A 117,064-nucleotide genomic window follows, 5' to 3' on the forward strand; every position below is an offset into this window, starting at 1 on the left:
ACCTTTTTTGAGCTCCTGGATCTGAAGCAGGACTGCAGTGAGGAGATGAGCTGCTGCAGAGGTCACTGCAGGGGACCTCTTCCAACATATGGGGTCCTGAGGAAGCTCTGTGGGATCCCAAAGCTGCCACACAGTAGTCTCATTTCAAAGAGAATGTGAAAAATACAACTGTGGCAGCTACTGAGGCATGCAAGACCGTAGGAATTGGGGCTAAAAATCAAGGGAGGTTCATGGTAACAGATCTGCAGTATTTCAGAGATGGTGGCAAACCAGCTTCAAAAAACACCTTCGTTTAAGGATATAAAAGCTCCCCCTTTAAAATGCTGAAAATGAGTAAATATACTCATAGCTGTTGAGATGATCTACAAATACAGACTGGCTAAGTTTGAATGCTGAATTCTAAGTATCCGCTTTGGGAAAGTTGCTTCATCTATCCAATGTATTTCCTCATCAGTGAAGTGGGGTAGTTGTAGAAGCTCTTCTGGGTTACTTTGATTAGACAAGATAATCCACATAAAGTCCTCGGCACACAGTATGTCCTCCTTTAATTCTAACCCTTAAGCAGCATGTACTCTAAACGATAAGAAGTACCTAGCCATGGTTCCTACATTCCAGGGACCTAAGTCTTCTCACATGCCCTCCTCTCCTCTTGGGTGAGACACAATGGAAGGAGGCAGATTAAAAGAGGAAAATGCCCAGGTTTTGAGTCCTGCTCTGTCTTCTCTGACACTACTCTTCTTTCAGTCACTTTACTTCTCGGAATCCCAGTTCCTTCTCTAGTTGACTAAGAAAATGTGTCTTTCTTCTTGGACTCTTGTCTTTGGCAGCCTGGTACCAATCTTGATGTAAATAAATCCCTTCACTAGCTTCCACGAAAAATCCATTCACAGTGATCATATAATGATTTTGTAAAAATTCTTGCTGTGAGTTCATAATGATCACAGAAAGATACCTCATTGCACAAAGTGCCCACAATTTCACTTGGAAAATCTGCATTAGATTGATTTCTTCTAACTCTTTGCTCCCAGTCTTCGGCCATTGTCTTCCTCTTCCTCTTAAACTTGCCCCAAGAATGCATTCAACCACATTCTCCTTCCCTTTTTCTCCTTTATCATCCAGAAAAAGGGGCTTCTTCTGCAAGTAATCTGGGTGCCAGCCTAATGCTCACTTCTTTTTAACAACTGGCTTATCAACATATTTCTCTCTCCTTAGAAGCAATTCTCTTACCAGCTGCAGAGAAGATAATTTTTCTTTGATTATTATTCTTGCACTTCTTAACCTTTAGGATGCAGTCAATGATTCTGTTCTTGGAAAGAAACTGTTGGATAGTTTTCTTTTGCTCTTCTAGATCCCCTCCCCACCCTGCTCTGTGCCTTGGGAAGTTGACCCTGTTGATTACATTATGGGCTCCCTTGCCCTCTGGCATCTGGTGGTTTTGGCCAGTGAGAAGCAGTAGTAGGAGACTGGAGGATAGGAGGAGAATGCTTTCAGGGCATTTGCTCTTTCAGCTCCCATCATGCTAGGTGACTTCAGGTTGGATGTATCCTCTGCTGAAAGCCACTACTGAACTTACCTCCTGTTCACTGCTTTTCCCCTACAATGACTCTTTTGGATTCTGTGAGGTACTCTCTCTCTCCTTGTACCTTCAGACCTAGAGATGGTCCCAGCTCTTGCTGCAGCTGGCCCAGGGATGCTTCATTTTTTTTCCTATGGTTTTCCTTTACCTTGTCTACACCTTTATAAATGGTGTCTTTATTAAACTCTTCTCAATCACACCATTTGAGTATGTCATTTATTCCTCAATAGAACAATCTAGCCATTTATTCATCCCTTCACTCCCTCAGAAATCATGACTGAGTGACTATTTCTGGCCACGAACTATTCTAGGGACTGGGTCATAAAGCTGAATAAGAAGACATATTTTCCATGAGCTCAATTTTGGTGAAGGAAACAGACAAGTGAACAGATAACAACAGAGTTGTAACAAGAGGTTATAGCTTTTTTTACTTTCAGGGAACATGAGGGAGGTTCTTAACTTATGTTGGGGAGTCTAATAGAGAAATGCTTTCTGAAAAAGACAAAACTTGTGTTGATCTCTGAAGGATGAGTGGGAATTAGCCAGGGGGTGGGGGGGATAAAAAGAGAGGATGTACTAGAGTATGGAACAGTAGGGGGGAAATGCTAGACAGAGGACCAAAGGGAGCCAGAATAGAGATGGCACTTAAGTGATGGAAGACTGGATCAGTCAATAAATGAGCTCTCTCTCTTCCTCTCTCCCCCCCCACACTCTCTCCCTCCCTTCCTCATTTTTGTTTTGCTTTTGTTTCTTGCTGTGGCAAGAATTTTGTCTTTATACAGTCAGGATGGGGGGCTAGAAAAGGGTTTTGTTCTAGAAAGATATCTCTGGATATAGTGTGGGGAATGGTCTAGAGGGTGGGACCTTGGAGATAGTGAAGACAGTAGAAAGGGTAGAGAAAAGGAATAGATGAGAACTAAGGGCTTAAGCTACAGTGGAGAAGAATGGATGCTGACATAGGAGGACTCAAGAGGGTGTCTATATGGGTAGGCTTTTTACTACACTGGCAGCTGCTTTCTTATTTCAAAAAGGGGACAGAAATAAAGGCATGACAAGGAACTGGGACGTTCTAGGTCTGTTTATATTCTAAATTAGGCTTCTGAAGTTTAATATCATATGAATGCTGTAAAAGATCAAATAAATACTATGGCATATCTGTATATGTTACACCATCACCTCTATACAGTGAGTGACGGAGTAACAAATCAAGCTTCCAAGGGGCAGACCACCAAGACAGAGAGTTCTTTCTTCTGTGCTTGAAGGGATGGTGGCCACTTTCCACCACCTGTTCCCTGGCTGCCTTCGTTCTTCAAAGAATAGGCACTCCTGTGCCAAGCAGGCATCAGAATGCACAGAGAACAGTCATTAGTTCTAGTGAACAACCTACTGGAATTACTCCAGTTTAGAAGGAGTTAGGACAACTGAAACTGAATTGTTCTTTGCACAAGCCCTATTTTTCCTCTCTGTTTCCTCTTTCACCAATTCAGGATTTGGTGGAGAGAAAGGAGATAAAAACGTTGAGTAGGATTTGGAGTCTGTAGCAGTTTGCCTTGGTTCAAAAGTAACCGAGTTGAAATAAAGCTGTTGAAAAAAAATTGGAGTGTTTTCCCTGCACCTTTCCTCTCTGCCTGTCCCTATGGATGGCTCCTGTGGCAGAAAGAACAATTTTTGTCTGTATTTTCTTGTGGCTTTTGGGGATCTTTCATTGGGAAAAGGGATAATAAGGCCATGACAAGTTGTTACTGGCTCTGCCCTTCAAATACATTTTCATGACAACCTCAGCTATATATCTTAGTGCTGAAGAGTAGGGCCTTGGAATTTGAACAACTGAGGTTTAAATCCTGGCTCTGACTCTCACAAGCTGTGTATCTTGGGGAAATTTGCTTAATCCCCCTAAACCTGAATTTTCTCATTCATAAATGGGAATGTCAAGATTAATCTCATGGGGGTCAAGGGTGAATTAAATGAGTCAAAGTATAGACTACCTGGCTCAGAGAAAGGACTCAAAGGGTGGTAGCATTTGAACAGTAAATTAGAGATGAGGCTGTCAAATTAGGAGCCCAAGCTGGGCCCTTTGTGGTTGCCCTCTACTTAGGCTGGGAAGCAGTGGAAGCCTTCAAGAATGTTGCATTAGGCTTAGGTTGGCTTTCACCTTGAAGAAAGATGATTAACTGTGGAATGTTGGCTGGCTCCTCTACAGTGAGGATTGTCATGGGTCTAGTTTTGAACTGGACTATCTGGTATTTGAGCTTTCTGTCCAGGAAATCAACTGAGAAAACACTGGGATAAGCATGTGGGGAGTGCTTTTCTCTAATTTCATGAACTTTATTTTTACAATGTTATTACATGACTTATAAAGGAATGTTCTCACTGACTTTTGGGCCTGCAGAAGCAAGAGCTACCACTCCAGTTGGCTCTTAGACATGAATTTGATATCATTTCCAATTCATACTTACATTATTTATATATTTGCAGTACCAGAATAGAACTGACTGTTTCCCTTTTATAAAGGTACTTGTTTTTGAGCCTCTCAGCATGCCATGTCCCCTTTCTTCGACTTTCCTTTCTGAAAACAGAAGGAGCAATGCAGTGTTCTGGCTAAAAGCAAAGATTCTAGAGCCAGACTGCTTGGGTAGGTATCAAGCTCCATTGCTTATATGCTATGTTGCCTTGGGCCAATTATTCATTGTCCTGTGGCTCAGATTCCCCATGTGGAACATAAAGATGAATGACAGGATTATTGTGAGAATTAAGTGAATCAATATGGATTGGACATAGAACATATCAAAGTCATTGTAAGTGCTATATATGTGCCATGAACTATTCTAGATGCTTTTCATACATAATTATTAATCAACCCTCATAATAATCTTATGAGTAAGCACTCTTTATTCTCATTTCACAGATGAGGTGTTGAAGCTTACAGAGGTTAACTAGTGTGAGAATATAGAGCTAGTAAGTAGAGAATTAAATCTATTAGAGAGTTAAATGCAGGTTTGTCTGCCCACCTTTCTAGTCCATGTTCTTAACTACTACTACCCTGTTTCCCATAGTAGGTTATGTGCTTTGTTTTTGGCTTTTAGGTGTTGTTTTTTTAAAAACACATACTTTGCAAGCATATTTGGCAATGTTGAGGCTAACCTGACTGCCTTAGAAGAGAATCTCTTCTCTCCTGACTACAGATACATGAACACTCAAGATGAAAATGGATGACTGGAATTAGCAAATTCCCAGAAAGCATTGGTAGCAATCACAGGAATAAATAAGCCAATTTGTTTCTAGTTGTCCATTGGCTTATTGCCTTAGACTTCTTGCCTTAATTATATCCTAGCTCAATTTCAGGTGGCCTCTTAGCCTCTAGCCTTATCCTATCCTCCAAACAGCTTCGGGATTCATCTAGCTAAACACACCACTTTTCAAACTTTTTCTCTAAATTACCTCTAAAAATGGAAAAGTGCTTCTAGCAAGTCTAGAGGAGGCAGAGTTTAAAGCAGTTTGCTATAAGCATAAGATTTCTTTGAAGAGTTGTGTTTTATCTTGAAAGTTCATGTGGATTTTGCAATCATTTCTTTTTCTAATTTTTTCTTTCAAATAAATGTGTTATTTTTAAATTTTGTGTAATTTGTGTGTGTATGTGTGCCAAAAGGTGATTTTATTAAAGCACAGGGACAGGAAAGTGGGCAGAAAGACCTGCACTGGGTGATTATATACCTTTGAGTTTGGGGAGGTAAAAGCAAAAGGGTGTTTTCCAACAGGACTTTCATATGCCAAAGAAGACTCATAAGACACTGGAGGCCTAGCTATTGTCAAGCTAAGACTGTTTTTTTCTCTAGTAAGACATTAAGGGTAAGACAGCAGGGAGTTCCTAGAGAAATGTTATACTCTGCCCGTCTCAAGTATTTGTTAATGGGATGCAGGTTATAAGGAAATTTAATCTTACCTACCATTTCCTTCTTGCCTTTGTTCCCCACATCACTATGGAGGGGAACGTTATCTTGGGGTTCCAGGAAACTGAGTCTATAGGTTTCTGGAGATTGGGCTACTGATAAGATTGCCCCCCCTCCCCTTTTATAACTTACTGAGGCATGTGTAAACTGATGGAGACTCATGTTCTGCATGACTGTGATCTCCATCAATTAACCATTGTTGTTTTTCCTTTCCTTTGTTCTTGGGCAGCCAGGAGTGCCTGAGGAATGTCACACATATCCCACCTGGGGTTGGGGGGTTATGGGGTGAAAGCTTGTGCTTTGCCCTCAGCTTGCCTTTGGCTCTCTCATCATTATCCCCCCCTCCCCGCCCTGAAAATTTTTGACCCTTAAATCTTTAAAGTTGTTGAAGGCAGAATGTCTCATCTTCTGTAGCTTCTTCCTGCTGAGTAGAGGTGTAGAGATATTCCTACCTTTGGGTCAATATTGGTCAGTTGGGGAATATGTGTATAGGAGTTGCCAAAGGCAGAGGCAGCCAGTCCAGGGTATATAAGTTGAATTTCCATGAATAGAAAGGACTATCTATCAGCTGGAAATTATGGCAGTGGAGGAGTCTTGGCACCACACAGGGAGACAGTGGAAAAGATAACAAAATATGTTTAATATTATTATGGGAAGAAACTCAATCAAAACAGCCTTTGATAGTTAATCAAAATTTTCCTCAAGTCCTTCATTGTCATTTGAAGAGAAATTTGAGGTCTTTGACAGGTTCCCAGGATAAGAAGTCCTGTCAGCAGGCATGCTAGATTCCTGTGAGGAAGGTACAGTTTAATTCTTGATATAGGAGTCCATGCAGAATGTCCTTCTAATTTTACTGCAGTGGGACATAATATGACCCAGTAGGGACCCTTCCATTTTGGGGTTAAATCCTCTGCTGTATTAGAAGTTCAATTCTTTAAATAAACCAGGTCTCTTGGGTTCATATGGGATGGGTTTCAGTAACTGTCAGATCAGGTTTAGGGAGATATGGTTTGCATATCCATTTAGAAATTTATGAATAGAGCACTATAGTCTTTACCTATTGATTGGTTTATAGGGAGGAAGGGCTTTTTGGAAGGAGATTGGAAACCTTAGTTTGGACAGCCACAGCCAGATGTTTGAGGAAACCAGGAAAATTAGGATCTAAATAGTATTAAAATTTAATATCTACAGAGATGGGTTATTGAAACATAAATTTTCCCTATAATTACCCTCATTTTCAGAGGTGGCCAAATCAAGACTAATTCACTCACAAAACAAGTCCAGTTTGAAGAAATTTGGCTTAATTATTTACAGAAGGTCAGCAAGAAGAGCAATTGTACATATAGGTCTTTTAAAATTTGCTTTGCTGGAACTTTTCATCAAGAATCTAGATTGAACTTTTAGTAGCCTCTCCAGGCCAGAAGCCAAGTCAAATACTTGCTATCAGACATGTGTTCAATACCTGTAGATTTGGGTGAATTCCTCTTCACAATGTCCCCAGGATATCCTGAGGTTCCTGCACCTGCCAGGAAGTAACCTTCTTTACTCACCTGGTTAGGCTGCTGGGAACTCTGTAAGCAAAGTATCAGGCCAATATTTCCAAGGGCCTTTATTGGCTCCAAGCTTCATAAAGTAACCTTAGTTCCTTAAAGCTGCCTGGTCATAGCTGAGTCTATGTATGTCACTTTCAAATATGACATTCCAATTAAAGCCTTGGTAAAATAACCATGTATTGGAAAATAGTGTCCTGGGACACTGCGGAGCTCTGAAGTGGGCTGTCCAAGGGGGTGCTCTTTGCTCCCAGACATCTCATATAAATATTTTATTTATGAATAATTTTAGATTTACCGAACAGTTGCAGGGACAGTATGAAAGCTCCCTATTCCCTTTACCCAGTTTCCCCTAATGTTAACATCTTATATAACCATGGTACATCTGCCAAAACTAAAGATCAACATTATATATATAATGCATACACACACACACATTATATGAACTAAACTCCAAACTTTATTTGAATTTCACCAAATTTTCTACTAATATATTTTTCTGTTTCGGGATTCCATGCGATACCCTCTTAGTCTCTTCTGGTCTGCGACAATTTTTCAGTGTTTTCTTATTTTTCATGGCCTTGACTGACTGTTTTAGAGAGTGCTGGTCAGGATTTTATAGGATGTCCCTCAATTTGGTTTTGTCTAATGTTTTTCTCATGATCATATTGGAGTTATAGGTTTTGAGGAAGAATATCATAGGAATGAAGTGCTCTTCTCGTTAGATCAAAGGGTACTTAATAGCAACATGACTTATCACTGGTGATGTTAATCTGGATCACTTGGTTAAGGTAATGTTTGCCAGGTTTCTTCACTGTAAAGTGCTAATTTAAATTATAGTTAGTTAACACATGGTATAGTATTCGTTTCAGGGGTATGTAAAGTTGTTATTTTTCCCTTTTCCTACTATATTCTATACATATCTGAGTCACTAAGCCCAGCCCACACTCAAAGGGAGGAGATTTAAACTCCACCTCCTAGACTGGGAAGTAGGGACATATATTATTTCAAGTTATTCTGTAAGGAAGTTTTGTCTCTCCTCCTCTATTAATTAAATCACTTATTTATATCAGTTGGGATCGTTAGTGTCTAAACAATACTTTTTACCCCCAAATCTACAAACGGAATGAACTTTTCAGAAACATGCATATCCTGAGGATTCTGAGAAACAGACAAAACCCATGCCCACTAGGTCACTTCCTTGCTTCCTCTGAATCACAGGTTTTAATGATAGTTGTGAATGAAAAAAAGAAATGAATGACACACAGGTGAGCATGAAGATCATTAGCACTGTTGAGGGTAAGGATGTTTGACTCTAATACCAGTGTCTGACCAAATAGTTACTCATATTTCCTTTTGTTTGTTTCGTTTTTTGAACAAAGACAACTTTATTGGACCTTCGTGGTCAGTTTCTCTCTTTGCCCTTCCCTGTGACCTTGGCTGGTGTGAGGCCTGGAACTGCTGCCTGATACAGAGCCGAGATCTTGTTGATGTAGTATAGGCCAACCGTGAGAATGCCAATCAGGTGGTGAGGCAGATGCAAAGAGAGCCTAAGGAGGCAGAGAAGAATCTCATGAAAGATCTTCGCTTGGAATCCTTTGCCAAAGACCAGATTCTCCAGATTATTGAAGGCGGTCAGAGAAAAGACAAAAAGGCCAAAGCCCAGCAAGGCTCCCTGGATGGTGAGCTACTCGGTGCAGACCAGCTGGTGGCTGTCCATCTGCCTCCTGATGAAGAGTAGCAGGTACATGAGGGAGGAGAGTGCCAGCGAGACAGGGGCACCGGTGTCCTATCTTTGGGTCCAGTCAGCGTCTCAGGCCAAAAAAGAAGGTAGCCTACTGGAGCCTTTGCTGTGCGCATGCGCCAGCTCCTCAGGGTTCTCCTTTTGATCGTCCTTAAGGCACTCCAAAAATCTTTCACATTAGAATTAAGTGCTAGAGGGGTAGGTGATTCAGCCACTTTTCTAAGAGGACTCTAAACTATTCCCTCACAACGCTTTCAACAACCTCGTGGCCTTTACTACACGGAGAAAAAAGCAGAGAGAGCACTACCTTTTTAAAAAACAGGAAGCCTAAAGCTAAAGCTCTCTGGCAACCCCAGTATCTAGAGGCCTACTTTTCCACCAGCTGGAAATCACGGACCAACTGTGGGCCGGCAGTAGCTCCTAGGTGTTCTTATCGGTCTGCACCAAGAAGAAGGCGGGGCTTTGAGTATAAAAAGGAGGAAGTTTGGCGGCAGTGACTGTTTGCCCTCCTACTGCTGCTGCTCTTGCTGTGGGGTGGGCTGTGTTGGTCAGTGAGTGAAGTAGTGTGCGGTTTTACAGGCATACTGGTAGCTGAGAAGTTCTCTGAGGATTAGGAGGGGATGAGTGGGCAGTCGGTTAAGAGTCCGACTTCGGCTCAGGTCATGATTTCACGGTTCGTGGGTTCGAGCCCCGGGTCGGGCTCTGTGCTGACAGCCAGCTCAGAGCCTGGATCCTGTTTCAGATTCTGTGTCTCCCTCTCTCCCCCCTCTCTCCCTCTCCGAAAAAGATGGGTATCTAAGCAAACAGATTGAGGAACTTGAAACCAGTCACTTGCAGACAGAATATCTCTTAGGTTGTTATGGTCACTTCCTGAAGTCCTCTTATTAGTCATGTCTTCCTCGAAGACCGAAAGAGGAGAAACTTTTATAACTATTGGGAGTCCTGGGCAGGGAGGCTTTTAAACAACAGTGAACCTTGAACTTCGAGCTACTTTCTCTCGTGCTGAAACCTTACTGAGAAGTCACCTGCTTTTAATTTACTTGTTTAACCTCCAGCTTAGAAAATACTTCAGCAAATCACTCTTCCAACTTATTGCACTTTCACAACTCTTTTTTTTGTTTTGTTTTTTTATTTTTTTATTATTTTTTTTACAAATAGTTTATTCTCAAATTAGTTTCTACATAACTGCACTTTCATAACTCTTAAAGGTACATAAGTTTAGAGCTTCTATGCTTAAAGCAGATTCAGTAATTTAGCTTTCCTTAAAAAATTTCCTAGATACGCTTTTCTAGCTTTCAACTGGAGTCCTAAAGTCTCTACTGGAAACACCGGTCTAGAGTAATAGCAGAAAGCGAAGAAAAACCTCTTCTCTGCTTTAGAGACTAAAAGACCAGCTTGGGTGAAAACAATGGGAGGAAAATGTAGGGTACTTCGGAATTACATTTCTTTGGGAGAAGTGTTTTTAGGTAAGTAAGGAACTAAAGCAAACATCAAGCATGTGTGGCTTTTGAGCCCTATTACCAGGGAGTTAAGGTTTTAACCACATTCACTTTGAAAGCCATTGTCTGACCTGAAAATGACAAAACCTGTGGCCTGAAACTTACCTACTTGGATGTGGAGCTGGGGAGGCGGAATGCACTACCTCTCCTTAAGCTCTTCATTTAACGTCAGAATTGCTTACCCTAGAGCCCTTTTCTGAGATGGAATGGATAGGAGCTTTTGCAGTTAAAATAGTAAGGAAATTTGACTTAAATCGTTAGCCAGAACACTGAGGATTGTGAAGTTTCCTTGAACTTATTTACAAAATGTCCCAGAGAAAGGGCATAATGTGACATCTTTGTAACACTGATCAAGAGCATCCTATGTGATTATCTGGATTACAATGCTTTCCCAAGTGCTACCTAGCAAACTGTAGTCTGTGTCAACTGTATAAACAAAGCAGTCTCTTGTGTAAAAAAAAAAAAAAAAACAAAAAAACAAAAAACCCCACACTATACCTAAACTATACCTAGGTCTACCTGCTTTAAGAAAGATTTGGATAAATGGAGAAAAAGTAGGGTACACAACTTTATCCTCATCAGTAGGGAATTAATTTTGTTAATGTACTTTTGAAGGAAGCAGAGCTCAAGAAGAGCAAAGATCTTACCTTGTAGATAATGTACTCAAGATTTGTATAGTTCTGGGGTTGGCAATTTGCTTGACACAAAATCACTTGACAGATAAAATCTTGGATCTTAAGTCCCAGCTTTTCCAAAAGACGCTGCTAGTTAATGGTTACAACTAGAACTGGGGCAAGGGGGATGGGGTATTCCAGCAGGATGAAGCCCAGGGATCGCAATGAATGGCTTGGCTTTTCCAGGGCTGCCTAACACTTAAAACCAATATTCTCATTACTCCTCCTGTAGAGTTCTTGCCTGTAATAGTGCCTTAACTGATGGTAAAATTTCTCTGCTTCCAGTAATTCCAGAAGCTGGTATACCAGTGAGTTAATTGGCAACGAAGAATTCAGTTAAACTTAAGTGAATTCTAAGATAAAATGCATGTATATTTTGTCTACTAGCCCCCTTTCCATATCTCTAAACTTGATTAACTGTAAAAATGAAAGGAGGGGTGGCTGTGGCTCAGTCTCCGGCTGTTAAGTGTCCGACTTCAGCTCAGGTCCTGATCCCAACAATTCCTGGCTTCAAGCTCCATGTCAGGCTCTGAGCTGTCAGCACAGAGCCTGAAGCCTGCATTCTGTGTCTCTTTCTGCTCCTCCCCTACTCCTGCTCGCTCTCAAAAAAATTTTTAAATTAAAAATGAAAGGAAAAAGCAAGCCATACACAACTTGACATCAAATCTACAAAATACTTCAGGGTACTACTGAACAAAATACTTCCCAATAGAAAACTAATTGGAGATTCTGAACAGTTTGCTTTTCTCCCTTAAAAATGCAGAGCAAAATGTTTGACACCTACTGTTTGCTTATTTAAAGGACTTCACTGCAATTGAGTCCCATAAAACTGGTGTCTGTGTTCCTGTATAGGCTTCTGGAGCTACATAGCTCTAGATATCAAACCAGGCTATGTATGATGAAGGGTTAGGAGACAGTCTCGTAAGACCATAATTAAAGAGTGGGAGAAGTTGAATAGCCCCAAGCTTCTTAAGTGTCAAACTTGTAGACCAAAACCTGGAGCAGTGCAGGGTTCTACTCTGCCAAAGGGAATTTGGTCATACTTTAGGACCTTTCATCTTGTGTGGATACCTCTGAGATGTGGCTTGATGTGCATTGTCTGCTTTCTGGCCACTGGGCTCTGTTCAACCCAAACTGAAGTTTTCTCTTGAAACGTGTCTGAGATTCAGCTCTCTGTATGTAACTCCAACACTGACGAGCCCTTAGGGTGACATTAATAGAAATTCAGCTGTGGCAAGGCCACGTTGCATTCCACTCCTTGCTTGGGTTTCTGCTTCACATCCAGTGTTTACCTAGAACTGCCTTAACACCAGAGTTCAGTGCTACTTTCCCAGGAAACTGTTCTGCTTAGCTTATTTCTTACCACTAAATCTTAAAGTGTCCTTCGTCAAAGACCATTATCATTATCTTAATTGTAATCAGCCACTCAGACAAGTACTGGGCAAGAAGAGTAGGAAAGCTATCAAAAGTGAGAGAATTCATGATAGAAATGGTAACGAAGTAAAACGTATGCCTCTGAGAGAAGTAGTTTCTCAGAAGGGTTTTGTTAAAGGTAACACTCTGAATATCAAGACCTCCACATGCCGTAAGTCTTCCATGTAGGAGATGCATTATTGGCTATCCTTTTTTAAAAATACAACTGTCAAATTGGCTAACCGTGTGTAAAGTGTGCTCTTGGTTTTTGGGGTAGATTCCTGTGGTTTGGCTATCCTAATACAAGCAAGTAGCTTTTGAACCTGTGTGTGTGCGCGTGCACACTATCTTGATACATAACCAAAAACTTGCTCTAGGAACAAAGAGGGGAGAAGTGTATGCTTTACCAGACTACTGCCCCAAAGGGGAACAGAATATCCAAGATACTAGGGAACATAGTTTATAAGTGTTTAAATAGGATACCCTTGTTGAAGAAAATACTGATATATTAGTTAAAAGTTTCCAGTTAAGGACACTTCAAGCTTGCAGCTGTGATTACAGCATTAACTTCTCAATTCTCTGGGTGCTTCTAGGGAAACTCCGTATCTTTACGCCTAGTCTCCTTCTATGGCAAACCTAAGTTTAAGTGGAAATGAACTCTCCCTGGGTCTTTGGCTTCTGTGATGTCTGTATCAGTGTTGTCAAGTCTGAGGTCTTCTATGAAATGGAGATGGAATTGGAGAAAAGGCTCACTGGGAAGCTTCAACCTTCACTGTGGTTCTGAATCCCTTGAGGCTTAAAGCAGTTTGCTTACATAACCGTTCTTTCACGGACCTGATTTCGTTTAACTCCAAAGGCTGACCTTTTTTCCTCCAGGGAAAAATCCTGTAGAAGCCTGTGGGAGTGTGTGGTGGTGGTGGTCTAGGTCAGTTTTACCTTCCCCCACCTCCCAAACCCTAGCCATGGTTAGGAGACTAGTAACTACAAGGGACTGGATGGGAGCAAATAACTCTTCTCTAAAGCTTGTGTGTTCTGGGAAACTGGTCTGAAGGCAACTAGATTCAACAGCCCTGTGCTGAGCACACTTGGGAAGAGAGGCCTTGACCTCTAGGAAAGTACAGCACAGCTTAAGAAGGAACACAAACAGCTAGCTCTGGCTGAAGATGCTTAATTGCAACACACAGCTCTTCATGGAAAAGGGTGATGGGGAAGGCTGGCTGGGAATCAGAAACGACTTCCATAACTGGATGTTACTCTTCAAAGTAACTTTGAAAAGGGTTGGAGTAGACTTCTCCTTTGGCCTAAACTTTGATTACAGTAAAAACCATAAAGCCCTTGTTTGTGCCTCCATATTTCAATCTTCAACTAGATGATAGAAAGGGCATTTGAAGAACCTAAGTATGGAGTGAAGGGAATGAAACTTCACTGCAGTAGCAGGAAGTCCCAGTAGCTGACGACAAAATGGTCTCCCTTCCCCAGTGGAATGGCCTGGTTGGAGCAAAGCCAAGTTTTGAGCTGAAAGGGAAGTTTGGAAAAGCCCAGGATGGTTTTTGGTCTGCTATTGCTGGTAAGGTTTCTGGAAGCAGTTCCGAGAACTCTTTGAGGGATGTTTATTCTAGGTGTGATCATCTAAAGGACAAGCCATCATTGTCAAAAGATACTTAAACATTTTTGTTCTCCCGTCTGAGGTCTAGGAATTCCCAGGTAGATGGGAGGTGGTGTAAACAGAACAATCCTGTGATCTTGTCTAGTTCTCTGAAATCAAGTTCTCTGCGTACCCTCAACTTCTGAAATAGCATTTGTGGAAAGCTTCTAGAGGACAAGGTTGTTGGCACATAGTCTAGAAGTTCTTTATAAAGATCTTAGGATGGTGCTATCCAAGAGATACATGATGTGAAACACAGGTACAAACGACATTCTGTAATCCTAATAACTCCATTAAACGAAACTCAAGTTTAATCCAATAGAGGAAATCTATTTCAACATGTAATACAAAAACAAAGGGCTTAGATTTTTGTACTGCTTGTAGTTGGTATGCACTTTAAACTTCTAGCATATCTCCATTCAGACTACCCATTTCAAGTGCTCAATGGCTAGTGGCCATCCTGTGGGAACAGATAAAAGGTAAAATGGGGCAGGCTTACTATCCCTCTTAAACTTCACTTCCCATATGTTTTAGATGTTCGTCCAAGAGGACTTGTGTAGAAAGTAGCTTCACTATTGCTGCCAGTTGAGTTTAAACCTTTCAAGAGGGAAATTCCCAGGAATCAGAACATTGGAACCATTTAAACTATTTAGTTGGACTTTGTCAGAATGATTGCCTTTGTGGTTAACACCATCCTACATCAGCAATATGGCCATCTTCCACACCCCTAGCAATCACTTTGATTATTGTTGGCAAACTTTGTCCTGGAATCCTCCGTGCCATGTGTACCCACAGCATAGTCTAAAGCTTAGTTTACTGACTCCTGTCTGTCTTAAGTACAGGAAACTGGGGAAAAATACCACATGTAGCTCTAACCTTTTGAGTATTTGCCAATTGGAGTTAGTGATATCTTAAGAGATCAAGTACTTAAGCATTTAACACCTAACCAGAACCTAACTCCTTACCACCCCCACCCCACCCCACCCCCCACCTCCAAAATGCATACCAGAGCTTCTTCATTGTGGGAGAAACTACCTCTAGCTGTTGAATTCCTCTCTAGTTAGGCTGAGTGCTATTCGGTGACAGACTGTTACCAAAACCCTTCATAACACCAACTGAAGTACAGACTTTGATAGGGGACTTAACAGGACTGGAGATGATGTGCCTGTATAAGGACCAGTGTAAATGGGTATCAAACTGAATTAAAATTTCAGAGTAGAGGGGAATCTTCCTTCTAACATAACTGCTTAGGCAACACTTTCTAGGTAAATTGATTAAACCTGGATTGGAATTGAGAACGGGGCTAGTCCCCCCACTAGCATTCATTGGAAGTATCTAAATTTGCCCAGGGGAAGTTGTGTTGGGAGCAGGAAGGTGAAGAGAAGGGTGTCTCTTCCTCAGACCTGTGTCAAAAAGCTGGTAAGGCTGAGCCCCAGGTTCAAGTTGGGCAGCTGTAGGGTTAAGGTGTCTGATCTGGCATGGAAGCAAAACAGTAGCCTCACTAAGAACAGTAGTTTGGTTCTCACATGATGAAAGGGAGAGCACGCACATCCCTTTGTCACACCTTAGAAGATAGGTTGGGCAGTTGACATAAGTAAAGCCAAAGCAGAACCAGAACGAACTTTGTCATGAGCCTCAGGTCCAGAAATAAGAGGGTACTTGGGGAGGTCTTGGTACTGTGGGGTTGGTAGTAGGCATAAGCCAACAACTTTCATAGTCTTAAAGGACTAAACCAGGATTAATCAGGGGTTCCTGTTTTAGAGGCATACCACCTCAAATGTACACAATGCAAAGCTTTGTGAGATATTTGGCTATAGAATAGAAGCAGAGTCCGTATCTTTATAGTGTCTGTGCTAAGGAAATACTTCCTTATTGGTAAAAGTGATATACTTGCTAAGATGACAAGTCCCTTAGTGATGCTAATCACCAGCAGCCCCAAAGTTGAGGAATGGGAGCCTAGGAGCAGTGTCAGTGTGGATGTTAATAACCCAGGTGGCCACCATTGAGATCCATGGGATAACTGAGTGGGCATATGCAGCGTCGGCCTGATTCTCAGGAACTTCTCTACATGGGGGGGGGGGGGGAGGGGGAAGAGGGGGATGCTTGTGATATTTTCAGGTCTTGAGTTAGACTTTAAAATCTAGATTTCCTGTAGATGGGTAGCATGTGGTATGTGCCTTGTCACACTTTGGGTGCAGACCACCCAGCCAACTGAGCTGCAACAAGTCTCCAGAGGCCTAATGATCAGGTCACTGGAGAAGTCATCTGGAGGTGTACTAGCTTTTTTTTTTTTATGTTAAATCCTAGCTAGGGTAAATCCTAGCTGGCTGCGGGGAGCATCACTCAGCTTGGAGCTATACTATCAAACACTTTGAATGATTTGGAGTTACTAAGATGTTTTTGAATAACTTAACACTTGGCACTGTGATGTATCACTGGGTTAGTTGCTAAATATCTTGAATATCCTACCTAGTTAAGAACCATACTTTAAGCCTATAGGTTTGTGTTACCCCATTACACATTTGAGGGAGCTGGGATCCTGTTTACCTTGTCACATTTTGATAACCCTGACCTGGAAGCTCAGGGCTTTCTCCTCTCTGCTAAATCTCTCTGGATTGTTTGATAGTAAGGATAAAGAAGAGTCTCAAAGCACTGTCTGTGGCTTTGGCTCTGTTTTTAAATTATGTATAACAAATTATGTATCATACTTGAAGCATTTTGTAGGAGTTCTTAACCAGTTAGCTTATATAACAGACTGGGCCAACTTGTAAGTAGGAGTCCGTAATAATGCAAGAGTGGCTTCCTTCACCTTGTGGGCCACTAGAAATGAGGCTTTGTAGAGACAACTAGTCCTTCATGGTAACTGAAAAGTTTCCACAACCTAAAACACCTTGTCAAGTTACCTTAACCAGCTTTTACTGGCAGTTACTGTTTTAAAGGCAACGCTTATTTTGTTTTGAAAACTTTAGAAGAATTCAGATCTCCTAGAATAAAAGTGGCCCTGTTTCTTCTATCTAGTCTTAAGATAGATTTCCGTATTTTTCCCAAGCTTAGGTTTTGGCCCTTAATCCAGCATAAGCATTTGTCTAAAAGGAGTCTGCAACTGCCAGTGAGTCTTAGCTAATGTAACATGATTACTCTGAAAGACAAAATCCAAGAGACTGGTGACAGATAAGACTTACGGTGAAGGTAATTCTTACACATTTGCTCTTATGTAACTGCCCTTGACCACTGAAACAGAACCAGTCTTTTTACTTTGGAATTCTCTCCCTCGTTCTCAGAATAAACTTAGGCAGCCTCTTTGGTGCCAGACATGGGGCTCAATCTCCCCAACAGATCATGACCTGAGCCGAAGTCAAGAGTCTGATACTTAACCAACTGAGCCACCCAGGTACCATCAGAACTAGTCTTCCTACAAATGCCTAATCACAACAGAGGACATAGGCATGGGGAAACGGACTAGTATTTGATTTGACTGAACACTTAATAGGCTGAAGGAAACTTAACCGGTATTGCCAGCTGTCAAAACACAAGTTTGTCACCTTAGGTAATGTCAACAGATGAAGTCCAGTCAATGATTTTCTCTGTCCGAAGAATCTACAAAATAGGTATAAATAGCTAATGATCTTGTCTGGTAAGTTTCCTCATAGATACTTCATAATCATGATTCAGTTTTTTTTTTTTCTTAGTTTACAAACCTGAAAGCTTGGAATTGTATTTTAGAGTTTGTTTTCACTTATGATCTGATCCTAAATGAACTGCCTGAATCTCTGCAACTTGTTTGGTAGTTAGCATGTCCCTATCACTAATAACTTAATCCAGATCCACCTGTTTAGAAGGGGAGTTTGGAAGTTCTCTAGAGAGCTACATATTGCATAACTTCCTGTTCTCTCCACCCATTCTTGTTCGTTGGAATTGGGTATATTTTAGAATCCTTATTTGAAAGATTTCTCTACCTCTCTCAGGTGTGAGGAAGATTTATCAGATCAGTAGATGAACCAGACAGGATGACTAAATACCATGGGCACCTCAATCTAGGCAATGTTGACATTTAGAACACCTGATAGATTTGGAGTGAGGAAGCCAGGTTTATCTCTACTTAGCGTACTTCATAGCGAACTCTTCATTGAATGCAGCATCTGTTTCATACTACCTTGTGACCCATAACGAAATTCTGCTTTTGTGGTCAACTTAAAGCAGATGTTTAAAACCCCTTGTATCCATGGTAAAGGGGCCCTTTTGAGTTCCTTAGTGTTCTCCTGGTTCCATTCTCCTGTCTCCATACTAATTATACTCTTGCCTAATTTTATACCACTTCTGGCCCACCTCCTATGTTCACATTCTATTCTCTATCCTTAATCCATTTTACCACTTTGTTTTAAACTTGAGTGGTTCTAGTTCCCTCTTCCTTAGGTTAATAAGAATTTTCAGTCTTAAATATAAATGTTCATTGCTCAAATACATAGAACCAGATCATGGTTATGTGAACAGATCTGGATTATGATTAAGTCTGTAATACATGGATATTGACAAGGAATAAATAGTAGCAACAGGAGCTAAGACCTAACACTATTATGAATGCTTTTATATATATTGGTCCATGTATTTCTTAGAAACTACTGCAGGGTGGCTCCATTTCATGGGGCGGGGGGAGGTGGGGGAAACCTGCAACCCAGAGCTTAAGTCATATTCTCAGTCATTCAACCTTGGAAATAGCTTTATTCTGGGTTAGGTGTTTTTATGCATACAATTGTCCTTAAAATGACTTGCTATAATATACCAATAGAACAAACATTACATCAATGCTTTGTCATAGTTAAGGGTTAAGTAGCATATAAATAGCAAAAAATCTCTAAGCCTAAACTACACATAATCAGGTGAATGTCACTCCTATCCTGCTTAGCACAAAGCTGGTCATTGTAAGGGAATAGTCACTTCCTGTATCACAGTCCTATTTGCTTACCTGTTTCCCTGCTACACTGACTCAAACGTCAACCCTGGGTAACAGGGGACATCTACCACTATGTGAATAGACACTCTTGTTGTGGCAACATGACTGATTAAACGTCATGAGCTTAGTCATGTACACATTTACATTAGACTAGATGACTAAGTAGACATAAAAAGGTGGTAGAAATCTATCCTAATCACTTGGCACATACCTTGCTGTCTTTTTCCTCTTTTGTGGCTTCACTGTAACAGATCTCTGGGCTGCTTTAATAAACTTAAATCATTTAAGGGCTGCTGCTCAATACATGTATGCACTTAATTCTCAATAGTAAACTCTAGATTGCTTCACTGAATCAGACTGTTAAATCAATCAGTATCTGTCACCTTGGTAAACCAGAACTGATGTAGAAATCTTCCACTGAGGTGTTAGGTAAGTCAGAAGTAGAAACGGACTATCTTGAGAATGCATGCAGGTACTGGCCCACTGCCAGTTAAATAAAACTCAACTACTCAGTCCTAGGTAGCCATCACCTTTGATGGACAATGCTCAGAGGTTAATTGCCCAAAGTCTCCCTTGTAAAAGATACTGGGATTTGAACCCTAGGTGTGGTCCAAAGCCATATATTAGCTCTTACATGCAGAGGTGCTAGGATGGTTGTGGAAAAGCCCCCAAATCCCCTCACTGTCAATTGCTTCTACTGTCATGAATGCGTGGTTAACACTTCGTTTTCACAAACACCTAACCTAGTTAGTTCACTCACCTTGTCTTCTCTCCAGTTTGGCTGTTCAACTCTTCACACTTTAGACCTATTAAGACTGTTGTATATCTTCATGGGGACCTCCAAACCTTCATGACCTCTTTACTTTATCTCCATATTTCAGCTGCTCCCTTTCTTTACTTGTTTTTTTCCAAGTAACAATCTTGTAGCTTCTACTTGCTATACCTTTCCGATAAACCTAATCCTGCATGATTCTGAATGTCTACGTTGTCCTTATACTGCAAAGGTCGAGCTCTGAATTAATAAAGATAGAGGTAGATCTATGCCTTCAAACATAAACGAAGTTTGGATTCTCCCAACTGCCAGTTATTACAGTAGAAAGGAGGGAGAGAAGGAAAAAAAGTAGGGAGGGTTGTGAGGCAATCGTAAGCTTAGACTCTCCTTGCACTCCTCCCTCCACCACAAGACAAAAATAATTTTTGCTTAATTCTTATAACAAGCTTCCCCTTATCTCCAGAGATTATAAACAAGTTGACAAAACATGGCATTAATAACCACAAATCAATGTGGCCCAAGAATTGAAACTTGTGTGTTAGTCTTTCTTCTCCCCAATTCTTGCGTGTTAAATTCCCCAACCTAAGTAGCTACTATATTCTAAGATGGGTTCCACCCACTGACTTCCCTGTCCTCTCTGAATCTGTGACTGTTGGAGGCTAAGTCCTGGGTCTGTCCCTAGCAGCAAGGACAGGAGCCCTTGGCAACTGGCAGGACTCCTGTGAGAAACTCCTAAGTGGTTCAAAAGATCAGGCTTCTGTAAACATGACAGAGTTCCACAACTATGTTGAATGACCTGTCCTAAGAGGGCTTGGGTGACTGTTTCATACAACCTTCCAGAAAACAAGAGACCCGTGGCTATCTGCTGAGCTGGTTAGAATTTGGGAACAAGTGCCTTATAGTAGATACAGCAAAATACATTTTCAGCTAGCATCTATACCGCTGTGGTAAAGAATTCCTCTTTAAAGTGTAGTCCCCAATTTTGTAGGCAAGTTAGCAAAAGCAGTCAGTTTCACAACTTGGTCAAGCTTTTTCTATGGTTGCTAAGTGCCCCCTGTTGGAAGATGTGTTAAAAGCTCTAGTTGCTGGTTGTGCCCTGTATGCTTAAACAGGAAAGCTCCACAAACATGAGAGCAGGGGGTGAGTCTCCATTGGTTCTCTCCTGGTGGCATTTGCTCTGATACTTGCTTCATGGCTTGAACATCTGGCCTCTTTCATTCTAAAGTAATGCTTTTTCAGAGTTGGTATCAGCATCTATAAATATCATCTCTTCACTTCTCCCCCTAAAAGCTAATTGCTTTGTCCTTATTTGCTGAAGATATTTGAAAATGGGGGGGCCTGGATGCTTTGGGCTGATTGGGGGTCCTGAAAACAGGCTTCTGATCTTGGGGGGGAAACCTTCCCCTAATACCTTCCTATTTTTTGGTACACGTTTTTGAACCTGGGCCTGATGGGATGCTAGGAGTAAAATGGTTAACTTTCTGGCAGTAATAACTTGTCAAATAAGTTACAAGACTGGGATGTCCCAGACTGCATCTCCAACTATCAGGTATAGGATCAGTTGGTTTCTAATCTGTCATGGGCCAACACTTTGTAAAATACAGTGAATTATCAGAATCCAAATTCTATTAGACAAAATAGATGTAGAATTATATTGAATCCTCAAAACAAAGGGGGGATATATTTTACATTGATTCTTTAAAGTGACTAAAAGAACGGTAAGATAAATGTTGACTTAAAGTGGAATACAATTACACTAAACATTGTGTAGAATGAATACTTGGATTAGTACTTCAGGTGTTCAGTTTTTAGTGTGGTGGGGGGGTGTCATTTCTTAATTTAGTGAATCTAGGTTGGATTCACAGCAATGCTACTAAAATCTCATAAATAAAATAACTAAACTGCCATGTTTTAATAACATTAACAGGGAGACCTAAAGAATTGATCACAGTGGAAGTCTTTGAAGCTATCCCAGCAGGTGCAGGAGATAACTTAGCTAAAATAAATGAAGTCGTGCTCTATTTGAACTCTTCAATCCTTCATTGCTAGCCAGTTACAACTTCATCCTGTAAAGCTATGGATATCTTTATCAGACAAAGGGATTTTGGATCTGAATTTCCTATGCCTGGATCTCTCAGTGGAAAACCAAAATTCAAGATGTTCTAATTCAAAAGGTGCTGAATTATTTAGCAGGCTTGCAATATATTAATTTTTCAAACTATGTAACCTCTAATGATTCTTTCAGGAGTCTAACTTTTGTCTTTCTTACCTGTAACTGCATACCCATTTTTTAAATTGGGAGCTTTTAGAGGCTGTTTGGTATAGTTCGGAGACCAGGGAGATTGTAGTTGGGCCCCTTATCTGCTCATCCACTTTGATTCTTCTGTCAGCTAGATTATCTCAAAACACCCTTGGGGGAAGATAGGTTGTAAATAAATGATATTAACTATTAAATACTGCTTTTGAAGTCTTATTTGGCTGAGGAAGAACTAAAACTTGAGACGAACTTTAAAAGTGCTAGAGAGTTGAAGTTGCCAGTATTTCAGCATGGAAAGAGTCAAAAGTGACTAAATCCTAGATAGCTACAGTTGGAATGTCATGCCTACAAATACCCTCGAATGACTGTGCCAAAGGCTAGCTTGAACTTTAGCCACCTCCTCTTCTCTCATGATCCCCCAATCTGCCCTATTTCTTAGCAGTAGTAACTGGTTCTTGATATGTAAACATGGTTTCAAGTCATAAATACATAGGCTATTATTTCCTAAACACATCCTATATAGGAATTCTGCTTTTCCATGGAATAGTCAGGTTTGCGGTGAGGTGACCTAATCTAGTTCTTTTAGAACAGACTTGGCACCCTGGTCTGAGCTGGAGTTCTAGATATTCCATCTTTTGCCTGTGTAGCCTGTTGGCAAGTTGGCTATGCTCCCTAATCCTCAGTTGTATGGTTAGACGTAGATGCTAGGGCTGTTGGCCTTAAATGAAGTATACAGAAAGTGTTTTGCATAGCATGAGGAAAATGGTTGATCATTCCTAAGGTTAAGGCAGTTATTTTCTGTCCTGATACAGGACTCTGTAAAATGATATGCTTCGGCAGTAAAGGGAATAGAAGTCAGAGTGGCTAAAATCCAGAGCCTGTACAAAAGTGGGTATTTATAACCGGCTACTTACAAAAGTGGAGCACTAAGTCCCATAGCAGGGTATTATAATGCAACACTTTCTAATCCCTTTCAGTCATGGCTCACGTGGAAAGTACTTAGAAAGCTGGATGAAGGTGCTCATGGCTGAAGGTCCTAGTTTTCCTGAGAAATGAGAGATTTGTATTATATACCTAGTAATATAACCCACTCTGACTCCCTAGGAAGCTCTATTCATGGGTACTCACTGTTCAGTTTGGAGAAAATGTCCCTGAAGACCTTTCTAGAAGAACATTTCAATTACATTCTGCACATTGGGGAAAACTTGAAGTCCAAGTCACTTTTAAACATCATTGCTAGCAGACAGGCAAAAAGTAAGCAAGAAAGATGACAGACTTGCCTTAATGTCTAGAATGTCCCATCTTCACAGGTGAAGTCTCTTAACTCTCTAACCCAGGCTCTAGAGCCCATTCTACTCATAGTGTAATAGGCCAGCAGTGGTCACGTAGCATTAAGTCAGGTCTGTTATTGGTCCTTGCTAATCTCAACAAACTTTAGTGACTTATTCGTTCCATTTTTTTTTTTTTTTAAGCTCCCATGTTAAACCCTAGTCCTAAGAACTGAATCTCTACTTAGATCTTCAAGTCTTCCTGGACTGTGGCAATATACTATGCAGTCTACCAAGGAGCAGTAGCTGTCCCTGAGGCAAACCTTCCTGTGTAGTGTCCATGTCCTGACTAACATTGGTACAGCTTGTTCTCCCAATGAAGTCTACCTGGAATCAGTTCTCACCTAGGTAGTTTGCTTCTTCTGAAATTCAGTTTGATAATCTATAGAACAAGGATAAGCAGGAGATTCTCAACTACTCAAAAAGGACTAATCATGGGATTTCTTCTCATGAGACTAAGGGTCAGGGAAAGAAGGTAAAAGGAAACATAATAAAACTGTCTAGACCTTGCAATATACCACTTCAATATAATACAGAATCATATCTTAGTGACTTTTACTTTGTTAGAGGTCTTTGATCAAATAGTGGGTAGGAGTTGTAAACTGAGAGGCATGCCCAGACATGGGCTCTGGGGCCTTCCCCATGCCTGCCTGTAAAAGAACAGCTATGATGATCTCTTTTCTGTATTGGGTTTTCTCTAAATTGTTACTTGATGGGTTTCAACATTGCAGTTTGGAAAAAAATGCACACAGTTGTGATCAATATCGGAACTGACACCTGAGACTAAGCTGGTCAACGTTCCCTAAGCCTTCCTGGTGAAGGTTTGCCTTGTGTTCAAGATGGAATTGGGTCCTGTTATGGAAGATCATGGAAAAGATAGGACTGCCAGTTTACCTGTGAACTGGACTTGGGCTCCTCCAGAGGTTCCTTACCACCTCCCTGCCCTTGGACTATGGATTCCAACTTTCCACATTCCTGCTCCAAGGCTGTTCCAAGGACATAACCTTGTAATAATGTGGTATTGGGCAGCTACATGGTATACTTAAATGACCCTAGTTAAAGCCTTTCTATAAACTTTTTCAAGATTTGGTGAGTGGATGCAGGGATCCATTTGTCTTCTTGCTGCCAAAGACCAGTCTCCTATGTAAGTTTCCTTTGCTTACTAAAACTGCTACCAATCAAACTGGAATGCCATGCTTCTTTCCTTTGGTCTTTCATTGCCCATCATATATAATTTCAAGTTGTACCCTGGAAACAAAAAATCTGTCTTTGGTAAGCTCGTGAAAAGCAAGGAACTAAGGGCTGCCTGAATAAATGTTTGTCTTCTAGCTTTTAGGGGGGAAAGGATAGGGCTCCTAAACTAACTGGGAAGGGGAATGGTGAAATACCAGAGACATGGGTGTTGGCAAGGATTGAGGTAGTGGAGCCACTGGCTTGAATGGGGCCAAAAGACAATGGAGAATTGAGGAGTAGGCTGTAGAAGGGCAGGAAGAAGCCTAGTTGGTATGTATTTCTTGCAGTGCTGACTGAGCTATAGTTGCATCTTTAAATGACCTGAGATAACCAAATTCTACTGTAGGCACTAGACTTCCAATAATATTGACTAGATTTGTATTGAAAGGAAATGGAGTTGGGGGTATATAGTGTGATTAAGTGTTTCTAGCATTGGATTACCCTACCAGTGATTGTTGATCACATAAATTCATACAAGTTTTGTTTTTTTGCAATGTTTTGTAAGAGGTGGCCATTGGTTCCTCAAATATAGGACCAGTTCAAAGGGGGAAAAACCCAGGAAGGTTACCACATTGACAATTAGTCAATTCAAAATAGAAAGGAAATCCATCTTCGTGGACATAACCCATCTATAAAGTTCTCATCTGTAGTTAATTTTTAAAGTGGTGTAAAACCTTTGTTAGGGGCTTGGCAAATATGGGGGGAAAGGCTTAGGACTTTGCTTGTTTTAGAGATTATTGCTAGACAAGGCTGAGTGCTTTAAATTTATAATGTCTTTTGTAGGTTTGAGTTCCATGTTGTGTATAGAGATTACTTAAAAATCTTAAAAGAGATTCTGGCAGTCCTTGGGTGGCTCAGCTAAGTGTCTGACTCTTGATTTTTGGCTCCAGTCATACCATGGTTTGTGAAATCAAGCCCCACATTGGACTCTGCTGACAGCATGGAGCCTGCTTGGGATTCTCTTCCTCTCTACCACTCCCTTGCTTGTGTGTGTTCTTGTTCTCTCTCTCTCTCTCTCTCTCTCTCTCTCAAAATAAATTAAATAAATTTAAATAAATAAATAAATAAATAAATAAATAAATACCTTAAAAATCCTGGCTCATGGGGTGGTGATTTTGCTGTCTCTGAAATAGAATTCCTGTTCTCATTGTACTATTAGGGACTTTCTAGTTCCTGCTTCCTTCCCCATTCCTTCATTCAATTTTATTCAAGGGAAGAGAAGGAATTGGGTTGAGACTGAGGACCATTCATGAGGCACACATAGCTGAACACTTTAGCTTTGAGCAGTCCACCCTCCTCAATTTATGTGCAAAAGCTACCCATCAAGCAAGACTTCTCTACCTTATGGTAGACAGTTCATTAAGCCCTGAAGTTCAGGGGGACTTCAAAACTTGGTTCTGATTTGGTATAACTAACAAAGGTAGTTGGATTCTGGAATTTTGAGTCTAGTTTTCAACAGGTTCAGAACAGTCTGGGAAAAGTTAGACGAATGACCCCTCGAATATCAACCCAGTATCTGAATCACTGTGCTGATCTGATAAGCCTAGATAGGCACATCAGTTATACAGTGTTGCTGGTCTTCTATCCATGGATCCACACCAGTATGCAGAAGGTTTGAGGTCTGGAGAAGGGGTTTCAAGGCTCTCAGGAGCTTTCAACAGTGTGTAGACCGGTTTGGTATCCAGGCCAAGCTCTCCTGCATGGTAGTGGGGGAGCAGGGGATACCACTACTCCAGCCAGTTACTATAAAAATTGGGTAAAAAAAAAAAAATTGGGTCAGATGAACCTGGAACTCAGCCAGGTCCTACTACATAAGTAAATCTAATGGTCTTGGGCAATGGAGTCTGTCCAGTTCTTTCAATGTGCTAAATCATATTCTGGATAAGGATTTCTTCCCAGATAGGCCAGTGACTTTTGGTGGGTTGGTTACCAGGCACAAAGAATCAAAAGTACTGTGGTAGAAGATTATAGCTTATAGTTCAAAGACACCGATTCTGGGTCCTTTGGTAAGACTTCATACCTTTTTTACAGACGATAATCTCCTTGCAGAGCCAAGAGTTGCAGGGATGAGAGTCCCAACATCTCCCAGTGAGCCACTGAGATGGTGGGTGCGGATCACTCCTTTGGTTCTTGGACTCCCGTAGTTATCTTACTGGGGATGCAGCACCATGTAGGCCTTTCTTACTCTATGCATAAACTACTTCATAGAGGATGACACCCCCATATATATATAAGTGTTGCTTTGGAGTTGGCAACTATGCTTTCAGCAGAATATATGATCATTGAGGCCAGGAACTTCTAGGTGGTACATATATGAAGTGACCAGTGGATCCCCTAGTTGTGGGTCCATCTCCGTCTTTGCTTTGAATTGAATCCTCTGGTTTTAAGCTATGACACGTACAAATTCTTCTGGATTTCATGACCCTTTTGGAGAGCATTACATCTGGAGTCTTATAGGCTGAGCAGGAAAACCCATGCTTGGAAATAAACATCTTGCTGTGAGAAGCAACTTCTGGCCCTAGGATAGAAGACTCTCAAGAATTGCCACAAGCTAGCATCTTGGTCCGCAAGTAATATTTCCTATTTGGGGCCTCAGTGTTCTATTGCTGGCATGTTGGACATCCATAGGCAGTTGTAGCTCAGTTGGCTCCGGTAAGAGCAAGTGAATGATGTTGGGTCCTTTGTGGCTGCTTTGTTCATGTATCTGTGTGACAAAGACTAGCTAATGTCAGGTGGCAGACATATCTACTTGGATATTCAGTACATCTTTTGGAGTGGATACTTTTTGGTGGGGGTTAACATGGGATAAAAATCTTGATACTTCATGCCCAGTATCAGAGGTCCATCAGTATCTCTCTACCAATATCTCCTTGCTTGATATTTCAATCTTGAGTGATGGACAGATAGCTAGACCATAGCCCATTGCCTTTGTGTCCATGTATACTTTCCCCTCAGCCTTCTTTTCCCCCATACAAAGTAGAGGACAATATATACTCTTGGAAACCTCACCTGTTGAGTTAGGCTAATTCTTGACTGAATTTGTAGTCTTGATATTCTCTAGTATCCAGTTTATGGATTAAATGTAGAATTAAATGGAGACAGAAGAACCACCAACCCCTTTTGCTTGACTCCTAAATACTGCATGCGAGTGGCCAAGTTTAGCACTTTATTTTTGACTTAACATTTTGGCTGTGGTAGGGACAGTTTCAGAAACTCAACTTGTGTTATCCTCTGATAGCCCTTACTTAACATGCCAAGGACAGTTTAGGGGTTAACCCAAATGCCAAGTGAGTTAATCTCCATTATATAATCAGACAGTGGTAGTAACTTCAGAATGGGTCTCCAGACTTACTCCATTATTGATCAACCAATCTTTGGTCAGAACTCCATTTATTAACTGACCCCCATATGTCTGTACATTAACATGGGGTCATGATCCTTTGGGTCTCCAGATACCAATGTCAGCTCAGATCTTAAATCCAATAGTGCTCAAATTCTCCACATTCTAGTGTGTTAAAGTGAATAAATAAGAACACTTGCCTCCCCAGCTGCTCTGATCCCCTAGCAATACCCCTAGAGCTCCTGGCACAAGAACTGTTTCTGTGGGCATTGAAACTATGACCAACATGAATAAGGCCTGATCATATCTTTGAATAAAACAACCTCCTGGGAAGGCTAGAATTGTAGTAGAATGAGTATAGTGTGACAATAGAGCTTCTTGTTAATACTACATAAAAAGCACACAATTCCATCATGAGAGGAGGGCTAGGGAAAGAGCCCTAAAATAAGTCTTACAGAAGTATTGTTTCCCATGTGAAAAGGTAGAGGTTGAGAACCTAGTGCCTTCAATGTAGACAAGGCCAAGATTATGTAGAACCTCAAATTTGTGATTGCCAGTGTGATGCCAAGCTGGAGAAGGGAGCATGTTTTAAGACCTGAATGTTAACACTTATTTTTTAAAAGGTAAGACATTTGGCCTTTAGGCAAGAGTGTCATGGTCAGCCTTGAATCTTCAACATTATAGCAACATGCAAGTAGAAAAACTGATTTTTGGAACTAAAAGGTATGTTACAAGAGTGGTTGGTAGTAAACATCAAGACTAGATTATAGGTTTCTGCTATGGGCACTCCTGAATAGATCCACAAAAATCTAGCTTTTGACGGGTAGCTCCAATTGGAATATTACTTGAAAATGTCTCATTTTCAAGGCCATCTCTATCAGGGCCCAATAATTCATTATCTGTGTCTCAAATGGAGCCTAATTCTTTGCCATAGAAGATGTGGCCTTCCCCTAGAATCCTAGGCTTCTACATTCTAATTTGCCTATTAGGGTTTCCCAGAGACTTAGAGAATCTTTATGCATCACAAATACCTTTTAGCACCACTGGATTTGGTAGATCAAAGCCGATTCAGGGCACCTTGTACTACAGCCTCGATGTCCATTTTCTCATAAGTCTGCAATCTCACTGGATGCTTCTAAAACCATAGCACTTAAGGCATGGACCATCCTCTCAGGATGAACCCACTGTAGGGTGCCCTGCCATTCATGAAGAAAACTCTTAACGTCTCGTTATTTCTTGAGGATGTTCCTTTTCAGCCCTGGCTGCCTCAAGGTACCTGAATCCTCTATACCAGATTGAGGGATGTAAATATGGTTCAATTTCCGTGGACTAAGGTGACGGAGATCTGCCTTTTGGTAGGTGCTTACTCTGGAATATTCTTCATGGGTGACATATCCATGTTCAACTCCTGATCACATATAATCCTGTAACAGCTTCCAAGGAAATGGCACCCTATGTCCAGTGGCAGGGCACTTCCTCCTAGAGTGGTAGTAATAACCAGAGACTGGGGTTGGAAGGTCTTGAGGGTTGAAACCATCCAGATTCTTGGGGGTGAAAGAGGTAAGGCTGAAAATTAGAGCAGGTACACATAGCTGTGTCTGGTAAAATGTCTAAGAAAACACAAAAGTCCATCATGGGAAGAGGCATTTAAGATTTAATCTTTCAGGCATTTAAGATTTAAGTCTGCTCAGAGGTTCCTTTAAATACCACAATATAGCTGAGTAGTACAACATGACCCTAGAGTTCCCCCTGAAACTTTGAGGAACCAAGACCAAGTTTCACATAAGTGTTTCAGCTTGGTCAATAGCAAATATGGACCTCCACCAGGACATCTGTATTACATTCTCACTGTCATTTGTTTCCCTTCCTCATGTCACTCAGTCTGCCTTCAGGAACTCCCATCAGCTTCTGACCAGCTCTACCCTTCAACTAAGATTCCTCAGGACACTAACACACCTAAACACAAGGCTCATGAAATTTTATAGCGGAGTGCTTGCTCTTTAGCTCTTCATAATAGAGCTGGGAGAAAGACCTAGTAATTAAGCTCACCAACAATGGTTCTGAAGTTCACACTTCAACCTAGCATTTGTGGGCACTATAAGCCTTCCTAGTGAAACGCCTTGTGTTCAGTTAGAACTTGTCATTGTTAATAGCTAATGTGGTAGAGAGGCCTGGAAATGTAGTGAAGACTTAGGCAGCTAAATGAATTCTTAAGGCTCTGCCATCATCTTGCACTACTTTAATACTTATTTGGATGACCCAACCAGTTTGCTTCAGTTTCTTAAACTGAAATTTGAAGTTAGACAATATTTTCATGTGTGGGGGCTGTCCTGTGCATTTTAGAACATTAAACAACTCTAGTCGCCTCTATCCATTAGATGTCAGCCCCCTCTCTCCCTAGCTGACAACCCAAAATATCTGTAGACGTTGCCAAATGTGCCCTGGGAGGCAAAACTTAACTACTGCTCTGCATGTTTATACCTTCCATACCTCTTGCAAGTCTGGAAAGACTAGGTGTGATTTTAAATACACAAGTCAATGTTCTACTTTTATCTAAACTGACATTTTTAGATGGTGTCCCTATTCTACAAACTCCTGTGTTTAGGCCTCTGACGTCTAGATCTTAAGCCTTCAATTCCTTTATTCTGGCCCTACTCACTTGCCCTTCTTGGATCTTTGTCTATGAACCTCCAGCTACTTGCATTAACTCCTTTCTATATACATCTTTGTGCTGGTATTTCATCCTGGACTCTGATAAACTAGAAGATGAGTACTTCAAATCTGGTTGTGAGATCTAAGCCAACAGTATCTTTCTTACTGCCTCTCTAGGCTGTGACTTACCTAGTTTCTCCCTGCTCTACATTGATAAGCATGCCATACCACAGACTCCGCTCTAAGCAAATAGTAGACCCGGCAGAGCACCTCCTCTCTAGTCAATGCTTTTAGCTATTACTGTGGAAACCTGCTGTAGAGTGGAAATGTCTCAGTGGGATTGCTGTGTTTAGCCTCTCGCAGAGCAGAAAGGTTACTTTCATAATCTAGGGGAACGTCTTCTGAGCTTCCTTTCAAAAGGTGAGGTTAGGCTTCCTTAGAGCCCAACCAGGCATTGTCAGGATTGGAATCTCTTGGTTCTGCTAACTGGGATTTATGGCAACTGGATTGTCTCTTCCCCTGTGTTGCTGACCGAGAATCTCCCGGTTTTACGAGACACCTGATAATGCTGACTTTCATACAGTAGACCTTTCTTGCCAGAGTAAATGAGTTCTAACCTCTCCATAGGGAGCAAGGCCTATGTTTTCCCTAAATTCCTCTAACTTGTAAAGCTCTGGCAGGCTAGTGAGATGGCTCTGGTGATCGCTTTATTCCAGGATGAAGCTAGGGATCACTGTTAGCCCTTCATATCCTGTTGTAGTTAGATTATACTACGCATAGTGCAGCAGGTCCTAGTTTAGGAAACTGCTGAAGGAAAGGCCATCTCTGGTTTGGGAGGTATCCAGCTGTCCCACAATGCCACAGTGGAGTGGGTTCAGATGAGTGCAAGAATGATAGGGTTCATTTCCCAAATGTCTTGGCTGTGGCAAGAGTTAAGGGGGGACAGGAATTAAATCCTTCATGATCATGAAGTAGTAAGTTCCCTGCACTCTCTAAGTGTTCACCACTTTGAGGAGAGGCTGCTTTCCACTAGCATTATGGGCTATGGTGCTCCATGAACAGGTTTCATGACTGTCAGGTAGAATCCAGTGAGGAAAATAAATATTTATCAACAGTTAGGTGTAAAAAGCTGAAAGAACAAGGATCAGTAAGATCACCTCTTAAGCATTTCCTAGCACCCGCAAAATGTCTCTAACAACTTTGCCGCACCAAAATGCCACATGGGCAGTATCTTAACTAAATGGCCTACATAACCTTATTAAAAATCAGAGAAACATCCAGAGAATAGTAAAAATTAAGGTGCATGCTACCCATGACCAAACAACTCCAGCAAGCTCTACAGATCATCAATATTTTTCTGACACAGGCACAGAAATACTGGTAAAACCAAGACTATGCCAGGACATCCTTCTAAGTGCCTTAGTGGGAAATTCTACTTAATATACTAGTCTGCTCTAGTACTTTGCCCTAATATCCAGTGCTTAACTTTGCCTTAGGACACTTTCTTTGCTGTTATTCATTCTAACTAGATAAGAACATCTGGATGGGATTCTGAAACCACCAGCTAGTCTTTGATTTTTTTTCTTTCAGGATCCTTGTAGGGGAAAAATGGCCTACTTTTTATACTACTTGCATAATTTCTGCCAACCTTATTTACAGGGAGAACTGAAGAATCTTCAAATTTATTAAATAACTGACATGTGAGCCTGCCCTTATTAGAAAGGTGACTCTCTGAATTGGGACATACAAAGTTGGAGTTATGTCTCAGAACATGCAAGCAGACTAAGCTGGACCTGGTGCAAAGCCTTTTTTCCTCTAGGCCTCAGCAAATTGAAGTAGCACACCTAATTGTGTGTGTTGCCTCTAAAAGCAGAAGGGATCAGCTTAGCATTGCTCCTCTTAGCAGGCCGTGTTCAGTGGATGGGTAACAAGGAACCCATTTAAAACAAAACTTTTAAAAGTAATCTCTATGCCTAACATGGGGCTTGAATTCACAACCCTGTGATCAAGAGTTGCATGTTATAGGGCACCCTCCTACACTGTTGGTGGGAATGTAAACTGGTACAGCCCCTCTGGAAAACAGTGTGGAGGTTCCTCAGGAAACTAACAATAGAACTCCCTTATGACCCAGCAATAGCACTGCTAGGAATTTACCCAAGGGATACAGAAATGCTGAGGCATAGGAGCACATGTACCCCAATGTTCATAGCAGCACTCTCCACAATAGCTAAAACATGGAAAGAGCCTAAGTGTCCATCAACAGATGAATGGATCAAGAAGATGTGGTTTATCTATACCATGGAATACTACATGGCAATGAGAAACAATGAAATCTGGCCATGTGTAGCAACATGGATGGACCTTGAGGGTGTTATGCTGAGCGAAATAAGTCAGGCAGAGAAGGACAAATATCATATGTTTGCACGTATAGGAGGATTAGGAGGAACTTGACGGAGGAACAAGCGGGAGAAGGAGGGCGGAAATGGTGGGGGAAAGGGAGAGAGGCAAACCATGAGAGACTCTTGAATGCTGACAAAAACTGAGGACTGATGGATGTGGGGGGGAGGGGGGGATGGGCATGGAGGAGGGCACTTTGGGGATGAGCACTGAGTGTTATGTAGAAACTAATTTGACAATAAACTATTTGTAAAAAAAAAAAAAAAAAAAAAAAGAGTTGCATGTTATATCCACTGAATCAGCCAGGTGCCCCTTCATTTTAACTATTAAAGTTCTCTTGGGGGTGCCTGGGTGGCTCAGTCGGTTAAGCATCTGACGTCAGCTCAGGTCATGATCTCCCAGTTCATGGGTTCGAGCCCCGTGTCGGGCTTTGTGCTGACAGCTCAGAGCCTGGAGCATGTTTCAGATTCTGTATCTCCCTCTCTCTCCGACCCTCTCCTGCTCGCTTGCGCGCTCTCGCGCGCTCTCTCTCTCTCAGAAATTTTAAAAAAACATTAAGTTCTCTATTGAGTATTACCAGGATATACACACGCAGCAGCTCCATCTGGCCCTGCACCCTGCCATTCAAGGCTTATCCCTCTCATCATCCTTTCCTCATGAGAGATCTAGACTGACAATGCTGGATTTTCATAATCTTGATTTGTGCCTTTTGGTTCTTGGCGTAGGCCTGACTCTGGCCTGTAAGACCGAGGTGAAGCTGACATTCTGAGGCCAACTGTTTTAGGAGCTAGCTGTGTTGTCAATTCTTCACTAGAATCTGATTTCCATTGAAACCGTTGATGCTTCAAGTCCCTGGAGGCTATGAAAATGGTCTCCCAACACTTCTGGTAGGGAAGTAAGTGAGATGGCCTGGAGAAGCACATCATAAGTCTGTTAATGTTCTTGTGTTTCAGGTGGTTCACAAGTGTTTATCCAGATTCAAATCAGCTGTAATTCAAGCTTGACCTATGTAATAAAGTCGTTAGGTGCCAGCACAGATCTATTAGTCTACACATGCTAAATCATTAATGGCTGTGAAATTAGCATATTTAACTTAAGAATCTCAAGGTTTAGTGTTTAGTTGCTAAAGTGTTGAAATGAAGAAACTTAAACTTTTTTACTAAGACTTGTGGCAGAAAATTTAAGAGGGAATTCATAGACTAAGTCTAAATGAGAAGTGGCTGAAGTGTGAATGACTTGTTCAAGGTCAATTGTGTATAAAAGTGAAAAAATGTATTCAGTACTTTGTCCCATTTTGCCCACTTTTCAGTTGATAGTTAATTTATTCCCATAATTGTTGCCAACAAATTAGGAAGATGACTATACATGATTATATGGTAACTTACAGGCTATCTCCTGGCTTTTCAATAACAATTTTGAATAAATACTTTTGTCTGGGTTTCTCTAAAAGCAGATGGAGACTAATATTTAAGTGCTTTATTTGGGAGGTAGTCACGGGAAACCAGTGAAGGAGTAGGGAAAGTGAGACTGTAGATTTAGTGAAGCCAGTATGGGCACCCAGGTAAGAACCTAACACCTAGAGTAACTGCTACAGGCAACTAGAGAACCATGAAATAAATGGTTTAGAATTGTTCTTCAGAAGTATGGGAAAGCTAAATTACTTACCACCCAATTACCATTTCCTGCTGCTTACTGGTTGGCTCTTTGCTAGCAGGTTTTCCAGTAAGTGGGTTGAGAAATCTCATAGTGCTGGAGAAAACCCTTGGGTAGAGGATCATAAAGAGGGGTGTCTGAGATAGGAAGCTGATGGCAAGTGAACTATATACTTCAGCTGCAGGTAAACTCAAAGTCATGGAGATGGGTGAAGTATCAAAGTTGATCATCTATGCCCTGCCTTGCTTCTGAGTATATTCAGTTACTGATGTCAGGGTGGTTACAGGCCACAATCTCTAAAATGACTGAGTCGGTTGCAAATTCTATTCTGTGCTTCCAGTTGGGCTCAGGGATGTAACTGACATTTCTATCATAACTTATCTCACTTGGCTAATATTTCTGCTGGGCTAGATTTCTAGTCCAGTAGAATAACTCCCTTCTCTATGCCTCTGAAATCTGAACCCCTGGTTACCTTGACTGTCAGGCCATAGTTGCTGCAACTTGCCCATTTTCACTGAGCACCTAGACCCCCTACTGTGATTCCCTTAAGTTCTATACTAATTTGTCATCACTTAGTAGCAGCTTCCCAAACTCATGATGGTTGGGACTTATGACCCTCATCAATAAACCAGACCCTTATCTTCCCACCTGGGATACTGGCTGGTGCCCAAAAAGGAACCTAACTGAGTTTATTGGAACCCTCTCTTCTATAAGCTAGGTCTCTCTAACCCCTTACAGGAGACTACATACAATCTTAGAGCTTTAAGCACCACTTTCTCTTGTGGATCATTGGGAGTGATGGTGAGAGGAGTAATTTAATTTCTACCGCTTTATTACTAATATATAGAACACCAGGGCATGAGAACAAAGCACCATATAGTAGCCATTTGCTCCTGTCGTAGAGGGCATTCAAGAGGACAGTGTCACAGATCCACAGGCTATTACTAAGTTGGCAACTTGAACCTTTAGGAAGGCATTCCTATAAACTGTTTCTAAGATAGCTTCTTAGTGATGTGGTGTATATTTAAGGACCAGTGGATAATGTGTCCATTGTCTCACCTCCTTGCCCAACTGTAATTGGATTCCTTTATCAGAGGTGGTGTTGCTCAGAATCCTTGATTAGCAGTGCCTCTGCAGTAGTTACTGTCACTGACGACATACGTGAAGATTTTGTGCCCATTTCCTTGAGTAGATCCCCCGACTTACCTAAACTTCTCCCTGATCTTCGTTATTAGATTCCTTCAGGCACCCAACCAACTCTTCTCTCCGTCCCTGAAATGCATAGGTTTGAGCTCAGTGTAAGAAATTGGTGCAGTAGAGGTAGGTCCAGGGCAACTAGACTGCCTGGTTCTGCTTGATTTCTGTATCTGTTAGAGTCCAATCATGTGTGTACCACTTATCTCTCCCAACCCTGTTTCTTTGTCATGTGACAAGTTCAGGATAATGACCCATAATCTGAACTGCTACAGAGCTTATTTAGGGACCTATTTAAGACTGGGAGTTTCCTAAGTCAGGTTTATTCCAGAGAAGCAGAACCAGCAAATGTGTGTGTGCACACGCATGCATGTACAGCATAATACATATATGGTGACATTTATATAGATACACAACTGGTGGTGGGGGGGAGTTCTTTCTAAAAAAGCCTGACATCAGTAGGGAAGGCAGTCAAGATGGAAAGATCACGGACAGGCTGAATCCAATGGGTTTACACCAAAACTATTGTCCGTAGACACTCAGGAATGGAAAATCATGACTGAGATGGAATCCATGGGCACAGATGAAACATTGTCCACAGGTAGAATTTCTCTCTTCAGAAAGTCACAACCCTGATCTTAAGGTGATGCAACTGATAACAAGGCTCATGACTAAGATAATCTCCCTTTTTTTTTAAATGTTTTTTTAATTTTTTATTTCTAGGAGAGAGAGAGAGAGAGAGACAGCGTGAGCAGGGGAGGGTCAGAGAGAGAGGGAGTCACAGACTGAAACAGGCTCCAGGCTCTGAGCTGGCAGTCAGCACAGAGCCCGACGCGGGGCTCGAACCCACGAACCGCGAGATCGTGACCTAAGCGAAAGTCGGACGCTCAACCGACTAAGCCACCCAGGCACCCCATAATCTCCCTTAATTCAACTGGTGATGGGCTTTAATTAAACCTGCAAAATACCTTCTTAGCAACACTTAGTGTCTGAAAGTGGGGACAGGCCTATTCATGTCAACACATCAAAAAAGACCTCACAGCTGATAAATGGGCTGGAGTAGTATTTTTGTTTAGTTTTGTTTCTGAGAGTGAGCAGGAGAGAGGGACAGGAAGAGAATCCTAAAGCAAGCTCCATGCTTAGCACCCACCCTGACACGGGGCTCCATCCCATGACCCTAGCATCATGACCTGAGCTCAGATCAAAAGTAAGATGCTCAACTGAGCCACCTGGTGCCCCTAGAATAGTATTGCTAAAGGAAAACCTGATCTTAAATGTGGTAATTAGCTTCGCAAAGGAATCTACTTTGAGTTTTGAAGAGATTTTGTGAAAAGACCTAATATTCATCCAGAGCTTCAAGAGGTTTAGCTGTCCAATATTTGGAAACCTTGCATTAGAAGGTTCTTCACTGATCTTATCAAATCTGCAAATAGCACATTTTAGGTATTAATGTAAACATACAAACATAATAAACCTATACAACTTAAGTTTTATATTCCTCATTTACATGAACCAATACTATGCAAATAACTTCTGATCATTTTTCTTTAACTTTTATTTAAAAGGGTCCAAAAGAATTTAAATAAAATTCTTTTATTTAAAAGAATTTTTAATGCTTATTTTTGAGAGAGAGAACACGAACGATTGGGGGGGGGTGCAGAAAGAGAATCCAAAGCAGGCTCCAGGCTCTAGACTCTGAGCTGTCAGCAACAGAGCCTGATGTGGGGCTCGAATGCATGGACCATGAGATCATGAGCTGAGCCAAAGTGAGATGCCTAACCAACTGAGCCACCCAGGTGTTCCTGATCTGACGTTTCTCTCAGTTGCCTTATCAAATCAGTAAATGCTGTCTACGGTGATCCACATTAGAGCTGTATGTGGCACTGGGAGGGTGCTTCTGGGGTACTGTGGGCTGGGGAGTGAGGGAAATGTCCACTGAGGGTAGCACTCTGGCTTACTAAATTATTTCCTTGGTTGTGAAATGTGGTCATGATGGTGGTGATGGTAATGGTTGTAATTATGAAGCTTCTCATTGCCAAATGAGCCATCAGTTTGGTATTGCTGGGAAGTAAAGAGACAGTGGAGGTAGTCCTTGTTTAGAAAAGTCCAGCTCAACATGCCTCTCCCTGTATGCCAGTTTCTTGGTAGGAAAAATTAAGTCCTAACAGAAATGAAACAGGAGTTTGCTATTGTTGCTGTAGCAAATTCCCCACAAAGTAGCTTAATAGCAGATACGTTAAAATTTGGGAAGTTGGACCTGAAACCAGCCTCCTTAGACTAAGTGGGAGGTTTAGGCACAGCTGCAGACTCCACTAGAAGTTCTGGACTGGAGATTAAATCCACTTTCTTGTTCTCCAGCTATGATAGGGCCCCCTTATACCTTGGCTCATGGTCCCCTTCTAAAACCAGTAATAGCTAGCTGAGCCTTTTTGTTTTTGAGGTGGGGAGGGGCAGAGAGAAGGAGAGACACAGGATAATCTGAGGGAACTCTATGCTCTGAGCTGTCAGCACAGCACAGAACATGAGATCATAGCCTGAAGCAAAGTCGGTGCCCCCAGCTGAGCCTTTCTTACATTGCATCACCCTGGTGCTGACTCCTGTCTCCATTTTCCATATTTAAAGACCTTTCAGATTTTACAGGTCCTCCTGGGATAATCTGATTTTTATGGTAAAATGATTAGCAACCTAAATTCCATTTGTAGTCTTTTCCCCTTGACATACAACCATAGTATATGCTCAGGTTCTAGGAGTTAGGATGTAGACTTGGAGTTCTACCTACTACAAAAGGGTAAGAGAAGAAATCTCCACCTGGAATGGGGCATGTGTTCATGAAAGGAGTCAAAGGAGTCATGTAAATACAGTCTACAATGTCGGTGCTGCCCAACATATGGGAATAAATGGTGAACACTTGCACCATGACAAGAACTCCAAAGGCCGTGAGTGATCACTGGATATGGAGACTGAAGGAAACAAGACCGAGAACCAGGTCTGTGGTGATTCTTGGGGAAAAAGATCATGTTCTTTTTGCTGCTTTCACGTGGATCTGTGAGTTCTCCCTGAGGTTTGCATAAGCTGCTGAGCTCTTCTCCCATTTGGCAACAACCTGAGGTGCTGAGACTTGGTATTTTCTACCACTTGTGTTCAGATAAAACAATAGGGCTTGGTAATAGGTGTGCTCTTATTCCTCCCCTGTGGCCTGACCATTGTTTCCCTATAGCTTTATGTTCTTCGTCACTAATGTCCTTGTGGATTCTGGATGGTTTCTCTACTTGAGACTTGTCTTTGACTTTCAAATCCCTGGGTATTCACTGGTAAAACAGGGCTGATCAACAATGGCTGGGAATGTCTATTTTTAAAGCCTCTCCTTTATCATTTTTACTGACCTGGTGTGGGGATTGGTAGAGGGAAGCCAGAATGCCTGGGTGATCCATATGGGTCCTAGAGCTCCCTTCTTTTAATCCTTAAAAATTTTAAGGTGTAGGACATAATGATATGATAGTGAAATGATCAGTCATGCTAACTAATAGGACTTCTCCCATGACCATTTTGTGATAGAAACAAAAGACCTTAATGCAGTCTTAGCAAATTTCTAGTATTCAGTACAGTATTAAAATATTGCTATGATGCGAAAGTAATACTGAAAAATAAAACCAAAACGGGAGGGATCACCATCCCAGACTTCAGCCTCTACTACAAAGCTGTCATCCTCAAGACAGTATGGTATTGGCACAAAAACAGACCCATAGACCAATGGAACAGAATTGAGAACTCAGAAGTGGACCCAAAAGTATACAGCCAACTGATCTTTGACAAAGCAGGAAAGAATATCCAATGGAAAAAAGACAGCCTTTTTAACAGATGGTGTTGGGAGAACTGGACAGCAACATGCAGAAGAATGAAACTAGATCATTTTCTCACACCATGCACAAAAATCAACTCAAAATGGATAAAGGACCTGAACGTGAGACAGGAAACTATCAACACCCTAGAGGAGAAAGCAGGAAACAACCTCCTTGACCTCCACCGCAGCAACTTCTTACTTGACACATCCCCAAAAGCAAGGGAATCGAGAGCAAAAATAAACTGTTGGGACCTCATCAAGATTAAAAGCTTCTGCACAGCCAAGGAAACAACCCAGAAAATTAATAGGCAACCAACGGAATGGGAAAAGATAGTTGCAAATGACATATCAGATAAAGGGTTAATATCCAGAATCTATAAGGAACTCACCAAACTCCACGCCCGAAAAACAAACAACCCAGTGAAGAAATGGGCAGAAGACATGAACAGACACTTCTCCAAAGAGGACATCCAGATGGCCAACAGACACATGAAACGATGCTCAGCATCCCTCCTCATCAGGGAAATACAAATCAAAACCACACTGAGATACCACCTCACGCCAGTCAGAGTGGCTAAAATGAGCAAATCAGAGAACTCTAGATGCTGGCGAGGATGTGGAGAAACGGGCACCCTCCTGCACTGTTGGTGGGAATGTAAACTGGTACAGCCCCTCTGGAAAACAGTGTGGAGGTTCCTCAGGAAACTAACAATAGAACTCCCTTATGACCCAGCAATAGCACTGCTAGGAATTTACCCAAGGGATACAGAAATGCTGAGGCATAGGAGCACATGTACCCCAATGTTCATAGCAGCACTCTCCACAATAGCTAAAACATGGAAAGAGCCTAAGTGTCCATCAACAGACGAATGGATCAAGAAGATGTGGTTTATCTATACCATGGAATACTACATGGCAATGAGAAACAATGAAATCTGGCCATGTGTAGCAACATGGATGGACCTTGAGGGTGTTATGCTGAGCGAAATAAGTCAGGCAGAGAAGGACAAATACCATATGTTTGCACGTATAGGAGGATTAGGAGGAACTTGACGGAGGACCAAGGGGGAGAAGAAGGGCGGAAATGGTGGGGGAAAGGGAGAGAGGCAAACCATGAGAGACTCTTGAATGCTGACAAAAACTGAGGACTGATGGATGTGGGGGGGAGGGAGGGATGGGCATGAAGGAGGGCACTTTGGGGATGAGCACTGAGTGTTATGTAGAAACTAATTTGACAATAAACTATTTGTAAAAAAAAAAAAAATAAATAAATAAATAAATAAATAAAATAAAAAAAAATATTGCTATGATGTACAATATCTTTAGAATTTCTCCTACAGAATTGCAACTTGGAACCCTTTAACCAACATTCCCCCACTTTCCTCACCTGACTGTCCTTGGTAATTACTATTAAACTTTTATTTTTTACTGCATTTTACATTTTAGGTTCTAAATACAAGTGAGCTAGTAAGTTTTTTCCTTTCCCCATCTAACCCAGAACTCCTCTTGTAGCATCACTAATACCAGAGGGATGACGAACTGGCAGACAACTATGGCTTTGGATCCTCATGGCAGGAATTACTTGTAAGAAGGGACTAAAGATAACATGAGTCTTCATGGAAGTGTCCTGATGTAGGAGGTTCTCTTGCACAGCAGTTTCACAAAAGACGGATTGGTCCCTTGTCTGTGGACTGTTGCACTGGAGAGGATAGTCTGGTACTGTTGACCTGCTTGTTAGGGTGACTTTCATGGAGAGATGGGTCATTAGTAATGTATATTCATCCTAGGATATCCATACTCAGCCATTTTTAAAAAAGGAAAACACAACTGTCTTTCCTCCTCAAAGTCTGTTAGTAGTTACTCCTTAGGGTATCTTTGTTTTTTGAAACCTCCTCCAGTGTGTTTCCCTGTTGAGTTGTTGAGGATGGCTTCTCATGATCGTTTCTTTTCTCCAGACAGCAGAAAGGAAAGAAAGTGGCAGGCCTACAGCTTTCTAAAGGCATGGAATGGCATTTGCCCTTAATTTTTGTTCACATAACTAGGTATTAGACAAGGAGGTGTTACAACTAGTTGAAAGGTTGGTCACGTAGTCTTAGCTGGGGGGGGAGGGGGAGTTATGCCTAGCCTATATATGAGGGACTCCGTTACTAAAAGGAAGGACATCTTGGATAATCAGGAATAGGTTGTACCACTCTGTATTTAAAGGCCTCCCCAGATTTGGAATCCAACTGAACTATATTCTATAACCAGATCACCTTCTCAGATTTTGACTCTTCCATAGTGAGGTGGGCTGATCGTGTCTAACACCTCTAAAGTTCCCTAACTGGCCTAGAGCAAAGTCTGATTTTGAGTGTAGTTAGACACCTGCTACTGTCAGGTTCAAGTGAAGTTCTACCCCTGAGGAACCTCCTGTTGGAACATGAATGGGCCTGTGGAGCACCTCTCACACTAGTGTATGTACAGGTCCTGGTCTTTGAGCTGATGTCATGTTTGGCACTTCACTGGCATTCAGGTAAAGCAATGGTGTGTGGCCTGGCTACATGGCCTGGATGAGAGATAGTAGCAAAACTCTGTGCATTCTGTTTTTCACTGTAAAGATGTAAACAAAGCTTGGAGATGAGGTTATTGAGGTAGTCCTGGTGAGGAGTGGAGGAAGTAGCTGGAAATCCCTCTTCCTATCATAGGCCTTCTGATAAATCCTGGAGTCAATGGTGTCGGTTTTGTACTTGGATGCATGATTCTTAGGCAATACATTATATGGAAATGCAGCTGTGCTTGACTGTTACTGTTGAGCCAGGTGTTTGGGGTCAGCTGAAACAAAGTATGGGTGATAGTGTTAACAGCTGGATCATTCTGATCCAGGGCTTTATGGGCAGGCATTCCAAAGCTGATCTTAGAGTGGAAGTGAAGGGAGTATGTTGTGTCTTGTGCTGGCCTAGTCCCAGCACACCAGAGTCCGCTACTGTTGATCTCTACATAGCTGTGGCACTTGAGGTTCCTTTTGCCTTCAAGAAATAGTGAATAAACAATAGGATCAGGGATATGTTTGCCCTAGAAGAGTTGGATCCTACTACTTTGAGCCTGGGCCTTTAAAATTAGGTTCTGGGGTGCTTGGATGGCTCAACAGGTTAAGGATCTGACTTCAACTTAGGTCATGATCTTCACCTTAGGTCTGTGAGATCAAGCCCCACATCAGGCTCTGTGCTGACAGCTCAACCTGGAGCCTGCTTCTGATTTTGTCTCCCACTTTCTCTGCCTCTCCCCAACTCACACTCTGTCTCTTACTCGCAAAAATGAATAAATGTTAAAACTTGTTTAAAAAACTAGGTTAAGAACCTCTATAGTACTCATTGGTTGGCTAACCCACATCTTTTTTGGTCTGCCTTCATCAAAGAGACTATGGAAACTATATTACTATGTGTAGCTTTAAGAAGAGCTGAGAAACAGTTACTGAGACACATAAGTCTACTGGACGGCTTCTGGGAAAGCTATTTCTAGTTGATTAAAAATCAAATAGGAACTAAAGCCTTTTCTATATTTGTGCCTGCAATCTCCATGTGATAGCTGGAGCTTATTACACTTTGTGTCTGAATTAAATGCATGCTGGCAAGTCAACGTTCTAAAGAGGATAGTGAATGGAAAAAACCTGGGTTCGTGGAGACCCCACTGAGCAACAGAACTGTTTATAACGGTCTGTCTCCAGACTTGCTGTACGTGGAAAACTATCTTTGAGCTCTTGAAGCCAAACAGGCAATATGTGTGAAACTAAATGTGTTAACTGAAACCATTGTGGATAAAACAAAATGTTTCAAACTTTCCCTTACTTCACTTCTACCAAAGCTTGTGTGAATTCCCAAAGGAAAAGAGGAACTAGGTCAAGTCTCATGCTTTAATGCCATAAAACAGCTTTTAAAATGGCTGAGAGTAGTCACTCCCATAAGAGGCAAAAGAGAACCAAAAAGCTTACCATGCCTAAATCTATCCTATGCTAAAGTGGACAAAAATATTACATTCTTTTTCTGCCTAAAGTAATCTCCTGTCTTCACCAGTTAAATGTCAGTTATTTGAGTCAGTTTAGGATTAAAGCTACTTTAAGGTAAAATTTAGGTAACTAAGACTTAATTCCTGGTGAGTTAGGGTTCTCTAAAATACAGATCTTGAGAAAAGGATCTTGGAGGAAGTAATATATTGGGAGGTGCTACCAGGAAACAGTGAATTAGGGAACTAAGAGGGAAGGCAGGTACACCAGCGACTACATTAGTGAGTAGGGAACCACTGTGGCAACTTGGGCCAATTCTCAGAACCTTCTGGTGGGATGGTTCTGAGGAATGACCTTTGAAGACTGCCAAGGGGAGGATGTCCAATTCTGCCCCTCACTGGCTGAGGGTTGTTGCTGGGGGACTCCCTCCCAGTACTCCTGGCAAACAATGGTCCTGTGGCAGAGCTTGGGTGGAGAGACAGAGGAAGCCTATGGAAATATTGACAGGTCACTCTGGGTGACCTGCATAAATACGAGTTGGGTATCTACTCAGTCTACCTCTTAAATATTTGGATACAATTTTGCCCCAATTTATTTATCATTTTGAATCAAACTTATCAAACCTAAGAAAGCTTAAGTGTGACAATCTACTGTACCCACACTGTAACTAGTCCTTAAATTCTAATATACATTCTTTACCTACTCTGGATTACCTTCTGCTTCTATCAGTAGTTTGGATCAAGATGCTTGGCCAGTAGTTTTGCCCAGAATGAGAGGTCTATACATCTCATTACCTTGTTCATATGAGATCATTGTTGCAACAATAACTGTAATATGCCACCCATGGTGGCATTAAGGCACCCAAGCTCACAAGTCTAAACATAAGCCCCCCCTTCACAGTAGAAGCCTATCTTTCATGATGCTCAGGGTCATTGACCTGACATATCAGTAACTCTACTCTTTCCCTATTGGCCTACTGGCATGGGATGCCTAGCATCAACAATTGTTAGTTTAGGTCCTCTGTAAGCCATTCCATATATCCTGGGGGTCAGAAACTCTAATATTAATTCAGGACCCAAATTTGTAGGGAAATAAGGCATCCAACTACAAGTAGGTATTACTACTTCCTGTTATAGGTAAGATATGGTAGCTCCTGGGGACAAAATACAGGACTATATTTTTATCTTAGAGTGTAACTTGATGGATGTGACATGGGGGATATCTAAGGGTTGATTTGAATCTAGCTGAAACATAACCAATTACCTCAAAACACAAAAGCACTAAGGGGATAACAGTTAATGTGGTAATTGAAGGCTTTTGTGTTCACATGGTTCCAGTACAGTCATGCCTGAGGGGGTTATGAGGTATCTACCTGAGAAACTCAGACTAACTTATCTAGTATGAAGCTTATCTTGTGTGCACCATCTGATTGGGTGGTCACCTATGTCCTTGAGGCCTTTCACCTTCAGGAAGTAGTTCTGCAGGAAATCACAAATGAACATATTTGTGGTTTATAGAGTCCAGAGTATATGGATCCAGCAAGGCCAAGGTCAGATGTTTGTCCAGGTATTCAGGGTGTGACACCATTCTGGGAAGAGGATGCTGTTGATACTCAAATAGCAACGTCAGAATAACTTTGTTGCTTTTATCACTTTATTCTGTCTGGTCCCAGAGAAAGTGGTTTCATATCTTAAGACTATATACTCATGGTTAAAATAGCCTAGTAGAAGTTTGCTCAGATGTCAACTGACCAGGTGGTTGGCAGCATCATCTGTGGATGGAACTACCCTGGAGTATATTAAAGTTTATGGTGAGAAGCAGGTGCTATCTATGAAGATCTAGGTGGATCAAGGGCTGGTCAGGAGTGTGGAGTATTAAGTTAGGCTTCCTAGAAGCAGACCCTAAGATGAGAATTTGAGGGCACACAACCAAGTAAAACTCCATAGAGTAGTAGAGGATGGGCAAGAGGAGACTAAGCAAAGGTGTGATACCAAGTAGAGTCTTAACAGATAATAAATAGGTCAATGACAGGACCTCTGAAGGTCCTATCTCAGTTCCAATCAATGGAAAGGGAAAAAATTCCTACCATTTCACTCCTCCCTTTTGGACTAAAGCTTGTCCAAGACCAGTTCAATGTCCTTGGGCCCTCTTCAGATGACCCTTTTTTTTCTGACCTCCAACCACCCAATAACGACTGGCTTTTGGCAGTCAAATAACCAAGAACAATAATGCCTAAAATTAGGAGAGACTCTGTGGTGTAGGCTGAGCACTGACAGCTTTTTTTTTTTTTTCTGTGTATTTTCTTTCTTTCTTTTTTTTTTTTTTTTTTTTTTAATAGTTTATTGCCAACTTGGTTTCCATATAACACCCAGTGCTCATCCCCACAAGTGCCCATCCCCCCTCCCCCCCAAATCTATCAGTCCTCAGTTTTTGTCAGCATTCAAGAGTCTCTCATGGTTTGCTTCTCCCTTTCCCCCATTATTTCCCCCCTTCTCTCCCATTGTCCTCCGTTAAGTTCCTCCTAATCCTCCTATACGTGCAAACATGCGATATTTGTCCTTCTCTGCCTGATTTATTTCACTCAGCATAACACCCTCAAGGTCCATCCATGTTGCTACACATGGCCAGATTTCATTGTTTCTCATTGCCATGTAGTATTCCATGGTATAGATAAACCACATCTTCTTGATCCATTCATCTGTTGATGGACACTTAGGCTCTTTCCATGTTTTAGCTATTGTGGAGAGTGCTGCTATGAACATTGGGGTACATGTGCTCCTATGCCTCAGCATTTCTGTATCCCTTGGGTAAATTCCTAGCAGTGCTATTGCTGGGTCATAAGGGAGTTCTATTGTTAGTTTCCTGAGGAACCTCCACACTGTTTTCCAGAGGGGCTGTACCAGTTTACATTCCCACCAACAGTGTAGGAGGGTGCCCGTTTCTCCACATCCTCGCCAGCATCTAGAGTTCTCTGATTTGCTCATTTTAGCCACTCTGACTGGTGAGGTGGTATCTCAGTGTGGTTTCGATTTGTATTTCCCTGATGAGGAGGGATGTTGAGCATCGTTTCATGTGTCTGTTGGCCATCTGGATGTCCTCTTTGGAGAAGTGTCTGTTCATATCTTCTGCCCATTTCTTTACTGGGTTGTTTGTTTTTCGGGTGTGGAGTTTGAGTTCCTTATAGATTCTGGATATCAACCCTTTATCTGATATGTCATTTGCAACTATCTTTTCCCATTCTGTTGGTTGACTATTAGTTTTGTGGGTTGTTTCCTTTGCCGGAGCACTGACAGCTTCTGATAAACAGTTTTCCTGAAGTTTGGAACTAGAAACAGAACCCTTAGTTTGATCCCAAATACTGTTAAATCAAGAAGTAGATGACCAAAGCTGAAAGTGCCCTGAGTTGTGGATTTAAAATAAGACCAAATGAGAACTAGATTTTGTTTAGGCTGCCCACAAAAGAACATGAGACTTGTGTAGATCTAAGGAAGTGCTCTCAGGAGAAATCAATGAAGGAGTGGGAAGATAGACTATAGGGGTTGATAGGTAAGCCAGGGAAGAATCTCTAGCAAAATTCTGTGTACTGTATTATCCACATGGATCACACAGTGAAGCACTAAACTACAAATTAGACTTGGTGAGCTGGACTTTAATATCAGATATCTGACAGTTATTAGTTAAAATGCCTTTAGTAAGGTGGGAAAGTATAAACTTCTAGACACAACTGGATCTTTGGATGTACAGGAAAAATAGGTCCAATAAACCAAGGATGGTATTTTAGAACAGAGGCAGAAATTGGCTCTGGAAGTCTCATGATAGCCAAGTTGAGGAGTCACAGAAATGGTAAAAAGAAATTTGAGGGGATTATGAGCATGGTTTTAACATGTTTTGTTAATGATTGTGTGGTTAGAGAGGAAAAGGGCAAAGAATAGGTGGGAAATGAGGCCTAAAGGTATTGCAATTTTACATAGCATGTAAAAAGGTATCCTGGAAATGTGACTCCTAATCTTGTGTATGCTTGCCTTTGTGCTTAACTGTTAGAAAAGAAAGCTTTGTGAAGTACTTTATTCTTAAATTTAACTCGGCATATTATGGAATCCTCAAATTTAAATCAGTGGCAGGAATGGGCAGTTACCAGAAGGGAGCCCACTGGCAGGGCACCATTAGGAAGCTGAGGTAGGTCATTATGGAGAAGTAAGAAACAGATTAGTATAGAAACATTGCTGCTTGTTCTTTTTACTATCTATTGTATATTCTAGCATTGCCTCCTGGCAGGATAAGAATCTCAATATTGGCATCTCACCAGTTATTTTGGCTCTGGAGGGGATTCTTTAGCAGGTTGTAAGGAAGGGTCTTCTGGAGCAGAATTCTGAACCCTATTAACAATATCTTGCGGACTCCTGAAAGTTCTTTTAGAAAATCTTTGGGTCATATTTTCTTTATAATCACACTTGTATGCGGTCTCTGGCTTTGGGTCTCGCTGTTGAAGTTGTAAGTGACTTGGTCTGTTTCCCAAAATGCCCAGAGAATTTTGTTGACTTTAAAATTGAATTCGACCATGGATTGACCATGATGAGTATACTTCTCCCTGGAAATGTTGATGCTAATGGGCAGAATGAAGATGACCCAGATTCCTCAAAATGGGAAACTTCAATCCTTCCATGCAAGGGACTGATAGAAGAAACAAAGGGAATATAGAAGACACAATATTTAAAAATGTGAATTTTTTTGTATGTGGGCATATTGTAATTTTTAAAAATGATAGCCAGATGTGATGTACCAGGTAAAAAACTGCTGTAAATAGAACTTTAATAATGTGGTGACAAAATATGGGAGAAGCGCTGCATAGTTATAAGATTAGGTCTCAGGCTTTCCACAAGCCTATGAAGTGGGACAACGAACTCCACAAGTCAAGTGTCTTATTAGTTGTTTACCTCCTCCTGTAGGTGGGGCAAATGGCTAGAGTAGGCTGAAATTGGGTATTTTCCTTCCAAGTAAGTTAAGCTCTGATATTACCCAAGCAGGTTAGACTCTGGTGTACTACTTCCCCCTTAAAGATCTTGTTAAGAGCAGAGCCCTCTGGCACATTTTAAATCATTCTTACTCCAGTGCTGCTGTCAGAAACAGAAAGGGATTTGTCTATTACTGTGGAACTCTGAACTCTTGGAGGTAAAAATTCTATTTTAGGGTTGGGGTGGTCCCTATGACTAAGGGCTGTGGAGTTTTAAAATCTCAGACTTGTCTACTCTGAACTTCCAGAAACTGATCACATACAGTTTAGGTTTTCCTCCTTCCTGCTGATTCCCTCTGCAGTTTCCAAAAAAAGCCTCTAATAAGCCAGGACTCCCTGTATTTACTTATGTCTCTTCAATCTAGGGGACAGCAGTGTACCCTGTATTTCCCCCTCTTATAGATCCAAGCAGAGTTGGCTTTCTTTGTTGAAATTTCTACTCGTTAGGACAGAATGACTTCCAAGCATATACATGCGGAAGTAGAAATGGGAAGTCTCCTCTTTACCCATTTTGAATACCACCTGCTTGCCCTCTACAACCAAAGCAGTCTGAGATCTGGGTCCTCCGAGGAAATGAAACCTGGCATGGAAATAATGTAATAATGAGGCAATGGTTACATTTCCTTTAAAGCATGTGATTTTTTTTTTTTTTTTATGTATCAAAAGTTAATCTGGGCACAGAATGGGCTATTATGATCTGGGACTATATGTTCTTGCTCTCTCTGGTGACGGACCTAAGAGTTTGTGGGGGGAAAAGGAGTTCAGATTTGAAGGCATATCCACATTGTGTGTAAAATTTGGGAGTGTTAAGTAAGGTGGCTCTTTCTTGAAGTTAGAGAATTCTAGACGTCATCCTCACAGGAAAGTGTGGGGATAGGACATGATTCTGCCTGGTGGTCTAGGAGAAGTTCTTCCCTGCTCTTGGTGAAACAGGGTCTGAATCCTCTGCAACTCTAGGTTCTGATCTCCATGCTTCCAAGAAGATTTCTTGGTCCTAGTGAGGGATGGGAGAATGGAGGAGTCCTTGGCTATGAGCTGTATTTGTCTGGCATTTTTCTTTTATTTCTGCCTGAACAACTGCTTGTCAGCTATTGTGTGTAGTAGTGACCCTTATTTCTACTACTGAGATCCTCTTGGTTTGGACATGGATCTACAGATATTAGAGCAGGGAATGAAATGCAATTGTTAGCATCTCTATTGATCTCAGGTCTCAAACTCTTCCTAGAGTTACTCCCATAATCTTGAGGTTTCTTTATCCCAATATTTGAGTTACTGGGCTATGTTGGCATGGGTTTGGTTGGGCATAAGGCAGAGACTTGGTGAGAACTTAGGACTGCAAGTCTCTATTAGAGCCAGGTACTTGAAGCTGTAGGTTTGGCGGATGTATATGGGACTTAGTGATTTACTAGGGTTTGAGTCAAGATTGGGATGAAACTGATTTCTTGTGTGGACTCAAATGCCAAGACAATTGGATGTATAGGAACTTGATGAAGATGACACTGATGAGGGAAAAGGAGCCTCAGGAGGCAGGAGAGAACCTTCATCCTTCAAGCAGGGAAGGAAGGAAAGTTGGTGTAAAGCCTTAGATTTGAATGAAGTCCTAGAAGAGGTTTGAATGGACTTATAGGAAATCTTTCCCTAAAAATTCTTTGAAAGAACAGTCCTGTGTCTTGTAGCACTGGGCTTGTCTTGTCGGAGCACGAGGTGGACAGTTAGAGTGCCCACCACAGGACATCTGAGTGAGCTCTTAATTATTTCTATTATGGGAGCTCTTTGGTGTGGATGTGGGTCTACAAACAATGGAACAGAGTATGAAATGTAAGAAACCTAGAAAATGGATGAGATCTGTGTCCCCGAAAGATGGTTTAGAACTCACTTGTATTGGAGGCTAGATAAGTATCCTCAGTTAGCTCTATATCGGGGTGGGGGCGGGGGGCGGGCGGCAGCGTGTGGGGTGGTGGCGGAAGTGATAAGCTGGTTCAATGGGTCTTGATCTCAGCTGCACTCAATAAACTTAACCAATTACCTATATGCCTGAATTTCATGTGTCTTGGGTTTAGACTCAAATCATTGAAAAGTGGTCAAGTGGTTTTCTATCTGGAACAGAATAGAAATGTGATACAATCGCTGTTTTGCCGTGGTTGTTTTGCTGGATCTGTTAATTGGCAGTCATTTAGGTAGAGACAGTCTCAAGTAGAATACCCATAGTAACTTGGACTATACCTACAATTTCATTAGCTATCTAAGGAACTATTGCTTAAATATTATACCCCTATCCCAAATCTTCGGAAATAGTCTTTAAAGCTAAACCTCATGTTTCTGAGTAAGTATACTAATATCCGATTGTTACCTAAAATTTATTTTTTGCCACCTTTTAATTAGGAAGCTCATCCTGACAGATCTCAAGAGGTAATAACTAATGTCAAAGCTAGACCTGGGATTTTCATAGTAGCAATTCCTCAGAAGTTGTGAACTCCGAAAGCTAGTTCTACTCTGGGCTTAAGTATTACAGAAAAGACTTAGATGGGCTGAAAATGTAGGAATAAGTGTTAAACATACTCCTGACTTTCTTCTAAGGAATCATTTCTCCATTTCCCCTTATCCTTGGTTATTCTGTTATAGATCAGACTTAGGCTCACCAGGATATTCCATTTCCCTATCACATATGCATGAGTACAGTGACTAGTTCAGGAATGGGCATGCTATCAGCCATTAAAACACAAGGAGATATTGTTGAAAAGGAGCAACTTAGTTTCCAGAAAAATGTATAGAAGAAATATGACCAAAGTAACAAGGTAGAACACTTGGTATCATAAGGGGAGACCTTGGAGTTTCCCAGAAGGTAGAGCCTCTAAACCAATTTCACTTGGAGATAAAAATTTAGATGTGTCAGTTTTGCCAGTGTATTTCTTAAAACGGTTATGTTTTGGGTTTACCATCATTTACAACCAAGAGAATATTCACCGTGACAGCCCAATGGAATATCTCTGAAATTTGGGCTACATTTGCAACGTTAAAACCAGCTTGGTAATTACTAAATCTGAGGAGTTAGAAGGGTGACTAAAAGGGCTTTAAGATAATTTAAAATGGGCTTGGAGTGGGAATGAGTTGACTAAAGAAAGCTGGGAAGGCTATGCCAAGGCCATTAGAAAATGGAAATAAGTCCATATCCTTATGACTTTTCTAATATAATTGAGTTTACCAGCATGAGTGCTACTTTTCATAAAGGAAAGGTGGTGCTTTCAAGTAGTAGGTCATGAATAATGGAAGTCAAGAAAAGTTAGGAAACTACTAGCACTTTGGGAACTTCTGTCTAGAAGCGATTAAAATTTGCAAGGAAGGAAGAAACTTAAGGTGAATTGAAAACCTCATGCCAAACACCGGATTAGCATAGTGTAATGGTTAACACCAGCCCTAGTGCTAGCATTGGTGATAGTCACCCAAGGTTTCCTGCATCCAGTGAGCCTCCAATCCAAAAGAACCTAGATAAGATTATCATGTCATCTGCAAAGAGTGAAGGTTTGACTTCTTCCTTGCTGATTTGGATGCCTTTTATTTGCCTGCTTGTTGAGGCTAGGACTTCCAGTACTATGTTAAATAATTGTGGAGGGAGTGGACAACACTGTAGTCTTCCTGACTGTAGAGGAAAAGCTGTTTTTCCCCATTGAGGATATTAGCTGTGGGTCTTTCATATATGGCCTGACCCTCTATCCTTTGGGGGTATTTATGAAGGATGGATGCTGTACTTAGTCAAATACTTCTGCCTCTACTAAGAGAATCATATGGTTCTTTTATTAATGTGGTATATCACATTGATTTATGAATATTGAACCACTCTTGCAGCCCAGGAATAAATCTCACTGGATTGCAGTAAATTATTCCTTTAATGTGCCATTGAAAATATGATTTGCTTATGTTCATCAGGGGTATTGGCCTGTAATTCTCTTTTTCAGTGGGGTCTTTGGTTTGGGAATCAAGGTAACACTGGCCTCATAAAAGGAGTTTGGAGGTCCTCTTTCCATTCCTATATTTTGGAACAGTTTGAGAATAGATATTAACTCCTCATTAAATGTCTGGTAGAATTTCCCTAGGAAGCCATCTGGCTCTGGACTTTTTTGCTGGGAAAATTTTTGATGACTAATTCAATTTCTTTGCTGGTTATGGGTCTGCTCAAATTTTCTATTCCTGTTTCAGTTTTGGTAGTTTGTTTCTAGGAATTTCTCCATTTCTTCCAGATTGCCCCAATTGTTGGCATATAGTTTTTCATAATCTCATAATTGTGTTTGTGGTGTTGGTTGTGATTGCTTTCAGTAACGATTTTATTTGGGTCCTTTCTCTTTTTGATAAGTCTGGTTAGGAGTTGATCAATGTTAGTCTTTCAAAGACTCAGCTCCTAGTGTTCTTGATCTGTTCTACTGTGGGTTTTGTTTCTATATCATTTATTTCTGCTCTAATCTTCATTTCCCCTCTTTTGCTAGCTTTAGGCTTAATTTGTTCTTCTAGCTCCTTTTAAGTGTAAGGTTGTGTATTTTAGATTTTTCATGTTTGAGGTAGGCTATACTGCGATATACTTCCCTCTTACAACCATTTTTTTCTGCACTCCAAAGGTTTTTGGATCATTGTTTTCATTATCCTTTGTTTCCAGGTATTTTATTTCATCTTTAATTTCCTGGTTGAATCACTCATTAGTAGGATGTTCTTTAACCTCACTCATGGTCTTTCCCAGTGCTTTGTTTGTTTGTTTGTTTTGTGGTAGGCTTCAAGTTTTATCACATTGTGGTTAGAAAATGTGCATGGTATGATCTCAGTCTTTCTGTACTTGTTGAGGCCTGATTTGTGACCTAGTATGCGATCTATTCTGCAGTTGTACCATGTGCACTGAAAGAGTGTATATTCTGCTTTTGGATGAAATGTTCTGAATATATCTGAAGTCCATCTGGTCCAATGTGTCATTCAAAGCCATTGTTTCCTGTTGATTTTCTTCTTAGATGATCTGTCCATTGCTGTAAGTGGAGTGTTAAAAGTCCCCTCCTATTATTGTATTATCAGTGCATTCCTTTGTTTTCTATATTTGGGTGCTCTCAACTTGGAATGAAAACAATAGTTCTTGTTGGATTATGTTATAGTGCCCTCCTTCATATCTTGTTAGTCTTTGGTTAAAAATCTAGTTTCTGACAGAAGTATGGCTACTTCGGCTTTCCTTTTGGCATCCATTTGTATGAATAATGTTCTTCATCCCCTTTCAATCAGAAGGTGTCTTTGGATCTAAAATGAGTTTCTTGTAGGTAGCATATAGGAGGGTCTAGTTTTTATTCATTTGGACACCCTGTGTCTTTTGATTGGAGCATTTAGTCCATTTACAATTAGAGTAATTATTGATATGAATTTAGTGCCATTTTATTGTTTATGGAGATTTTATCCTATGTTGCTTTTAGTTTTTCTTTCCCACTTAGTCTCTTATCCTGTTTCTTATAGGAATGGTTTAGTGGTCATGAACTTTAAAATGTTTTAATTTTCCCCAACAAAAACTAAAGTTTATTTTGAGAAAGCACGAGTGGGGTTAGGGGCAGAGAGATAATTCCAACAAGCCTCTGTGCTGTCCATGCAGAGTCCTACATGGGGCTCAACCTCATGAGCCTTGAAATCATGACCTGAGCCAAGATCAAGATTTGAGCACTTAATCAACTGAGCCACCCAGGTGCTCCTGTTTGGGGAAACTCTTTATCTCTCCTATTCTGAATGATAGTCTCGATGGATAGTGTTCTTGGCTGCTTTTTTCCCATTCAGCACATTGAATATATCCTGCCACTCCCTCTGGCCTCTCAAATTTCTGTAGAGAGATTGGCTGCTAACTTTGTCTTCCCTTGTAAGCAGAAACTTCTTTGGTCTTGCTGCTTTGAGGATTTTTTTTTTTTTATATCTTGAAATTTTAACTATGCTAGGTCTTAGTGGTGGCCTGCTTTAATTGGTTTTGATGAGTTCTCTGTGCTTCCCAGATCTTAATGTCTGTGTGCTTCCCCAGATTAGGGATGTTTTCAGCTATAATTTCCTCTAATAAACCTTCTGACCCCTTTTCCCTGGAGAAAAGGGAATGCTATCATGCAAATGTTGTTATACCTTATGGAGTTACTGAGTTCCCTAAGTCTACATTCATGACCTAATATTCTTTTCAGCTTCATTTTCTATAATTTTCTATATCCCTTGTTCCCGGCTTCTATCCTCGTGGTCATTTCATCCGGTTTTAAATCCTGGTTATTGCATTCATTTTGGCATCACTAGTTTTTAGGTCTCTTATCTCTGTGGTAAGGGACTTCTTGATATCTTTTATGCTTTGCTCAAGCCCAGATAGTATCCTTATGATGTACCAAATTCTGGATCAGGCATATCGCTTCTATCTGTTCTGGTTAGATCTGTGGATGTGACTTGTTTATTTTGGGATGAATTTTCTCCATCTTAATTTTATGTAGGTCTGTTTTCTGTATGTTATGAAAGCCTGTTAGGTTTCCTGCTTCTGACAGCAATGGTTTTATAAGGAAGAGACCATTTACAATCTAAATCTTGGTGCTTTAGGAAGTGTTTCCGTAGTATGCTATGTGCACTTTGCTACTGTGTTTTGGTTGGTCTTTCCCTCAGGTCAGTCCTCTACAGAATTCTCCCTGGAGAACTCCCACCCTTCTCCCTGGAGAGGGGTATTCATGGCTGCCACTCTTTAGGAAGCCCTCCCAGAAGAGCAATCTCCCTTCATGTATCCCAGGCAGCCCTTGGATCCCTGCCTGTCTGTGTTCTGGCCATCTGTCCTTTTGGTAGTGCAGAGCACCTGTGTTTTATCCCAGGTAGGCTGGCTGAGTTTGAAAACTCCAAACTTTAGGGAACTGGCATGGCATGGACCCATGCTGGTCCTCTATGGAAGGGTCTTGCTGTGCTGGGACTGAGGGTTTGTACTAGAAGGAAAGTCACACCAAAGTTCAGGTGCATGGAGTTTGGAGTAAACCATAGCAAAAGAGCCAGTGCCCAGGTTAGCCACACTCAGCAGGTGTCCCTGTGTCTATGCTGAGGGGTGAGGAAGGGTAGTAGTTCTTGCTGGCTCTTTTGTCCCTAGAGAGGCAATGCCACCTCTGCCAAATGTGCTCCGTGAAGGGAGGGCTCCACCTCTCCCCATGCATCCCAGGGACTCCTCAGATTATACTGTCTGCTCCATGGCTATCTCCCCTTCTCCACCGGAGCACTGCACTCCCAAGGCTCCACACCGGCCAAGCCATGGACCTCTAAAACTGTCTTTGAGGCTCACTGACTTTAAAAACTCAGATCAGCCCCATTGACTGGTTTTCCCAGTCAATGGCTTTGGGGACATATTTTCCTTGTGTGATGGCTTGTGTGTTCCTCTGTCTAGACAGACAGCTAGCACCCAAGCCAGCCAGAGAGGTGTCCTGGCTGGCTGGCTCCTCTCCCCTCCAAGGTTCCCTCTCTCTTTCCCTTTTTCCTCCCCTTCCCTCCCTTCCTCGTGACCAGGGCTCCCTCCCCTCTGCAGCACCCACAACTGATTTCTCCCACAAATCCTGTCTCCATACCTCCCACCTTTCATAATGTGGCCTCTTTCTCACCCTCTAGTTGTGAAGTTTGTTCTTTCAGTCCTCAAATTTCTTGGGTATTCAGAGTAATTCCAGTCTGACTCCCTGAAGGGGACAGAAGAAATGTTGGGTAGGAAATGGCTTAGGCTGGTGTGATACCAAGTGCCTTGGCAAAACCAAGGACAAACAACAGCCCTCCTCAGAGGAGTCCAAGTCTCTCACAACAAATGGGACTTCCTTAATGCTCCTATTGTGCTTAGGTGGATATAACCCATGGGCAATATGGCTTTTTAATGACCGTCACAGTCTGCCTCTTGTGCTGACAGATCTTATCTACCCAGGTCCACAGAGCAGCAACTTCATGATTCCTGCAGGTTATAGAGGGGAGACTGAGAAATGATATAGGTGGGATAAAATATAGCTCTCCTTGCTAGAACTGACCTTGGGTTATAACTGGTAACCCATCTTACCTTCCTCTACTCTCCACTGTAAAGTCTCTTCATACTTGGCTCTCACCTCATCTGTAGTTGGGATTACCTTGGTACTGTGACCCAAACTGTCCTCTTAAGGACACTGAATCTTTACTGTTCAGCAGCCCAAGCTTGGAAAGGTATGAAGTATCAATTATAATGGGGTAAGGAAGGAAATATGAGGAGATAACCACATGGATCACATGGTTTCAATGTACATTCATTTTTTACTTATTTTTGAGAGACCTTGAACTGGGGAGGGACAGAGAGAAGAGAATCCCAAGCAGGTTGTGTGCTGTCAGCATGGAGCCTGATGCAGGGTTTGATCCCACGAACTGAGATGACTTGAGCCAAAACAATAGTCAGATACTTAACTGAGCCACCCAGGAACCCCTCAGTATGCATTCTTATCTGCTCCCATCATGTCACAATAGCCCAAGTTTCTGCTGATTAATTATCCCTGAGATTGTGACTCATGAAATGACTCAGTAGACAATTGGGAGTGAGGGATGATGGGATTGCTCTTTATCCCTTAGGTCTTGCACCCATGTGATCTTTCTCAGTAGGGATAAAATAACCTATAGATAATGCCTTTTTAATGGACAGACTGCATGCTGACAGAAGGTATCCCCAACTTACAGCATGTTAACTCTGAGTTAGTACATCTGCTATGCTTTCTGAATGCTTTCAGTTTTCCAAGAGGCTCTAACTGCTTTTGGAAAGTTGTATGTTGTCATAGGAGCAGTGGACCTATAATCAGAAGGCCCATTCACTATGGCTTCTGTGAAGTGAATCCATTGGTCAGGTGCTTCATTCTGGTATCCAGATCTATGGATGGAACATGGTAGAAGTCACTAGAGTTGTACTGTTTGAGGCTCTGTGGGCAAGAAGGACCACCTATATCAAGATTACGTATCTATTCCTAGTAGGCTGAATGTTTATTTTTTAGAACGGAAGGGGTTTAATATGGTGAGGGTACTCAAATTCTATCAAGTGGCAAGTTGGTCTACTTAACAAATAGTGCCATATGGGGAATTGAACAGTTCTCTCGACAGGATGTACATTCAGAGGAAACCGTAGCTAGACTGTCTGAAAACTGGCATTCCATGTAGTTAGACATGCATAGTCTTTATCTCAGCAACCGTGGCTGTAATACTTATCTGTGCATTGGCTGAAGAAGGCTGGCAGTAAATGGCGGAACCATCTTGTCCAGTTATTAGTGTCATTTCAGTTAGGACTTGTGGTTATTAACATGTTATATGAAAATATGCATACTTAATATATATGCCTTTTCCTAGACCTCATCCCTTTCTGATTTTCTAGTCCTTTTACATCTGGACCCTGTCTAGATGGCTAGGCAATTGGCTGCTGCCAAGAGAATATATATTCTCATCGTGGGCCACTTGTCATTTCACTTAAAGTTGACTTGTAATCTAGCACCTGGAGCTATCAATTACTGTTCCCTAAATAGAGGGTTTAATCAGAGTATAGCCAAGATGCTTTGGAATTGGACATCCTCTTTAGCATTTGGAACATAACTTTCTTTCCTAACCCTAAACCATGTCAGTGGTAACAGCAGTTCTTAAACACTCCAAAATGGGGCTCTAGCTGAAGAATAAAACTGCCTTTCCTGTCTGTTCTCTTCCAACTAGGAGTAGGAGATACTTGATAATTGGATAGTAAAGTAAGGAAACTTTTGAGATAGAGTTGTGATTCACTTATTGGCAAAAGTAGAAAGAAACAAAAACCACACACACACCAAACTGTCTTGGGGTTGCAGGTCCTGGTGAGTACTAACTAGGCCTGATGGAAGACCCCAGGCACATGCAGATTAGGAAATGAAGACTGGGTGGTATCTGTCAGTTTGGGGCAGGAGGTATTTTGATGATAGTAGTGATAGGTTTTTGTTTGTTTTGCCTAGTTGGTACACCCTGACTTCAAGCCATGTTTTTTTTCAGACAAAGGGTTTTGAGTTACCTGTTACTGTCATTCAGAATGGAAAGGAAGTCTATAGTAACAAATTCACATAAAAAACCTAATGCCTTCTTACAGAATCTCTGTACCGAGTTTAGTATAAGGTTGACACTTCCCATTTCCTAACAGATGAGCTTTCCAAGGCTAAGAAGACTCCTGTAAAAGGTATATACAAATATAGCTAGGCTGAAATGACATAATTTACCTGCCTTCAAGTCTCCTGGATCAGTGTGACAAACTGTATGCAGACTTGGGAACTTCCAGGTGACTAGAAAAATACAGGATCGGTCAGGCCTAGGATTTGATTGGAGGGACCTGGGCCCACACAGCTTCAGTAGACCATCTGGATGTGCATGAGGAGCAGCTATGAAGCCACTATTGTTACAGATGGAGTAGCATATTACCGATGTTACTGATCTGACCTGTTTTTTACTTAAATAGCAAAGTCATCAACTTTTACATAGTGTGTTGCTAAAGACTTAGCCTTGGTTGCATATCTTTCAGTCCTGGGTAGGAAGGTTGTCAGTTTGTCTCCAGAGGAAACAGGTTTCATTTACACATTCAGATCAATAAGGGATGCTCTGTATTTATAACAAATCTTCCATCAAAGGTTTGCTTTTCATGTGATGTCACTCAGAGACCAATCTGACAGAAATCTGTATTCCATATAAAGGCAAGTCTGTTCCTAAAAGCTAGAGAGTATTCCTATATATACCTTCACCTGACTCCTTTGACCAGAGAATCAAAACAGAGGAGTACTTGAGTGGAACTTTTTATGAGAAGGATGTTTTAGGATTCTAGAAACAGGCTTGTGACTTCCTCGGACTTTGTTAAGGTACTGTAAGACGTTCTATGCCTTCTAAGAAATGGGTGGTCTCGGTTATCTCTCATCCTTTGTGGCAGTGCCGGTGGAGAATCAGACAAGGCCCAAGAGTAAACTGTAGGGTAACTATACTAGGGCTTAGTGTTTTTGCTAAGGAGATGTCAGCCCTTGTTTATGTATTGGAACTCTGTGTTCCCTGAGACTCCTCAGGTGAGTTAGAACCTCAGTTGAGCTGTCCTTGAGATGGCTTTCTATGTAGAAAGAACCAGCAGTGATGGACTAGATGTATACCTGGGATACCCCTTAGGACCAGTACTGGATGGAGGCAGTTTCTGGCAAAGAATGAGTTATGCCATGTCAATTTTGGGAAGAAGGGTGATGGTGGATGGATTGTTTGCTCAGTTGGTAGACCCTGACCTCATGCCCTAGTCATTTTGTGACCAAGTTAGGAGTCCTATGTCACTGTTGCCTTTCAGAAGGGGATAAAATTCAGTAGCAAATTGATGTTAAAGGTAGAATGCTCTTGGACAGAACTCCTGTATTGAGATTAGTATGAAGGTTTGGTATTCCCAATTTCCTAGCAGATGAGCTTTCCAAAGCTAAGAATAACTGTAAGGGGTACATATAACATATCTGCCTTTCTACACTCTCAAGTCAGTGTGCCAAACTGTATCCAGAGTTGGAAATTTCTAGGTCACAGGAAGACCTAGGATTCTGATTGATGGAGGACCTGGGTCCACTCATTTTCACTAGGCACCTGTGTGTGCACAAGGGTGCTGCTTTCAAGCCAGTTCTGGTGTTACAGGTTATGGAGTAGCACATTGATAGTACTATATAGCATATATTTCAAACTAGGCTAAAACCAACTCTATTGTGGCTCAGGCTGAAGACAGCCTTGGTTACAGATCCTTGGTAGAAGATCCTTATATCTTTTGTAGAAACGTTGCCTTTCTCTTGTCTTTAAGGGAAGCCTATTGAAGCAAAAGTTCATCTACACGTGCAGATAAATAAGGGTCTGCTCTGTACTTCGTAGGAACTTGTATGAGAAGACCCACCTTCCCTGTGGGTGGGAACCTACCTTCTCCCAGTGGACAGAAAGAATCCAGCTTGGAATTCCATGTGAAAGCAAATCTGTAATAAGTAGCTAGTTAGTTTCGTAGGTCTCATCACCTGGCTTATTTGAATAGATGGACCAAAAACAGGTTAGAGCATTTGAGCTAGTCTTTATCTGTGGGGTGAAGTGCTTGTGGCCCTCAAAAATGAGTATGACCTATGGAGAAGACATGCTAGAAACTGAGTTGGGCATTTTGCCTAGGTGGTGGCAGCACTCAATCATACAGAGCTCTGAGTTGGAGCCTCAGCTGGGCTGTCTTTGAGAGGGAACCAGCAATGTGGAAGGAATCAGCAGTGATTGACTAGTTGATCGTGAATATCTTGAGTCAATAGTCCTGTATGGAGGCAGTTTGGGTAAAGAATAGGTTAAGTTAAAACAGTTCAGAGGACCTCAGTGGGGAGGGAAGTGGACTTTGAAGGCTAAAGCAGAGCAGAGTGCCTCAGAGGCCAGAGTTAGCTCTAGTCCTATGTGAATGACACACCACACTTAAACAAGTGGATTGGTCCCAGTAGCAGAGGATATGTTTTCAAAAGTACCTGTGCTTGAGCAATATGGTTTCTTTTCTACAAACACATTTTCACATTTTCTGTGCAAAAAAAAAATGCTTAGGAGGAGTAAGTGTATGCTATGTGTGCCTTCTATGGGTTCAGTTTTCAGGATGTCTTAGGGCATACAACTCTTCTCTAAACATCAGAGCTTTTGTAGACCCCTAGGGCTCATTTAATTTTCCTTAAGTGGGGATAAAGGACAGAGCACTGCAAATCAAGCAACGTAAACATAAGATATATACCTTGTGGGGAACAGAAGATAATAGCTGGTCACCATCCACCCCTGTACTTGTGTGCAGCTGGATTTCCTGGTGTGCACCCACAGGTTCTTTGGTGCATTTTTAATTTGCATAGTGACTCATTTGCCGATGATCACAAACTACAAATGATGAATTCAGATTACAATTGAACTTTGGTTGAATTTCTGACCTGTCTAGAAAAGTTAAAAAATCATAAGATACAAAATTAGCAAAAGTGTTCTGTATCAGTCAAGGCAGTGTTTACAATCCTATGGTATCATCTTGGGGATATGGTCTGCATGTTCCCACATGTGGATATTTATAGAGAAACTTCTTAAAATCAGTTCAGTGTTGGGTTAGGTGTAAAACTCAGTTTTGACTGACTTTAGCAAATCTTTGAGAGGGAGCAAGTGAGTGAGGGGCAGAGAGGGAGGTAGAGAGAATCCCATGAGAGGCAGAGGGAGACCCAAGAGAAGCATGGCTTGTGCTCACCCATTCATGGCTTGAGCTGAAGTCTAATGCTTAACCTACTGAGCCACACAGGCACTCCAGTTGAGCAAATCTTTTTTTTTTTTTAATATTTTTATTCTAGGAGAGAGAGAGACAGCGTGAGCAGGGGAGGGTCAGAGAGAGAGGGAGTCACAGACTGAAACAGGCTCCAGGCTCTGAGCTGGCAGTCAGCACAGAGCCAGACGCGGGGCTTGAACCCACGAACCGCGAGATCACGACCTAAGCGAAAGTCGGACGCTTAACCGACTAAGCCACCCAGGTGCCCCAAGTTGAGCAAATCTTAGAGATGCCAATAAATCTACATGCATGCAGAATACATCTGCTTCCCCCACCCCCACCCTCAGGTCTTAGGGAGGATGTAGTAGTACAGGGTTTCAATTTCTTTGATCTCCCTTTTCTTGTGGTGGTCTTCCTGGCATTACAGAGCATGTATAGCCAGTTCATGCACCTTATCCAGGCTGTTGATGGCCCTTAGTGGGTAGTGCTCTTCCCTAACTCTGGGAGGAAGAATTTGGAAAACACCACATGTTCTTGTGATGCCTGAACTATACAGATCTCTTCATTTGAGTTGAGAATTGAGAAGAACTTTGTCATAATGATCGGACAACCTGGGCAAGGAAGAATAGAATCCTGTTTGCCTTGGGCCTTTTTTGCCAGTTATGTAGGTTGTATTATGTGGAGTTAAATACTGAGGTGGAGTTTGTCATGAAGATCCTTTATTAGAGATGAAATTCTGTAAAAGGGATTGGAGAAGAAGCAGGATTGGGAAGTGGTAGAAACTAACTGCAGCGAAGGCACAACAGTGCCTCACACAGGCCCATAGGAGCATGAATCTTTATATGGCCCACCAGAATTCCTCCATGGTGTCCTGAGATGACTGGTGTTTGTATGCTCTCTGCAGTCAGAAAGAGGATGTGGGCTGTCAGAGGAAAGGCAAACCGTGGAGGAGGTTCCAGCAGCTAGAGCAAAAAGCTCTTCCTTGAAGTGAATTTTGGAAAGATAACACCAGGTCCTCCATATCCAGTGACTTTCTGAACTTGACTGTCCTTTCTAGTCACTGGCCTGCTATATACATGGATGTGGTCTTCACAGGTATCCTCTGGAAGGCCTCGGCCCCCAAAATTGAATCTGAGCTTCAGTTACTAGAGACTGAAGTTAGATAGAAGATACAGTGGGTTGAGAGTTCTATCCTAAGTAGGATGTGAAAGTGTGCAGAAGGCAGCTATTCCTTCAACTTCCTTCTTTATTCCTAGAAACTAAGGTGGGAGAATCCACTTCGTAGAGTCTAACTCTGAGGGCCATTTTAGAACACATAATAGGTATGGTCTACATGTATCGCATGTGAGCTCTAACTTGTATAAAATTAAATAGTTCAGAATACTATTTTCTATGTCCTAGATGGTTTAGACCACATGGGAAACTTCTGTTTCTCTGCCTAGGTCAAATGGTTTGAGGTCCCAAGATCTTGGCAGAATGCAGTCTACAATGGTTATTCCCTATACTTACTATTTGGTAAAAGCCTATCTAATGGAAAGTCAGTATTTGGTCCAGTACCTTGACAAGAGTTTTTCAGACTACTTGTCTAGATCCTCTGGTTGAAATATTCTTCAGGCTATAACAGCTTTATACCAGTGGGCACTTGTGGGAGAGAAATCCAAAATGGCTCTATCCATGAGAGCCCAGGACTAGAACCTTTTGCTTGCTTCATGATCACCCAAGTCTTTAACTTAGAGCATGTGTTTTCAGCAAAGATGAGGAGGAAGAGCCTTTAGGTCTCCTAAATGGAGGCCTAATTTACATTAGGGCCTAATGTAAATAATGGGTCTTGGCATGTGATGTGAGCCATGTGTAGGTACCAGTGATCTCTTACAAGTATATCCTCTAAGCAGAATTAATGATTCACTATAGTAGCAGACTCATGACACAGAAATCTGCTCTGTTTATAATGACATTTAAAGTGCTGTGTTCTGGAGAATTGTGTTAATGTAAGGTGTATCTTGAGTGGTGCCAGCCCATATCTTTTCTCATTGTTTTTCCTGACTTCTGTTAATTTTCCCTGTATTCCATCAGCAGGATAAAGCCCATTTGAAACTGGATAGAATAGTTTCCTTAATCAACTAGGAAATCTTGACATTGTCTTTTGAAAATGGGATTGTGGGGATTGTAGGAATAGTTGTCTTCCAGGGAACAGACCAGAATGACCGTTCTTGCTAGAGCATCTGCAGACTGAATTAGACATCCTCTGTACTATCACAGATTATCTTCCTGATACTGGGGACTTGTTTTTCCAGCCCTAGGCCAGGACAGGGATGTCTGACAGTGATAATGTGAGCACATAACAAAAACTCCAGTGTCCATAGTAAATAAGTGAAACTAAATTTGTTACCCCTCACTTGTTAATTGTAATTCTTCATTTAGAATCTTGTGCCCTAGGTACCAATCTCTTCCTACTGATAGAGATTCCCCCATAGGTTTGTTGAAGAGCATCTCACAACCTACCCAGCCTTCCTAAAACTTTCTAATTTTTAGGGAACTTGGTAAATGTTCAAAAAAGGCAGTGACTCTAAATGGACCCTTTTTTAGTGGCTTACATGTTTTCTTGGCTCAGAAAAGGTAGCATTCATTTCAGATTGGCCTCCAGAGTTGACAATTTGTTATTCACCACTTGGCTAAAGAAAAATAGTGGCGGCTCAGAGAAGGTTTTAGAGGTGGCAACAGGGATTCAATCATGGTAGTATCCAGTATCCTTGACACAGTGAGGATATCCATTACAGTCAGGGATGTGGAGGCCATTAATCCACACTGAGCAGGAGTTGTAATCAATGGAAGTGGATGGTTGGTGTGGCAGGTAGGAAAGGTCATGGACAGAACTGCTGGGTTAATCTTGCTGAATGGTGGTTTTTATATACTAGGAAAGGGCATAATGAAGGGGGATCTAGGCTCTGTGCAGAGACTGCTATTTTCAAGTAAAACTATTTGAGGGTGACTCCTATAGGGGGAGAGATTTGCTCTATAGTACTTGATTGAAGGAGATGTGAAGTTAATGTCTATTGGTTAATTTGTCAACACATGATTCTGTTCCCTAGTTCCTAAACTCCTAACATGACTGGGTTGTCTTTGCTGGATGAATTCTCAAAGTTTAGGGAATTTACTCTCCTAGCAATACGTGACTGGTATGATGGTACAGGCTTTGAATGGATGTCCTTGAGTTTGAGAGACTTTATGTATCTGATCTCCCATGTATCTGGGAGACCATTTTAAGGACTCAGAGTGAAAGGGTCTAATGTAGGTAGGCTTTGCAATGGTTTTTAATAACTTCTCTTACAGCATTAACAATAGAAGTGCATGTCTTCTTGTAACTTAGAATACAGTAGCTTTCTCCAATCTTGGCCTTCCTTCAATTTGAAATGAGAGCATAATTTTGCTTGTGAATGGAGTACAACTTTATATGCTTCATGGGTACCTGTTAAAAGTTGCTAGTGCAACCCTTTCACCCTTTACCTTTTTGTTGTTGTTGTTGTTGTTGGTATTTTAAGTTTATTTTTGAGAGAAAGCCAGAGCAAGGGAGGGGCAGAGATAGAGGGAGACAGAATTCCAAGCAGGCTCAGGCTGTCAGCACAGAGCCTGATTTGGGGCTCAAACACATGAACCATGAGATCATGACCTGAGCTGACACCAAGAGTCAGATGCTTAACCAACTGAGCCACCCAGGCGTCCCTTTTACTCCTTACCTTCACCAAAAACCTCTTAAGGTTTTTGAATATTAGGGATATTAGAAATCAATATATAATGTACTTTTAGTTCAACTGGTTTGCATAGATCTATTCTTAGTTTCTTGTATTTGGAATTTTTTAATGTTCATGGTCATAAATTACTCACTGAAAAATTTTAATCTTTTCTTTCCTCCAAGAAACCCATTTTCCCTCTTTAGAAGATACTATCTTTATGTCCTCCAGATATTCTATGCATATACTTAAATTTTCAAAGTGAATTATGCCATAGACAGTTTCATGCATAACCCCTTAAAGTCTGAAAGGAGTCTCCTTTCACTAAAATAAGTGTTGGCAGGGATGTCTTCCTTCCTGAACTAGATGCAATTCAATATTTTTTTCTTCTCCAGCTATACTGGCCACCTGTATTCCTTGACTCAAGGCCCTCTTTCATCTTCCAAACCAATGATGGCTAGTTGAGACTTTATATCTCTTGACTCTGACAGTAAATCTTCTGCCCACCTCTTCCACATTTAAAGACCCCCGTGATTACACTATCCAATTGTGATCATCCAGGGTAATTTTCCTATTTGATGGTTAGCTGATTAGCAGCCTCAAATCTATCTGCAATTGTAATCCCCCTGCCATGTAACCTAACCTATTCATGGTTTCTAGATGTTAAGATGTGGACATCTTTTGAGAGCCTTTATCTGTGTACCAAAGAAGGAAATAGGAAGCAATCTCCACCTGAAAAGGGGCAGATGCCCATGAAAGGAGACACGGAGTGTGGTCCACTATATTGATACTACCATGATACTACCATATTATACTCACAATAATAGGCATGGCTTCTAAAGACACTGAGTGCTCATTGGCTATGGAGACTGAAAGAAACAGACCTGAAAATCAGTGTGTCTGCGCATGCTTTTAGAAAAAGGTCATGGTTTCTCTGGACTTTGTGTGTTGTTCTTGGTATCTATAAGCTACTGAGCTCTTATGTGTGGTTGCAACTTGAGGTGCCATTAGACTTGGTACTTCCTAGCACTTGAGTCTAGTTGCAGAACAGTGAGAATTAAGGACAGGTGCTTAGGTTATTCCTTTGTGGGCTGACCATGTGTGTCTCCTTAGGTTTGTGTACTTTGGCATTGATGTCTTTATGGATTCTTAGGCTCTCATTACAGTATTAATCTTGTCTTAAGTGTTGGTGTTCAAATTATTCCTTGTCTATATAAAAAAGCTGCAAGACTAGTTACCTAGATTTGAGAAGCTAAGTGTAGACAAGACTGACCTAAATGCTTTTCATACTACAGTGGAAAAGCTAAACTATCTGATTTCTACCCACACTGAACACTACTCTTGAGCCCCAGTTAAATATGCCAATCATTTAGTCATTTCTGGGTTAAGACTTAATTTTGAGGAAAGTCCAGTCAACAGATTCATTATTGCTTAGTTTGGTTTCTCCAAAAAGCAACCCTGAGACAAGGATTTAGATGCAATTAAGTTACTAGGAAGCTGATTCCAGGTAACATAATGGAGTAAGGGAAGTGAAAAAGTGAAGACCTAAATCACTAAAAATACATTGAGTGAGCATTGTGGGCAACTTGAACCAAGTTTGCCAAGGGACCCTCAGATAATTGAGAGGAACAATCTAGGCAGACTTCAAAAGGTGAGGCCATCCCACTCATCTTAATGGCTGGGAATCCCTTGGAGGACAACTTTTTGGCATCCTTGGTCTGTCCTACACATAAGCATGGGCTTGTGGCAGGAGAACACATGGACACACAGAAAGCCACTGACATGTGAAACAGTGTAGGTTCCCTCTGGATATTCTCAACAAATGGAGCAAACACTGGGCCCTCTTGCCTATCTATGGCTTACACATTTGGAAGCATTTCTGTGCCATATTGATTTCATGGTCTTCACTGGTTGGCATATTAAAATCAACCATTATAAAAAACATCATTTCAATAGATACAGAAAAAGCACTTGACAAAGTACAACTATTCAGAAACTCAACAGAGCAGATTTTAAAGGGAATGTACATAAATGTAATAAAAGGCCATATATGAAAAACCTATAGCTAATATAACTAAAAACTGAGTTTTCCTCTAAGATCAGAAACAAGAGTGTCCACTCTTACAACTCTTACTCAACATATTACTGGCAGTCCTAGCCATGGCAATCAGATAAGAAAAATAAAAGGCATCCAGATTGGTAAGTAAAACTGTCACTATTTACAGATAACATGATACATATCAAACTCCAAAGACTCCACCAAAAAACAAGAATTGATAAATGTATCCTGCAAGTACTGAATTCAAAATTATACAGAAATATGTTGCATTTCTATACATTCATGAAGTGGCAGAAAGAGAAATTAAGAAAACCATCCCAATTACAATTTCACCAAATATAAAATATTAAACCATAAACTTAACCAAGAGGGGTAAAATACCTATATTCCAAAAACTATAAGACCGTAAAAGAAATGGATGACACAAAGAAAAATATTTCATGTTCATGGACTGAACTGATAATTAGAATGTCCATACTACCCTAAACCACCTACAAATTTAATACAATCCCTATCAACATACTGATAGTACTTTTCACAGAACTAGAACAAGTAATTCTAGACTTCTCAAGGAACCACAAAGACTGAGTAGCCAAGGTAATCCTGAGAAAAAAACAAAGCTGGGGCTATGACAATCCCAGATTGCAAGATAAACTAATCTGTGGTAAACAATGGTATGGTGTTGGCACAAAAATAGACACATCAATCAACAGAACAGAAGAGAGCCCAGGAATAAACCCAGATTATTTGGTCAATTAAACAATGACAAAGGAGACAAGAATATACGATGGGGAAAAGGTAATCTCTTCAACAAATTGTGCTGGGAAAATTGGACCACTTATACACAAAAATAGACTAAAAATGGATTAAAAATCTAAAGACCTAAAACCATAACCTAGAAGAAAACATAAGCAGTAATCTTTGACATCAGCCATAGAAATATTTTCCTAGATAGTTCTCCTCAGATCGGAGAAACAAAAGCAAAATTAAACTTGGGATTGCACTAAAAAGCTTTCACACAGTGAAGGAAACCAACAAAACAAAGACAACCTACTGAGTGGGAGAAGATAGTTGAAAATGAAATAGCAGGTAAGGGATTAATATCCAAAATACATAAAGATCTTATACAACTCAACACCAAGAAGAGAAATAAGCCAATTAAAGGGCAGAGGACCTGAATAGACATTTCCCAAAGACATGAAGATGACCAACAAGTACATTAAAAGATGCTTAACATCACTATCATGGAAATGTATATCAAAACCACAATGATATATACACCTTACACTTGTCAGAATGGCTAAAAAAAAAAAATAGTGGTGAAGATGTGGAGGAAAAAACCTTTATGCATTGCAGGTGGGAATGAAAATTGGTGCAGCCACTGACTATGGAGGATCCAAAAAATTTTTAGAATTACCATATGATTCAGTAATTCCACCACTGGGTATTTACCCAAAGAAAATGAAAACACTAATTGAAGAAAAAAGCCATATGTCTATTGCAGCACTATTTAGAAGAGTCAAGATCTGGAAACCACCCAAATGTCCATCCATAGACAAATGGATAAAAGATGTGGTCTATATATGCAATGGTATACTACACAGCCATAACAAATGAGCTTTTGCTATTTGCAACAACATGGATGGACCTAGAGAGTACAATGAATGAAATAAATCAGTCAGAAAAAGACCACATGACTTCAGTCATGTGTAATTCAAGAAACAAAGGGTAAGAGACACACACTCAAATACAAAAACAGAATGTTGGTTGTCAGAGGGTAGATGGGTAGGGAAGGGATGAAATGGATAAGGAGATTAAGAGTACTCTTTACACATATAACACATTGTCTTTATCCATACAATACATACAGGAACATTACTCATCCATCAAAAAGTAAAATCCTGCCATTTCCAACAACATGGCTGGAACTAGAGTGTATTATGCTAAGTGAAATAAGTCGGAGAAAGACAAATACCATATGACTTCACTCGTGTGGAATTCAAGAAACAAAATAGGTGAACATAGGTGAAGGGAAGGAAAGGTAAGATTTAAAAAAAAAAAAAAAAGGCGGGGAGGCAAAACCATAACAGACTCTTAACTATAGAGAGCAAACAAGGTTACAGATGGGGGGCTGAGGAGTGGGTTAAATGGGAGATGGACATTGAGGGTAGTTGTTAGGATAAGCACTGGGTATTATATGTAAGTGAATCACTAAATTCTACCCCTGAAACAAATACTACACCATATGTTACCTAACCTGAATTTAAATAAAATCTTGAAATAGAGTGCACTGATCTAGATGGAATAATGTATAGAATTGTTGAATCATATTGTATATCTGAAACTAATGTTATGTACTTGAGTTAAAAAACAACAGCTTTTACACTCCCCTTATTTTAAGTTTCTTTATAACAACTATTACGCCCACAGCTGCATGAATCCCTAGAATGCAGTGGGTATTAATCAACTTCCTTTTTACCTATTCTAGATTCCTCTTTATCTTCTGCCAGTTCCTCTGCCGACCTAGATGATTTACTCCTAGGGAGACCCAGTTACATATCCCTGAAGATCTGAGCATGTAGTTACCTTACTCTAGTCAGGTATGGTTGCTGCAGTAAGTGTACCTGTCACCACACATTGTCATTAAGAAGTACCCAGTCAACCTCATAAGTCTAGACACAGTATTCCATTTTGTAGGAGGAACCTATTTCTTCACAACACTCAGGCTCAATGATCCCTGCCCTATCTGTAACTTCCCATTTGCCTACCAGTTAAAGGCATGAGATGCCTACCATGACTATTGTTTTATGTTCTCTGAAATATATTCTGTATTTCCTGGTGGAAGTCTGTCTTCTCTGGGGACCACTAATCATGCCAGGCCTAAAGTGGCTAGGACAGAGAGACCCCATCTCCAACCTGACTGTAAGGTGCTTGTTGACAGAAATCCTACTACTTCTCTCTTGGTTATGATTATAGTATTGTATCTCTTCAGGGACACAAAATGCTAAATCTAGGCTTCCTTCAACTTTAAGTTTGATATGATATTGGGGATATTTAAGGGTTTCTTTGAAATCAAATGAAACATTTCACCAATGAACATGAGGCAAAAGCCTTAGGATCCTGGCTAATAGCCCCCAACAGAAAAGACCATATTCGAGTCGGCTAAGTTTAAGTGGCTCCAGTTGTACTTGAGGTTGAGTTTCTCAGAAGGTGTCTCCCTGCTAGTCTGGAGCATCTCTTGTAGACTTTAGGGTCAGGAAGTCACTCATCTTTAGGCCTCTTTCTACCTTCAGGAAGTGATTCTCCAGGCAATTACAAGGATGGTCATATTCATGGTTTTTAGAACCCAAAAATGTAGACCCAGTATGGCCAGGTTCAGATGTTTGTCCATATATATGGGTGTGATTTCATTTATTCTGGGAAGAAGGATGCAGTTGATGGACTCATGTAACAACTTCAGGATTACTTGGGTTCCCAAAACTTTCTTCTACCAGGTTTCAGAGAAAGTGGTTCATGCCCTCTACGGTCACATCCTTGTCAAACTGTACAACCGCTGTAGGTGGTGGGGAGAGGGTGTCTGATGCAAACTGACCAGGTGGTTGGCCGCATCACCTGTATGGCTGGAAATACCCTGGAACACCTGGAAGCTTGTGGTGAGAGGTGGGTGCTCTCTGTGAAAGAATTAGCTAAGGGGCTGTGGGTACGGATTTTGTGTATTGGGAAAGATGAGAATTTGTGAGTGATCAGGACTTAAAGCCCAGTAAAATTCCATGGGGTTGTAGAGAAATAGAATGGGCAAGAGGAGGCAAGGCAAAGGCATATCAAGCAGAATCCAATGAATGGCAAACAAAGGTCCTAATGACAGAAGACCTCTGTAGGCAGTACATGTCGTACCTTAATTGTTTCCATAAAGGGAAGAGTATTTAATCCCTTTTACCCCATTCATCATGGGTTAAAACATGACACAATGGGGACTAAATTCCCAGGCTCTTGGAGTTCTTCACATTCCCCCGCCCCCCACCCCTCACCCCCCACCCCCCACCAATCCACATCAAAGGCACAGCCATTGGCTGTTAGCAATCAAATCACCAGAGACTACTGTGCCAAACATGGGAGAGGGATCTAAGATGTGGGTTGAGCAGGGACAGATCTTGATAGAGGGCATCCTGAAATCTGGAGCTAGAAAGGGGAAGCCTCACCCCAGTCTGTTCCTCCAAACACTGTTTAATCAAGAGGTAGATACAAAAAACTAGAAGTGTCCAGAGTTGTCATGAGATCAAGTCTGTTTAGTTTGGTTCCCTAGAAACAAACCATGAGAGGCTTATGTGAAAGTAATTAAGGAAGTATCCCTAGGGGAAACCAGTGAAGGAGTAGGGAGGCAGACAGGAGTTGGTAGGCAGCTAAGTAAGGTGATGATCTCTAGTAAAATCCTGTGCACTGTAGTCTTCATCCAGATTTCACAGCGGGTGGGGAGAGAGCACTAGACTATAAGTGAGTTGTGAGCTGGCCTTCCACACTCCTGTATTGTCAGTGGTTAGTACTGGCTGACCTTGTTTGGAGAAGTGTGAACTCTCGGGCATTCTGGCTCTTTGGGTGTGCAGGCAAAACAAGTCTAATAATCCAAGGGCAGTGCTTCAAAAGAATTGTAGATTCTGACCTTTGAAGACACGTGGCATCCAGGGTTGAGGGGATATAGGTATGACCACATGGTTCATCAATGATTTTTGTGGTTAGAGAGTAAAAAAGACAAAATAGGTGGCAAGTGAGGTTCTTTGGTCTATTCCTTTGACTAACACTTTGCTACAATTCTGTCATAACCCCTTGTGGCTTATGGGCTGGCCTGTGGGCTTTATCACAAGAACAAGTTCTGTCAAGTGTTTTAGAATCCTTGTTCTCTGTTTCAAGGCCTAAATAAGATTTTTGGAAGATGGTTGTATGGAAATTTCTAAGAGTTAGGAAGACTTCCAAAACAGCCTGTATTTGTAGAGTTTTGCATTTCATTTTTTTTTTTAATATTTTTTATTTCTAGGAGAGAAAGAGAGACAGCGTGAGCAGGGGAGGGTCAGAGAGAGAGAGGGAGTCACAGACTGAAACAGGCTCCAGGCTCTGAGCTGGAAGTCAGCACAGAGCCTGACGCGGGGCTCGAACCCACAAACCGTGAGATCATGACCTAAGCGAAAGTCGGACGCTTAACCGACTAAGCCACCCAGGCGCCCCGAGTTTTGCATTTCAAATCATGATATTCTTCATCTACAATCTGCAGCCTTTGGCGATAGGGTCTATCTATGTAGGGTTCATGTGCCTCTCTATAGTTTTAAACTCCTTAGCATGTGTTCGGAATGTTTCTTTGGGGGAGCAGTCAGTAAATCCTCTTCTAGAAACACAAGGAATAGAAGTTCTGAATATAAGCCTCTGTGTTGGGAGTTTTTTGATTATTGATTCAATTTTGCTATTAGCAATGAGTGTGTTCAGATTTCGGTTTCTTCCTAAAAAAAAAAGATTTCGGTTTCTTCCTGATTCAGTTTTGGAAGCTTGTATGTTTCTAGGAATCTGTCCCTTTCTTCTTGGTTCTCAAACTTGAACTGCTGGGGATTTCTGTACCTGGGCTCCAGCTTTGATTCTATTCCAGTTAAAAGTAGGTTGAAGCAGCATATTTATTTAATGAATGAATAAATCACATGTTCACATAAGTGTCACAGAATGAGTGGGGTGGAGGGCAAGGCTTCTATGGGAGATGAGAGAAAGTTTACTGGGGAATTCTGGGGTAAACACCTGTGAAAGAAAAGCAGAATTGGACAGAGGGAGAAGTTGAATTGAAATGCAGATCAGACTAAAGCCTGAGCCACCCTTGTGGGGAGCTGTCAGTCTGGGATGATCCTTGACAGCTACCTGAGTTGGGATGAGAGGTCTGGGTTTATATTCTCTCAGATTGCTAAATCATTAGATGCCAGCCACCATAGAAAGGCTGTGCCCTCAGATTTGAGCAGGCTTTCTTCAGCTGATCTAAGGCCTGAAGGAGATGTTAGTTTGAGGGATCAATGTCCATGGCATTCAGTGGCTGGGAGAATAAGTCCTTGATTCCTGAAAGATGGGAAACAGGTGCTATATCATAGCTTGTAACATAGAATTAAATACTACACAGCAATAAAAACAAAATACATATCCATACCTAAGAGGAATGATCCTAATAAGATGACAAAAGGTTTCCTGTAACGCCTTTAAAAAAAACTCAAAGGACTAGAACAGGCTGTTGTGTAAATACATCTTGGTGCTTTGATTATTCAGGTGTGAAGTCCACCCATCTTGGAGGCTCTGAAATTCTAGTACTTCACTGGGCCAAAAGCTGTATGCTCTGACATGAGGGGACTAAATGTTCTTGTTTTAAGCAGACAGCTAGCTGTTAATTGTCTATAGGGTACCTCATCCATGAATGGTTCAGTTTTTGCCAGGGAAGCTGCCTAGAGTCCCAGCTAGGTCATCATGGGGGAGAAGTAGACAGATTGGTATAGGAACACACCTTGTTTTGTCATACATACTGTACTTTCCTAGCACTGGTTCCTGGCACAGATACTAGTCTATACATTGGTGTCTCACCAGTTCTTTTTGGTTGTTCTGAAGCTTCTTTTCTAGTGGATTCCAAAATAAGGAATTGTTGGAGCAGTATTCTGAGTCTTAGGTTACCAGCTTGTCCACTTAAAGGTTCTGTATGTGTGTGTTTGTAAAGTCTTTAGGTTATATTTTCTTGATAATATTCAAATTTTCTACACTGTCTTGTTTAGTGTTGCTGTTGAAGTTACATATGACTTGGTAGTGTGCTTAAATGCTGAGGGTTTTTTGGTCTACTTTGAAGTCCAATGTGCTAATGCATTAACCATTATGAGTAGATTTTTCTTGGAGATTATGCTGTCAATTGAGGAATCCGTATCCTTTGTTCTGCCCAAGTGTGGGAACCATCCATTCAGGGGATCATTAGAAGACACAAAGAAGACCCAAGTTAAATATAATGGACTTACTACAAAAAGTAATGTCTTGTCTTTTTTTTTTTTTTTACAAATAGTTTATTGTCAAATTAGTTTCCACATAACACTCAGTGCTCATCCCCAAAGTGCCCTCCTCCATGCCCATCCCCCCTCCCCCCCACATCCATCAGTACTCAGTTTTTGTCAGCATTCAAGAGTCTCTCATGGTTTGCCTCTCTCCTTTTCCCCCACCATTTCCGCCCTTCTTCTCCCCCTTGTTCCTCCATCAAGTTCCTCCTAATCCTCCTATACATGCAAACATATGATATTTGTCCTTCTCTGCCTAAAAGTAATGTCTTTTCATCTGCATTTTGCTTTTGGTATGCCTTGATTCTCCCTTCCTTCCCCTCCCTTTCTTTTTTTTTTTTTATATATATTTTTATTTCTAGGAGAGAGAGAGAGAGAGAGACAGCGTGAGCAGGGGAGGGTCAGAGATAGAGGGAGTCACAGACTGAAACAGGCTCCAGGCTCTGAGCTGGCAGTCAGCACAGAGCCCGATGCAGGGCTTGAACCCACGAACCTCAAGATCATGACCTAAGTGAAAGTCGGACGCTTAACCGACTAAGCCACCCAGGTGCCCCTCTCTTTCTCTTTTTTCCCTTTTTCTCTTTTTCCTTTCTCTTTTTTTCCTCTTCTTTTCATGATAGCCAGTCCTGTACCAGGTAAAAGGAATTGCTGTAAAGAGCCCTTGTGTATTGTGGGGGAGGTCTGGGAGGAATGGCCCATTACCATATGATTAAGTCTCAGATTTTCTGTGACTTAAGCCTTGGGACCAAGAACTTAACAGGTATTTGTAGTTTTTTCCCTGTACAGGCAGAAGAAATGCCTAGAGGAGGGTGCAATTGGGTTCTGATAAACCTCAGAGGTTAGGTTTGGTGTACTAGTTTCCCCTTAGAGGGAGGCCTTGTTTAGAAGAATGGTGTCCTTTGGCATGTTTTTATTGGTTCCTCTTCTGTTCCTGCTAAACACAAGCATGGATTTTCTTAGAGTTTTCTTGGGGAAACCTAATCAAATTCCTACAGGTAAACCTTAGATTCTGGACAGGCTCTCTGGACTTTTTAAATCTCAGACTTGTCTGCACTAAACCTCCCAAAATGGTCCTGTACAGTTCAGGATTTCCTCCTTTGTGCTTGTTCCTCCTTGAGTTTGATTATAAGCAGGGACTTCTTGTATTCACCTGTCTCCCCAATCTATGGGGAACAGTTTGCCTGTCTTTTCCTTTCTGCTATGCATCCAGGAAGAATTTTAAAGTCTGTTCACTATTTTATTTATTGACAGAGTAGCAACCTCTAAGCTCTCCATGTGGTGACAGCAGAAACCAGAAGTCTCTTTGGCTGCTGTTTTGAGTACCACCTGCCCAGGCTCTATTAGGAAAACAGATCCAGGTACCTCAGAGGAAATTAAACTTTGAGGTACAAGGAATGTGAAGAATGAAAACAATAGATCTCTCTTAAAACACGTGATTTTGCATATCAGAACTTTTCTGGAAAGAGCTCTAGAACATGATAGAACTAAATGTTCTCATTTGCTCTGATGAGGGACCTGAGAAGAAGACCAGATTTTGTGGGGAAAAGTTAGGAACTCTGTTTTGAAGACACACCCACATTGCATGTAAAATTTGTAACTGTCATGAGACACGAGGAGCTCTTTTTTGGAAGCAGTTTAGAGAATCTCAGACATCACCACGTTATGGGCATTGCTGGGATGTGATGCTGCCTCATGGTAAGGGAGAAGTTCCCTGTCCCTGGTGTCACCAGGGTCTGAGGCCTCGGTGCAACACTAAGTTCTGCTCTGAGGGTTCAGAGGAGATTCCGTGGTAGTAGTGAGAGGTAGAAAAATGGAGGAGCCCTCTCTGGCTAGGAGTAATATTTGTTTTGCAGCTCCCTTTATTTGTATTACTCTTGCCAGCCCTTGTATGTAGTCCTGACCCTCCCTTCTATTACTGGGTGGACATGGTGTGGACTTGGAACTACAGATACTAGAACAGGGCATGAAATTCAAGAAGCCTAGGATTGTGTTGTAGACAATTGGATCCCCAAAAGATGGTTGAAAACCCACTTATAACTGAAGAAGAGTTTGAATCTTCAAGTTAACTCATTATCCCATGGGATAGGGCCAACCAGATGGTTTAATGATTCCTGATCTTAGCTATACTTGGAATTGAGAAACCTAACCAATTACCTATGTGTCTGAGTTCAGTGTTATGTTTCAACTAAACAAGTTTTGTGAAACTGGCCAAGTGGCTTGTTTAAGTGGGGAAGCTTGTCAGAAAGGCAATGAAATCACTATTTTGCCTGAAACATATTGTGGGTTTTGTTAATTGATAGTCTTTGGGACTGTATGAGGGAGAGCACCCACAGTAACTATTGTGGCATACTTATAATTTTCTTAGCAAAGAGCTGTTGCTCAAGTACAACACCCCCCACCAAAGTCATCTCAGAAAGATCTTCCAACTGAATTTGGTGTTGAGTAGATACCAATATTAGTTATGCTAAATATTGGCTACATTTTTATTGTTCCCTTACCCTTATTCAGAATGGCCAACTGACAGGTCTCAAGGAATAATAAGTAATGTCAAAGTAGGACTGAAATTCTCAGAGTTGAAATTCTGAGGCTGAGTTAATTTACCCATTCAGGGCAATCAGGGATTTTTTTTATTAATATGAAGTCTTCCTTTTACATGCTTTCTCTTAGGGACAAATCTTATCCCAGCAGGCAAAAGAATCAGGCCCAGAATTCCATGTGAAGGCAAGTCTGCATTTAGTAGCTGAATAGTTTTCTGTAGATACCCTCACCTGGCTTATTTGACTAGATGGCTCAAAAGCAGGAGCAGCCATTTGAGCTGGTTTCATCTGTAAGCAAAATGGTATTGGAGTCTAGAAATAGGTTTCTGAGTTCATAGGACATTTCTATTAACTGACTCTTTTTTTTTTTTTTACATTAAAAAAAAGAAGAAAGGTTTTATTTTTTTTTTTCAGTGATACTCTTTCCATCTATTAACTGACTCTTTAAAACCTATGGCTTCTAAGATGTGGGCGTTTCTAAGTGTGGGGTTATTAGACCAGGTCCTAGAGTGAACTGTGGGGCAGACAGGCTGGGATTATGCTCAGCATTTTGGCCAGGAGATGGCAGCACTCAATCTAATAGTGGAGCTCCATGTTCCAACTCTCAGGTGAGGTGGAGCCTCAGCTGGCCTGTTTTTGAGATGGCTTCTGTGTACAAGGAACCAGCAGTGATTGACTAGGTGGTCCAAAGGAAGATCCTGGGTATACAGCCCTGAGTGGAGGCAGTTTTGGGTAGAGAATGAATTAAAGAAAGGAAAACGAATCTGCAGATGATGCAAAACAAAGCTCTTTAGCAGAAAGAATAAACAGACTCTTCAGGCTAACGCAGAACAGTCTGCCCCAGAGAAGCAAGTAAGTTCTCCTTCTATATCAGTGATACACGCCTAGATGAGTGGATTATGTTATAGTAGTAGAGGACATCACATTTTTGAAAGCACCTGTGCTTGAGCAGCATGGTTCCTTTCCTACAAATAAACTTGCTCAATTTTCTCTTGTGCATAGAGAAAATCGGTCATCAGAAGCAGTAAATGTGTCTTCCAAGGGTTCATTTATCAGGATTTTTTATCACCTACATCTCTTATCTGAACCTAGCTTTTCTAGGTCACTAAGGCTCACCTAATTTTTCTCAGGTGGGAATAATGCACAAAGCACTGTAAACTAAACATGACCATGAGGTATGGACCTTGTAGGGGAAGGTGAAAAGGAGAGAAGGCTGCGGCTCGTCACCATCCACTCCTGCACCAGTGTGTAGCAGGATTTGTTGGTGTGCACCCGCAGGTTCTTTAGTGCGTTTTCAATTTGCATAGTGACTCCTGGGTAGAAAGACTGTGTCAATCATAATAACAAATTACAAATGGTAAATAAGATTGCAAGGAATATATCTGAATGTTGGTTGAAATAATTCTGAAGTTTCGGCTTTTCCTGAGGTGCTGGAGAATGAGCTAGAACACTAAGGGACTTGTATTAGCCAAGGCAGTTCTTATAACTATTTCCAATTTTTACCATTTTGAGGCTGGTCTGAATTTTACAACTTTTTACATTTTTTAAAAATGTTTTATTTCTGAGAGAGAGGGAGAGAGAGACAGACACAGACACAGTGTGAGCAGGGGAGCGTCAGAGAAAGGGAGACACAGAATCAGAAGCAGGCTCCAGGCTCTGAGCTGTCAGCGCAGGGCCTGAAGCGGGGCTCAAACCCATGAACCGTGAGATCACGACCTGAGCCAAAGTCAGACACTTAACCGACTGAGCCACCCAGGTGCCCCTGAATTTTACGACTTCTATAAATTATAGGTTAACATAAGGAAATCAGCTTGAGTATTGAACTAGGTTAAAAAAAATTCTGACGTGGTGTAACATTTCACACTAAATCTACATGTGCAGAAAATGCATCTGCATTTTTCAGGTGTCATGGAAGTTGTAGCACTACAGTGTTTAAATTTGTCTTAGCATTCCAGTGGTGGAAACATGGATGTCTGGTATCTCAACTTCTACTAATGGTGTCTGCGTTGAGATCTTCCCTGGAATTACAGAACATGTGAAACATGTTTATTTGAACCAACAGCCTTTAGTGGGCTGTTTTTTTCTCTAACTTTAGGAGGTAGAACAGATTGAACTTCTTATACATTTGTGTTTGGGCTGGATAAATGACAGATATCCAGAATTCCCAGCTGAGGAGCTAATACTAGGTAGGAAACCAGGCCAAAGGATAAAAATTATTAGAATCCAGGGCCAAAAAGAGCAATAAGAATTTGCACATAACCTGAAACTAAGAGTATGGAACCCGTGACATGTCCTAGAGGTACCAGAACTATGCTGAACTCTCTGAGAGGATTTAGAATTGAGAAGGGTTATGTTGTGATCTTGAAAAGGCAGCCCAGGCATGAAAGAATGGAATCCTGTTTCTTCATACCCCTTTTGCATGATTTGCAAGTTGGGTTTTTGGGAATTTAGACATTGAGATGGAGTTTGGCATGAAGATCCCTCTTTGGGTAAAATTCTATCAAGGGATGGGAAAGGATGCAAGACTGGGAAGTGGTTGCAGTTAACTGCAGTGTAGACACAACAATGTTTTACTGGGCCCCAGAAGCACTGACATAATGTTGATCCATCAGAATTGCTCCATGGTGGCCTGAGATGGCTGGCCTTTGAATGTTCTCTGCAATCAGTAACTGTAAATAGTCTGCCAGGGAAATGGCATGACCTTGTAGCAGAGACAAACCCTGAAGGAGTGGACATCTGACTACCCCCAGGAACTACAGCAAAAAGCCCCCTTTTTTTTTTTTTTTAACCAAAGGATCTTTTCAAAAAAATTTTTTAAATGTTTTATTTTTGAGAGAGAGACCGCATGAGCAGGGGTGGGTCAGAGGGAGAGGGAGACAGATCCAAAGACAGGCTCAGGCTCTAAGCTAGCTGTCAGCACAGAGCCTGATGTGGGGCTTGAACCCACGAACCATGAGATCATGACCTGAGCTGAAGTCGGATGCTTTACTGACTGAGCCACCAAAGAGACCCAAAAGCCCTTTCTTAAAGTACATAAGGTATTCCCTTTCCAAGTTCTCTATCTGGTCAAATTCAATAGGTCACCATTGTTTCTAATGTCTGACCTCCTTTTACACATGGCTGTGTGCTCAGCATAGCTTTCCTCCTGTGGGCCACCATAGCATTCCTACAGAGCCTCCATAATGAAATCTGATATTAATTACTGGATTTTTGGCAAGTGAGACAGATTCCACAGGGGACTAGAGTTCTATTCTAAGTAGGATGTGAAAGTGTGCAGAGGGCAAGTATTTTTTTCACTTCCTTTCTTTCTTCATATCTAGCAACTTCTCTTAAGTGTGACCTCTCTAACTCATCCAAACTGACAAATAGTTCAACATGCTATTTTCATGTCCCAGATGGCTTTGACCCCATGAAAACTTGTTTTCCCTACTCAGGTCAAAGGACTCAAGGTCCAAGGACCTTTGAGAGAAGGCAGTCTACAGTGTTACTGTTTTTGCCAATTTGAAGAGACTTTCCAGTGAAGAAAAGCCACATATTTGTCTTAGTGCCAATAGAGTAGCTCTTTACATCACTTGTCCAAGTCTTCAGATTGGAGTACTTTAGGCCATAGTCTTGTGCTGATTCTCTTAAGGCACAAGGGGTAGAGGATTCAAAGTGGCTTACCCATGGTGGGGTGGGGGGGGTATGACTTTAGCCCTTTGCTTGCCTCACAATAACCTAAGTCTTCAATTTTGAGCCTGGACTTTCAGCAGAGGAGGAGGAAGAACATACCTTAGGCTCTTAATACCTTGGAACAATTCTAGTGTAAACATGGGGTCTTGACCTCACCATGTGGGCTGTGTATAGGTACAAATTATCTCTTAAATGGGATCTCCTAGGCAAAGCCAATAACTATAGTAGCAGCCTCACTGCACAGAAATTTCCTAAGTTCATTGAGACATGGTAACGTTCTGGGCATTCTAGTAAACTGTTAATATGATACGGAAGAACCTAGCTCCTGGATCATACTTGAGTAGTGCTAGCCTACACCTGTTTCACTGCTTCCCTTGACTGTGAATTGCTTACCTCTCCTTATAGTCCAACAACAGGATAAACTCTATTCATACCAGATAGAATGGTTACTTTCATGTACTTATGAAACTTGGTATTTTTTTAATGTTTACTTTTGAGAGAGAGACCAAGAGAGACAGAGAGAGAGCATGAGCGGGGAGGAGCAGAGAGAGGGAGACACAGGATCCAAAGCAGGCTCCAGGCTCTGAGCTATCAGCACAGAGCCTGACATAGGGCTTGAACTCAAACTGTGAGATCATGACCTCAGCCAAAGTCAAGTTGCTTAGTTGAATGAGCCACCCAGGTGCCCCACTGGTATTTTGAAAATGGGATGGAGATAGGGGGGAAGTGTGTATAATAAAAAAGGCTTCCAAGGAGCAGCCAAGAATGACCAAGATAGCAGACATGCCAGGGCTTTGCTAAAGCTTCCACAGCCAGGATGGCCACTCTCTGTACCACCATAGTGATCATCATCCTGGTAATGGGGAATTGTTCTTGGCCCAAGGAGCTACCTCCTATTAGCTTTGAGGGCAGTGCTGTCCAATAGAATTTGAGCCACATGTTTTAATAGTAGCTATGAAAGAACAACAAAAAATTGGATGAAAGTAAATTCTTGGGATTTGACTTAGGTTCGTCTCAGCTTCTCTGACTTGCTAGTTATAACTATGGCCCTCAATTAAAATCTTCTGGTCCAGGCACCAGAAGTGCCCCCATAGGCTTGTTGAATACGAGCTCATAAACTACCCAGCCTTGCTTGATTTTTCTAATTCTGAGGGAACTTGGTAACTGTTCTAAAAGGCACAGTGACTCTAAGTGGACCTATTTTCAGTGACTTATAGGTTATTTGGCCCAGAAGAGGTGGCATTCATTTTAGATTAGCTGAGATGTTATAGTTCTTTGTTACTATACCACCTGGGTTGAGAAAAAATAGTGGCTCTTCAGAGTGAATGTTTTAGAGATGGCAGCAGGGATTGGATCAACTGTGGTAGCTTCCAATAACCAAATAGGTACCATGGTCAGAATATCCACATTCATGGATGGGGAACCATTAGTACTCACTGAGCAGAAGTCCTAATCAACAGGAATTAGTGGTAAGTTTGGTAGGTGTGGGGAAAAGTCACTGATAGAATCCTGGATTTTCTGAGTAGGAAATATTGGTGAATGATGGTGTTGCATACTAGGAGAAAAGATAATGAAGGGGATCTGTCTCTGTACAAAAACAGCTATTTTCCAAAGTAAAATCACTGGAGACCCCTATAGGGTGAGAGATTCTTTGTGTATAGTACTTGATCAAATGAGACATAAACTTAACAAGACTCTCTTCCTTGGGGACCCCTCCCCAGCTCCTTTGTGTCACTAGGTCCTCTTTGCTGGAGTAGTCCTCTGGGGTTGAGGGACTTTATTTCACCACCAGCACAGCACTATTAATGGCATAAAAGTGCAAGTTTGGGATGAATATTTCTGTTTGAGACCCTTTATTTCATCTCCTTTGTATCCGGGAGACCATTTTAAGGAATTAGGGTGGAATGATCAAAATGTAGGTGTTTTCCAATGCTTTTCAATAATTTCCCTTATAATCACATTAGGAATGGGAGTGTATATCTTTTTGCAACCTAGCCAGAATAAGTATCACTCTCTAATTCTTGCCATCCTTCAATTAAAAATGAGAGCACAATTCTACTTATTAATTGTGTACATTTTTGTATGCTTCATAGGTTCTTGTTAAAAACTGTTCCCAGCTTTTGACTCTTTACCTCTTAAGTGTGTTATATGTAAGCTTTTTTTTTAATATTAGTGTTATAGAATTCGGTATGTAACATGTTTTCTAACAACTTTAATGTCAATTTTGGCTATATCTTCTTGTGTCTTTTGTTTTTTAAAAAAATTTTTAACACTGATTTATTTTTGAGAGACAGAAAGAGACAGATCATGGGGGGGAAGGGGCAGAGTGAGAGGGAGACAGAGAATCCAAAGCAGGCTCCAGACACAGAGCCTGATGCAGGGTATGAACCCATGAACTGTGAGATCATGACCTGAGCTGAAGTCGGACGCTTAACCAACCGAGCCACCCAGGTGCCCCTCTTTTGGATTTTCTTATGTTCATCATGGGCATAAATTATTCACTGGAAAAATTTAGTGTTTATACTTTTTCCAAGCAACCCAGTTCCTCTTTCTAGAAGAAACTATCTTTCCTTACTTCTAGGGATTCTACCTATATACTTAAATTTCCACGAAGTAAAATCCTACCAGATACAATTTTCTGCATTACCACTTACATTTTGGAATGTGTTTTCACTAAAATGGAACTGTTGATAGAGCTGCATTCTTTTCTGGAGAACCTATATGGGAGGTTGAATCTGCTTTCTTCACTTCTCTACCTATTCTGGCTGCCTGTGTTCCTTAGCTCATGGCTTCCTTCAAAACCAGTAAGAGTATTTGGGTCTTTTTACATCCCTTTACTCTGACAGTGACTCTTCTGCCTCTCCTCCATGTTTAAAGACTCTCATAATAACATCAACTAACCAAGATCATTCAGGATAATCTTGTTCTATATCAGCTGATTAGCCACCTTAATTCCATCTACAGTATGAATTCCCCCCTTGTAATGTAACCTAGTTCAGTTTCTGGAAATTAGGATGTAGACCTGTTTGGCCATGATTGTGCATATGATAGAAGGGAATGGGAAGTAATTACAACCTGGAAAGGGGCAGGTGCTTATGAGTGGAGTCCACTGAATGTGGTCCACTATATTGACGTTGCCCGTGGATATATGTTGGACACTCTCACCATAAGACAGATGAATTCTAAAGACGGTGGGTGCTCATTGGCTATGATGACAGAAGAGAAAGATCTGAGTGCTAGCAGGTTGTGGTTCCTTTTGGAAAAGGACAAGCTTTTCCCCAAATAGTCCTTTACTGTGACCTGTGAGCTCTTTCTGGGGTTTTTCTGTGCTGTTTTGCTCTTATAATGCCTGGTTGCAGCTTGAGGTGCTGTTGGGCTTAATATCATTTATGCAATACAGAACAATAGGACTCCAGGATGAATTCTTAGATTCCTTCCCTTTAACATGGCTGTGTTTCTCTCCTTAACATTGTGTATTTCAACATTTATATCTTTGTGTATTAAGTGGGTTCTCCTGAGATCGTAGTTTTCTTTTCAGCTTCTGTGTTCAGATTGACTTTTTCTATTTAATGAAGCTGCAAGACTGGTCACTTACATATTTGAGCCAAAAAAGATCTAAAGAAATGCTTTTCTTCTAAAAGTAGAAAAATATAACATTCTGATTTCTCAATCTTAAAACGATCTTAAAGCCCCATGAATCACTTATGAATTAACGTTTGTTTTCAAGTAAAATCAGCCAATTCAGATTAATTCCTGATTATTTTGGGTTCTGCAAATAACTACCCTGAAACCAGGACTTGGGAACAAGTAAATTACTGAGAGTGATTTCAAGAAGCATAGGGAAGAAGTTAGGAAAGGCAGGTAAACCACTAAAAATAGATTAGTGAATAGGTGACTGTGGGCAACTTGGGCTAATTCTACTGAGGAACTTTGGTGGGAGGTTTTTGAAAAATGATTTAGGTAGACCCCCAAAAGTCAGGCCACCCAGTATTTCCTTTTCCTGGATGAGAGTTCTTCTGGGACACTCAAGGACTCACACAAGTAAACACGATCCTGTTTAGTAGAACACAGATAGGAATCAATTGGCATGTGGAACTGTCTGTAGATGATCTCTGGGTGGCCTGAGCAAAAAAGAGCTCAGTCTACCATTCACACATTTGGATCCACTTGTGCCCATATTGAGTTAACTTGTTTTGTTTTGGCTGGTCACCATCTTGACTGACAATTTCTTTCATGTTTGAGTACATGCATGCAAGTTGGGAAGGGGCAGAGAAAGAGAGAAGGTATCCGGGGCAGACTGTGCTTGTCAGTGCTAGACCCCAATGTGGGGCTTGATGCCAGGAGCTGTGAGATAATGATCTGAGATGAAATCAAGAGTTGGATGCTTAACTAATTGAGATACCCAGGTGCCCCTGAAGACTAAAATTTTACAAAGAAACCTATAATAATATGATTATGACAAGCTACTGTCCCCATAGTTGTAACAAGTGCCTAGGCAGTAATTGATATTCATCTTTTGGGTTCAACTTTAACCTCTGCCAGTATTTCTACTGATCTAGTTGCTGGCTTAGTAAGGGCACCAAGGCCTATATCCATGAAGGCTCAGGTCATGGATCCTGCAGTCAAAGTGTACTTGTCACTGTGTTTCTAAGAGGCATTCAACCCCACAAGTATAAGCATAGGTTTCTCTTAAGAAGTAGGAACTATTTATTTCATGATGCTAAAAGGTCAGTGACACTTGCCATAACAGTAACTCTTTATTTGTCTGCTGGCCTATAGGCAAGAGGTTCCTTAGAGTGACTAGTTGTAGCTTTAAGTCCCATGGAACCCATTCTATATCTCCTGATGGAAGTATTCCACCAGGGACATAAGAACCACTAATTCTTTTAAAAACTTTTTAAATGTTTTATTTATTTCTGAGAGAGAGAGAGAGACAGTGTGAGCATGGGAGGGTCAGAGAGAGGGAGATACAGAATCTGAAACAGGCTCCAGACTCTGAGCTGGCAGTCAGCACAGAACCCGACGCAGGGCTCGAACCCATGAACTGTGAGATCATGACCTGAGCCAAAGTAGGAAGCTTAACCAACTGAGCCACCTAGGTGCCCCAAGAACCACTAATTCTGTAGGGCCTGAAGTTGTAGGGATAGGAAGTACCCATCACCAAGTGGATCTTAAGGTGTAATGGTGTCAGGAACCATTCTACTTCTACCCTTTGGTTATGGAAACAGTGTTGTAGATCTTGGGGACAAAATACTAATAATGGATATTTCATCAACTTAGAATAAATTGATATTTTATACTGGATATAGTTAAGGGTTGATTTGAAACCAGCTGAAACATATTACTAATGAGCATGCGGCAAAAGCTTTAGGATCAAGGATAATATTCAGCTTAACATAGAGTTCAGATGGTTGAACTCAGATGGCCCCAGTCATACTTGCGGTTGAGCTTTTCAGAAGGGTAACTTCAGGGGCTCATCTTGTCCACACTGTCTGGTCAGAATGTTACTGATTTCAAGGACTTTTACCTCCTTCAGGAAGTGGTTCTGCAGGAAATCACAAGGATAGGCATGTTCGTACTTTCCAGAGTTTAGGATCTGTGGCTCCAGTAGGGTCAGTTTCTGATCTTTTTCCATGGCCTTTATAATATGCCCCCATTGATTCTGGAGGGAAGGTGCAGCATATGAACTCATTTGGCAACTTTAAGATTCCTTTGGTGCTTCAACTTTTTTTCTGCCAGATCAGAAAAAAACTGGTTTATTCCTTCTAGGGCCACATCCTTGTGGTCAAAATAGAAGTTTTGTAGGTGGTAGTTAAAGGGTGCCTAAATGCAAAGTGACCATGTGATTGACAGCATCCTCTTGGGTGGATAGAATTACAATGGAGTACATAGAAGCCTGTACTGACAGGCAGGTGCTACCTGAAAAACTTAGCTGGGTTAGAGGCTGGCCAGGAGTTTGAAGTATGTGTTCAGTTCAGTTCTCTAGAAGCAGACCCTAAGATGAGAATTTGTGAGTGATTAGGACTTACAACTAAGAAAAATTCCATGATAGTAAAAAAGGACAGGCAAGAGAAGGCAGAACAAGGGCATGATATGGAGAAGAGTCCAGTGAATGGCAAATATGAGTAAATATGGCAAATTACCTCTGGGGACAGTATAAGTTGCAGTTCAGTTGTATCAGTCGAGGGCAAGAGAATGAGAGAATTATCTTCTTACCCCATCTGTCATTAGCTGAAGCCTGCTGGTGGGGCAGGAGACCTAAATTCAGGGTCCTTTGAACTCTACATGTAGCACCCCCAGCCAAGACATAAGTGCTGACTGTTAGCAGCCAAATCACAAGGAGTTATTATGCCAAATGTGGGAGAGAGATTTATGGAGATATGGGATGAAACTGATAGCCTCTGATATAGGGCTTCCCTGAGGCTTGGAGCTAGAAGAAGAAAATACCTCCCCTAGTCTCTTCATTCTGAACACTGTTAAGTCAAGAAGCAGATCTGTAAAACTGGAAGTGCCATGATTGTTATGAATTTAAAGTGAGACCAACTATGCAGTGGGTTTTGAGATCTCCACAGAAGACAGAGATTCACAGAAGTAATAGAATATTCCAGAAGAAATAAGTCAAGGTGTAGAGAGGCAGGATAGAGGTTGATAGGAAACCAAGGAAGACTGTGATCTCTAGCAAAATCTGGTGCACTAACTCTCCATTATATCCTTCAAAGGAGACCATTAGATTGTAAGTTATACTCCATTGGGAGTTGCACTTTGAAAGTTGTGTATCTAACATTAGTTAATAGCTGCCCTTATTTGGTAGAAGCGAGGAAGTGTAAGCCCTCAGACACTTATGAATCCTTTGGTATACAGGCAAAACAGGTACAATAATCCAAGGATGGTGCTCTGAAACAGATGTAGGAGCTGGCTCTGGAAGTCACCTGAGAACCAGAGCTGAGGGGATATAGAGAAATGGTAAAAAGGAACTTTAGAGGATGTGGGCATGGCTTCAGCATGGTTCATTAATGATTTAAGGTTAGAGAAGGAAAAGGACAAAGCACAGGTGGGCATTAGGCTCTACTGCCTTTACTACCTCATGTAATACCTACTAAATGCCTATCCTAGGAATGTGACATACCCCTCCCCCCCTTTTTTTTTCAGACTTGCCTTTGAGCTTGATCATAAGAAAATTCTCTCAAGGTAGACCTGTGAAGTCTCTTGCTGTTTCTACAAGATCTAATTCAGCATCTTCTGGAATGCTCCAAAATTTCCATTAGAGGCATGCTGAGTTTTCAGAGGGAATCCCATAGTTAGATGAACCACCTGAAGGCTGAGCTAGGTCACTATGGAGGAGAGGTACACAACGAATTAACATAAACACTTCTTGCTGTACACTGTATATCTTAGCATGCTTCCTGGCAGGGACCATAGTCTTAATATTCGCAATCACCAATCATTTTGGTTGTTTCAAAACTTGTTCTCCACTGGATTCCAGAGGAAGGGGCTATAGGAGCAATATCCTGAGTCTTGTTAACAATATCTTATAGACTCATTTGTGCAAATCAGTTATGTTTTTGTTTTTGTTTTTGTTTTTTTAATCTTTAGGTCTTTTTCTAGACCGTAGAGCTCCTACACTGTCTTCTGGCTTAGTATTTCTGCTGAAATTATGAGTGACTTGGTATTGCTGAAATGCCCAGAGGAGTTTGTTCTCTTACTTTCAGGTTCAATGTGCCCATGCACTGGCCATTATGGGTAGGTTTTTCTAAGGTATTCTTGGAGCCAAATGAGGAATCAGTGTCATCTTGATTCTGTCCAAGTGTGGGAACCATACCATGCAGAGGATTGATAAAAGAAACCATGAGAGTATAATATAAAATTTAATGCTTTTTTTTCTTCTGCCATTTTATCTTTTGTTATGCCTTTTAATTTTTCATGAGCAGCAGACGTGGTCTACTAGGTAAAGGGAATTCTGTAATAGGCTTTTGGTAATGTGGGAAGGTGTAGGAGAAAGTATACCATGATATGACTAAGTCTCAGGGTTTTTTTGTGAGCTTACACCTTGGCACTATACATTTCACAAATGTTTATCAACTGCTTTTCTGTCCTTTTGGGTGGGAGAAGGTTAAGTAAGCAGGAGTTGGGCATTTCTCTTCCAGGCCAGTTAGGCTCTGATCATATTTCAGCTGGTTAGGTTCAGTCTTGTTAAGAAAAACAAGAGTGCTCTGGGGCACCTGTGTGGCTCAGTTGGGTAAGCTTCTGACTTCGGTTCAGGTCATGATTTCCTTGCTCGTGAGTTTGAGCTCCATATCAGCCTCTGTGCTGACAGTTTAGAACTGGAATCTGCTTCAGATTCTGTCTCCATCTCTCTGCCCCTGCCCTGCTCACACTTTGTGTCTTAAATATAAAATGAAACATGAAAAAAAAAGAATGCTCTGGCACATTTCAAATGGTTCTTGTCTCCCACTTCCAGAACAAGATGGGATTTTTTTTCTCATTTTTAAAAAATTGTTTATTTCTGAGGGAGAGCGATGGAGCACGAGTGGGGGAAGGGGAGAGAGAGAGAGGGAGACACAGAATCTGAAGCAGGCTCTAGGCTCTGAGCTGTTAGCACAGAGCCCAATGTGGGGCTCAAACTCAGGAACCATGAGATCATGACTTGATACGAAGTTGGATGCTTAACCGACTGAACCACCCCCGTGCCCTTTTTCTCAGATTCTTACCGTGGGAATCCATTTGAGCTCCTGGAAGTAAATGTCATGATAATGTGCAGGCTCCCTATGACTGATTCCCTCTGTTTTTAAATTTCAGACTTCTCAGCACTCAACTTCCAGGAAATTGTCAAGTAGTGTTTTGGTTTTCTTCCCCTCTGTTGGTTCCCATGTGGTTGTCCCTTGAGTCTTTGCACTGTAAGCTGGGACCCCTTGTATCCACCTGTCTCTCAAATCCAGGCAGAGCAATTTGTCTGTTATTTTTATAAAGACAATGCAGTACTTTGAAAACAATGTTATAAATAATACAAGTCTTAGGAAACTACCACCACTTCTGGGCTTCTGTCTAGAAATGACTAAACTTAAAGCAAGGATTGGCTGAGTGATGTCATAGTTCATAACATCAGCCCTTATGCTAGCATTGGTAATATAGAGTCACCAAGGTATCCACCAGCTTGGATCCAATGGCCTGTAATTCAAAGGAACTGATCTAAGTCACGGCATCATTGGTCAGTCTGGTTTCCTCTAGCCCTATAAATTTTGGATGCTTGGTTTTCAACTTCTTGGAGCAGGTTGATAGATGAGGGGGTCAAAAGTAGATAGGCATATCTGGGATAGTGATGATTTTATCTGGGCCAATAATAGAATGAAATGGCATATGGTAGAACATAAGACAAGAACAGAAAATTCAAAATAATTTTCCCCAAGTAAATATGAGGTGGATACTTACATAGTTCCCAAGCCTTCTACTGTTTATACTTGACTAACTTTTGGAAAGGAGTATCCATATATCTCAGGAATCTCATCAGTGCAGTATTAATATCCATAGTGTTGAGGTAATTCAGGATCTGTACCTAGCCACTCATCTGTCTTCTGAATAAGGTAGCTCTGGGGTATCTACAGATATATACAAGCTTACTTTTTTATTTGAATGGATTAGGGTGCTTAAGTTTTTATTTGAAACCCAAAAGTTTTACACAATTACTCTCTATCCTCTAAGATGCAGATGCCAGGATGGGGTTAATCTTCAAGAATTTTTTGTGGTGGGAGAAAGATCTGTGAAGGAAATCTAGAGGGAGCTAGCTGGAGGATTCTTGCGACAGTGATCGCCTGCAATGCAAGTCTAACTGGGTGCAGGAAAGAGAAGGAATAAATATTGGGTAGAGGTGCCTTAGACTGTGGTGAAATACTAAGTGACTTAATAAGGTCAAAGGTAAGTAATAGACCAGAAATCACCTTTCAGAAGAGTCCAGGTCTCCCAAGAATAGGACTTCCTCAATATTCCTGTTGCATTCAGTCACTGGTTGGAATCTACCTATGCAGAGGGTGGAATTTTAATGAGAATTTTAATTTCCCTCTGCTGACTGCTGACACATCTACTCCTCTACTTGGATCTCTAGAGAAACGCTATGGTTTCCAAAGGCCTCTATTTCAGAAGGGGAAAGTCAGGTTATAAGTAAAATGAAGTATAACTTCTCTTGCTGGAGTTTATTTTGAGTCACAACTGATACACTTCTTGTCTTTTCTCCACTCTTGACTCTGAATTCTCTTCACCCTTGGCTATCACCTCATCTGAAATTTGACTCACCTGGTGGTGTGACCCAAACCATCATCTTAAGGAATCTGAACCTAATAGACCCTTTTCATGCTTAGCCTGCTGGATGTATCTGAGTTAAATGGAACAAGGAAGTACGAGGAAATAGTTAAACGGGTTTCATACAAATTTTTACTTGCTCTCATCATATAAAAGTAGCCCAGCCTTCTCTTGTTGACCAGAGTCTATTATCCCTGTAACTATGATGACTCACAAAATGACTCAATATGTCATTTGGAATGATGAAATGTGGGATAGTCCTAGATTTTACCTCCTGATTCTTGGATCTAAGGAATCTTCTTACTGGGGATACAATACCATGTAAATGTCTCTTTAATGTAAAGACTGCATTATGAAGGGAGGCATCCTAAACTTCCAGCATGCCAACTCTGAGTTAGTGCTTCTGCTATGCTATCTTAAAGCTCTTGCTGCTGAAAGTAAGTCTAGTTGCTTTTGCATGGTGTTACATGTTTGGGGTTAAATCAGTGGACCTTCTGATCAGGGCCTCACACTGCACATTTTCTGTAAGCGTTCTATTGGTTAGGTGCTTTGATTAGTATTCCTTGCCCATGGATGGAAAATTGCAGAAGTTCCCAGAGAGAAACGATTTGAGGCTCTGCAAGGAGGAAGGATAAACTCATACCAAAATGAGGTATCTGTTCCTGGGAGGTTGAATTTCTGGCTCTTCTAAAATGGAAAGGGCTTTATATAGTCAATATAATTAATTTGCTACGAGGTGATCTCCTTTACAAATCCTGCCATAGGATTACTTTTGTTACTCCTCTTTGTAACAGTTGGGGCATTCAGAGACAACAGTAGATTGCCTCTGGAGTATGGCACTCCATGTAGTTGGGCACCTCTTTAGCCTCCATGCCCACTGAAAATCATTTGCTTATTGGATGATATCTGGCTGCTGTCATATGGCAGAGAAATTGTGTCTATTTGACCATTCCACGCTTCTGTGGTGGATGTTTTGTAGTAGGTGTAACAGGATATATGAAAATAAGCATATCTTGTATCCATATGCCCATTATTAGATCTCCTTGTCTAATTTTCCAGTCCTTTTCTATCTAGACCCTTACTAGATGGCCAGTCTTTGGCCTCTGTCCAGGAATCCGTATATATTCTCTTATTCTTTACACTTTAACTTGGTTTGCAGTGCAACAGCTGGAGCTGTCAGTCAACTATTCTTCATAAGTAGGAATTTCCAAAGGCATATTTCAAGCATATGTGATATGCTCAGTCATAGAGCATAGCTGAGAGGCTCTAGTAATGAAATTAGTGTTTAGCTACCATTTGTTACATAATTCTGTCTCTTCCCTATTGTCAAACAACTGTTAGTAATGCTAATGGTTTTCTTCTGCCTGAAGAATTTACACATGTTATTTAAGAACATCACCATAGCCTTTGGTACCTGGGCTATTATGACAAGGGTTGTGAGATCTTTTGATTATTGGATATTGAGAAAGTTACTGAAATGAAATTGTTACACTCATTTATTGGCAAAAGTTGCAAGACACAAGCTGACCATAGAGTATTGCAGAACTTGATCAGTACTAGTTCGGCTTGATGGCAGATACCATGTCCCACCCAGGTTAGGGAATGAGGACTGAGTGACATCTGTCAGTTTTGGGCAGGGTAGATGGTGGTGATTTCTTGTCCAGTTGGTATACCTTGACATCTAGCCCTGGTTAACTTATGAACAAGTGTAGAGAGAGACACCTGCCATTGTTCTTTCAGAATAGGATGGAAATTAGTAGTGACAAATTATGTCAAAGGTCTAATGTTCTATGTGCTAGGACTGTGTCTTCTAGGACACAGCTAACTGTGAAGGCTTGTCTTCCACGTTTCCTAACATGAGAATTCTAAGGTGAAGAAAAACTGAAAGGTCAGTAAAACCTGTCTGAACTTAGTGGACATATAAGGTACCTGCCTTTCTAGCCTTCTGAGTCAGTGTGCCAAACCATATTCAGAGTTGGAAACTCTGTGCCTTGTAAACCCTAGATCAAAGACAGACAGGCCTATGACACTGAGTGATGGAGGAGCCTGGACCATTCAAGTGCACTTGGCACTTGGACATCCACAGGAGAGCTGCTATCAAGCCAGTTCTGATGTTACAGGTTACACGTGGCATATTATTGGTACTACTGCTGTGATAAAGCCATATTTTTAACATAAAATCCAAACTAAGCAATTGTTTGTATTGTGAGCCAGGCTTAGATACAGATCCTAAGGAGAAGATTATTGGATCTTTGGTAGAAATGGTGCCTTTTCAATTTTTAATTTATTTTTGGAGGGAGACATGGGGAAATAAGAATTGATCTATCATGCAGCTTAAGTGTATGCTCTGTATTTACATGAAGATTTTCTTCATGTAATCTCCCTTCTACCTACTGTCACTCTGGAACCAACCTTCCCTTTGATGGCAGCAAGAATCAACCCTGGAATTCTATATGAAGGCAAATATGTGCTTAATACTTGGATAGTTCTTCTATCCAGGAACTCACTTGGCTTATTTGACTAGAAGGGTAAAAAAACAGGATAAGCCATTTAAGCTAGTCTTCCTCTGTGAGTATAGTGCTTGTGAAGCCCAGAAATGAGATTTCAGTCCATAAGTCATTGTTATTAACCGTTTTCTAAGATCTATGCCTTCTAAGATGTGGGAGTTCCTGGAGGTTTCTCCCATCCTAGCTGGAGTGCAAGCAGAGACAGATGAGGCCCAAGGGTGAAGTGTGGGATAAATATACCAGGGCTGAATTCAGTGTTTTGGCCAGGAGATGGCAGCATGCAATCATACAGTGGAGCTCCATGTTCCTTGAGACCCTCTTAGCCAAGCTTGGAGCCTCGGCTTGGCTGTTTTTGAGACAGTTTCTGTGTAGAAGGAGCCAGCAGTGATTGACTAGTTGGTCATAAGGGAGATCTCAGTATATAGCCGTGGATGAAGGCAGTTTTTAGTAAAGAGAATGAATGAAAAAGAAAAGGGATCTCTGCAGATGATGCAAAACAAAAAGTTATATAGAAAGAAGAAAGGGGACCTAAATAGACTGCAGGCTAAGGCAAAGCAGATTGCCCCGAGGAGCAAGAGTTAATTCTTGTCTTATATCATTGACAGACACTTAAAAGAGTAGATTGTGTCACAGTAGCAGAGGATGTCACATTCACAAAAAGTAGCTGTGCTTGAACAGCATGGTTCCTTTTCTAATATATTTGTACATTTTTCTCTTGTGCATAGAGAAAATGGGTCACCAGAAGCCGTAACTCTATGGCTAACTGTGTCTTTTTTATAGGTTCACTTTTCAGAATGTTTTATCACCTACATCTCTTCCCTGAACATAGGAGCTTTTCTAAGCCACTAAGGCTCATCTAATTTTCCTTCTCAGGTGGGAAATGATAAGGGACAAAGCACTGTAAACAACATGAACATGAAGTGTGGACTTTAGTCGGGGGGGAGGGGGCAGCAAAAAGCAGAGAAGAGAGCAGCTCCTCACCATCCACCTCTGCAGCCATGTGCAGTTGGGTTTGCTGGTGTGCACCCATAGGTTCTTTACTGCATTTTCAATTTGTATAGGGACTCCTAGGTCAACACATTTTACCAATCATAATAAAAAATTACAAATGGTGAATTCAGGGGCATCTGGGTGGCTCAGTTGGTTAAACGTCGACTTCAGCTCAGGTCACAATCTTGTGGCTGGTTGTTTGAGCTCTGTGTCAGGCTCTGTACTGACAGCTCAGAGCCTGGAGCCTGCTTCCAATCTGTGCCTCCCTCTCTCTGCCCCTCTCCTGCTTGTGCACGCACGTGCTCTCTCTCAAAAATAAAAAAAAAATTTTTTTAAAGGGTGAATTCAGATTGCTAGGAATATTTCTATTGAGCTTTGTTAAAAACGTTTTGTGAATTTTCAGCTCTACCAGAAAAGCTGTAGAATTAGAAGATGGAATACTGGTTAAAGGACTCTGTATTAGTCAAGACAGTTTTTATATAGTCCTGTATGATTTTTACTGGGACTATGATTTGTGACCACCTTTGGAAGTTACTGGTAAACCTCTGGTTTGGTGTTGGACTAGGTATAAAACTCTTCTCTCACTTGGTCTAGTGTATTTTATAGACACTGTTAAATTCACATGAGCAGACAATGCATTCACATTTTTTTCAAGTAGCCCTGGAAAATGTAGCAGTAACGGTGTCAATTTCTGAGTAGTTGAGTGGTCAGAACATGGATATTTGGTAACCTCCCTCCCTCTGCTAGAGGCACTGTGTTGGAATCCTCCTTGACATTACAGAACATATGGAGCCAGTTCTTGAATTCTATCCAGACAATCAATGGCCCTTAGTGAGCTGTGCTCTCCCCTAACTTTAAGAGAAAGAACCATTTTTAGGCATTTGTATGTTTAGGCTGGATAGATGAGAAACCCACAGAATCCCTAGGTGAGTTGCTAGCATGAAGTCGGAAACCATGCCAGAAAATAACATTACTGGAATCTAGGGCTATAAATATCTCTAAGAATTGGCATGTAACCAGAAACCAGAGGAGTCTGGAAATGATGACACATCCCAGATATACCAGGTCTGTGCCAGTCTCTTCAATTTGAGGTTCGAGGTGAATAATTTTGTAATCATAGGTTGTCAGGCAAGACAGTAGAATCATGTTCCTCTTGGCCCCTGTTGCCTAGTGTTGAGTTCAGTTTTTCAGAATTAAATACTGAGGTGGGAGTTTATTATGAAGAACCCTGTAAAAGGAGTGGGAAAGGGAGCAGGATTGGGAAGCAACTGCAGTTAAACTGCAGTGTAGACACAACAGTGTTTGGCCATGCCCCAGGAGCATTGACAAGTGTATGGCCCATAGGAGTTGCTCCGTTGTGGCCTCCAGTGGCAGCGTTTGTGTGACATCTGCAGTCAGTAATTGGATACAGCCCCTAGAGAAAGGGTGTGGCCTTGCAGCAGAAACAAACTCTTCAGAGGTGACCCCTGACAGTGCTCCCAGCAGCTGGAGCAACAAACCCTTTCTTGTGGAGAGAATGGTGTCTTCCCAAGCCCTCCATATCCAGTGCCTTCATGAACTTGACTGTCTCTTCTAGTTTCTTGCCTTCTCTCTATATATAGATATGCTCAGTATAGGTTTCCTCCTGAGGGCCATTGCCTTTTCTATAGAACCCAACCCCCAAGTGGAATCTGATCTCAATTACGAGATGCTTGGCAAGCAGGCATAAGCCAAGGAGACTAGAGTTAGTTGTATTCTAAGGAGTATGTGAAAGTTCTTTGGAGGGCAACTGTTTTTTCAACTTTCATCCTACCTAGAATCTAGTTTGTAGGAATCTAACTCTCCAGAACATTTTAAAGCACAAATGCTAGGACTACTCTGTGTGTCTCTTAAGTGTGACCTTCTGTAACTTGTACAAAATAGGATAGTTCAACGTGTTTTCCAAGTGTCAGATCAATTGGACTCCGTGCAAGAGTTGTTTTCCCTGAGTTGGTTCAAAGGTCTTAGGACCTTTGGCAGAAGGCAATGTGCAACAACTACTCCCTCTGTATTTATTACTTTGAAGAGCCTCTCTAGTAAAGAAAAGATTAGAATTTGTCCCAGTGCCTGGACAGGAGCTTTTTAGGCCACTTGCCCAGTTCTCAGAGTGTCATCCAGGCCATAGCAGCCTTATGCTGGTATTTCTTATAGGCACAAGGGAAAGAGAAGTCCAAAGTGACTCTACCTGTGAAGGGCCAGAACATTGTTTGCCTCATGATAATTTAAGTCATGAACTTTGAGCCTGAGGTTTCAGCAAAAGAGAAGAAAAAGACCCGTAAAGACTCCTGTTGTCTGGAATAACTGACCTATTGTAAACATGGGACCTGAGAGGGGCCATGTGGGCTGGGCATGGGTACCCGTGATCTCTTCTGGGAGGATCTCCGAGGTGAAGCCAATGATTATCAATAGTAGCAGCCTCCTGGACATGGAAATCTGCTCTTAATCCATAGTGACACTGTAAAGGGCTGGAAAACTGTGTTAATGCAATGTAGAAAAACCAGTTCCTGGCCCATACCCTGAGTAGTGCCAGCCCGTATCTTTATCCATGTGGTTCCTTACTTTCAATTACCTAACTCTCCTTGTAGTCCATCTACAGGACAAAGCCTATTTAAACCAAAATAGAATGGTGGCCTTAATATGCTTAGAAATCTTGGCATTGTCTTTTGAACATGGGATTGGAGGGAAGTGAGAATAATACAGAGTGCCTTTTGGGAGCAGAGGACATGCCAGGGCCTTCCTAGAGCATCCAGAGCCTGGAAGGCCACCCTTTTGTACCACTATCTATATTAATCTCCTGATACTTGTGAATTGTTTTCAGCACAGAGAACTGCTTCTTAATTGCCCTGAGGGCAGCTCTGTTCAATAGAGACAATTTGAGCCACATGTTGTTTTAAATACTTTTGTAGGCACAATAAGAATAATCGGATGAAATTTAAAAGTTACTAGTTGTATTTAGACTTGCATTCAAGTCTTAGCTACTCCTACTTGCTAATTGTAATTGTGATTTTCATTTAGAAACTTCTGGCCTGCAATTCCTTGTGTACTTCTAAGGAAACTGCCCCATAAACATTCTGGAGATCAGCTGATAAACTGCCATGCCTCCCTAAAGTGTTCCAGCTTTTAGGGAACTTGGTAAATGTTCTAAAAGGCACAGTAAAATCTAAGCACACCTACTTCTCAGTGGCTAGAGGGATTTGTCCCAGAAGAGACATTCATTGAGATTGTGAGTTGATCATTGTAAATTCTTATGCCACTGAGTTGAGGACAGATCATGACTGTCTAGAGAAAATGTGTTTTAGAGGTGCAGAGGCTAGGTCAGCTGTATTTCCACAAAACAGAATCAAGGTACAAATACTATTTCATACCTTAGCACACCAGTATAATTTATAATTCTTTTAAAAATACTATATAGATATTTCTCTACCAGTACACATAAACTTATGTGTGTCACTTTGGATTCACCAAAAACAGAACCTGATATCTGGGGTTTAGTAACTTCCATGGTGTATTCTATAGAGTTGATAAGGTGTGATAGAAAATAGTATGGTCCCTCATAAAACTCACTTGTCAAAACTATCTAGTGTATTGGCACATGTGGTTCACCTCTGTATAAAACTTTCTAGTGCAATTTGACTTATTTTTCTTGTCTCTGTATTTTTCATTCTTGAAAGTTTTCAACTTTTTTTGTTTCAGGAGTAGAATTTAGTGATTTATCACATGTAACACCCAGTGCTCATCCCAAGTGCCCTCCTGAATGCCCATCACCCATTTAGCCCATCCCCCTATCCAACACCCCTCCAGCAACCCTCAGTATGTTTTGTCTTTAAGAGCCTCTTAGGGTTTACCTCTTTTTTTTTTTTTTTTTTTAATGTTTATTTTTGAGAGAGAGAGAGAGAGAGAGAGACAGAATCCAAAGCAGGCTCTAGGCTCCGAGGTGTCAGCACAGAGCCCAACGTGTGGCACAAACCCACCAACAGCAAGATCATGACTGAGCTGAAGTTGGATGCCAAACTGACTGAATCATCCAGGTGTTCCTACCTCCCTCTCTGCTTTTCTTATTTTTCCTTCCCTTCCCCTATGTTCATGTTTCTTAAATTCCACATAGGCGTGAAATCATGTTATTTGTCTTTCTTGGACTGACTTTGCTTAGCATGATATATTCTAGTTCCATCCACATTGTTGCAAATGGCAAAATTTCATTCTTTTTGATCACTGAGTAATATTCCATTGTGAATACCACATCTTCTTTATCCACTCATCTATTGATGGACATTTGGGTTCTTCCCATAATTTAGCTATTATAAACATCAAGGTGCATGTGCCCCTCTGAATCAGTACTCCCATATCCTTTGGATAAATGCCTAGAAGTACAATTGCTAGGTCATAGAGTATTTCATATTTAATTTTTTTGAGGAAACTCCATACTGTTTTCGAGAGTGGCTGCACCAGTTTCCATTCCCACCAACAGTGCAAAAGTGTTTCCCTTTCTCCACATCCTCACCAATATCTGTCGTTGCTTGAGTTGTTAATTAGAGCCATTCTGACAGGTGTGAGGTAGCATCTCCTGGTGGTTTTGATTTGTATTTCCCTGATGATAAGCAATGTTGAGCAGCTTTTCATGTGTCTGTTAGCCATTTGGATGTCTTCTTTGGAAAGTCTGTTCATGTCTTTTGCCCATTTTTTCACTGGATTATTCTTTGGGTGTTAGGTTTGATACGTTCTTTATGGTTTTGGATACTCAGCCTTTATGTGATATGTCATTTGTAAATATGTTCTCCCATTCCGTCAGTTACCTTTTAGTTTTGTTGATTATTGTGCAGAAGCATTTTATCTTGATGAGGTCTCATTAGTTCATTTTTGCTTTTGTTTCCCTTGCTTCCAGAGATATGTCTTATAAGAAGTTGCTGAGGCTAAGGTCAAAGAGGTTGTTGCCTGTTTTCTAAGATTTTGATGGTTTCCTGTCTTGTCTTTAGGTCTTTCACCCATTTTGAGTTTTTGTGTATAGAAGTGGTCCAGGTTCATTTTTCTGCATGTTGCTGTCTAGTTTTCCCAACACCAATTGCTGAAGAGATCATATTTTTTTCCACCGGATATTCTTTCCTGCTTGGTCAAAGGTTTATTGGCCATACATTTGTGGGTCCATTTTTGAGTTCTTTATTCTGTTCCATTGAGATATGTTTCTGCTTTTATTCCAGTACCATACTCTCTTGATGATTACAGCTTTGTAATACAGCCTGAAGTCTGGGATTGTGATGCCTCCAGCTCTGGTTTTCTATTTCAACATTTATGTGGCTATTTGGGATCTTTTCTGGTTTCATACAGATCTTCCTTTCTTGTACAAACACTGTCACAACAAGAAGAGTTTATTGCACTGGAGCAGCTACTTCTATAGGAGTAGATCTTGGTTTCATCTGTCCAGATCTAGACCTTCAGAGCTAATCAGCTCTAACATTATTAAAACAAGTTCAGTCTCATGTCTGAAGTTAGACTTGTTTGGGCATCTGCCTAAATGTCCCAAAGCCTTAAACTGCTGACTCTTGTAATCTTGTGGTAGAAATAAAAGGATTATATACCTGATTAAGTCAATTATCCAGCTAAGGTAATATAAGCAACCAGTTTTGAAATTTATAAACATGGTTAAAGAAACATCACTTCTAGATAAACTAAAGGTAGAACAATTTAGAAATCTTTTATAACTGTAATTTCAGTTTGAAACCATGGATATGAAAATTTGGATGTAAATGGATCTGAGTTGAGATCTCCCCTTTATTTAACTATTCTGTGACTTTGAGGGTTTTTTTTCCCCCCTAATCTATCAGGCATTATACCTAATCTACAAGATAGTTACAAGGAGCAGAATGTATGAGAGCACTTTGAATCTGATGAACTACACTTGACCCTTGAACAATGTGGGGGATATGGATGATCACTGCCTGTGTAAAACTTCCCCAAAACAGAACTAGTAATAGCCTGCTATTGACTAGAAGCCTTACTAATAACATCACTCAATTAACACATATTTTATATATTATGTAACATACTGTATGCTTAAAGTAAGCTAGATAAAAGAAAATGTTTCTAAGAAAATAATAGAGAAAATACATTTGAAGTACTGTATTGTGTTGACCAAAAACAATTCACGTATAAGTGGACCTGCACCGTTCAAATTCATATTGTTCAAGGGTCGACTGTATATTCACTTCTCAGAAGTGGATATGCTTCTAAAGGAAGAATGGCAGAAAAATAACAGCTTTTATAGACCCAAACTTGCTAGATTCCTTCAATTAATTGGGGGTTCTCTCAGTTTTGAGATCAAAATAGATCTCAAAGTGAGGCAGGTCTCTGTTACATGGTAGAAGATCTTAAACACCTGATAGTCTCAAACTACTCACTTTCTCATACCACAACATTTGTATTCTGTCACTGGCATTCTATAATGAAATAATAGTGGTAAAAGCTATCACCTTTTTCTTTTTGGTTCAAAGCTAAATTCAGACACTGAACTATACAAACAATCAGATGTGTGCACAAAAGCTACTTGAGTGAGCAAAGTAAAATAAGAAGTGGAAAATGACAGCAAATATTATAAAATGTGATCATTCAGTAATAGTTAATGCCAGTCTCATTTTCCTTGGCAATCTTATTTAAAATAAAAATAAAACTGCTTCCTTCCTCATCATACCCCTCACTTTATATCCTGTCATTTTTTCTCCTTTATAATACTTATCCCTCCCTGATTGTCTCCCTCATTAGAGTGCAAACTCTATGAGGGTAGGGACTTGGTGTTTATTGCTATATCTCTGTCTCTATAATCACACTTGTTTAACACCCAGTAGAGCTTGATATATTGATTATTGGATACACTAGACAGGCAGACTTTTACACTGAATATTAGTACATCTTTTTTGCCATTGCTTAGAATAGGAACTTTTGTCCTTCTGAGATTCTTTACCTATGTTCTCTAGAAAATCGATCCTGAGACAAAACTTAAGCACATTGCTTATTAGGGAACATGTGTATGACTTGAGGGCCTCAAGAATGGGGAGATTAGGGAAGGAGAAGAAGGAAACATATACAAGATGTTAGGTGACTTGAGTTGATCATAGCTTCATAAGAATACACATAGCTGCTTGTGTAATGCAGGCTGAATAAAAACACAAACATTTCGTGGAGTGGAGTATATTTAAAATTTCCAATGAAAATTACAGCATAGAGGATATAGTCAATAAGATTGTAATGTTGTTTGACAGATGGTGACTACACTTATGGTAAGCATAGAGCTAAAAGAAATTTTGATTGTAATGGTGGACTGCTCAATTTCTCCTTAATTTTCCAATTAAAGTAAGTTGTAACCTAAGCCTCTATGAATCTAATAACCTTAAAATTCTGGTGAATTGAAACTTGTTAAAACTAGGTAATGATCTTAGATCAAGTACTGATCTTGTCTTGATTTTTAACTGTATACTAGCTATTTTGTTGATACATCACTATTTAATTTTCCATCTTTTTCCTTTTTTCCCAGTTTTATTTTATTTATATTTTGATAGTTTATTGTCAAGTTGGTTTCTATATAACACTCAGTGCTCATCCCCACAAGTGCCCTCCTCCATGCCTATCACCCCCCCCTCACCTCCCCCCACACCATCAGCCCTCAGTTTGTTCTCAGCATTCAAGAGTCTCATGGTTTGCCTCCCTCCCTCTCCCCCACTATTTTCCCCCTTCTCCCCCATGGTCCTCCGTTAAGTTCCTCCTAATCCACCTATAAGTGAAGACCTATGGTATCTATCTTTCTCTGCCTGACTTATTTTGCTCAGCATGACACTCTCAAGTTCCATCCATGTTGCTACACGTGGCCAGATTTCATTCTTTCTCATTGCTGTGTAGTATTCCATTGTACAGATAAACCACATCTTCTTGATTCATTCGTCCGCTGATGGACACTGAGGCTCTTTCCATGTTTTGGCTATTGTTGAGTGCTACTATGAACACTGGAGTAAATGTGCCCCTATGGATCAGCACTCCTGTATCCCTTGGGTAAATTCCTAGCAGTGCTATTGCTGGTGGGAATGTAAACTGGTGCAACCCCTTTGGAAAACAGCATGGAGATTCCTCAAAAAATTAACAATAAAACTTCCCTATGATCCATCTTTTAACTTTAAAAGTGACATACTTCAGGCAGAGAAGGACAAATATGTTTGCACGTATAGGAGGATTAGGAGGAACTTGACAGAGGAACAAGGGGGAGAAGAAGGGCGGAAATGGTGGGGGAAAGGGAGAGAGGCAAACCATGAGAGACTCTTGAATGCTGACAAAAACTGAGGACTGATGGATGTGGGGGGGAGGGGGGGATGGGCATGGAGGAGGGCACTCGTGGGGATGACCACTGAGTGTTATGTGGAAACTAATTTGACATAAACTATTTGTAAAAAAATAAAAAAATAAAAAATAAAAAAAAAGTGACATACTTAAATCATCTGGTATCACATTTGAATATCTAACACAAGCATTTAAAGAATCCTTGCCTGATGTTCTCTTCTCAATTCTCAATTCTCTGACTAGAATTCTTAGAAATCTCAGGGGTCAACTTAACATTGTATTTTGTGCTTTCTGTTCTGCTTCTTTGATCTAACTCTGGTTTCCCTGAGTTTGAGATAAAGCAAAAATGTGTGCTATGTTACCAAACTGGTCATGTTCTCATTGATCCCATGGGATCTCTCTCCTAGTTTGGATTCATTCTCATGAAATCCTTGCTTAGATGGACTTTGTGGTGTTAAAGGATATTTACCTGTGAAAGGAAGGGAAAGGAAGCAGGGCTAAGCAGAGAGAAATGGAAATGTGATGCAGGCCAAAGCCTTGACCAATGGGGTGTGGTGCTCTGGAATTACAATAGCTCATTAATGTCCTATGTCAGGCCTCAAGGATCGGATGGTGTGACTTAGGCAAATGAATTCTCTCCCACTGTTGCTTAGGGGCTGTCTGCCAAAAGTACTTCCCCAGTTTAGGATCAAGCCCTTCCTTGAAGGGGTCTCTGTATGGAGAATCTCCATATCTACCACAGTGTCTGCTTCCAAAGTATGGTGGTTTCTGGTCTGGAGGTGAAGAGCCTGAATTAAGTCCTCCATTAAGAGTAACCTCGGGCTGCACATAGCCCTAATTCCAGGAAAAGCCTCAGCTGAAGCCACCTTCAGGACCACCCTCAGATCAGCCAATCAAAAGAAATGTGTAACATTCTTGTGGTCTGAGTCAGGGCTGGGAACTGCAGGTAGTTACTCTATACAAACTAGCCAATCACTCACTGCTTGCCTAAACCCCAGGTAGGCCCTTTGAGCTCACCTTATAATTGGTCATTTTCAAAGGATTCTCAAAGGTCATGATTGGGTCCCGCCAAAAGTAACAGATGCCTCATGGATATTGAATGGTCAAAACAATAGCCATGGGTGTTGTACAATTATGATTGGTGCTTATGTGATGATGCAAAATGTACAACGTGTGCACTGTAACACCCCCGTCCCTTACCCCATAAAAACCCTGCTCGCCATTGTTCAAGGCTTCTCCTTGCTGCCACTGTGCCGGTAGATGGGTGAGCCCCTGCTCGAGCTTGAAATAAAGACCCTTATATACTTGCATCGGTGATGGCTCCTTGGGGGTCTCAGGGGACTCACGATTTGGGCACAACAGAGGAATGGTGATAATCTGCTGGGTTCCACGTACCTCTCATTTCCTATTGGCATCAAAATCTCTGCACTTTCAGGTTATCACTTGGCCTATACAGGTAGTTGCTGGAAAGCTAGATCTTTCTCCATGGTGGATGGTGTTCTACCCAAGCCCACAAGTGGTAATCGAAGCTGTATCCTCTGAGTCTTATCAGGTTGGGCTTGGATCCCTGTGACTCCTGCCATGGCAAGTGCTATGGATGCAGGGTCAGAGTCCAGCCTTGTATCTAGGGGGAATCATAGATGGCTGATAAAGCAGGAGATGAGATGATGGGGTGACAGTTAGGGCTCTCCATTGACCATACAGCCAAGCACCAAGAGGCAGATAAGACAGAAAATTTCGTCTCTGAAATGTAACTTCTACTGTCTTGAAAGCTCACAGGGCAAGGTTTAGGTAAAATGGACACTCATGGACACAGTTGATGTTGTTCTAGGCCACTTCTCACAAACAAAAACAAACTTGAATATTCTTTTCAATGTTAGCACGTTCTAACAACAACTCCTTTTACTTTCATATTAAATATTATAAGCGGGCATAATTGACATAACATTTGAGAATAACTACAACTATAGCAAGGCAAATGACTTATTTTCCATCTCTAAAAATGTTGCTAGGATAGAAGGCACTTTGGCTACAGTAAAATCTAATGAATTAGAATAAGCAGTGGGAAAAACAAAGCAGTATGAGAATGTTACTCTTTAAGGTCACAAATTCTATAAAGAGAGATTACTTGGAAAATCATTTCCCCCCACAAAGCACTGCCTTAATATACTGTGACACTCAAAACTGCAGGAATTAATCTACTTTAGTTGGGTCAAATTTCAGTGAATTCTATGTGACTGTTCAATAGTAGACAATCGCTACCAAAAATCCCAGGGCAAAAAACATGGAGGGAAAATAATTTTAAATGATTTCTCATCACGAAAATGTCAGAAACCTTGATGTTGAGTAAGCTTTAGGAATTTTTCCAGTTATCTCTTCTTACCTTGATGCGTCAAAAATGAACTTTTCCATGTGGACTATGAATTACATATACCAGACAGATCAATTGGATGCAAACTGTTGGGAGAAACAATTATCTCTAAGCTCATTGCCAATCAGTTATGGGCCTTGAGTGTTCCTATACATGTTTCTTGGGTATTCCAAAAATGCAAAACCCTGATCATTCTTGACATGGGCCAGTTCTCAGGGTTGTGTTTTCAGCAAGCAACTCTGAAGGATGAGATAATGTTCTCTCTCCTGGGAAAAAGAACAGGTTTAATTACTACTTCTATAAAATGGTGGGTTTCCCAAGTTAAGTGTTCCTTGGTTGCAATCCAAACCCTCTCTCTATAACATTCACCTAGACCCTGCCATATCTTTGCCATGGGAATTAGAGAAGCATAGGGACATGAAATCAAAATGCTCATGTTGCTTATTTTGCTATTAGTATAATATCCATGGTCTCTCACCTAGGAGTCTCTTGTCTCTTGTAAGCATCGTGAAATACTAACAGGCCACCTTATTATCTTGCAAGTAGGGTAGAATTCCAAACCCTATCACAAATTCGCCTGAATTTACAGCAATGTGATGTCCAAAAGGAAATAGACAGTATATTGTAAAATAAGGGTGACATGAAGAAGTGGCATAGGTAGAATAATGTGAGAAACTGATCTGACATTGGAAAAGGGAATGTTTCTCACAGAAATAAAATGAGAGTTGTACAAAAATGAATCTTGGGGTTTATAAGCCTTGTGCTTTGTGAAAGGGGAGTTCTGTGGATGTTTCTTGGCTTTAAGTTCAGTGGTGGTAATCTAGGGAATTCTCAAATCAAGAGAGGGTAACTTTCAACCCTAGGTTTGTGGTGACCTCAGAAGTCTGGATAGATTTTCTGTTACAGAAATCCTTGAACTTCAGATATTAGTTCCCAAAAAAGTTCTTGAACTTTTTGGAATTGGAAAAGGTAGTAATGGGTTTCTGTAAGCTATGTTTTTAGTATTTCAAAATGGTTAAATGTACTCCTCACTTTCTTACATAGCTTTTTTGACAAGTAACCTCAAATAGCAAGTTTCTCTGCTTTTGATTGGGATGTTATTACTTAACAGATGTGAGAATACTGATTCTCTTTATCATGAATTCTGTTTGGGAATAAAAAGTTTGTCTTTTATGATTGTAATGTTTAAATGTTAATGGCAGATAAATACTTGGTGTCTAAAAGGATAGTGAATAAATATAAGGAGTCCCTGAATTGTGGGGAACTTTTACTTTGGAATTAATCTGACAGTGTGACTTGATGTGCCTCATCTGGGCTTGATTTCACTTTGCTTTAATTTTCGGCAAGGCTAGTGCAGCTTGGTGAGTAATCAGAGCTTTTGGTCTAATAAGAGTAACCCCCTGCTTTCATGAATCTTGCTTTTGGCCTCTTTATGTTGCAAGGCACAGATTTAGTCGAGTAACTTCAATCTATGGACTTCATGTGTGATAGGGGCAAAGCCATAAGAACTGTGAATAGAAATTAGCCTATCATGACCCTATGGCCTGGGGGTTGGCAATCTTTTTTCTGGAAAGGCCAAGGGTAAATACTTAAGGCCTTGCAGGTCATATAATCTTTCTCTTAAATACTCAATTTTGCTGTTTTAGTGGAAGTAGCCATAGACAACACATAATCAAATGGGTGTGGCTGTATTCCAATAAAACTTAAACAGGAGGTAGATTGGATCTGGTCCATGGGCATGAATTTGCCAACCCCTGCTATATATAGCTGTACCTCATGACCTTTCAGATATTTATGTCCTTCTCTTGGTATTTCTCAATATAAATACTTAAGAAGTCTGATCAATCTCCCCTTTTTGTGTCAGGATGTATTAGTTATTGCATTAAATCTTGTCAAAATGAAACCTAGGGTGATTGATTTACAGGATGGTAAGTAAACAGAAAAGACTCCAGGTAATTCAAGCACAAATGTAATACAATTAGGTCTTTACAAAGTGCAGTCAAAGGGTTAGCTTTATTTTCAAAGTGCTACACCATCATAACAGTGATCTACTGGCCAGAAGGAGTTGCTATGTCATTTACCATTGCCTCTTAGTATCTACCATAATCTTTTACTTTATTATTTAGTATAACTGACATATAATACTAGTTTCAGGTGTACAGCATAGTGATATGACAATTCTATAAATTCTCACCACAATAAATATAGTCACATTAGTACAATATTGACTATATTCACTATGCTGTCTTTTTCATCTCTGTGACTTCATAATTATCCAATTGTATCTCTTAATTTCCCTCCCTTATTTTGCTCCTTCCCTCACTGACCTTCCCTCTGGCAGCTGCTTTGTTCTGTTTGTTTGTTCATTTGTTTTACTTTTAGATTCCGCTGAGTGAAATCATGCTATTTATCTTTCTCTGACTCCTGTTACTTGGAGTATCTTCTAGATAATAGTAACTTGGAGTTACTTCTAGATCCATCCACATTTTTACAAATGGCAAGATTTCATTTTTTATGACTAATATTCTGTTGTGTACATACCACATTTTTATTGATTTATCTATTGATGGACATTTGAGTTGTTTCCATATCTTGGCTATTACAAAGCTGCAACAAAGGAATGCATATACCGTTTCAAAAGAGTGTTTTCTTTGGGTAGATACTAGTGGAATTACTAGATTGCACAATATTTCTAACTTTTTGAGGAAACTATATTCTTCAGTGGTTGCATTAATTTACACTTCTATCTACCATGCACAAGCATTCCCTTTGCTTCACATCTTTTCTAACACTTGTTTTTTCTTGTTGAAACTAGCCATTCTGATAGGTGTGAGGTGATATCTCATTGTGATTTTGGTTTGCATTTCCCTGATTTGTGATGTTGAACACCTTTTCATGTGTCTGGCCATCTGTATGTCTTTGGGGAAACATGTCTATTTAGGTCCTCTGCTCATTTTTTAAATTAGTTTGCCTTTTTCTTTTCCTCTCTTGTGGTTTGATGACTTTTAGTGTTACACTTGGATTCCTTTCTCTACTTTTTGTGTATCTATTAAAGTTTTTGCTTTGTGGTTACCATTGGCTTTATATATAACATACATATATAAAATATGTGTATAGCAGTCTATGTTAACTTGACAGTTGTTTAATTTTGAACTATTCTAAAAGGACTAAATTTTTACTCTCATGTTTTATTTATATGATGTCATGTTTCACATCTTTTTATTTTGTGTATCCTTTGACTAATTTTTGTAGACAATTGATTTTTTTACTACTTTTTGTGTTTTAACTTCCATATGTTTTATATGATCTATAACCTTTAGTATAGGGTTCCTTACTATCGGTTTTCTTTTTCCTTTTATAATTTCTTTTTGTTATAGCCTTTTTTTCCCCCCACTTAAGTAATTTGCTTTAACATTTCTTGTAAGCCTGGTTTAACTCTTTTAACTTTGGGGAACTCTTTATTTCACCTTTAATTCTGAATGATAACCTTGCCAGATCATTCTTGGTTGTAGGTTTTTACATTTCAGCACTTTGAAATTATCATGCCCCACTCCTTTCTGGCCTGCAAAATTCTGCAAAATCAGCTGATACCTTCATGGAATTTCCTTTGTATATAATTATTTTCTCATACTTCTTTTAAAGTTCTCTATCATTCCTTTTTGCTATTATGTGTCTTGGTGTGGATTTCCTTGAGTTTTTCTTGTTAGGGGTGATCTGTGCTTTCTGGACCTGGATGTTTCCTTCCCCAAATTAGGAAATTTTCAGTTGGTATTTCTTCAACTAAGTTTTCTGTCCTCATCTCTTTCTTCTGGAATCTTTATAGTGTGAATATTATTATGCTTGATAACAGAGTTCCCTTAACTTATTTTCATTTATTATTCATTCTTTTAGTACTGTTCAACTTATTGCTTTCCATTACCCTGCCTTCCAGATATCTGATCCATTCTTCTACACCCACTAATCTGATGGTTCCCTTTAGTGTATTTTTTCATTTCACCTATTGAATTCTTCAGCTCTGACTGGTTACTTTATATTTTCTTGAAGTTCTGAATGAGTTCATCCACTTTTTTCTCAAGTTCAGTGAGTACCATTACTTTGAACTTTTTTTACAAGCATTTTGCTTATATTCATTTCATTTAGCTCTTTTTCCTTAATTTTGTCTTGTACTTTGATTTGGGTCCTATTTCTGCCATGTCATTTTGTCCATATATTTGTTTCTATGTATTCAGTAGGTCAGCTATGTCTTCTGGTCTTGAAAGTAGTGACATTATGTAGAAGAGGTCCTGTGAGGTCTCTTGTACATTCTTCCCATGGTCCCCAGAACCAGGCAGTCCAGCAATGTCTCCTTTGTGGGCCCTGTGCACCCTCCTGTTGTGGTTGAGCTGTGACTGCTTTGGGCATCCTGGTGGTTTGGGATGGCCCTCAGCCATAGTGGCTGCAATTACTTGATTTGCCTGTTGTGGGGACACTGGACTAGGCTTGCTCTCCACTCTGTTGAAATGCTTAGCTGCAGTCACGATGGAGTCACCAGTGACTGAGGCCATCACACAGCATAGCTATCTGCAATTATCTTTTACCACAGGCTCAGGCCCACTTGAAGGGCAGGTTCTGCTCCCTGCACAGTTGGCTAAGAGATTTGGCTATAGGAGTGGCAGATGCATTGTAGTTTAGGGTTTTCTCCAATCCATTCCCATTCCCAGCAGTCAAACTTTGGATGAATGCTTGCTGAGGCAGGTAGGTTTGGTAGGGTTGGTCTGGAAGGGAACACTGGGACACACAGTGCTAGCAAGGTAGTTGGAGAGGCAATAGCCTCCCTTTGGTCATCCCAAGTGCTACACTGGAATTCACCAACACATTTAAAACAAACAATTCTTTGCAGCCCTGGGATAACTGTCACACCATTAGCTGACAATCGTTTTCTGGTTATTCATTTCAGTTTCTCAAGTTCTTGTTTTACCAGTAGGGTTCATGTCAGTTGTTTTCTGAAGCTTGATCTATTTTCCTTTAGAAATTAATTATTCATATTCTATTGAACTGGGAGGAAAGTTTCACTGCATTCATAAAGCAGTAGCCCTCTTATCCTATCTCACTTCTTGCCAGCAACAACCTAATAATTATCAAATCTCTGAATAAGACTGTTTGATATTTTGAGAATGATATGCTCATTCTTGGCTTTACATTTTTGAAGCTAGTTAATCTTTACTGTCTTCAGGCAAGAAGTTCATGTCGAAGGAGTAGGGTGAAGGGAAGGGTGCCCTTTGGGAATGGCACAAATAAAGTTTGAATCTAAGCTAGCAGTCGCAGGAGATGCTGGTGTTACTGCTTCTGCTGGTTAATGTTTTTATGTACCTTTAAGAAGGATTTCCCACCATATCAAATATATAGCTATTCCTTCAATTCTTTATCAAGTCTTGGCGTTGCATTACTAATGGGCCCTAGGTTTGATGACTACCTTGGTTCTGGAAAATGGACAAGAGTAGCTGACATTAGTGTTTTACTTCCTCGATCTTGATAATTTTTTTAATAAGTCCAACAATGCTCTCATTGGCTGTCCATGTATTTCATCCTGATAAACACTGTGGTTTATTAGCCATTGCCAGAGATACTGTGGGTCAGAGCCTTGGTTATCATTGTAGCTCTGCTGCTTCTCATAGTAACTACATCTACCTTGCTTGTACCAATTAAATGCTGACTTATGGCTGCTGCTATTCTAGGACCCTATGTTATCCTCTGACAGAAATCCCAGTGCTATAATAATGTTTCCTTTTGTCATCAACATTTTGGCCTTCAAATGACAGCCAACACTAAGTTTCTCAAAGATTTCTGTGCTTCCCTTGCTACCACAATTCTTATTGCTCCAGTGAAGGGTACAAGTGTCCCCAGGCCTCCTGGGGAACATAATTGTATGGTGGATTCCCTGGTATTGTATAATAAATCTATTCTAGCTTACCCAAATCTGAGCCTTTTGACTATATCCTCAGCATTCAGTCTACAGTAAATAAGATGGGAATACCAGAAAAATTGTGGCAATCTTTCTTCATGCTTATGTGGCACCAATCTTGATGCCCTGTTAGGATGATTCCCTTATTTTTGATGGGATATCCACAGTCCCCTTTAAGAAATTCTTATCCCCAGCTATTAGGGGTGTTGTCTGTATAGTCCCCAGCTATTTGCCCTTTCAAAATTTGCCTCACTTGCAGAGACACTTTGTTCAAAGATGTGCTCTTCCGGTCTAATGATTGATAGAGTAGAAGTATACAAGTCCAGCCATTTTCACCTATCATGGCACAACTTTAATAAGTTGAACATCCTCCAGAATTCTCTATGGAATTGGTGAAGTTTTTTCCAGGTCTCCATTGCAGTTTGACTTTCCCCTGTGATCAACTCTACTATCTACCACTTCCTTACATACATGTTTAATTTTAATAAACACAAAAGTTTTACTCAACATCTGTCTGCAGAACCCAACATAAGACAGTTGGTACCAAGAGTGTTCCAAGAAAGCAGGCAATAATATGGTGTACTCTGGCTGGATTTAGGCTGGGTTATTCAGGCCAGCCATTTTTAGTAGATCAGACAGCCCTGCCAAAAGATAGTGCTCCAATTGTTAAATGGCTTTCCTTGTGGTGAATTAAGATGGTGTAGTGGTAGAGGGAAATGCATAAGCTGATACTTCTCAAACATACTATGTATTGTATCAGGGAAATAGTCTTTATTTTGATTTTGGTTCAGACAAATGGAGATCCAGAGGGTCATCATGGCTTTCCTGTTAGAATAGGGACATGTTAGGGCCAGGTTATGAATATAGTCCTGGCCAAAGGTCAGTTTATTATGGGTCACTTTTGTCTCTGGACCAGCCCAGTAGTCATGTCCTTGGTCCCTGCATATACTAGAAATCAATTGTCATTTGGAGCACCCCCTCATCGAATTCTTAGCCTTCTTCACCTCTAGGCCAACTTAAAGATGCTGGAATCCTTTCCAAAGAAAGGATGGTGATGTAAATGATAAAGATTATAAATGATGTGGGATTGGTAGTGCCCATCATAACTCCATTTAATTCACAAGTCTGGCCCCTTCAGAGCTCATGTGAATCCTGCAGGATGATAGTGGACAATTGTAAACTCAGTGAAGTACTAGTCTCAAGTGTAGCCACTGTTCTAGATGTAGTGTCTTTGCTAGAGAAGATTAATATAGGCTTAAGTGTGTGATATGCAACTGTTGATTTGGTAAATACATTTTTTCTATTCTGATTAGAAAACATCAGACATGCTCAGCATCCCTCCTCATCAGGGAAATACAAATCAAAACCACACTGAGATACCACCTCACACCCGTCAGAGTGGCTAAAATGAGCTAATCAGAGAACTCTAGATGCTGGCGAGGATGTGGAGAAACGGGCACCCTCCTACACTGTTGGTGGGAATGTAAACTGGTACAGCCCCTCTGGAAAACAGTGTGGAGGTTCCTCAGGAAACTAACAATAGAACTCCCCTAGGACCCAGCAATAGCACTGCTAGGAATTTACCCAAGGGATACAGAAATGCTGAGGCATAGGAGCACATGTACCCCAATGTTCATAGCAGCACTCTCCACAATAGCTAAAACATGGAAAGAGCCTAAGTGTCCATCAACAGATGAATGGATCAAGAAGATGTGGTTTATCTATACCATGGAATACTACATGGCAATGAGAAACAATGAAATCTGGCCATGTGTAGCAACATGGATGGACCTTGAGGGTGTTATGCTGAGCGAAATAAGTCAGGCAGAGAAGGACAAATATCATATGTTTGCACGTATAGGAGGATTAGGAGGAACTTGACGGAGGAACAAGGGGGAGAAGAAGGGCGGAAATGGTGGGGGAAAGGGAGAGAGGCAAACCATGAGAGACTCTTGAATGCTGACAAAAACTGAGGACAGATGGATGTGGGGGGGAGGGGGGATGGGCATGGAGGAGGGCACTTGTGGGGATGAGCACAGGGTGTTATGTGGAAACTAATTTGACAAACTATTTGTAAAAAAGAAAAATCAGACAGTTGGCATTCATATACAATATAAAACAATATTCAGGAACAGTTTTGTCTTTGGGCTATGTTAGCTCTCCTGTTTAATAATATGGTCTGATGAGATTTGGACCACTTGGTCATCCCACAGAATATTCCACTGTTCTATTACATTAATAACATCATGAATAATTAGCTAGGACAAGCAAGAGATGGCTAGGATGCTGGGGGCCTTGGTAAAACATGTACAACATATGGTAGAGAAACCCTATGAAGATTTAGGGACCTACTCCTTAAATGAAGTATTTGGGATCTAGTCAATAGTTAGGTATATTCCAGGACATCTTTTCAACATAAACAGCTGTTTCTTGTATCTCCTACTGTGGATAAAGGAGCCCAAAGCTTGGTAGGCTTCTTCATGTTCTACAGTTACAACATTCCAAACCTAGGAATACTGCTCTAGCCTTAAACTACTATTCTATGTTCCATCCAAATACACAGTTGCATCTCTTAGTAACTGTGATGCTACAGTGTGCTAGGGTATTCACCCTCCTTTCCCCCAAAAAGAGCCCTTTTTGCTGTTTGACTAGCAAATGATTTAATTTTGGAATCATTTCTTAAATATCTCCTTTCTAAGATCATTTCTGGAACAAATTACTTTAGTTTGGGTAGCCCTAGAAATAACCTGAGACAAGTTTTTAATTACCAGTGGTTTGTTGACTATCTTCCCTTTCTTGTCTCAATTTCCCATCCCTGACTGGTATATCCTTCACTTAATAAATTATCAAGTTTGTTGCTCTGAAAATGACTGAAGCTTAATTCTGCTGGGGAAGCTCTGGGTTCCAGAATGGACACATGACTCAGAATCATCCCAACTTGGGCCAATGGATCTGAGATCTCTTATACACACTGTTTCATTCATTGTTTGGGGGTTATTTAAAGGAGGTGTTGATTTTCTGACAATTTGGCCTGCCACAACTCCTTTGATTCTGAGAGCTTTTTCGGTAAAGAAATGCAAGCTGATGTGCACAGAATTGGCAAGTGGGACGTGACATGGATGGGGCACCAACAGCATATGCTATAGTAAGCTTGACCAAACTATTTATATACATTATTATGTTGAGTAATTTAGTTAATTTACTTCCATTTACTGCAGTTTTATTTCCTTCTTGCTCCCCACTGGGTAAGTCAAATTTTCTTTTGCTAGTTTTGGTAGTCATATATTCTATTCTTATCGACTTGGTAGTTAAATCTACATTTTTATGGCTATAATAAGTGTCCTTCCCCATATAGAGGTGAAGCCTTATTAAAGATTCTTTTTTTTGGTCTATCTTCCCTCCATCATGTCCTCCCATCACCCAGACCCAATTCATATGCAGTGTTATTGTCTTGAATTTTGGTTCTGAGTTGGTGATGCAATACTGTTCAGTGCTTGTTTTTCTTTACATGAAACTTTGGTGAAAATGTAACAAGCATGAGGTTGGTTGAGGAATCCAGGGAATATTTAGAGATGGCAGGAAAAGGAGAACAAATAGAGCTGTCAGCTCCTGTTCAATGTCACCAGTTCATAACTTGTCCATACCTTGTGGGAAAGGTTAACTCTCGAGGAAGAACAGAGTAGAATATGACTTGGAGCAAGAGCATGGCTGGAAATTTGGTGTATCTAGCTCTGGGGTCAGTTGAACTGTGGCAGGTTACTGTACTTCTCCCAGGAAATGCAGAAGGAATACTTAAGGATTGCAACCATGGGTCAAAAAAAAGAAAAAAGACTTCTGTACTTCAGCTCTAATTTCTTCTCTTATCTCTCCACTTGAGCTAAAATAGGAGGGAAGAAGTATGAACACCCTTAGTACCTCACTACCAGAGGTGAATCCTTACATTCACCTCCTTCCCTCCCCTAATCTTAATTTGACCCAGTTGTAGGAGTTTAGGACTGGACTCCAATCCTTTTCAGATATTACAAAAAGTTTGGGACCATCCATGGAAAGAGAGTGAACACAGTATGATTGAGGTCAGGGAATAAAGTAATAATTTCCTATTTTGTACTCCAGAGTTCAGACAAGTTTAGTAAACTGGCTACAAATGACTATAGTCTATTGTTTTGTCCATCCTCTGCAACAACTTCAACACTCCATTTGTCATGTCTCCTGTTCTATTTCCATATCCCTTCTCCCTCATCTCATCCTTGTATAACACTTAACTACATTGGATTCTTCTTTTTTCCTTTAATCTCAGGATATCTTGGAATTAAGGCCAACTTTTCTAGTGTTCTTAACATCTCCCACCTACCACTTGACCCCTCCAGTTATGCATTCTCTTCAGGTCTCCACTCCCACTGGCTCTTTCCCACCCCATAAGTAAGCCTGTCTGTCCCTCTCATCTTAGAGATGATCACCCTTGAACTCCTGCTATTCTCTAGCCCTTGTTTTTTGCCTCCTTTCTGATCCAAACCCCAAATTGGTATACTGATTTCTCTATTTCCTTTCTATTTCTCATCCTCTACAATCTGACTCCATACCATACCACAAACTATACACTTTCAACTCCCCCAAAACTCAGATGAATGCATTTAATTAATGAGGTTTTGAAAAAACCTATTTCTCTATGATGATAATCTTTACACGCTAACCTAGCTAGGCTACAGTCTTCAGTTATTCAAAGACTAATGTAGGTGTTAGGTAATTTGTAGATGTTATTTAGTCCTTAATTCATTGTTTAGGATAATGTCCCTTACTTAACATCAATGTTAAGTGAGCCTAATTCAGTTAGTTAAAAGGTCTTAAAAGCAGACATGAGGTTTCACTGATGAAGCAATTCTACTCATCCACAGAAGTTTCAGCTGTGCTTGAGTTTCATTCTGCACTTCCTGAAAGCCTTTGCTATGGATTTTGATCTTGCCTGGCCAGCTTCTGCAATGGGAAACCAGCACCCTTGGATATTAGTAATCAAATACATATAGAAGGCCAGGTTCTGGATGACCATGTATTTGCTACTGTCACACATTTTTGTCAAATTAGGAAGTGTTAATGGGGTTGGCTAGATGCTCCTGACTGCTCTGGAGAAGTGAAAACAATGAGCTCAGGGCTTCAAATTCCTAGCTAAAACTCTGTATAAAAACCCTGAAAACTTTCATATCTGTCCTTAAAGAAACCTTTTGTCTGCTGAAGTTGCAGGCCCAAAACTTCTGAAAACTAAACCCAGAGTCTTATCCTAGGAAGGGCTGAATCTCAATACAAATTGAATTCCCAATCTTACATGATATCTTCTGTTACAGTGAATACATCGATAAGGAAGGAAGGAGATCCTGAATATTGGAATGGAGACATTTGGGCAGATCCCAACAAATCGGGGACATCAAATTCCTAAATTCTGCTGAGTCTTCTTGCCAATAGAAATTACCTTGCCTCTACCAGACATTTAAAACAGAACTAATCCCAATTCTTCTGAAGCTATTCCAAAAAATAGAAGTCGAAGGAAAACTCCCGGACTCATTTTATGAAGCCAGCATCACTCTGATTCCCAAGCCAGACAGAGATCCAGCAAAAAAAGAGAACTATAGGCCAATATCCTTGATGAATACGGATGCAAAAATTCTCAACAAGATCCTTGCAAATCGAATCCAGCAGCA

The 117,064-nt window shown here is 40.8% G+C and overlaps 1 pseudogene; it reads right to left on the reverse strand.

Moving 5' to 3' along the window:
* Positions 1-8,478: 8,478 nt before the first annotated feature.
* Positions 8,479-86,576, reverse strand: LOC120231088 (annotated as a pseudogene).
* Positions 86,577-117,064: the final 30,488 nt, after the last annotated feature.

This window comes from Hyaena hyaena, unplaced genomic scaffold (assembly GCF_003009895.1).
Source record: "Hyaena hyaena isolate Hyena2069 unplaced genomic scaffold, ASM300989v1 scaffold_54, whole genome shotgun sequence".
Taxonomy (NCBI): domain Eukaryota; kingdom Metazoa; phylum Chordata; class Mammalia; order Carnivora; family Hyaenidae; genus Hyaena; species Hyaena hyaena.